General features: G+C 40.1%; 1 protein-coding gene across 1 annotated transcript; it reads right to left on the bottom strand.

Annotated features, from left to right (window-relative positions):
* Positions 1 to 791: 791 nt before the first annotated feature.
* On the bottom strand, positions 792 to 101,260 carry LOC126177120 (cytoplasmic dynein 2 light intermediate chain 1). Its single transcript, XM_049924390.1, has 9 exons — positions 101,139 to 101,260; positions 95,137 to 95,248; positions 89,421 to 89,522; positions 89,043 to 89,306; positions 74,945 to 75,013; positions 52,038 to 52,195; positions 17,835 to 17,991; positions 1,908 to 2,000; positions 792 to 1,816 (listed from the first exon to the last, which is right to left on the bottom strand). Exons 1-9 carry the CDS (start codon positions 101,147 to 101,149, stop codon positions 1,760 to 1,762), a joined length of 1,023 nt encoding a protein of 340 aa, XP_049780347.1. The 5' UTR covers positions 101,150 to 101,260; the 3' UTR covers positions 792 to 1,759.
* Positions 101,261 to 116,361: the final 15,101 nt, after the last annotated feature.

Raw genomic sequence — 116,361 nt, forward strand, 5'->3', positions numbered from 1 at the left:
ATAAAACATTTGATTAATGGGTGATGAACAAGTGTGATAGAGAAAAAAGAGAAAGTAAATGTAAATGTACACACACATAAGATACCTGGATGAATACATACAAAAAAAACCAACAATATAAATACATTAATGACCCTGGAAACTGCTGCAGTGGTACAGTTAACGTCAGAACAATTGCATGTCTTTTTGGTCACTGAGCATGGTAGGACAGTGCTAAGTGGGAAGGCTATCATTCATAAGTACAGCAGTTCAAAGTTCTAACCTGTTATCCACATTTATGTTGCCGTGATTTCCCTGTATAGCTTAGGATAAATTCCAGGATGGTTCCTTTGACGGGGCATGGCCAATTTACTTTCCTATCTTCCACAATCTGAGCTTGCACTCTAGCTTTAATGAACTTTTTATCAAAGGGACATATGATTAATCTTCTTTCTTTTTTTACCTTTGTGGTCTTCAAAAATTTACATTGTCACTTGTTTACAATGGTGTAAGCTTTACTTCAATAAATTTCTAACACACATAGTAAACATAACTTATTCATGTGAGAGTTTGTAATTTTAATAATAAAATGTTGTGAAATGGTAATTGTGTCACAGTTATTAAACACATCTATAAACAAATAGTTCAGGTATACAGCTCTTGTTACAAGTATAGAGGATACAAGGCAAGGTTTGGATATAAAAGCAGCAGAAAGCTTGATCACGTATTTTGACAAATCTGGGGCATGTCTATTTTCCCAATATGTCAATTATTGTCATCTTTCATGAAGAGAACACCACAGTTAATGTTTCTTGTCTTGTATCTATCAGACAACTTCTGGTGTCTTATTGTGAGTATATGCATTTTTACATTCACGTAATACTGGAAGGTTTAATATTTTTAGTTCTGGGTTATAATATACGAATGTTTCATATGTTTTTAACTGTGGTTTTATTTCATTTTGACTTTTGTGATACAGAATGATTTTTGATAAAAAAAGTTACATCTTTCTGCTGAAATTTAAGTAGAGCAGGAAGTGACATAAAACATTCATGCACTGCACTGATTAATGAATTACAAATCTCTATTTCATCTATGCGTGACAATTTTAACTTAATAAAAAGACGGATGGCCTCAACAGTAGTTATTTTCAAGAGGTACAACTCCTAACATACAACAAAACCACAAAAAAATGAATTGAAACGGTACTCTTAGTTCTGTATCATGAGTTCCTTCTTCAGTAGAGGAAAGAAGAACTCACTGGGAATGATTGGAAAGGGTGGGAGGGTGGCATGTCATTCAGAAAACAGGTTAAGACTCACAATGAGTACACTGTGAAGGTTGGAGAACTATTTTTACTTATTTTGTGCAGGTTATACTGAGATGCATCTGCTGAAAGTAAGTACTGGCCGCCCCACTGTGTCACTGTGAATTTATCTACCTTCAACTTTTCTTTTATACAATTAGTTTTAATTTTCAATATCAACTACAATTTTTCCTCTTTAATCTCTGTGGGCATATATTCATACACATTTTACCTGTACCTACTTTCCTCATGCTTTATAATCTTAGTAGTATGATGAACAGTGTTAATTTTTTGAACCAGCACACATCTTATTACTTTTTCCATGGGATCATACTGGATTGAAATCCAATAAAGCTTGAAAGAGCAATACTGATGCAGCTAAGAGAGCATATTATCTCATCTCAGAACCACCTGGAGCTACTTCACTCATGCACCCAGCCTGTAATTCTGTCTTCAACTGCACATGCTTTGTTATTAGTTTTGTTGGTGTTGTTGTCTTTTCTCAGCTTCCTGGCGGTATCGTTCAAGCTCCTAACAAGAAATAAAAATGTTTGTAACGGAGACATAACAGATGAAATGAGACATTAATAATAAGCCAAAATGTATTTGTCAAAAAACTTACTTCATCTTTCTGTGCCCTTAACGAATCTATCAATGGTTCACGAAAGTTGAGATCCTTGGCAGGATCATCTGGAATAGCATTAGTTTCTGCCTCCTGTAATAAGAATCAAAGAAGTAGATGAAAATCTTAAAGGACCATTGCTTTTCTCAGAAAATGGGACTAAAATGAAGTACAACAGAGATAATATAAAATTATGGGTCATAATTCATGAGCAGTACATAGCTGCAGGAGGCAAAAAAATTAATACTGCCACACAGAAGTAAATGGCACTGTGACGGCCTTTCGCCACATAGCTGTTTCGGCAGTTTTGTACGTCCCTAGCTCATAATGGCTATTGCTAAGGTAAAGAGTTTCTTCCTTCTTGTGTTACTTCCATCTCAAGCTCTCAATCCTGCCATGTGACCAGATACCAGCACACTATGGTCGCTGGCAACAAGTAGAAAACAATAGTTCAGTCAACATGAGACTTCCGCTGACCTAGCTTCGACCATTTTCTATCTTCTCTTCAGGGTGTCAATATTGCTTCCTGCTCCACGCTCACACTGTTAGGGACATGCCATGTGGCGACACGAACAGTGAAGCTTTCAGAGATACCCGTGTCATGCCATCTCTACCCCTGCTACGCAGCTGGGTCTGTATTGGTTTTTCATGCTGCGTTTTCTGCCAAAGACTGTTATTTATGCCTCATGTTGGATTATCATTGTGCTGGTGAAACTTGGGATGAGACTACCACCTTGCTTGGCATCCACATTTTCTACTGTGCTGCACCATTTTCCAGCACCAACCATGCTAGCAAGTGACTTTGTTCAGAACTTATGAATTGCAAGACTATTTTGTGTGATTTTCACTGTAGTTGCATAATCAGTAATTAGATGTGTTCCTCGAACAAGTGTGAGCACTGTTCTTGTGCTGAGTCTACCATGCTCTGCTCTACTATTTGGTAATCGAGTTATAAGTTAGATGAGGAAACATTCCATAACACTATCCCAGCATTTGGAACCGCAGGATAAGAGTATCGCATCTGTTGTGAGGATGAAGAGGAGACGAAGATCTCCATTACATACATGTGTTCCTCCCTTAGAATTCCTAGTCTCACAATATTGAAAAAAATAGTATTTGTTGTAGCCTTGGTAGCCTGTAGACAGACAGTTTTTTTTCCTATCCTTCCATATTATTCTTCCTGGAGGTGAATATTTGTGAGAAGAATTATAAGATGATAAAAACTAGAAAGTCCAAATACAAATCCAACAACAAGAAGCACACAGTGATTACATCAACCACTAAAGTGGTTTAGAGTTTGGTATTTTTTTTCTTTTGAAGAAACTCTAAAAGCTGGCAGCGTACAACAGATGGCAGCATAAAACAACGAGCAGGCAGACAGGAATTCACACAAACACAGTCTGGTTTCCAACTGATAACTGGGCCCCACATAAAGCAATACAGTGGCTTGGCTTACACTCATGCATAGTCTTCCAAGAGCATTGTCAAAACATGAGCTACATGTTTCTCTGATGCCTGTCGGGATTATCAACTGATGGGGTTTCACTAGGCATGGCCTACACCTAAACAGGGCTGGGAAGGGAAGATTGGTATAGCTGATTCATGAAAATGTAGGGGGTGGATCTCGGGCCACACATGGTCAAATACCTGTTGTCATAGGTAGGAAAAGTAGGCCTTTTTTAGGATAAATCCAGACAACAGTTTCCCCTGCCTAAAGAGTATCTCCAGCACTTTAAAAAATACTGAAACAATCACTCACAATACAGATTTTAACACTTCAAACATCACATATATCAGATGTAAGAAAGAAAAACAAACCATTGGAAAGAGTAACATGGGGCATTTCACAGACTTAACAATCCTCCATCAAAACATGCAATCAATAAAAAATAAAATACAACAATCCTCCATCAAAACATGCAATCAATAAAAAATAAAATACAACTATTAGAAGTTGAGCTGCAATCTTTGAACTGCACAGTAGTTTGTATTACTGAGCACTGGTGTAGAGACACAGAAATCCAACATGCAGTATTATCATTGTATGAAAAGGCAGACTCTTACTGCAGAACCACTTCAAGGGGTCTAGGATCATTCATTTATATCAGAAAAGGAACACAGTTCAAATCAAGACAAACACTTCAAAATATCAGCTATTGAATTAACAGGGCTTGATATTACCAAGAAATTAATCATTTTGTGTGTGTATAGATGGTAGTGTGGACACTTTTTTCAATAAGTTAACAGAAGTTCTAGATAAAGTCTCAAGTACAAAGGTCAACATAATTCTGTGTGGGGACATTAACATCAATGCTAACATCATAAATGAATCCAGCAGCACCTTCATAAATATAATTCAAAGTTTTGGCATGTCCCTATTGGTCAATAGTGCAACAAGGGTTACCACAATGACTTCATCAGTAATTGACCATGTGGTCACAAATATGGACGGGGAAAAATGTGATGTAGCTGTAAAATATCTCAGACTATCAGACCATCTCAACAGTAAAGTCAGGCATCGGATCATTCCCTAAACTACAAACCTACAAACGACATCTATCAGAAATCAAAATAAAAGATTTTTCAAAAGAACTAGAAAAACAAAGCTGGGATGTAGTGTATTAGGAAACCAATGTGAATATGAAATTCTCTAAATTCCCCACATTTTTTTAAACTTTGAAAAGGCATTTCCAAAAGTATGCTTGTCTGTATCACATCTCACAAAAACAGATGGATAACAGCAGGTATTAAGAAGTCCTCCGCAACACTGAAACACGTAAGTTCCATGAAAAAGATTTGCAATGATCCAGAATTCTTAAATTTCTATCATAGATACAAAAAGATCTACAGGAAGGTCCTGATTGCTGTTAAAAAGTTATTTAATAACAAAATAATATATAATGCTGAGAATAAAAGCAAAGCAGTATGGGATGTTATAAAAAACGAAATGGGGAGAGGTAAACAAACAAAGAATAACATACTTTTAACTGAGGGGGATAAAGTAAAAAATGATCCACAGCACTTTGCAAACTATGTAAACGAGCATTTTTCAAGTATTGCAGAGAAGTTACAGCAAAAATTCCCCCAAACAAATATAACACCTGTAAATAATGTTGCACTAAATACAATGTGTTACTTCCAACCACAGAGAATGAAGTCAATAAAACTGTTCAAAAACTAAAAAATAAAAAGTCAGTAGGCTTAGATTAAGTACCAATGTGTGTACTGAAACAATGCATAGGGATTATACAAGGCCCCTTAACAAATATAATAAATGAATCTTTCGCTTCAGGGATATTTCCAGAGCAGTTAAAACAGGCAAGTGTTGTATCGTTGCTTAAGAAAGGTAAAGCAGAACACATAGAAAATTAGCGCCCCACACATAGAAAATTACCAGCCCATTTCCCTGCTGCCACCATTCTCAAAAATAATAGAAGCAATTATGAAGGACAGATTAATGAATTACCTGAATAAATACAATCTTTTAAGCAAATCACAGTTTGGTTTCCAAAGTGGCAAAAATACAGAGTCAGCCATAGTAGAATTCACAAAAGTTGTACTTGATGCTCTTGATAAAGATGAGTGTGTCACAGGCATATTTTTGGATCTTTCTAAGGCATTTGATGGTGTCGACCACAACATTCTATGAAATAAATTAGAAGCATTAGGAATAACAGGGGTAGCTAATCACTGGTTTCGATCATACCTAACAGATAGGGTACAAAGAGTAGAGATAACACATACTTCAAATAGATCCAAACATTTAGTAAAACACGTATCAGAACCAAAATACATTAATATAGGGGTTCCGCAAGGTAACATATGAGGACCAATACTGTTCCTGATATATACCAATGACTTTCCCAGTTACTCATGGTGAAAAAATCCTCTTCGCTGATGACAGCAATATTATAGAAAACAAGAGAACTCCTTGCCGAGAAAACAAATGAAACTCTCAAGGAAGTTTATGATTGGTCAATAAATAATAAAGTGACGTTGAACATAAAGAAAATTAATGCCATGAATTTCAGTTTGAAGAGGGAAAATGACAATGTTAAATTAAATGTAGATGGCAGCTCTATACACTGTTTAACTAATGGAAAATTTCTAGGAAAGAATATTGATTCTCAGTTGAAGTGGTGTGAACACACAAAGGTACTTGCAAACAGAATGTCATCAGCATGTTATGCCCTTAGACTCCTATTATCAGTGTGTAACATCCAGTGTCTTTTAGTTACAAATTATTCATATGGACCCTCAATTCTTAGCTATGGCATTCTTTTTTGGGGAACAAATGCACAAAATATCAACACCATTTTCAAACTCCAGAAAAGAGCTATAAGAATAGTAAGCAAAAATACTAGTCGAGCTCATTGTAGAGTTCTCTTCAAAATGCTGGGGATTTTAACTGCTCCATGTGAATACATTTAACAGTCAGTTGTACACATCAAAAATAACATTGGTTATTACTGCACAAACAGCTCTGTCCATGACCATGCAACAAGAGATAGACTCAACTTATATTTACCAAGAAAAAATAAACATAAAACTCAAAACAGCGTTTTCTACCAAGGAATAAAACTGTACAATAAATTTCCAAAAGAGATTACAGAAATTGCAAAAATACTCTTATTTAAAATGGTAGCTACAAAGTACCTGTTATGCAATACATTTTATACATTGAAGGATTACTTAGCTAAAACAGAGTAGGGGTTTGATTAAAAAAATGTTATACAAATAAATAACAATAATAATGATAATAAAATATCCAACATTCCACATAACGCCTTCACTTTATGTTTTATTCCTTCTTTTTTTCTTTTCTAGAAATATTTACCCCCAAGCTATGTATGGCACAATACTAACACCTCTTCCTCTTTCTGAGCTCAACATCTCACTCATTATGGAGAGATACTGACTCAGTTTTTCAGTATAGCAAATGGGAAGTTGCGGTACAGAAAATGGCCAGAGATGTGTGTGTGTGTGTGTGTGTGTGTGTGTGTGTGTGTGTGTGTGTGTGTGATAAGTCATTTGTAAAAAAAAAAAAGTATTGTATACCAGGAGTAAATCTAATGATTGTCTCTAACTAGAAGTCTGTAAATATATGTGTATACAAATTAGCTTATTTTAAATTGATCTAAATTTGTAAGTATGTTGACATGTCCTATATCCTTGTAAAAAGAGATCTATGAATGAATAAAGCTGCTGCTACTACCACTACCACTACTACTATTACTACAATACAGTGGCTTGGCTTACACTCATGCATAGTCTTCCAAGAGCATTGTCAAAACCTAAGGTACATTTGTGGTTAGCCACTAAAGTGTTAAAAGGAACTAAAGTTTCTGGTTATAAAGGTTTAGTTAAGATATGATTAGTAAATGAAAGATATGATTAGTAAATTACCAGAAGCTTGATCTGATTAATGCAACTTTTAGGGTCTGTTAATGATGTCAGTTCTAGTTTCTGTAATTCTGGCTTTAGAAATAGTACAACATCTTATTAAATCTACATCTATACTCTGCAAGCCACTGTAAAGAGCTTGGCACAGAGTACTTCCCATGTAGAGCTTATTATGGATCTTCCCTTTCCACTTACATATGAAGAGTGGAGGAATAGCTGCTTCAGTTCTACTATGCATGCTGTAATTAGTTTGACCTTGCCCTCATGGTCCCTATAGAGTGACACATTGGAAGTTGTAGTACATTCCTAGACCTGTCACTTAACAGTTTTTGTAACTCTATAAGTAGGCTTAAAGGATAGTTGACAATTATGTTCAAATGTCTATCAGCTCAGGTTTTTCAGCATATCCATGATGCTCTCCCAAGGGTTAAACAAACATCTGACCATACATGCTGTCTTTCTTTGCATACATTCAATATCCCCTCAGACTCATATTTGGAATAGGTTCCACACACTTGAACAATATTCTATATTATATTTGTAAGTAATCTTCTTTGCAGACTGATTTCATTTTTCCAGTATCATCCAATGAACCAAAGTCTGGCACCTGCACTCCTGAGCCTATGTGATCATTCCATTTCATAACCATAAAAAATGTTACAACAAGATATTTGTATGAGTTGACTGATGTCAACTGTGTCTTGCTGATATTGTAGTCATAGGATATTACCCTCCCCCTATGAACCATGGACCTTACCGTTAGTGGGGAGGCTTGCGTGCCTCAACAATACAGATAGCCGTACCGTAGGTGCAACCACAACAGAGGGGTATCTGTTGAGAGGCCAGACAAATGTGTGGTTCCTGAAGAGGGGCAGCAGCCTTTTCAGTAGTTGCAGGGGCAACAGTATGGATGATTGACTGATCTGGCCTTGTAACACTAATCAAAATGGCCTTGCTGTTGTGGTACTGCGAACGGCTAAAAGCAAGGGGAAACTACAGCCATAATTTTTCCCGAGGGCATGCAGCTTTACTGTATGGTTAAATGATGATGGCGTCCTCTTGGGTAAAATATTCTGGAGGTAAAATAGTCCCCCATTCGGATCTCTGGGCGGGGACTACTCAGGAGGACATCGTTATCAGGAGAAAGTAAACTGGCATTCTATGGATCGAAGCATAGAATGTCAGATCCCTTAATCGGGCAGGTAGGTTAGAAAATTTAAAACGGGAAATGGATAGATTAAAGTTAGATATAGTGGGAATTAGCGAAGTTTGGTGGCAGGAGAGGCAAAACTTCTAGTCAGGTGAATACAGGGTTATAAATACAAAATCAAATAGGGGTAATGCAGGAGTAGGTTTAATAATGAATTAAAAAAATAGGAGTGCGAGTAAGTTACTACAAACAGCATAGTGAACGTATTATAGTAGCCAAGATAGACACAAAGCCCATGCCTACTACAGTAGTACAAGTTTATATGCCAACTAGCTCTGCAGGTGACGAAGAAATTGAAGAAATGTATGATGAGATAGAGGAAATTATTCAAGTAGTGAAGGGAGACAAAAATTTAATAGTCACGGGTGACTGGAATTTGACAGTAGGAAAAAGGAGAGAAGGAAACATAGTAGGTGAATATGGATTGAGGCTAAGAAATGAAAGAGGAAGCTGTCTGGTAGAATTTTGCACATAGCATAACTTAATCATAGCTAACACTTGGTTCAAGAATCATAAAAGAAGGTTGTATACATGGAAGAATCCTGGAGATACTAAAAGGTATCAGATAGATTATATAATGGTAAGACAGAGATTTAGGAACCAGGTTTTAAATTTTAGGACATTTCCTGGGGCAGATGTGGACTCTGACCACAATCTAATGGATATGAACTGAAGAAATTGCAAAAAGGTGGGAATTTAAGGAGATGGGACCTGGATAAACTGACTAAACCAGAGGTTGTACAGAGCTTCAGGGACAGCATAAGGGAACAATTGACAGGAATGTGGGAAAGAAGTAGAAGACGAATGGGTAGCTCTGAGGGATGAAGTAGTGAAGGCAGCAGAGGATCAAGTAGGTAAAAAGACGAGGGCTAGAAGAAATCCTTGGGTAACAGAAGAAATATTGAAGTTAATTGATGAAAGGAGAAAATATAAAAATGCAGTAAATGAAGCAGGCAAAAGGAATACAATGAGATCGACAGGAAGAGCAAAATGGCTAAGCAGGGATGGCTAGAGGACAAATGTAAGGATGTAGAGGCTTATCTTACTAGGAGTAAGATAGATACAGCCTACAGGAAAATTAAAGAGACCTTTGGAGAAAAAGAGAACCACTTGTATGAATATCAAGAGCTCAGATGGAAACCCAGTTCTAAGCAAAGAAGGGAAAGCAGAAAGGTGGAAGGAGTATCTAGAGGGTCTATACAAGGGCGATGTACTTGAGGACAATATTATGGAAATGGAAGAGGATGTAGATGAAGATGAAATGGGCGATACGATACTGTGTGAAGAGTTTGACAGAGCACTGAAAGACCTGAGTCAAAACAAGGCCCCGGGAGTAGACAACATTCCATTAGAACTACTGACGGCCTTGGGAGAGCCAGTCCTGACAAAACTCTACCATCTGGTGAGCAAGATGTATGAGACAGGCAAAATACCCTCAGACTTCAAGAAGAATATAATAATCCCAATTCCAAAGAAAGCAGGTGTTAACAGATGTGAAAATTACCGAACTATCAGTTTAATAAGACACAGCTGCAAAAACTAACGCAAATTATTTACAGACGAATGGAAAAGCTGGTAGAAACTGACCTCGGGGAAGATCAGTTTGGATTCCATAGAAATGTTGGAACACATGAGGCAATACTGACCTTACAACTTATCTTAGAAGAAAGATTAAGGAAAGGCAAACCTACATTTCTAGCATTTGTAGACTTAGAGAAAGCTTTTGACAATGTTGACTGGAATACTCTCTTTCAAATTCTAAAGGTGGCAGGGGTAAAATACAGGGAGCGAAAGGCTATTTACAATTTGTACAGAAACCAGATGGCAGTTATAAGAGTCGAGGGGCATGAAAGGGAAACAGTGGTTGGGAAGGGAGTGAGACAAGGTTGTAGCCTCTCCCCGATGTTATTCAATCTGTACATTGAGCAAGCAGTAAAGGAAACAAAAGAAAAATTCGGAGTAGGTATTAAAATCCAGGGAGTAGAAATAAAAACTCTGAGGTTCACCGATGACATTGTAATTCTGTCAGAGACAGCAAAGGACTTGGAAGAGCAGTTGAACGGAATGAACAGTGTCTTGATAGGAGGATATAAGATGAACATAAACAAAAGTAAAATGAGGATAATGGAATGTTGTTGAGTTAAGTCGGGTGATGCTGAGGGAATTAGATTAAGAAATGAGACACTTAAAGTAGTAAAGGAGTTTTGCAATTTGGGGAGCAAAATAACTGATGATGGTCAAAGTAGGGAGGATATAAAATGTAGACTGGCAATGGTAAGGAAAGCGTTTCTGAAGAAGAGAAATTTGTTAACATCGAGTATAGATTTAAGTGTCAGGAAGTCGTTTCTGAAAGTATTTGTATGGAGTGTAGCCATGTATGGAAGTGAAACATGGACAATAAATAGTTTGCACAAGAAGAGAATAGAAGCTTTCGAAATGTGGTACTACAGAAGAATGTTGAAGATTAGGTGGGTAGATCACATAACTACTGAGGAGGTATTGAATAGGATTGGGGAGAAGAGAAGTTTGTGGCACAACTTGACTAGAAGAAGGGATCGGTTGGTAGGGCATGTCCTGAGGCATCAAGGGATCACAAATTTAGCATTGGAGGGCAGCGTGGAGGGTAAAAATCGTAGAGGGAGACCAAGAGATGAATACACTAAGCAGATTCAGAAGGATGTAGGTTGCAGTAGGTACTGGGAGATGAAGGAGCTTGCACAAGATAGATTAGCATGGAGAGCTGCATCAAACCAGCCTCAGGACTGAAGACCACAACAACAACAGGATATTACCAGTGGCGTAGCGTGAGGGGAGACTTTGAGACTTAGTCTCCCCTGTATTGGTGCATAAAAAAGGTGCAATAGTAATTCATAACAAAAATATAAACAACTTTCTACTAAGAGCTATAAACATGCGAAGACATCAGTTTTGTAGCCCACGCCGCACCCTGAGTATTGGTGTATCTGCCTGCTTGAGACTCGCCTGCTCTCAGTCTCTGCCTCCCTTCCCTTACCTGGCTGTGTTAGAGGCACTTTCGGCTCCCCTCCACTTCCCCTTCCACGAAGGCCGGTGCGCTGCACTTGCTAGCAGGTATCTGACTAGTCTCTGCTGCCTCTATGCTGGCTTTTGACACGGAAATGAACAGTCATGTGATTTGTGTTCATAGTCATTCATGTGTGATTTTAGTGCATATTTTCGTTGTGTCACCAACATGAGTGAGCCAGCAACTGAACACCTTATAGAATTTTTACTAAAAATGTCTTTTTCTACATTAACATACGAAAAAAGTGTGAATTGAAGGACAAACAACCTACTCCTATACTCAGTGTAGTTTTAAGTGAAGCCAAACAAAAACGCACTTTTCAGACAGCCTGGTACGAAAAGTATGCTTGGCAGACTGCGAATGCAGTTAATAACAAATTATATTGTTATGTATGTCTTCTGTTTGGTGGTGAAAAGGAATGATGCAATGAGAGCATTTTTACAATAAAGAACTTTGATAGGAAAGCACAAAAGCATCAGATATCAAAACGTCACCTGCAGAACAAAGAATCATTTCAGTTATTTGGCAAAAGTAGAATGAGAACGCCCTTTCTGAAGCCACTCGTCTGATAGCAATAAAATACGACAAACAAGTTGCATCCAGCAGGAGAGTATTGGCTCATCTTATTCAGGCAATTGTATTACTTTGTAAACAAGAACTAGCCTTTTGCGGCCATCGAGAAGATGAATCCTCCAGCAACAAAGGTAACTAACTATCTGCAATTGTTGGATTTACTAGCCCAAGGAGAGCAGTTAATCCAAGAGCATCTGTCATCATCTTCAACCATTAAAGGAACTTCTCCAGATATACAGAATGATGTAATAGAAATCATAACTCTGACAGTTAATGAGAAAATAAAATCTGAAATTCAGAACTGCAGTTTCATTTCGATTCAGGCTGATGAAAAATTAGACGTGTCATGCAAGAGTCAAATCAGTATAATATTCAGGTACTGTATTGCAGACAAAATGGAGGAAAGATTCATTGGATTTTACGATGTTTCCGGAGATAAAACTGCTGAAGGTTTGTCAAGCATTATTCATGCAGTATTGAAAGAATGGAATGTGGAAGGAAAAGTGGTTATTCAAACATATGATGGCATTTCAGTAATGGCGGGCAGAGAAAGAGGACTACAACAATTGATGAAGCAGTTCTGTCCCTATGTGCTGTTTATTCATTGTTACGCACACCAACTGAATTTGGTACTGTTACATGCCTCCAAAATCATACGACAAGTATGCATGTTTGTAAGTGATCTTACTGTATTCCATTCGTTTTTCAGCAAATCATCAAAACGAACTGTATTGCTAACTGAGAAAGGATTTAAACTGCCACATGCAAGCAACACTCATTCCAGGGCAGTTTCAACAACATCTAGTAATTTCTCAGGGCTATATAGTGTTTTTAATTATATATTTGATGATACAGACTCTCAGTGGGACCCAGAATCTTTGAGTTGTGCTGTGGGATTCAAACGACAGATGGATGATCCTATGTTTGTCTACTTGCTGTGCTTCTACCGAGGGTGCTTTCTTCATGTTGATCATCTCTTTAATGTTCTTCAGTCAAAATCTCTCACTATAACATTCTGCCACGACGAAATAAGAACTGTTTTGAGAAACTTACGACAGTTAAGAACGGAAACATTCGTTGATGAATGCATTAAATGCAGCTTGTGTTTGAATGGCAACTTATCATTCTGTGACAGTCAAAAGACATATCTCAGGGCACTAACTTATGAGATATTGGATTTGCAAATTGTTCAGATGGAAAGAAGGCTTCAAGACTTTCCCCAGATTCAGTTTGTTGAACTTTTGAACGAAAAGTGTTTCCCGAACTATCAAAAACAATTCCCAAAGTTGAAACTGCTTCACTAATTAGAACAGTACCCTTTTTTCAAACAAGAACAATTTGAAAATGAGCTGTGTAACATACACGCTGATGAGAAAAAACACTTATCTCCAAGAATCCTCTTAAAGTACATTGTCAACAATGATTTAGACTCTGTTTATGAAGAAACAACTGGGTGTTTTTTACCCTACCCGCAACTATAGCAAGCAGTGAATGAAGCATGAGTACTCTTAAACGAGTGAAGAATTATTTAAGGAATTCAGTGTCCAAAATCCGACTGTCGTGTTTGAGCACATTAGCAATAGAAAAGACACTACTTGGAGAGCTATCCAGTGATCAGATCTTTATAGACCGAGTTAGAGACTTATTCGTGGAAAGAAATGACAGGCGAGTTGCACCTGTGTACAAGAAAATATAAGTGCTTCTTCTCTTGCTCCTGCAGTTCTATAAATTTGTCATCGTTTCTTGAAAAAGTTAATTATTATTATTATTATTATTATTAATGGCGGTGGTAGTGGTAGTAGTAGTAGTAGTAGTAGTAGTAGTAGTTGCGATGGATGGCGCTGCAAGCAACGCTGGATAAAGTGCACAAACAAAATCTATGGATATAGAGGTCACCACCTCGGTACGCGCTGTTTTCACCATGACATAATCCAGCCAATGAGAAGCCGTCCACTGCTAATAAAAGCGGAAGCCTCAATGGTCCGTGACAGTCAGTTTTACCCCTGACGAAGATGACGGAGGTAGTCATCGAAAGCTTGGGATGTTATCCAAATTTGACGCAGCAAGTAAACCGAGAACTTTTTATGCAAGGACTCCATCGCGAAAGACTTCGTAGTCACAGTAGTTGACGTTGTTGTTTCATTTGATGCATTTTGTTTCATTTGTTTAAATTTTTGTTTATTGTACCATTTTGTCTCCATATAATAACTGCAGAGTCTCCCCAACCTTTATAACCACGCTACGCCACTGGATATTACATTTTTATTTCCTTTTTGTGAACTTTACAATTTTGTATTTCTGAAGAATTAAAGTGAATTGTGTATCTTTGCACTACTTTGAAACCTTATCAATATCTCTCTAAATATATGTGTAGATTTTTTTCAGACAGTATCTCATAATATATGGCTTCATCATTTGAAAAAATTCTGAGGTTGCTATTAATACTGTCTGTCAGATCACTTACATAAAACAAACAGCAAGGGTCTCAATGCACTTCACTGTGGCATGCTTCAAGTTACTTCTACATCTGTCAATGATTCCCCATCCAAGAAAACATGCTGTGTCATGCTTGGGAGAAATCCTCAACTGAGCCAGAAATTTTGTTTGTGAGCTTCATGATCACTGGCAAAAATACATAGGACCAAGCAACTAATTTGTACTCCTTGTTCAATGTGTCCCAATGAGTTTATTTGAAATTCAATAAAGAAATATGCTGTTTTTTTCTAGCTGCAAGTGAATTATCTGTATCAGGTTTTCAGTGCTTCAGGGGCCCACCCCAATCTGCATCATGTAGAAGCCACATAAAACCTATCGGCCCCCAGAGATGCCAAACAACTCAAATTCATCTTAGGTCCACTGAACTATTACAGAAAATTCATTCCTCATATGTCAGCTACCATCAAACCACTACCTCAGCTCCTTTTCAAGAATGTTAAGGGGCAATGATCCTCTGCTTCCAATATGAATTTTTGAGACCTCAAACATGCCCTACTACATCTGACATGGCTCATGGGATATGACCATTGTAAGCAGCCAATGGTGGTGGCAGATGCACCTGACTACAGCTTGGGGGCTGCTCTTTCTCACAAAGACAGAGTTGAGTCACATGAAAACCAACTTTCCTTACATGTATGTGAATACCCCATTAGATTTCCAAGACGGCAAGGTCGGCCCTTCAAAATGAAATTCAGTTAGAAAAAGAAGCTACAGCTATCATTTTTGCAGTGAAGAAATTTCACAATTACGTGTAATGATGCCAATTTCTTCTCTTAACATATCGTGAGCCTCTGTTAGCACTGTTCAATGCTCATGCCCAATGCCTGCAGAAATGTGCACCATCCCTCTCAGGGAATCATTATGACACCTGGTATTGGTCCACAGCACAACAAGCCATCGTGGACACCCTATCACATCTCTCAATAGGTCAAGACACCGTGTTTGATGCCGCTCCTGAAGTCTACTTTCATACTGATGCAGAAGCCAAGGCAGCAGTTGCCAGCTTACCTCTTGGCACCGCAGTCACTGGAGGAACCAGTCCTTTGAGAAGTCACGCAGTTGGTGGAGAATGGTTGGCCGGGGGATCACAAGACTCCTGAACATCCTGATGTTGAGATTTATTGGTATCACCAATGTGAGGTGCTCATTCACAGTGGTGTTCTTTTGCTCCAAGGAGATAATGGCCACACCATAGTGGCCATTCCGCAAGTGCTCCAACAATCTTGACATTACTTCATGGTCTCTGTGGTACGATTCTCATCAAAATAGCAAAGATATAGAATACATGGTTGCAGCATGCAAAAAAGTCAAAGCAAGCAAGCAGCACTTTCTTTCTTGGCCTGACATGACATACCTGCAGTGTTTCATTCATCTAGATTTCTCAGGGCCCTTTTTGGACTACCCTTGCTTGATCATGACAGATGCCAGTAGCAATTTTCCACATGTTTCACAGATGCACTCAACGTCATCAATGCGCAGAAAACAGCACAACCTTGTACCACCTCATTTCCAACAGAGACATTTGTCCACACTTTTAAAACTCAACTGGTGAAGTTGAACTAACATCATGATCTCTAAAGAGGGCTCAATCATTTCTTTGTCTCCTACTGCTCCTCTCCACAGGATGGATCCAGCCCAGCTGAAAAACTTAGTGGTTGGTTGCATAAATCAAAACTGTCTATTATACTCCAACCACTCCCCTCCTCCCCCCCCCCCCCCCTCTTCTCCATCCAGAGTTTGTGTCAACACATTTATATGCTTCAGGATGCAGTCTGGGCACTAGTGTTTTGCAAGGGGTTGCAACAATGGGTACCTGTTCATGTCACATGCTTTTTGGGCATTGCAATGGCTGAAGTCCAAGTGTCTGATGGCTCCTGCTGCTGAAAGCATATCAATAAGCTATGTCCTTGCAGCTGCAAGTGGCAATGGGAAATAATTTACAGATCTTTTGTGGTTTCCCGTTAATGTTCATGATTTCAGAACTAACACATGATTTTTCTATTAAATCATGCCTTGTGGAACAGCCACAACAAAGAAGATAATTTGTGGCTTATTTTGAAGTTTATCTTTCAAACCCTCATTGTCCACTTACTTTCATTAGAGTAAATGTCATTTGCACCCGCTTTCACAATACACTTCCTTCCAGATTGTAAGTAGTTTTCACATTTTTTTTAGAATTTCAGATAAAGGCGAGCCTGATTTGACAGTTCCAGTTATGCCAAATCTTTGTTGAGCATTTCACAACATTTTGGTGATTCCCCTATCATGATTGTCTGTAAAAAAATGTATTTTCCATTTTGCTTTCAGTACATGGTTATATGTATGACTGACTTTTGCATCCACTCTTATTCAAGATTTCTCACTGTTCAAGAATATCAAATTTGTTTTCTGTTTGTAACACTAATTTCTCTGTTCTTCACCTAAATGAGCAGAGGTCTTAGGCTTAATATATCTCTCCTGTTGGTTTCTGTCCTGCACATATTCTTCAATGTTGAGTTGTGTTCATACTATTTAATATTCTGCAAATAATTTTCTTTTACTGAAACTTCTTTTCTGAGTATTTCTACCAATGATTCTTCCAAACCAGCATTAAGTTTCATGTTCACAATTTGTTGATGGTTACAGTCTGGTAAGCCACATTCACACAAGAGATTTATCATATTTAAATTCACCAAACATGACATATGAACCCACAAATGTACCACTGGGCACATTCAAACAACTTTTATCACTGTTTTTGCACACGCTATACAGTTTAAGTTAGTTAGATTTTGAAATTTATCAGAGCAATTTACTACTATGTCTACACGCGACACCCTCTTGAAATTTTTGTACAACCTTTGGACTGTCTGTCATGTGATAGTGTCATACCTACTTATTGTTTTGTATTATTGTGGAATTCATGATATAAGTATAAAAAATGAAACTGAGGTGCTCTATTACATTACTTCCCATAGAACTATGAGTATGAAAGTATATACAATTTTTTCTCTGTACATAACACAAGATAATTCGGTATCTATTATTTATATTTAACTCTTATTCAAGTAACAATAGCTAAATATGAGATGCATGCACATATATTCTCATCTATCACACTGTGCTCTCTCTCTCTCTCTCTCTCTCTCTCTCTCTCTCTCTCTCACACACACACACACACACACACACACACACACACACACACACACAATGTGATCTATACCTGTGGAAAGTGAGTTGTGAAGCTGTGTTTCCATCTCTCCAGAGCAGAACCAGCTCCTTTCTGAGGGAATGAGCCAAACCCTCTTCCTATTTGCTCCATTGAATCTGATCCAGCAGGTATCAATAATGGGTTATTATAATCTTGTGAAATGCCTTTTCTGTAAAATAATTACATACAAAGATAATACAATATTAACTTCAGGTTTATAATAGTTGCTACATGATTTTTATATCTGCGGATATATTATCAAATACAATGGACAAAAATGTAGATTAACTGTGTGTTTGTGACTAAAGCACATTTTCATAAATATCTGGAATAAAAGTATTGCAGTAAGAAGTGTTAAACCACAGATGGAAAAACCACTCATCAGACCTAAAGTTTTTGCAACTTATAAAGCATCAGGGGGAAAAGGGAACAGATAAAATCTAAAGAAAAGAAGAAAATCCTTGATTGAATGAAAGATCATGCCAGTGCTGTATTGGGAGAAACAAAAGCAAAATAATAATAAAAATAAAGAATAATGAATTCTAAAGGAGTGACTTAGATTAAATAGAACCACCAACAACCTGCGGGTAGTTGACTATTCATCACTGTAAAAAAAAAAGAACACAGAAGAAATCACAGGATTCAGGAGGAGATGACTCATTTATAATTTGGCTGTATTTAAGCAAAGACACTCTGGAATTTTAGATCTGAGCACATTTTCATCAATGGTCTTGTTAAACTCATAAATATCTGTGACTATGACAATCTTGTGTCTGCTACATCATATGTGATGCACTTGACTTGAATTTCACATTATTTAGATGTTTCTTGCATTTCTAGCATCTTAAGAAATAAATGAGCAAAAATGTATGCTCTAAATGCCATTACCAATTCAGACCCCTGTTTCATGCTTAAAAACTGATAGTACATTTACTTTTCTAGCAATCAGGCCAAATGAACAGATGACATCTAATTCTGTCAGCAGCAGGAAGAGCTTTTAATACCCTTCACTGATGCTGCAACTGTTAAGGAAGTAATTAATTTATCAGAGATGTGTATAAAATAATTTCACTATCTACAGAAGTATAAAAATAATGCCCCCATTACTGGCAAGAGGGTGGTTAAAATAAAATTCTGGGGTTATAAAATTGTACTGCACAAAATGATAAACAATCATCAACATATATTTTACTGTATCATTCAAAAACGTACAAAGTGTTCTATCTATTTTCATACATTTGATGTGAGCACCATTAATAGTTCCACAAAAGTCCAGAAAACATAGTTAGTGTTGAGTGAAGCAACTTTGGAAAATAGTATTTCAGTTGCAGGTACGATTTCATATTGTATGTAGTTAACATCAGTAATTTGTTCACTGTAAACATTATATTTGATATATTTCCTAGAAGTATAAGATTTATGCTTTGTAGAAGCCACAGGATTGCACCGCCTCATCCAATCCGTGAGCTAGAGAGCTTCACACTTGAGACACACACACACACACACACACACACACACACACACACACACACACACACACACTTAGAAAGAAATCCAGAGATGCTCCACCATGTATTAAAACAATTTTATTCCAAATCTTTAATTTATTGGAAAGTAAACTCAGATAAAGGTCTTCAGTTATGGTGCTTGTTGCTTAGAAGAGAAACTAAACAACAATAACATGAGGCAGGTCACAACAGACATTCACTTTTTGGGGAAAAATTAGTGTAATGATGGGGTTCTGTTGGTTAGTATGATTACTAAATGCGTCAATTAAGCAAGCTGATACAGAGATGTCAAATGCCAAATCATCTGTGAAAAGCATATGGTGCAATAAAGTTTCACCATCATCGGCAAGTTTTTCCAGTATAAAACTTACAAATTCAACTTGCTTACAGACACAAAACCAAAAAAATATCGTGAAAAAAATCTGAATGATACTTTTTGTAATAGATAATTACATATTCCAATAGGAAATTGACTCTATAACATAAGACTGCCATACACTATGTGATCAAAAGCATCCAGACATCTCACAAGTTCGCGGCGCCCTCCATTGGTAATGCTGGAATCCAATATGGTGTTGGCCCACCCTTAGCCTTGATGACAGCTTCCACTCTTGCAGACATACGTTCAAGCAGGTGCTGGAAGGTTTCTTGGGGAATGGCAGCCCATTCTTCATGGAGTTCTGCACTGAAGAGAGGTATCGATGTTGATCGGTGAGGTGTGGCACGAAGTTGGCATTCCAAAGCATTCCAAAGGTGTTCTATAGGATACAGGTCAGGACTCTGTGCAGCCTAGTCCATTACAGTGATGTTATTGTTGTGTAACCTCTCCACCACAGGCTATGCATTATGAACTGGTGCTCCATCATGTTGAAAGATGCAGTCACCATCCCCGAACTGCTCTTCAACAGTGGAAAGCAAGAAGGTGCTTAAAACATCAATGTAGGCCTGTGCTGTGATAGTGCAATGCAAGACAACAAGAGGTGCAAGCCCCCTCCATGAAAAGCATGACTACACCATAACACCACTGCCTCCGAATTTTACTGTTGGCACTACACATGCTGGCAAATGACGTTCACCAGGCATTTGCCATACCACACACTGCCATCGGATCACCACATTGTGTACTGTGATTTGTCACTCCACACAATGTTTTCCCACTGTTAAATCATCCAATGTTTACAGTCCTTACTTCAAGCGAGGCATCATTTGGCATTTACCAGTGTTATGTGTGGCTTATGAGCAGCTGCTCAACCATGAAATCCAAGTTCTCTCACCTCCCACCTACCTGTCATAGTACTTGCAGTGGATCCTGATGCAGTTTGGAATTCCTGTGGGATGGTCTGAATAGATGTCTGCCTATTACACATTACAACCCTCTTCAACTGTCGTCTGTCTCTGTCAGTCAAAAGATGAGGTCGGCCTGTACGCTTTTGCTGTACATGTCACTCCACGTTTCCCCTTCACTATCACATCAGAAAGAGTGGATCTAGAGATGTTAAGGAGTGTGGAAATCTTGCATACAGATGTATGACACAAGTGATACCCAATCACCAGACCACGTTCAAAGTCCGTGAGTTCTGCGGAGTGCCCCATTCTGCTCTCTCACTACGTCTAATGACTAGTGAGGTCGCCAATATGGAGTACCTGGCAGTAGGTGGCAGCACAATGCACCTAATATGAAAAACCTATGTTTTTGGTGGTGTCCAGATACTTTAGATCACATAGTGTATGTACCCGGCATTTTCATTAGAAGTGCTTGGATGTGATAGTGATGTTCCTTCTGTTATACATTCAGTTTCTTTGCACTGGTTTGCCAATCACTTTAATCCTTTATCATCTGAAACCTTTTCTCCTGGATGTACAGGATAGACGAGAAGCCCCCATACCTCTGTAATCCCTGTTTAGTTTGCTTCAGTTACCGTTGGTTGCAAAGTAAACACACACACTTTGTTTTTTAAAAAAATTGTCCGCCCCCGGTAGCTGAGTGGTCAGTGTGACAGACTGTCAATGCTAAGGGCCCGGGTTCAATTCCCGGCTGGGTCGGAGATTTTCTCCACTCAGGGACTGGGTGTTGTGTGGTCCTAATCATCATCATTTCATCCCCATCGACGTGCAAGTTGCCGAAGTGGCATCAAATGGAAAGACTTGCACCAGGCAAGCGGTCTACCCGATGGGAGGCCCTCGTCACACGACATTATTACTATTATTATTATAGTTAGAAGCTGGTGAGCCTCAAGCAGTTGCAGGTGTAGTGACAGGGCACAACAAACTTTCAGCAGCAAATTGAAAAGTAAGAATGTAGGAAAATCAGTAAGGAGAAAGAAAGTGTTGTTGTTAGGTAGTTCCCATGGAAGAGGTGTTGGCCAACTTTCACAGGATGAACTAAGATCAGAATACCAGGTTACCAATTTTTTAAAACCTAGTGCTGGTCTGGAGCAGGTGACAGAGGATTTAGGATCACTTTGCAAAGATTTCACCATGGTTATAGTGGGTGGGCCAGGTAATAGTACTGACAGAGATCCTGGGTACAGTATAGAGTGTGACCTGACAAAGATTGCATCAGCATCAAGGCATATTAGTGTTGAGTTTGTATCTGTTCTTGGGCGCCATGACCAACCTCGTTTGAACTCTTCTGTCAAGAGAGTTAATTTGGAGTTGGAACGGCTGCTTATGTCAGGTGCAGGGTCACACGTTGGTGTGGCTCCTGTTGATTCTCTCAATAGGTGGGATTATACTAGGCATGGCCTTCACCTTAACAGGAAAGAGAAGGGTAAACTGATTGGGAAAATAGCAGGAAAGTTAAAAGGGGGAGGCTCTGTCATGAGTGATAAAATACCAGTGGTTTTAGGGTTCATAAAAGACCGTTTTTGAGGGTAGGGAGGACAGGAAGAAACCAAACTTTAAGAGTGGTTAGGACTGAGACAAACCTTCAGTTTCAGAAAGAAATCGAAAACCATAATTCTAGCTTATTACATCAGTATAAACCACTATTGGTGGAGAATTTTCAACAATCAGCAGAAATTTCAACTCTACCCAATTTTAACTCAGTCAATGTGAAATGTCAGCTATCTTTATTGCATCAAAATATTTGAGAACTGAGAAATAAAATTAATTAATTAATTATCTGCATAGATGAATTAGAGTCCTCAAACCCAGCTGACATAATCTGCCTCTCTGAATATCATGTGACCACTGGTATAGAACTTTTTAAGTGTTACAGGATTTAGATTAGCATCTCACTTTTGTAAAGCAGAAATGGAGAAAGGAGGAGTTGCCACATTCATCAGGAATTGTCATAAATTTAAGAACATACACATTCATAAATTTTGCCTAGAACAGCATATGGAAGCATGTGCAACAGAAGTAGAATTTCACAAAAAATCCTTCATAATATTAAGTGTATATCGAGCACCCGCAGGTAACTTTAATCTGTTCGTAAACCACCTTGAAGCTGTACTGGCCCATTTAACAACCAAAAACAAAGAAATAGTGGTTGCTGGCAATTTCAATGTAGCTTTCCTTAAAGACTCTCCCAATAAGAACTTATTTGAGTTAGTAACACTATCATTCAACTTAATTCCCACTGTAAAGTTCCCCACTAGGGTAGCCAATTGCTCACAAACAGCCATTGATAATATCTTTATAGTAAAGGCCAATGAACAAAATTATATTACAAAACCAATATTCAATGGCCTCTCAGACCATGACATGCAGTTCCTTCTGTTAAATCTTAATACTGAACAGGATATATAATCTGTTAAATCTGAGCTCAAGAGGGTAGTCAATGAGCTAAGAATTTATTATTTTGGGACACTCCTCAGAGACATTCACTGGACTGATGTTTACAGTGCTCATGGCATGAAAGAAAAGTCATATTTTTCATATTTTTGCTAATAAAGTGCTTACCTTATTTGAACACTGTTTTCCACCAAAACTAACCAAGGTTACAGCAAAGTCTACAAAGAAGCCATGGATTGCTCTAGGAATAGAGGTATCTTGTACAACAAAAAGAAAACTGTATCTGTCAATCCGAAACAGTTCTGATGTTGATGCTCTAGCACATTACAAGAAATACTGCAAAATGTTAAAGACTGTAATACAGACATCAAAGCAGATATATTACAGGGAAAAGATAGTCATATCAGATAACAAAATAAAGACAACATGGGATATAGTGAAGGAGGAGACCAGTTGAACCAGACATGAAGAGGGGCTTATAGCATTAAGAGTAAATGATACATTGGTGACAGATGTGTATAGTGTCGCAGAACTTTTTAACAAACATTTTATAACTGTTACTGAAAATGTTGGGTTGTCAGGTTCTGTAGATGCTGCTATGGAATACCTCAGACCAGACATTTCAAGTAATTTCCAAAGTATGAATTTGAGCCTCACTACCCCAACAGAAGTAATGTCCACCATAAAAATCTTTAAAATCAAAAACATCTAGTAGGTATGATGAAATATTAACAATGTGATTCTGAGTTAAGTAACATATTAAGCTATCTGTGTAACCAGTCGTCTATCTGTGGAATACTTCCTGAATGGTTGAAATATGCTGAAGTTAAGCCACTGTTTCAGAAGGGAGATAAAGAAATAGCATCAAATTTCCAACCAATTTCACTTTTGCCTGCATTCTAAAAAAATTTAGAAAAGGTAACATACAATCAGCTTTATAACCACCTCATCACAAATAACATACAGTCAAAGTCACAGTTCGGATTTCTAAAGGGTTCTGATATTGAGAAGGCTATCTACACTTACAGTGAAAATGTACTTGATTCATTAGAAGAAGGCTTCCTCTAAGCGACCCATAAATAGGTTGGTGTACGAGGGGGCCATCCTGGTACCCATGACTGTTCCCTTTAATTGTTGGTTTTCTGGCCTTCAGAAGTGAAGAAGTTGTGGGTTAGGATGAAGCTGGCTAAGGTAATGAGGAAAGAAGGCTATCCGTGACCTGAAGGCTGACCAATCCATTGTGATTCTTCTACCGGCTGACAAGGGTTCCACGACTGTGGTACTTGATCATCGGGAGTATGTGGCTGAGGGACTGCATCAGCTTTCAGACAACACTACATACAAAGTTTGCCAAGGTAAACCCATTCCTGATGTCCAGGTGAAGCTTCAAGGAATCCTCAGAACCTTAGGCCCCATACAAGACCTTTCACCTGACTCCATCAACCTCCTGACCCCGCCGACACCCTGCACCCCTACCTTCTACCTACTTCCTACCTCTCCGGGGGACACAACCTTGACGAAGCCCTGTCCGTGCGGGTGGAGAGGCTTGCATATCCATGGTAAGCTGAGGGCTATGCCAAAGGTAGAGGACCTACTGCCAGAAAGGCCTCAGTCGATGGATCAGACTAAGAGTGTCCCACAACATCCCCTCATCCCTATCCACTCCTAGTCCTACCCTATTCCCTGACCCAACCCAAGGTGTGATGCGATCCATGCTGAGGGGTGCGTGGCACATGGGATGATGTGTCACAAATGGAGCCTCAGGGATACCGTGCAACCTCCCTGAGTAATTAGCCTTACACCACGCGGGGTATTCGTGGTGTGGACCTTCTAGATCCCCAAATCTCATGGGACCAACATGGACACGATTACAGAAAAAGAAAAAGAAACTGAGGGACAAACTGAGACCTCAGATACCGAAACATCGGGGACTGAACTGATGGAAGGCACTTCCACTACTGAATCAGGGTCTAGACCTGAGCCAGAAGTGGGAACTGTAACCGAGAAGCTAGACCAGATTAAGATCAAAGGCTTGTCTGGGGTCCAAAGGGGGAAGCTACTCAGGGAACAGAGGGAAAAGGAAGGAAAAGAATGGCTTCCTAAACACAAATGGAGGGAAGTAAAGGGACTAGAACCCAAGACCCCCAGGAAAAAACTGTCTCAAGTTGAAAGGGGCACTCAGACCCCCACATCAAAGACAGGTAGTAAGCGGATAAGGGAGGAATCAAAGACTCCCTCTTCCCTGGATAAGTGGGGCCAGAAAAACTGAGGCAAGAAAAAGGGAAACAGACCTATAGTACTGCAGTCTCAGTTTTTAGGATGGCGCTTATCCAGGAAGGTTATCCACTGGTGACCATTACCTTGCAGCAGGAGGAACTAGTACAGATGGCCCTCTTTGAAAAGATTGGGGGGGGGGGTCGCTGGCACAGGTCCCAACTTCAGGAGGGTCTATGTAGACCATGGTGCATTCATTTTTGTCTGTGAGGGAGTGCACACAGTAGAATGGCTCAAGGATGAGGTCCCCATGATATTCCCGTGGGAAGATGCGAAGCTGCTGGTCAAGACAACAGCGGAGCTTCTTAAGACCACTAAGATATCATTATGGGTAACCAAGATCCTTAAGGAAGTCTCTCCCAAGACTCTGTTCGGGAAAATACGGGGCCTAGAACTCAAAAGTCCCGTCAGAAGACTGGAGAGTGATTAACCAGAAGGTTGTGACGGAAGGACGAACCCTAGTGGTGGAGGTTGGTGAGAAGTCCCTGAAGGCGATGCGGGAGCAGGACCTGAAACTGTTTTTAGGGTTCTTGCAGGTCACAATCAGGGTTCTCAAAGACCTCAAAGATGGCAGTAAGACGGAGCCTGGAGGTGCTGCAGATTAATCTGCAGCACAGTAAAGGGGCCTCTGCTGCCCTGAGCCGCTGCCTGGGGTGACAGTAAGTGGACGTGGCCCTGATACAAGAACCCTATTTATACAAAGGGGGTGTATCAGGCCTCGAAGGCACTGGAGGTAAGCGGATCTATGCTAGAAATCTAAGAAACTCCAGAACATGCATCTATGTTAGAAACGGCATTTCTTTCATGCCAATGATGGATTTCTGCTCTAGGGACTTAGTGACCATCAAAATGCAGCAATGTGAGGAAGGTATCACGAGGGAAATTGTCTTGTCCTCAGCATACCTTCCTTATGAAGACAGTTCTCCCCCTCCCTTGGAGGTGAGGAGATTGGTAGAGACTTGCCATTGGCAAGGTGACCAACTGCTGGTGGGGTGCGACGCCAATGCCCACAACCTAGTGTGGGCCAGCAAGGACACCAACAGCAGAGGTGAGCACCTTCTTGAATTCCTCTTAGCTAACAACTTAGAGGTCCTGAATAGGGACAATGAACCTACATTCAGGTATAGCAGAAGGGAAGAAGTAACTGACATAACATTTGGTTCCACAACAATGGGTAGCTACGTCAAACAATGGCATGTGGTGTTGGAGCCATCCTCATCAGACCACATGTACATTAAATTCAAGGTTGAAATGGGAATCAGACAGACCATGACTTAAAGAAATCCCAGGAAAACAGACTGGGAGACATATAGGAGGGACCTTGACTTAGGCTTATCAGAAATTAAAACCACGATAAGGAAGCCAGTAGAATTTGAGGAAATAGCAGAGGCTGTTACCTCTGCCATAGTGACATCATATCAAGACAACTGCACAATCAGCAGGAAGTGCACAAATAGGAGTGTTCCTTGTTAGAATAACAAATTGGAAATGCAAAGAAAACAGGTACGGAGACTGTTTAATATTGTGAGACGTAAAGGACAATGGGTTAAATATCGGGAGGCCCTTGTCAGTTACAACCTTGCAATAAGACAATCAAAGGACGCATCCTGAAAGGCATTCTGTGAGGAAGTGGAAGGCATGGCTGCACAAGCCAGACTTCACAAGATTCTCACTAGAGTACCAACCAATCCAGGAGGTACGTTGAGGAAGGAGGATGGGGAATATACAAAGACAGCACATGAGACACTGGAATTGCTCCTCAAAACTCATTTTCCTCAATATGCTCTGCCGGATAACACAGACCAGTATGTGACCCTAGAGAGACAATGGTTCTCAGACACTCGAAGAGAGGACTGGGAATTGGCCATGGAGTGTGTGAACCTCAACAAAACCCAGTGGGCGGTGGGAACGTTCCAGCTGTTCAAGTCACCTGGCCCGGATGGAATTTTTCCAGCTCTCCTGCAACAGGCAGGAGGAAAGCTTATAAGAATTATAAGGCTATTTAGGGTTAGCTTAGCAGTAGGAATCATTCCCAAGTTTGGAGGGCAGTGAAGGTTGTCTTCATTCCAAAGCCAGAGAGAATTGATCATACCAAGGCCAAGGATATGAGACCAATCAGTCTGTCCTCCTTCATACTCAAAACACTGGAAAAACTGGTTAATGTATACGTTGGGATGATGAGGCTATGTAGGATCCCTCTACAACTGAACCAACACGCATACCAACCAGGTAAATCATGTAAAACAGTTCTCCACCAACTCATCGGGAAGGTGGAAAAAGCACTTCACTTCCAAGAAATAGCCCTCTGCATCTTCCTGGATATCGAGGGGCCTTTAGTAACACGACCTTCAATTCCATGGTAAGGGCAGCAGAGGTGCATGATCTGGGGACCACTATATGTAGGTGGACCAGAGCCATGCTTAGTGGAAGGAAGGTAGAGGCTACCATGATGAACGAAAAGATGGTAATTAAGACCACTAGAGGCTGCCCACAAGGAGGAGCTTTGTCTCCTCTATTGTGGAATCTAGTGGTGAACGAACTCATTGAGGAACTAAATTACAGACAATGCTTCTGCCAATGATACACGGATGACCTTGTCATAGTAATACTTGGCAAATTCACTGAAACAGTCAGGAATATGGCACAAGGAGGGTTGGACATTGTGCAAAAATGGTGCATTAAACAGGATCTGAGAGTTAATCCTAAGAAGACTGTTGTGGTGCCATTTACGAAGAGACATATTCAGCATGCAAGTTGGAATCTAAAGCTCTTCGATGAAACTCTACCTGTGAAGGAGACAGTGAAATATCTAGGGGTAAGCTTGGATGAGAAGCTAACTTGGACCCCTCATATTAAGAGTATCTGCTCCAAGGCCAAAAGCACTTTAGTGAGTACTAGGAGGGCTTGTGACAAAAACTGGGGCCTAAGCCCCAGGGGTATGCGCTGGATATACACCACAGTGGTTAGACCTAGGATTTCCTATGGGGCCGTAGTTTGGTGGAAGAAGGTAGAACAGCAGGTTGCTGCTAAAGAGCTTGCTAAGGTGTAGAGATTGGCCCGCTTAGCCATAACGGGCGGAATTATCAGCACACCAACTGCTGGAATGGAAGCCATGCTGGACATGCCTCCACTTCACCTTTGGGTTAAGATGGAGGCAGCAGCTGGGGCACACAGACTTAAAACTGGCCAAAACTGGGTCTCATTTGGATATCCAGAATCACACACTAACATAGTGAGTGAGGTAAATATAGGTATGGCTGGGGAAATGCCCACTTACTATATAATAACTCCTAACTGCTTCGAATTAGTCGAATTAAGTCGGGTGATGCTGAGGGAATTAGATTAGGAAATGAGACACTTAAAGTAGTAAAGGAGTTTTGCTATTTGGGGAGCAAAATAACTGATGATGGTCGAAGTAGAGAGGATATAAAATGTAGACTGGCAATGGCAAGGAAAGCCTTTCTGAAGAAGAGAAATTTGTTAACATCGAGTATAGATTTAAGTGTCAGGAAGTCATTTCTGAAAGTAATTGTATGGAGTGTAGCCATGTATGGAAGTGAAACATGGACGGTAAATAGTTTGGACAAGAAGAGAATAGAAGCTTTTGAAATGTGGTGCTACAGAAGAATGCTGAAGATTAGATGGGTAGCTCACATAACTAATGAGGAAGTATTGAATAGGATTGGGGAGAAGAGAATTTTGTGGCACAACTTGACCAGAAGAAGGGATCGGTTGGTAGGACATGTTCTGAGGCATCAAGGGATCACCAATTTAGTATTGGAGGGCAGAGTGGAGGGTAAAAATCGTAGGGGGAGACCAAGAGATGAATACACTAAGCAGATTCAGAAGGATGTAGGTTGCAGTAGGTACTGGGAGATGAAGAAGCTTGCACAGGATAGAGTAGCATGGAGAGCTGCATCAAACCAGTCTCAGGACTGAAGACCACAACAACAACAACAACTGCTTTGACAAGCCTTACAACATAATAATTGGAAGTAGGGAGCAGTGGGAGAAAACAGTTCGACACCATACGGGGGACATCGTTTGGTTCACCGATGGGTGGAAAACGGATCAAGGCGTTGGGGCAGGGTTGTATGGGGTTCAGCCAAGACTGGAGAGCAGCATCTCTCTAGGGAAACTGGCCTCTGTATTCCAAGCTGAAATTACTGCAATCAGGGCATGTGTGGAGGAGAATATGAGTAGGTGCTACAATGATCGTAGCATCTACATCTATTCAGACAGCCAGGCAGCCCTGAAATCATTGGCAGCTCCTGCAACAAGATCTAAGATTGTTGCAGATTGCCACAGAGCTCTGGTGGAGCTAGGGGGAAGCAATAGGGTGTACCTAGTGTGGGTCCCTGGCCACTCAGGGATTTGTGGCAATGAACAAGCCAATAGATTGGCTAGGATGGGGGCAACAACTCCATTTATTGGACCGGAACCTGTCTTGACAATCACCAAGGCTATGATCAAATTAGAACTACGGAACTGGCTTAGGAAACAGCACATAGGATATTGGACCAAGGTCCGTGGGCAAAAACATGGTAAGGTAATGATGCCCAAGCCATGTTTTAAAAGGGGCTCTGTAATCCTGAGATTGAACAGGAAAGAGATCAAACTCATGACTGGACTGGTGACTGGCCATGGGAACTTCAAAAATCACCTACACACAATGGGTATAATGGAAGAGGACCCTAAATGTAGGATCTGTTATGAGGGTGAAGAAACTGCTCACACCTAATCTTTGAATGCATGGCATTGAAGAGTAAAAAATACAGAATCTTCGGGACAACTAGACCTGAAGAAATTGTGTCTAACAAAAATCTGGTAGAGGGACTCCTTGCACTATTCAAGGGCACTGGTTGGCTTTACTAGGTATACAGGGAGCGATACCGCACGATAAACCTAGTTTCGGTGCGGGCAGTGGCGGGTTAGACCTAAGCTGTTTTAGCTCTCCTGTTAAAATCAAATCAAACCTACTTCCTAAAATTCACAAACCCAAACATCCCAGATGCCCCATTGTAGCTGGTTACCAAGCCCCCACAGAACATATCTCTGCCTACGTATATCAACACCTTCAACCCATTATATGCAGTCTCCCACCCTTCATCAAAGACACCAACCACTTTCTCGAATGCCTGCAATCCTTACCCAATCTGTTACCCCTGGAAACCATCCTTGCAACCATTGATGCCACTTCCGTATACACAAATATCCCGCACGTTCAGGGCCTTGCTGCGATGGAGCACTTCCTTTCATGCCAATCACCTGCTACCCTACCTAAAACCTCTTTCCTCATTACCTTACTAACCCACAACTTCTCCAATTTTGAAGGACAGAAAAACCAACAAGTAAAGGGAACAGTCATGGGTACCAGGATGACCCCCTCGTACACCAACCTATTTATGGGTCGCTTAGAGGAAGCCTTCTTGGTTACCCAAGCCTGCCAACCCAAAGTTTGGTACAGATTTATTGATGACATCTTCATGATCTGGACTCATAGTGAAGAAGAACTCCAGAATTTCCTCTCCAACCTCAACTCCTTTGGTTCCATCAGATTCACCTGGTCCTACTCCAAATCCCACGCCACTTTCCTTGACGTTCACCTCCATCTGTCCAATGGCCAACTTCACACATCCATCCACATCAAACTCACTAACAAGCAACAGTACCTCCATTATGACAGCTGCCACCCATTCCATATCAAACAGTCCCTTTCCTACAGCTTAGGTCTTCATGGCAAACGAATATGCTCCAGTCCTGAATCCCTGAACCATTACACCAATTACCTGAAAACAGCTTTCACATCGCGCAACTACCCTCCCAACCTAGCACAGAAGCAAATAGCTAGAGCCACTTCCTCATCCCCTCAAACCCAGAACCTCTCACAGAAGAACCCCAAAAGTGCCCCACTTGTGACAGGATACTTTCTGGGACTGGGTCAGACTCTGAATGTGGCTCTCCAGCAGGGATACGACTTCCTCAAATCCTGCCCTGAAATAAGATCCATCCTTCATTAAATCCTCCCTACTCCACCAAGAGTGTCTTTCTGCTGTCCACCTAACCTTCATAATCTCTTGGTTCATCCCTATGAAATCCCCAAACCACCTTCCCTACCCTCTGGCTCCTATCCTTGTAACCCTGTCCCATGTACCCTCCCACCACCACCTACTTCAGTCCTGTAACCTGGAAGGTGTACACAATCAAAGGCGAAGCCACATGTGAAAGCACCCTCATGATTTACCAACTGGCATGCCTACACTGTGAAGTCTTCTATGTGGGAATGACTAGCAACAAACTGTCCATTCACATGAACGGACACAGGCAGACAGTGTTTGTTGGTAATGAGGATCACCCTGTGGCTAAACATGCCTTGGTGCACAGCCAGCACATCTTGGCACAGTGTTACACCGTCAGGGTTATCTGGATACTTCCCACTGACACCAACCTATCAGAACTCCGGAGATGGGAACTTGCCCTTCAATATATTCTCTCTTCCTGTTACCCACCAGGCCTCAACCTCCTGTAATTTCAAGTTGCCGTCCCTCGTACCTCACCTGTCATTCAACAACATCTTTGCCTCTGTATTTCCATCTCGATTGACATCTCTGCCCAACCTCTTTGCATTTACATATGTCTGCATGTGTCTGTACGTGTGTGTGTGTGTGTGTGTGTGTGTGTGTGTGTGTGTGTGTGTGCGAGTGAATACCTGTCCTTTTTTCCCCCTAAGGTAAGTCTTTCCACTCCCGGGATTGGAATGACTTCTTACCCTCTACCTTAAAACCCACATCCTTTTGTCTTTCCCTCTCCTTCCCTCTTCCCTGATGAAGCAACCATGGGTTGCTAAAGCTTGAATATTTGTGTGTGTGTGTGTGTGTGTGTGTGTGTGTTTTATTTTATTGTGTCTATCAACATACCAGTGCTTTCTCATGTGGTATAAATTAAATGTGTGTGTGTGTGTGTGTGTGTGTGTGTGTGTTTGTGTGTAAGTACAATCTAACTTCTGCACCATATCTATGTCTAATAAACAGTTGTAATGGATCTGAGAGATGTTATTTTTTTAATGTATTTGTCGATACTGAATTGTAAATGTTTTCTTATATTTTTTGTCAGAATTTTTTTTATTGTAATTTGCCTTATTATATGTTAATTTACTTATGTTTTTGAGAGTGAAAGCATATTGATTACTATTAGTAAATGTATCGAAGAATAGCAAAGAGACTGATTACAAGTGGAAGCTTGTGTGTTGTGTAAAATATCTTTGACGCTGGAGTCGTCTTTGACTATAGTCAGTCGGCAGTTAACTCTTGGTGTGTGTTGACGGAAGAAGAATGTGCAGGTCGCCGTAATAAATAATTTTGAATTATGTTACTATTTTTTTAAATAAACTATAAGAAGAAACTACATTTGAAGAAATGGTATTTGAAACACCAAAAATGAGGCAAACACGTTGAACCAGGTCATTTCTGCAACCGATAAAGATGCATTGTGGAATCATACTTCATTAGACAACTGAAGCCAAGACTAATATCGCCTTGTAAACATCTAATGGAAAAGGTACTGTCACGAAATATGGCAAATTTAAGTAAATAAAAAATAGTGAGCATATTTCAACTTTGTGTCTCAGCCGGGATACCATATTTCACAGTACACAAGCATATGGAATAAATGACTGAATTTAAAGCTTCCTCTGAATAGACTAACTAAGTTCATCATTCTTAATGGAGAAGCATCTTCAAAAGCAAAGGGTGGTGCACCTCAAGGTAGTGCAACAGGACTACTGCTGTTCACGATATATATAAATTACCTGTTTGATAAAGTCTAAAGACCTATGATGCTGTTCACAAACAATGCAGCTGTGTAAGGAAAGTCACATTGTTACACAACCGCTACAAATGGCAGAGAGACTGGTGCAAAGATGACAGCTGACATCATATAAAAATATACAGACCATAATAGGAACATACAGACTAAGAGCAAATAAAAAAAATGAAAAGTATACCACCATTTATTCAGATATAAAAAAATACAGCCTAAAATTCTACGGGCATATTAAAAGAATGAAACCAATCAGATTAACAAGACATCTTATGAAATTCTAAAATGTCATAGTAAAGCTAAAATTGGATCAATAAAATAGTTCAGTGCAGTAAAACAAGGTTTGAAGAAAGCAGGAATAACACAACTTGATACATCAGACAGGAAAGTATTTAGGCAGCAAAATCACAGCTGCGTACATGGCCTGTTAGAAAACTTGAAGACGACTTGAACAACTTGGCCTGACAAATGAAAGTAATATGGTCAGAAGGAAAAGCTAAAATTAAAATCTTAAACTGCACTTTGTTTCAATTATGCTTTATCATATTGTTGCAGTAGAAGCTGAGTAGCACAGTCACCATGGTGTAGTGGTTAAGATACTAGACTGTTGGGTCGTGAGTTCAAAACTCACCTAAACTGTAAAATATTAATTACTATATTCGGTTCGAGTACATTCTAGAAGTATCCACAAATGTCAAGAATCATTGTACTGGAATGTTCTGTAACTGTATACATAATGTATGTGTTTTGGCCGGAAGCAGTTCGCTCCGCACTCTTGTATGTGCAAGTGCTGAATAAATCTTCATTAAGTGAAGTTAGTGTTCGTCATTCATTTAATGACACCTTCTTCTATGTGTCATTACTCTGGTGGAGGCACTGGGTATTGGAACTTGTGATAGGGCGCATTATTGATGACACAGTGACTCCCATCAAGCCACGACAGAGCTGCTGTTTATGTGGCAAGAAACCCGAGTTCGAGCCATATTCAACAGACAGCAATCTATCAGAGACAGAAGAAGAAGAGGACGTTACAAAGGCAGCAACTGTGTGCCACCACATGACACATTCTCCTGGGTTCTCCGGTGATGATGCGCAAGATCAAAGAAGTGGCTCAAGGTATAAGAGTGTATAGCCAAATTTAACAAATGGAATGACACTGTGTGTTTGGATACCATATTTTTCTACTTGGAAGGCATTGCCAAGCAATGGTAAGAGAACAACAAGGAGAAGTACACAAGCTGGGAAGTATTCCAAGTGGAACAGCGTGAGTATCTTGGCAACACATGACAACAGAAGCGCAAGGCTGAAAAATTAAGTGCAGGGCACAGCATCCAGGAGAAACTACAGCATCCTACATTCACGATGTCTTGGAGCTGTGCAAAATAGTGAATCCTAGAATGAAGGAGGAAGATAAGGTTGCACATCTCATGAAAGGTGTTGCTGAGGACATCTATCAAGCCCTACTCCTGAAGGAGGTTTCGACGGCAGACAACTTCATAAAATTGTGGCATTATATCAAGACAATGCATCAAAAAAGAATTAAATGTAAGAAGTTAGAATGGCTCTCAAACGTCATATTGATGTTTGTGATGGAGGAAGGAACTTACTTCACAAGTGATGTTCATCAGATAGTGGAGAGGAAGTTCAGAAGGCACTTGGATTGGACAGTGAGCAAAAAACCAAGATGCTTCAAGAGGTCATAAGGGAGGAAGTGGGACAGACATTGAACCCAATCTCTCATCCTTCATTTCCCTTTAAAACGGTGAAAAAGTCGAGACCCAGGCAAAGTTACGTTCCTACAATGCCGCACGAAGAACCTTCTTTGGGTACCAGGGAAGACTGACATTTGGAGGAACCAGAATAATCATCCAGTATGTTTCCACTGCGGACAACCGGGACATGTGGTGCACTATTGTCGAGAAAGGTGGTGGATATTTGATGATGCCAGTGCCAGAAGACAGTAGATCGATTTTAGCCAACGCCAACTCCAGAAGGACGAAGATCAACAAGATGTGGGTGCAGGACGATTTAGGTCACCATCGCTGCAAGCTAGCTGCTGGAGAGGACACTCCCCAACACGCCAATCGAGGTCTCCATCGCCTTTGTTTAGAAGCTCCAGCCACTCACCTAGCTGCCGCAACCTGGAAAACTAAAAGTGTGACCTTCCTTGAAGGTGAGGCCACTGGATAGAAAAATCCTCTGCCGTTCATCACTACAAAAATGATAGGAAACTACATCGATATCCTCAGGGATAGCTGATCAGCCCAAGCTCTTGTGGACTCTGGAGCATCATATTCAGTCATTTCGGAGAAGTACCATTGCCAGTTGCAGAAAACCACAATCATTGACAGCAAAACATCTCTGCTGAAGGTGGCTAATGGGAAATATGTAAAACCTACAGCAGGATGTACCATTCATGTGGGTATAAGTGGCCACACACAGCCCTTAGAATTCGTTGTCTTACAAGAGTGTGGTCATGCCGTCATTCTCGGATGGGACTTTTGAAAGCTTCTCAGGCAATTATAAATTGTGGTCGCTCACAGATTCTGCTAGACGAGATGAGATACTGTGGACAGGAAGATGTGCATCCCAGTGTGTGGAGACTATGTGTGCTGGATGAAGTGATCATTCCTGCAGTCAGTGATAGAAGGGTAACTGTCACATGTCATGCCATGCATCAACTCATGGATCTTGTAGTGGAATGTAAGGGGAAGCATACCTACCATTGTAGAATAACTTGGTCATCCCAGTCTCTGTCATCTTGTTTAAGAATGGATTTGGTGAATTGGGGATAGTTAATTGTCACCTAGAAACTGCAGATCCTTCCAAGACATATGAGCATAACAAATGCTGAGCCATTAATTGAAGAACAGCTGAGTGTCATAGAAACGTCCCATTCCAAGTCTGTGGGCAAAGTTAGTGCTACTACTGTGAGACAAGATCTTCTAGCTTGACTATCACCAGATCTCACTAAGGAACAACTGAAGAAGCTACTTGCCATTCTTCAAGAGTTCTCTGAATGCTTCAATCTACAGGTGAAGAGCAAAGTAGACAAATCGATGGTGAAGCACCGCATTAGCACTGGAGACCATCAACCAATAAGCCAGAGAGCATACCATGTGTCAGCAACAGAACATCAAACAATTCACAACAAGGTAGAGAAAATTACGAAGAATGATATCATTCAGCCTTCGCGGAGCCCATGGTCATCACCAGTGGTTCTCAGGATGGTAGTTGCTGCTTTTGGGTTGATTACAGGAAGCTTAATAAGATAACTAAACAGAATGTTTACCCCTTTCCACGAATTGACGATACACTAGATTGTATGAATTTGAACTACAGTAATGTGAGGAATCTCGGCATTGACAATAGTGTAGAAAGTGAATTGGAAAGTATTGTAGACGGTGTGTCAAACGTAACACACGAACAAAGACGAGGCCTGTATGAAGTGATAATGAGGAATAAGAGTGTGTTTTCAGACAAACCGAGACTAGTGGAAGAGATAATCAAATTCCCTCCACGGATTGACATTAGGATTGGTGTGAAAAAAGATCATTTGCGAGAAGTAATGAAGCTAAAAGCCAATGCTTGCATACGTCGTCATGACGCTAAAGCGCGTTTCGCTAACTTTGCAATCGGAGACTTAGTACTTGTAAAAGCTCATGAGAAATCGAGCGAGATAGACAATGAAATCTCTAAATTTAAGTTTGTTTATAATGGACCATATAAAGTCATTGGTATACCTCACACAAATGCTTATTGCACAGAGTATCCAAGCTCTGGAAAACTATTAGGTATACGGAATATTGTAGACTTGAAATTGTACCAACCTAGGATCGATTAATACCACACAATGGGTAATTTGTACAGTATGTAAATATAGAGTGTAAGATTTAAGGTTTGCTAGATTGCCATGCTTTTGCCTGACCAAGAGGACATTAAAGAAGTTGTAATTAATAAGTAATTAATTTTGACTAAATGATTTAAGAGGAATTATTTAATAATCAATTGAAAAATCCAAGCTGCTATTTTAAATTTTCAGCTGAGTCACAGTAGATTAAGGAATGTAAATATGATTTTGTAACTAGCTGTAAGATTTCATAAATATGTGATTTACTAGTCATTGTCGATGTACTTAGACGGTGTTTTAAGTTTCAGGCTAGTACATGCGTGTGATGATGGACAGTGTTGAGTTATCCACTGTGATAGTGTTAATGGACTCCTTGAGATTACTCGGGAGTGAGTTTTTCCGAAAGAATTCAGTGAAACGAACGTTCTGGAAATGCCGTTACAAGGGCGAGTGAGATCAAGCATGCCGCACAGGCGGGCGCAACAATACTGGCGAGGCGGAACCGCTGTCGGCTCTTGTGCCGCTGTTGGCTCTTGTGCCACTGTCGGCATTCTTTGTACTTGCGGGTACGGAAGGCGGAGTTGTTTTTCTTCCCGGACAGCCTAAGTGAAAGAATTCTGTTGTCAATATTTATGTTTTTTGACTATCTGCTGTATATTATTTTCTTGTTTAGCGTTAAGTGGACTCTCATGACGAGAATATTAATTATGAAAAGGTTATATAAAATGTGTATTCTACGTAATTAATTATTAATTTGCGTATTTTAATATACCTGTTTTTTATGACCATGTACTCTGGTTAATTCTGTAAATAGTATTCCATTGCTTGATACTGTTAGGAATTTTAATGATTTTGGAATAGCTAAACCATTTTCTATGTTTTCTACGAATTTTAATATATTGTCAACCTGTTTTCTTTTGTGTAAGATGACAGAGTGGAATAAGGTTAGGAGTGTCTCCACTCAATTATTATGGTCTAAAAATTGGTTTATGGTTAATTAGCCTAATGCTAAATTTTCTTGATGTTTACGTTACACGAACATCCTCAGACAATGTGGGGCACGTGTAATGCCGGAAATGCATATCCTCCTATTTCCATCTGCTGCACTGCAAATTTTTTTCCTTATTTTGTCACCTGAAGATATGACATTTCTGTCTCTTTATATATTGTAATTGTTTTACTATCTGTATATATATATATATATATATATATATATATATATATATATATATATATATGCATTTATGTTGGTTTGTTTTGTGAATATTATTTGTATTTACACGCTGGGTCTGGCCTAGGGAAAACTATGCTATCGAACGAATACATCGATAGGTTGTGTGGAGAACCAAAGTGTTTAGGATCTTTGGTAGTGTTAGCTCGGTCGTGTGGAGCGCGGGGAGGGGGAGAGTCTGGCTGGGGTGGTGCAGTGGAGCAGGTGTGTTGTGTGAAGCTCCCGCGAGTTGCCGCGCTTTCGGGGTTTGGCAGCATGTGATTGTGATGATAGTTTCTGACATGGTGTCGCGGACGGGAAGCATTATCTGGCGCACATCAAGAGCCCGTTTCGTCTGGTGACCGTGTCGAGAAGAAGGCGCGCCAACATCCAGCTTCTGCAACAGCGACGGCCAACAATGAGTGACTGTCGCCACCTCCTCGATCGATGGCTTCAAACCTTCAATCAACCAACAAGGAAGACTGGAAGCACGTAAAGTTTTAGAACTGTATGGCAGACCTCAGCTTTTCAAACTTTTAAAATTGTTGCATCGCAAAATTACAGCAACTTAGCATAAATCTTTGTTGCTCATTGTCCCAATTGCATTACCAAGCAGGGTCCCTTCCTTTTCCTGAATGAACCCGAGTCTCGTTGAAATTCAAACACCAGCATCATTCGATTTCACTGCTTTAATTTCAAAGTTCAGTTAAGGTATTCATAGCTGGCTACAATATTTAGATTACACAAGCACAAATTAAGAATGCAAGTTTTGTCACTGTATTTTAGCTTACCTGTGACTGCAGCTCAGCTTGGTACGTACTAAATTTTACTATTGTTAATTGTTCAGAATCATTTAATTCAAGTTCAAAGTTAAATCTCTTATTTCTAAATTGCGTAGATTCAAGTAGCTTTTGAAGTGATTGTTGAGGTAGCCCAAGAGTACCCGTATTTTACTGAATTTCGATGTGCTTCAGAAACAAAGCTCACTATTAATTTCAGTCACTAAATTAACTTTCAATTTTCCGGTTTCGTTAATTCTTTTGCTAAATTAAGTCAGAGTGTAGTGAAATTTATTACTTCTGACAAACTTTCAGTTTTCATACTACACGTGTCAACCTTCAGTTGCCACACTTCTAGTGCTATTTATATGTGTAATAACCTTTCTTTTTCAGTACTATAGTAATTGTCCTTAGGACTGGCGACCGTAATTTCCCCCAAATCTCAAATATCTAATTGCCGCTAGTTAATTGTTAACGTAACGGCCGCACATTTACTTTCTTTATTAACTTTACCCCTTTTCAAAATTAATTTCCACCAGTTTCATTGGCATTTTTCCTTTCATTTAGATGTAACCCTTTCCTCCCTCTTTACCGACAGATTAACTTCGGTGACGATTGCTTTTCCCAAATTTCCATTAGGTACACACGGTTTAATTTTTCACTGTCATTAAGGTCGATAAGTGAGGGGGAGGTTACAAAGTGTTCGACAGATGACCATCCACAACACTAATATTGTCCAGCTGGGGAAACTAGTTGGTGCAAGTGGCACATTGCAGAGGCTACCAGACATCTGTATGAACACCAACACAACCAACCACTCTCCAACGAAGTTCAAAAAGTGATCCATCCGATCTACGAGGCTCTTTCAGAGGACAAGTTATTGTACCAGTGCTTGGGAGGAAACACACAAAATTCAAATGAAAGTTTAAACGCGTGTGTTTGGAACTTAGCCCCACCCCGCATTTGCATTCTGGTGCGAAGACTGTGGAGATTGCGACTTTCCTGGCAGTGAGCAGCTTCAACGAAGGGTATTCAGCAAATCTGAAGATAATGACAACGATGGACGTCACCCTGGGACTATATTTGACACAGTTCGCCAAGCATTCGCTGCTTGTCATTGGCCGTACGAGCGGCTCTTGAGCAGTGCAGGATGGCCCAAAGCAAGCAGAACACCCTCTATGAGGAAGAGGAAGGGCTAGTTTATGGATCCGGAATAGCAAATTGAACGTCAGTTGCATAATATTGCATTTATATGTAGTCAAAACATCAAATGCGTTTTTCTCGAAATGACTTTTTTTTATCGCACGGTATGGTAACTTCAAATCTACTGAACTGATTGGCATGATTCTTTGTTTCTGATGAATCTAACTAAATTGTCTAGGACTTGTACCACTTTTATTCCGCTCCATCAACTACAAATATTTTTACTTGGCCAACAAAGTCGAAAAATCGATGAAAAAACCCTATTTTTTTTCAAATGGCTGCCATTTTGTTTCCTATGGTCCAAATAACTTAAGCGAGGTACAACTCCTAAAGAATCTTATATACTTTGCAAACGTCAACTCAATTTTGATTTCAGATGATCCAGATGACCTGTGACATACCGCACGTGGAGGTCTACATCGAAATTTTGTTGCGTTCTGAAGGCATTTCCGTCTTTGCCCTTCAACATTTCTGGTCAAACAAATTCCACTTTGTAGAGGAAATATCAATAAACATTTTGACCAAATTTGACATTGATATCTATAACACATCCCAAGAAAAAAATTCTCAAAGAACATGCTTTTTTTAGGCCAAAGACAGTAAACCTCCCCTTAAGGTAATGCCATTTGGTTTGTGTAATGCTCCAGCAACTTTTGAACAGACGATGGATAATCTTCTAAGTCACCTGAAGTGGACGATGTGTCTTTGTTATTTAGATGACATTATAGTGTTCTCAGAGACAGTTGATGAACACTTGTAAAGACTGAGGGCTATACTTAAGTGTGTCCAACAAGGCAGACTGAAGGCTTGTGGCCAGACCTAGAAAAGGTGAGATCTATAACGGAATTTCCTATCCCTAATAGCATTAGAGATGTGAGAAGCTTCATCAGATTATGTTATTATTACTGTCATTTTATCAAAGACTTTTGTATCAAAGCCAGGCCACTCAAAGAGTTGTTAAAAGCCGATGCTAAAATTATCTGGGGTGGCGCTCAACAAGAGTCTTTCGATGTGCTGTGAAAAGCTCTGATGACTGACCCTGTACTTGGTCTGTATGATGAGAGAGCACCTACAGAACTACACACAGATGCCAGTGGGTATGGGATCAGTGCTGTCCTGGTGAAAATTTTGGATGGAAAAGAGAACGTTATAGCCTATGCTACTAGGACACTTAAAAAATCTGAGAGAAACAACTCAACTACAGAAAGATAATGTGCAAATTTCAACAGTATCTCTATGGAAGGCCATTTGCAGTTGTTACAGACCATCATTCTCATTGTTGGTTGACAGGTCTTAAGGATCCAACAGGGCGACTTGACAGGTGGGCACAACTTCTTCAAGAGTATGATATTACCACAGTGTACAAAAGTGGAAGAAAACACCAAGATGCCCACTGTCTCTCAAGAAACTCTGTGCAAGACCATCAAGACTTTGATAAAGATAGTGACTGTCTCCCTGCACTCCAGGATCTCTCTGATGAGCAGAAGGAGGAGGCCAAGATATCTCAAATTATGCTTACCTTAAAATGGGCAGAGAAGGTGAAAGGACAATTTAGGGTAGTTAATGGATTACTTTGCAAGAAAAACTTTGATCCATTTGGAAAGAGGTGGCTACCAGTGATTCCTAAACACATGCACTTAGATGTTCTACAGAAATTCCATGACACACCTGAGACCAGACATTTAGGATTTATTAAGACATATGATAGAATCTTCAAGAGATTTTTCTGGCCAGGTTTATTTAGGAGTGTCCGTCACTACATTTCGCACTGTCGAGAGTGCCAGAGGAGAAAGGCAGTTCCTAGAAACTACCTGGCTGACTCATACCAATTCCGCCAGCCGAAACGCCCTTCCAGCATGATGGGATTGACCTCCTCGGATGATTTCCAATGTCTGCTAGTGGCAATAGATGGATCATTGTTTGCAGTGATTATCTGACACACTATACCATTACTAAAGCTGTGAAAACAGCTGAACCATTCGAGGTAGCCAAATTCATCAGGGAAGACATTTTATTAAAACAGGGTGCCCCAAGGTCGTTGATTACGGATTGAGGGAAAGTTTTTCAATTGAATCTTGTGACAGAGATAAACCGTCGGTGCAACATAACTCATCACATGACGATTGCCTACCATCCGCAAACTAGCGGGCTTACTGAATGCCTTAATAAGACCTTGGCCGACATGCTATCGATGTTCATCAGTGTTGAGCAGAGCAACTGGGATGAGGTGCTACCTTTCGTGACGTTTGCCTTCAACACCACCAAACAAGACACCACTGGATTTACGCCATTTTTCCTGGTGCATGGGTGTGAGGCAACTACGGCAATGTACACTGTGTTTCCGTTACATCCTGATGACACGGATGATGACTACATTGGCCAGGTGTTAACTGGAGCTAAGGAAGCTTAACAGTTAGCTTGACTGTGCACACTGCAGGCTCAAGAAAACGATTGACGAAGGTATGACGCGAGCCACTATCCTGTTGTCTACCAGCCTGGTGATCTTGTCTGGATCTTCACTCCTGTTCAGAAGGTTGGTCTCTGTGAGAAGCTCCTCAGGTGCTACTTTGGACCCTATAAGGTTGTAAAACAGTTGTTTGATGTTGCTTATGAAATTGAAGATTTCGACCCCGACACAAGACAATGAAAGATCAGAGATATGGTCCACATCCTTCGAATGAAGCCCTATAAGGAACCTGCAACCCAGGGTAAATTCGAAGCTCCAGCGACAGGCAAAAAGTGGAAAGGTGGCGAAGAGCATATCAGCAAAGGAAGTTCTAAGAAGATCACCGCCAGGGCGAACATCAGTCATCAGGAGTCGGAGTATGCAGAATAAATGACTCATTCGCGAACAAGGAGGACATAACACCAAGATGCTATTCTCTTAAGGAGGGAGCAATGTCACAGTAGAACCTGAGTAGCACAGTCACTGTGGTGCAGTGGTTATGATACTAGACTGTTGCATGGAGGGTTGTGAGTTCAAAACTCATCTGAACTGTAAAATTTTAATTTCTATATTCGGTTCAAGTACATTCTAGAAGTATCCACAAATGTCAAGAATCATTGACTGGAATGTTCTGTAACTGTACATATACCGTATGTGTTATGGCCGGAGGCAGTTCACTCTGCACTCCTGTATGTGCATGCGCTAAATAAACCTTCGTTAAGTGAAGTTAGTGTTCGTCATTCATTTAATTACACCTTCTTCTACTTGATAATATACACTCCTGGAAATTGAAATAAGAACACCGTGAATTCATTGTCCCAGGAAGGGGAAACTTTATTGACACATTCCTGGGGTCAGATACATCACATGATCACACTAACAGAACCACAGGCACATAGACACAGGCAACAGAGCATGCACAATGTCGGCACTAGTACAGTGTATATCCACCTTTCGCAGCAATGCAGGCTGCTATTCTCCCATGGAGACGATCGTAGAGATGCTGGATGTAGTCCTGTGGAACGGCTTGCCATGCCATTTCCACCTGGCGCCTCAGTTGGACCAGCGTTCGTGCTGGACGTGCAGACGGCGTGAGACGACGCTTCATCCAGTCCCAAACATGCTCAATGGGGGACAGATCCGGAGATCTTGCTGGCCAGGGTAGTTGACTTACACCTTCTAGAGCACGTTGGGTGGCACGGGATACATGCGGACGTGCATTGTCCTGTTGGCACAGCAAGTTCCCTTGCCGGTCTAGGAATGGTAGAACGATGGGTTCGATGATGGTTTGGATGTACCGTGCACTATTCAGTGTCCCCTCGACGATCACCAGTGGTGTACGGCCAGTGTAGGAGATCGCTCCCCACACCATGATGCCGGGTGTTGGCCCTGTGTGCCTCGGTCGTATGCAGTCCTGATTGTGGCGCTCACCTGCACGGCGCCAAACACGCATACGACCATCATTGGCACCAAGGCAGAAGCGACTCTCATCGCTGAAGACGACACGTCTCCATTCGTCCCTCCATTCACGCCTGTCGCGACACCACTGGAGGCGGGCTGCACGATGTTGGGGCGTGAGCGGAAGACGGCCTAACGGTGTGCGGGACCTTAGCCCAGCTTCATGGAGACGGTTGCGAATGGTCCTCGCCGATACCCCAGGAGCAACAGTGTCCCTAATTTGCTGGGAAGTGGCGGTGCGGTCCCCTACGGCACTGCGTAGGATCCTACGGTCTTGGCGTGCATCCGTGCGTCGCTGCGGTTCGGTCCCAGGTCGACGGGCACGTGCACCTTCCGACGACCACTGGTGACAACATCGATGTACTGTGGAGACCTCACGACCCACGTGTTGAGCAATTCGGCGGTACGTCCACCCGGCCTCCCGCATGCCCACTATACGCCCTCGCTCAAAGTCCGTCAACTGCACATATGGTTCACGTCCACGCTGTCGCGGCATGCTACCAGTGTTAAAGACTGCGATGGAGCTCCGTATGCCACGGCAAACTGGCTGACACTGACGGCGGCGGTGCACAAATGCTGCGCAGCTAGCGCCATTCGACGGCCAACACCGCGGTTCCTGGTGTGTCCGCTGTGCCGTGCATGTGATCATTGCTTGTACAGCCCTCTCGCAGTGTCCGGAGCAAGTATGGTTGGTCTCACACACCGGTGTCAATGTGTTCTTTTTTCAATTTCCAGGAGTGTAGATAAGAAAAATTCCATCTTTTGCACCAAACGCGTTCCACCTATTCATGTTAAGGCATCTCAGTGTTTATTACACACAGATAAATTCAGTTGCAAAAGACGGGTTCTTCCTTATTTATACAATAATGCATTATTGAAGTTAGAAACTGAGGAGAAATGACTGCAAATGTTAATAATGTTACTGGTCTTTTTTGTTCATAGTGTGGTCCAGTAGAGCCCAAATATTAATAATAATAATAATAATAATAATGCATGTAAACAGGCAAAATATCTTACATTATTTGACTATGCAATTAGTGACCAATCTTTGGAAACTGTCACAATATTCAAATATCTAGGTGTTAACACCCAGAAAGAATTAAAGTGGAATGACCACATGAATTTAACCATGGAGAAGGTAGATGCAACAACCAGATTTATTGGAATAATTCTAAGGAAATGTAATTCACAAACAAAAGATGTTGCTTACAAAATGCTTGTATGACCTGTTCTTGAGCATTGTTTCTTGGTCCGGGGCCTTTACCAAACTGATTAACAGAAGAGAAAGAAAAGATCCACAGAAAAGTTGCACGAATCATCATGATTTTTTCAATCTGTGTGTGTCACATAAGCATTCAATGAAGTGCAAGGGGAAACATTACATGAAAAATTCTGTGCATTTTGGAGAGTGCTAACAAAATTCGAACAGATCAGATTACAAAATGGGCTATGAAACATATTACTTTCTCCAACATATAACTTGCTTAATGGCCACAACACTGAAGTTGGAGAGATTTGGGTTCATGCTAAAGCCCATGGCACTCTTTTTACCATATACCACCTTTGTATGAATGGTAATACAGAGATGATATAATAGTACTGGTACACTATGCAACCTTTGCTATTACAGTGGCTTGCAGAGTACAGAAATGGATGTAAACGTTATGTTTCAGACCTATTAGAAGTTTAGTTTTCATAGCTCTACTTAATTTATCAAAGGTGGCCCAGGACTTTTTTTTCTTTTATTTCTTTCTCTTGCTGTCCATCCACCTGTTGCCATCAACTAACCTAAATACAAAAATCTTATCAGCTGGTTATATGACTTCAGCATTAATTAACACTGTACTCTTCTTTCTGTTTTAATTATACATTTTATGGTTCTTATTATAATGAGTTTGAGGACTACTTTCAAACTTGCTCTGTTATGGGGGTGGAAATTAATAGTGGCATCACTGTTGTGGCCTCACAGTTGTAGAGATGTAATGCAATAATATCACTTATACTGTACATTAGTTGCACAGCTCTACCTTACCCCAGCACAAATAGACCCACACTTTCCACATCATGCACATACGCATTTATGGGATCAAAGGAGCCTTGTGTAGCAAACAATCTAATACAATAGAGCTTCATAGAAACTGAATTGTCAGAAAATGTACTGCAAAGCAGTGTTAAAAAGTTCTTCAAAAAGCTTGCAGGAAATCTGCATTGCCTTACAGTATAGTGACAACAAACTGGGTATGAGTTTTCAATACTGGACACAAAAACTGTGGCAAACATTCACTGACCAGGTTGTCGCAGTGTCAGTGAAGAAGTGTCCGCTCTTACCAAGTTACTGAACAAATTGGATGACTGGGCTGGCCCAAGAGGAAGGATTAGTTCATACAACTGTGGTTTCATTAATTCATTCATTCATCCATTCATTCATCCATTCTGTTTTGTAGATCCCATCAGGTAGAAGAACCATCATGGATGTGTAATGAGTGAAAGTATACATTAACATCATTAAGACAGGACAAAGAGAGTATAGAAACATAGTCTGTATACTGTATTAATAATAAACTATCACTATGCTGTTTAATGATAATCACACTTATTCCAGCTGAATATAATTGAGTACACTGGTAAGAAAACTGCTACTCTGACAAAAAAAGTGCCTCCTCAATTTTACTATACAGCACCTGTTTATCTGCTATTAGTAGCTCAATGCAACTGCATTCTGAATCCTGAGCAAAGAGGCTAAGTGTATAAGAAAATTATTTTTGTGCTGTGAATATCACAGTTTAGTTGAAACTGACTTTTATTTTTAGAAACAAAAACCATGGCAGAGTAAACCTTCACATTCTGAAGGAATGCTTGGGCAAGAAACAAATTTAATCACAACTGGTTCAGCATGATTTGATGGAAATAAAGAAATGGCTGTGATACAATACTGCTTGTACCCATTTGGAATGCTATGAATGAGAAGGAGAGGCTTTCTTACACTGTATCATTATGTTGGATGAAACATGGGCCACATCTTATGAGCCATATCTGAAACACCAATCAGACAAATGGAATCATTACAAATAACCACAACAATTAAAAACTTGTCAAAATCCAAACAATGTGAAAGTTATGGTGATTCTTGTGCATGACTGTGATGTGTTATCATAATGCATACTGTTCCTCAATGGTAGATCATCAAGGTGCAGTTCATTTTTGGACCACGACCTGCAACAAACTTTGAATAAAAAGTGGCAACTCTTTCCACAGAACTCACCCATCATCTTGTAGGACAATGGTCACATGCATACAGTGCAAGAAGAGACTGATCTGTTAGTCATCAGGGCTGGGAAGTGCTGTATCATCCAATGTACCTGCTGGACTTAAGATGTGGTGACTTCAAACAGATTCGTAAGATGATGGAAGCACTTCATGGCATTCACTTCAGAACTGTTACACAAATTCCTCAGTTAACAGGCTGTGTCCATACAAACTATTAACACAAATGACACCACTAAAGCTGTCCTACAACTTCCATATGACTGGCAATAGGTTACACGCAATGCTACTGAATACTTAGAAGGACAGTAAAACTCTGAAATATGTATCTATTTTGTATCAGTTTTGAATAAATAGTTGTATCTATTAAAGGACCAACCCACAATCTAGCATATTTAGCCCTACATCTACATCTACATACACTCCTGGAAATGGAAAAAAGAACACACTGACACCGGTGTGTCAGACCCACCATACTTGCTCCGGACACTGTGAGAGGGCTGTACAAGCAATGATCACATGCACGGCACAGCGGACACACCAGGAACCGCGGTGTTAGCCGTCGAATGGCGCTAGCTGCACAGCATTTGTGCACCGCCGCCGTCAGTGTCAGCCAGTTTGCCGTGGCATACGGAGCTCCATCGCAGTCTTTAACACTGGTATCATGCCGCGACAGTGTGGATGTGAACCGTATGTGCAGTTGACGGACTTTGAGCGAGGGCGTATAGTGGGCATGCGGGAGGCCGGGTGGACGTACCGCCGAATTGCTCAACACGTGGGGCGTGAGGTCTCCACAGTACATCGATGTTGTCGCCAGTGGTCGGCGGAAGGTGCACGTGCCCGTCGACCTGGGACCGGACCGCAGCAACGCACGGATGCACGCCAAGACCGTAGGATCCTACGCAGTACCGTAGGGGACCGCACCGCCACTTCCCAGCAAATTAGGGACACTGTTGCTCCTGGGGTATCGGCGAGGACCATTCGCAACCGTCTCCATGAAGCTGGGCTAAGGTCCCGCACACCGTTAGGCCGTCTTCCGCTCACGCCCCAACATAGTGCAGCCCGCCTCCAGTGGTGGAGGGACGAATGGACACGTGTCGTCTTCAGCGATGAGAGTCGCTTCTGCCTTGGTGCCAATGATGGTCGTATGCGTGTTTGGCGCCGTGCAGGTGAGCGCCACAATCAGGACTGCATACGACCGAGGCACACAGGGCCAACACCCGGCATCACGGTGTGGGGAGTGATCTCCTACACTGGCCGTACACCACTGGTGATCGTCGAGGGGACACTGAATAGTGCACGGTACATCCAAACCGTCATCGAACCCATCGTTCTACCATTCCTAGACTGGCAAGGGAACTTGCTGTTCCAACAGGACAATGCACGTCCGCATGTATCCCATGCCACCCAACGTGCTCTAGAAGGTGTAAGTCAACTACCCTGGCCAGCAAGATCTCCGGATCTGTCCCCCATTGAGCATGTTTGGGACTGGATGAAGTGTCGTCTCACGCCGTCTGCACTTCCAGCACGAACGCTGGTCCAACTGAGGCGCCAGGTGGAAATGGCATGGCAAGCCGTTCCACAGGCCTACATCCAGCATCTCTACGATCGTCTACATGGGAGAATAGCAGCCTGCATTGCTGCGAAAGGTGGATGTACACTGTACTAGTGCTGACATTGTGCATGCTCTGTTGCCTGTGTCTGTGTGCCTGTGGTTCTGTCAGTGTGATCATCTGATGTATCTGACCCCAGGAATGTGTCAATAAAGTTTCCCCTTCCTGGGACAATGAATTCACGGTGTTCTTATTTCAATTTCCAGGAGTGTACATATTCCACAAGCCACTGTACAGTGCATGGCAGGAGGTACCCTGTGCCACTACTAGTCATTTCCTTTCCTCCTCCACTCTCAAATAGAGCAAGGGAAAATGGCTGTCTATATGCCTCCATAAGAGCCCTAATTTCTCGTATCTTACCTTCGTGGTCCTTACACAAACTGTACATTGGTGGCAGTGAATCATTCTACAGTCAGCTTCAAATGCCAGTTCTCTAAATTTTCTCAATAATGATCCCAAAAAGAACATTGCTTTCCCTTCATGGATTCCCATTTGTGTTCCTTATAGGTCTCCATAATACCTGCGTGTTGTTCACACCAAACAGAAACAAATCTAGCAGCTCACCTTGTAACTGTTTCCATGTCTTCCTGACTGAGTGAGGTGGCGCAGTGGTTAGACCATTGGACTCGCATTCGAGAGGATGATGGTTCAAACCCACGTCCGGCCATCCTGATTTAGGTTTCAATGATTTCCCTAAATCACTTCAGGCAAATGCTGGGATGGTTCCTTTGAAAGGGCATGGCTGACTTACTTCCTCATCCTTACCAAATCCGATCGGACTGATGACCTCACTGTTTTGTCCCCTCCCCCCAAATCAACCAACCAACCACGTCTTCCTTTAATCCAACCTGGTGCATTTCCCAAACACTCAATCAGACTCACGAAGAATGAATCATACTATGTCCTAGATGTGGTCTCCTTTACAGGTGAACCACACTTTCCTAAAATTCTCCTGATAAACCAAAGTCAACCATTCGGTTTCCCTACTACAATCCTTAAATACTCATTGCATTTCAAATTGCTTTGCAACATTATTCCTAGAAGTTTAATCAATGTGATTGTGTCAAGCAGGATCCTAGTAATGTTTCATTTGAATATTATGAGTTCTTTTTTTCCTGCTCATCTGCATTAACTTACATTTTTCTACATTTAGAGCTGGCTGCTACTCATCACATCAACCAGAAATTTTGTCTACGTCATCTAGTATCGTCCTACAGTCCCTCAACAATGACACCTTCCGATATACCATAGCATCGTCAGCAAACAGCCACAGACCAATGCTTACCCTGTCCACCAGATCATTTATGTATATGGAAAATAACAGCAGTCTCATCACACTTCCCTGGGGCACTCGTGACAATACCCTTGTCTTTGATGAACACTTGACATTGAGGACAACATACTGGGTTCTGTTACTTAAGAAGTCTTTGAGACACTCACATATCTAGCAATCTGTTCAGAATTCTTATACCTTCATTTACAGTCTGCAGTAAGGCACCACGTCAAATGAGTTTTGGAAATCTAGGAATAAGGACTCTGTCTGTTGCCCTTCATCCATTGTTCGCAGGATATCGTGTGAGAAAAGGACAAGCTAACTTTTGCATGGGTGATGTTTTCTAAAACTGTGCTAATTCATAGACAGAAGCTTTTTCATCTCAAGTATATTTATTGTATTGGAACTGAAAATATGTTCAAGAATTCTGCAGCAGACCAATGTTACTGATACTGGTCTATAATTTTGTGGGTGCGCTCTTTTACTCTTCTTATATACAAGGGCCATCTGTGGTTCTTTCCAGTCACATGGGACTTTGAACTGGTGAAAAATTCATGATAAATGCAAGCTAAAAATGGACTGATGCTGTACTCTTCGTAAAACTGAATTGAGATTCCATCTGGAGCTGGTGACTTATTTGTTTTTAATTCATTCCGTTATTTCTCTGTGCCAGGGGTGCCTATTACTATGTCCCCCATACAGGAGTCTGTGCAATTGTCAAAAAACAGTAAATTTCTATGATTCTCCTGTGTGAACGATAGCTTAAATGTGAAATTTAAAACTTCAGCTTTCCTTTTGCTGTCTTCTACTGCTACACCAGACTGGTCAATGAGTGACTGGATAGAAGCCTTAGACCCACTTAGCAATTTTATATATGACCAGAAGTTTCTTGGGTTCTAGGCAAGATCTTTTGCAAAGGTGTGATGGTGGTAATTGCTGCATGTTTCGTGCAACTGTCTTTTTATAGATACACGAATCTCTACTAATCTTTGCCTGTTGTCATTTGAGCTTTCACCTTTGAACTGAATGTGCAACAGCTGTTACTTCGTCAGCATTTTCCGAACTTCGTTGTTAAACCATGGTGGGTCTTTTCTGTCCTTAACCCACTTACTCAACACAAATGTCTCCAGAGCATGATTACAATCCACGTAAATTTTGCCCATAATTCCTCTACATTCATCATACTGGAACTAAATGATGTAAATTCACTAAGTAGGATGCTAATGTCTATTTATTTGCCGTTTCTAACAGAAATACTCTTCTAGCCTTCTTGATTGATTGATTTAGTAACTGTAGTCACTATGATCACTAATTCTTGTCCCTATAATGACACCAACGATAAGGTCATGTCTGTTTGCAGCTACAAGGTCTAAAATATTTTACTGTGTGTAAGCAGTTAAACTAGCTGCTCAAGACAGTATTTGGAAAACGTGTTCAAAGGTACTTTGCAAGACTGTCAGTCTGTACCCCTTGCAATGAATCTATAGACATTTCAGTCTATGATCAGTAGATTAAAATTGGCTCCAACTAATACTGCATGACCAGCATATTCCCACACTACTGACTGTAGACTTTCTTTGAATAACTCTAGAACTGTCGAGTGGAATTGGGTGGCATGAACAAACATCTGAAACTTAAATTGATTGCCCATTTGATTAACCTAAAAGCCCATCATGCAGACATTACTAGAAAATACCATAGTAACTGCTTTTGAATTTCTTTATAAGTTATAAAGAATTTCACAGGTTTGTAACACATAAACAACTGAGTAATCTACTTACACTGGCAGGGCACCGAATGCATGATGGTTCAGTACATCTTTTGCTTTCTTTACAAGGCCTGTATCACGATGACTGTAGAACAGCAATGTTGCTCCAAGAGTATGAGCCACATATCGAAGAGAACGACACACGATCTTCTTCTTTTCAGGATCAAACTCCTAGTGATGAAAACATATAGGAAATTATCTTCGTGGACATAAATATCCAGGAAACAGTATAAACAAACATGACTACAGGCAACCACTAAGTTGCAGCTGATTAATGAGTAATGCTCGGACCCGCATAACCGCAAAGAGATTATGTTATATTTTAAGCTACCACTCTTCTTATACTCAACAATGGAAAACCCAGGATGGGATGTAACAATATTCTGAAAAGGGTAGTTGCTACTCACCACATAGTGGAGATGCTGAGTTGCACGTAGGCACAACATGAAGACTGTCAGAAAATGAGCTTTTGTCCAATAACACTTTCATCAGAGAGAGAAGACAGGCAGACAGACAGATAGGCACACACACACACACACACACACACACACACACACACACACACAAGCCAGCACAACTCACACACAAATGACCGCAGTCTCTGGCTGCTGAGGCCATATTGTGAGCAGCTGTGTATGCTGGGAAACATAATTGGATGATAGGGGTAAGGAGGAGGCTAAGCCACACTGTGGCCTCAGCAGCCGGAGACTGTTGTCATTTCTGGGTGAGTTGGATTGGCGTGCGTGCGTGCGTGCATGTGTGTGTGTGTGTGTGTGTGTGTGTGTGATATCCTTTTCATAATATTGTTGCTCTTCTTACACTGGTATTTTAAATACACGATCTTTCGTCCAAGTACTTTAAATTCACATACACACTGCCACAAAGAAACTCATTTGTGTGAGTGTGTGTGTGTGTGTGTGTGTGTTTTATATTGGGAAAGAAACGCCCCACACTGGCCAGAGCATTAAAATACTAGTTAACTGCCAGAGCATTCACAGTAGAGTGCCAGAGTTTGTAGTGCTGTTTAGCTGCAGTGAAATTCATTTAACATTAAGCAATAGAAACCTGGTTAAAACCTGAAATTGACAATACTGAAAGTTCTGTGTAAAATTTAATTGGATATCAAAAGGATAAGCTAATAATAAATGGAAGTGGTGTATTTTCACTGTAGATAAGAAGCTCAAATCCACCACAATATAAATCGATGTTACACACGTGATTGATTGGTCAAGACTCAGCATCTGCGGTTGGCATATACTTATTATTGGATTCTTCCATCAGCCACCACACTCACTCAAAATCTCAACAAAAATCTCAGTGTGCTAGTACACAAGTTCTCCAGTTGTACAGTAATCATTGGAGGAGACTTTAATCATCCAACCATCAACTTGGGTAATTACAGTTTTGTTAATGGTGAATTTGATAAAGGCATCCATTGAAGCATTACTAAATGCCTTCTCTGAAAACTGCCTAGAACAGATAGCTCACAACCCCACTCATGATGGAAATATATTACATCTAGTAGCTACAGACAGGACTATTCTCTTTGGGGATGTCCCCACTGAAACCAGTATCAATGTCCACGAGGCACTTGTAATAACAATGACTAACAAAGTACAAAGGGCAATTAAAACAAGTAGAAAAGTAACATGTTGAGTAAACTAAATAAGGAGACAGTAGTGTCATGTTTCAATGAGGAATCAGAAACTTTTAGCTCAGGACTGAAACATGTAGAGGAACTATGGCTCAAGTTTAAAAGAATAGTTGACCATGCACCGGAGTACGTATCTAGTAGGACAGTTCATGATGGCAGTGGCCCTCAGTGGTATACAGTCACTGTAAAGAAACTTTAAAAGAAACAGAGACTATTGCATAACATGTAACAAAGCAAAGTGTTATAGAAAGAGAGATTCTGATTGAAACACATTTGGCTGTCAATAGGGCAATGCATGAAGCCTTCGGTGATTGCTGTGTGCCAGAATATTATCAAAAGATCTCTCACAAAGTCCAAAGAAATTCTCATTATATGTAAAGGCTGTTAGTGGTGCTGAAGTTAGCTCTGGACTGAAGCATGTAGAGGAACTATGGCTCAAGTTTAAAAGAATAGTTGACCATGCACCAGAGTATGTACCTAGTAGGACAGTTCACGATGGCAGTGACCCTCCGTGGTATAAAGTCACTGTAAAGAAACTTCAAAAGAAACAGAGACTACTGCATAGCATGTAACAAAGCAAAGTGCTATAGAAATAGAGATGCTGATTGAAACACATTCGGCTGTCAATAGGGCAATGCATGAAGCCTTCAGTATCTGCTGTGTGCCAGATTATTATCAAAAGATCTCTCACAAAGTCCAAAGAAATTGATGTTCACAAAGCAAAAGCAAAAGTGCTTGACTCTGTTTTCAAATATTTCTTTGCTAACCAAAACCCATGATTACTGTCCCAATTAATACTCATACCACTGTAAAGATGTGTGAAGATAAGTGTCAGCTGCAATGAGAAACAGCTGAAATGATCAAAACTGAACTTCTACACTGGGTTAGCCCCTCCTTTAACCATAATATACCAAGGACAGGTCAAACATAAAACTGTGCCCACTGAATGGAAGAAAGCATAGGTCATATCCGTCTGTAAGAAAGGAGCAGAAGTGATCCACAAAACTAACATCCAATACCCTTGGCATCTGTTTGTTGTAATATCTTAGAGATTATTATGAACTCAAAGGTAATGAGGTATCTCAAACACAATAACCTCATCCATGCCAAACACCAAGGATTCTGGAAACATAAATAATTTGAAACCAAACCCTTGCTTTTCTCACATGACATTCTGAAAGCCATGGATCACGGCAGTCAGGTAAACACAAAGATTCTTGTCGTCCAAAATTGTATTTGACACAGTAACACACTTACACCTATTATTGAAAGTATCATCGTATGGGGTGTCAAGTGAAATTTGTGACTGGATTGAGGATTTCTTAGTAGAGAGGACACAGTGTGGATGGAGAATCATCGACTGATATAGAAGTAACCTCAGATGTGGCACAGGGAAGTGTGCTGAGAGCCTTGCCATTCATATTCTATGCTGTTTTTAGTAAAAACAGGTTGACATGGGCTGGCATGTGGCTGCACTCGTTACTGGCAACAATGGTGCTCCTTTGGAACAGGAGAACCCTCCCTTACAACCAGGGAGGTAACAAATAATGGAAGAAGCAGCTGCAATCACAATACCCTCCAAGCACCTAAGGGACCGACAGGACATGCTTATGAACCAGGGAGCAATAGAGTGCATTGTGGAATGTGACAGACAAAAACTAAAACCATTATAATAGTAGTAGACATAAATTTGGATAGATCTGGCAATAAGCATCGTTTTATTTAATAGTAGAAATAATTATGATGGTAGCAGATAGTACTGTTCAGATAAAACTAAGTATTAGTGTATATCAAATAATTTGGATAAGAATCATTACCGCTTGAGTTTAAATTATAGATAACAGGATACAATGGAATAACATGAATAAGTTATTGGGCAAAAATGAGTTACCTGTTCATATTGTGTATTAATGACCTCCAAACAATACACGGTGTTTATAAATGAATATCAGGGTTTTAATGCTTTATAACATTTATTATTTTAAACTTATAGTTATAAATGATATGTCATACGAAATAGCAACTCAAACAATTTTACCAAGAACCTTATAAATGTTCAATGTGAGCACCATTTGTCACACGGCATACATCAAGTCTATAGCCGAGTTCTTCCCAAACATTGATAAGTGTGTCTTCAGTGATTGTAGCAACAGCTGCTTCAATCCGGTTTCTTAATTCAGGGAGATCTGCTGGTAGCAGAGGCACATACACACAATCCTTGATGAAGCCCCAAAGGAAAAAATCACATGGTGTTAGGTCGGTGAATGTGGAGGCCATGCAAAGCAAGCCCTGTCATTGGGCCCCATGCAGCCTGTCCAGCGCTCGGCTATAGACTTGATGTGTGCCGTGTGACAAATGGTGCTCACATTGAACATTTATAAGGTTCTTGGTAAAACTTTTTGAGTTGCTCTTTCATCTGACATATCATTTATAACTGTAAGTTTAATGTGATAAATATTATAAAGTGTTAAAACCCCGATATTCATTTATAAACACCCTGCATTACCGTAATAATGGTGTCAGACTATTTGCAGATGGTGTAGTTATCTATAATGAAGTAGTGTCTGACAAAAGCTGCACAAATATTTAGTCAGATCTTGATAGGATTTCAATGTGGTGCAAAGATGGGCAACTTGCTTGAAATGTTCAGAAATATAAAACCATTCACTTCACAAAATGAAAAAAATGTTGTCTTCTATGACTATAATACCAATGAGTCACATTTAGGGTCACCCAACTCATACAAATACTTGGGTGCAACAATTTGTAGGGACATTAAATGGAACATACACAGCCTCACTTGTAGGTAAAGCAAGTGGCAGGCTGCTGTTCATCAGCAGAATACAAGGGAAACACAGTCTGCAACAGAGATCCATCTTCATATATTGCTCACATGTATGGGACCCATAACAAATAGGATTATGATGGGATATTGAATTTATACAAAGGAGAGCAGTACGAATGCTCACAGGTTTCTCTGACCTGTGGGAGATGCTGAAAGAACTGAACTGGGAGAAGTGTGAAGTTAGACACAAACTATTCAGTGAAAGCTTATTTATAAAAGTTTCTAGAACCAACTTTTAAAAAATGAGGACTCTATGAAAATAGTACAATCCCCCACATCACTTCCACAGGGATCACAAAGATAAGGTTAGTTCAATTACAGGAATCACAGAGGTGACTAAGAAATCATTCTTCCTGCTCTCTATATGTGAATGGAATGATACAATGGGAAGTACCTTCTGCCACGCACTTTACAGTGGTTTGCAGAGTGTAGAAGTCTCTGCATCAATCAGACACAAGTGACTGACTTTAACCATGTTTGTTTGGTATAGAGACATTGTTGTAGCCATATTGTTTCTGTATTGACTTCAGCATACCAAGCTGTGATTCGTGCAGTGTTTTATATCTGTTACAAAAATTTGTCATAATCAGTCCATGGTCCTTCAAGCAGGATACCATCAACTCCTACCACTTCTGTTTGTGGAAGGAGATCAGCCTGGATTTGAGGTCAAACTTTTGATATGATACTCAGTGTCATAAAATACTGTGATATGGGAAAACAGCAGAATAAACTGCTCCACCATTTTCACAATCTTCGAAGAGAGACACTTTGTAACAGGGAAAAGACTGACCAGAGTAAAGAATAAAGTGAATTTGAAAGACATCGGATCTTTTGCTGCTGTACGTGGACCATACCTTTCTGTAGGAGCTGTTCTGAATTTCATTATTAATGAAGATGATACTTTTCTGCAGGGTAGCAGATAGCTGACTGTTGCTTTTGTTCGGTGTGGAAGTATTTCAGAAATTGGTGGAATTAAAAGTTTTAATGATTGTGAAGTAATTACTTATTGTGCTTTTGATGTTTTTGAAGTATTTAAATTTAGCAAAACACATTCCCATGATTTCCCACAACTGCTTGGAAGAAATAGTTAATTTATGGTAGTTTTTTATTCAACAGTCCTTCAATAAAATCACTTGTTTCATTGGAAATAATTTAGTATTTATATTTGAGTACGACGAGGGCTAGTAGAGGGCTAGTAGGGCTAGTAGAAACCCTTGGGTAACAGAAGAAATATTGAATTTAATTGATGAAAGGAGAAAATACAAAAATGCAGTAAATGAAGCAGGCAAAAAGGAATACAGACGTCTCAAAAATGATATCGACAGGAAGTGCAAAATGGCTAAGCAGGGGTGGCTAGAGGACAAATGTAAGGATGTAGAGGCTTGTCTCACTAGGGGTAAGATAGATACTGCCTACAGGAAAATTAAAGAGACCTTTGGAGAGAAGAGAACCACTTGTATGAATATCAAGAGCTCAGATGGCAACCCAGTTCTAAGCAAAGAAGGGAAGGCAGAAAGGTGGAAGGAGTATATAGAGGGTTTATACAAGGGTGATGTACTTGAGGACAATATTATGGAAATGGAAGAGGATGTAGATGAAGACGAAATGGGAGATAAGATACTGCGTGAAGAGTTTGACAGAGCACTGAAAGACCTGAGTCGAAACAAGGCCCCGGGAGTAGACAACATTCCATTTGAACTACTGATGGCCTCGGGAGAGCCAGTCATGACAAAACTCTACCATCTGGTGAGCACGATGTATGAGACAGGTGAAATACCCTCAGACTTCAAGAAGAATATAATAATTCCAATCCCAAAGAAAGCAGGTGTTGACAGATGTGAAAATTACCGAACTATCAGTTTAATAAGTCACAGCTGCAAAATACTAACGCGAATTCTTTACAGACGAATGGAAAAACTGGTAGAAGCCGACCTCGGGGAAGATCAGTTTGGATTCCGTAGAAATTTTGGAACACGTGAGGCAATACTGACCTTACGACTTATCTTAGAAGAAAGATTAAGAAAAGGCAAACCTACGTTTCTAGCATTTGTAGACTTAGAGAAAGCTTTTGACAATGTTAACTGGAATACTCTCTTTCAAATTCTGAAGGTGGCAGGGGTAAAATACAGGGAGCGAAAGGCTATTTACAGTTTGTACAGAAACCAGATGGCAGTTATAAGAGTCGAGGGGCATGAAAGGGAAGCAGTGGTTGGGAAAGGAGTAAGACAGGGTTGTAGCCTCTCCCCGATGTTATTCAATCTGTATATTGAGCAAGCAGTAAAGGAAACAAAAGAAAAATTCAGAGTAGGTATTAAAATTCATGGAGAAGAAGTAAAAACTTTGAGGTTCGCCGATGACATTGTAATTCTGTCAGAGACAGCAAAGGACTTGGAAGAGCAGTTGAACGGAATGGACAGTGTCTTGAAAGGAGGATATAAGATGAACATCAACAAAAGCAAAACGAGGATAATGGAATGTAGTCAAATTAAGTCGGGTGATGCTGAGGGAATTAGATTAGGAAATGAGACACTTAAAGTAGTAAAGGAATTTTACTATTTAGGGAGTAAAATAACCGATGATGGTCGAAGTAGAGAGGATATAAAATGTAGACTGGCAATGGCAAGGAAAGTGTTTCTCAAGAAGAGGAATTTGTTAACATCGAGTATAGATTTAAGTGTCAGGAAGTCGTTTCTGAAAGTATTTGTATGGAGTGTAGCCATGTATGGAAGTGAAACATGGACGATAACTAGTTTGGACAAGAAGAGAATAGAAGCTTTCGAAATGTGGTGCTACAGAAGAATGCTGAAGATAAGGTGGGTAGATCACGTAACTAATGAGGAGGTATTGAATAGGATTGGGGAGAAGAGAAGTTTGTGGCACAACCTGACTAGAAGAAGGGATCGGTTGGTAGGACATGTTTTGAGGCATCAAGGGATCACAAATTTAGCATTGGAGGGCAGTGTGGAGGGTAAAAATCGTAGAGGGAGACCAAGAGATGAATACACTAAGCAGATTCAGAAGGATGTAGGTTGCAGTAGATACTGGGAGATGAAGAAGCTTGCACAGGATAGAGTAGCATGGAGAGCTGCATCAAACCAGTCTCAGGACTGAAGACCACAACAACAACAACATTTGAGTACTGCTAAAGCACTTTGTACAGAATCACAGCTCCATATTGCATGGACAACAGTATATATTTGTAACTTATTTCTCATTAGTCATGCAGAATATGGTCAATATTCTAAGGGATCTATTTCTTCTCTTTCATTTCTTTCAGAAGGTTGGTACTTTCTAACAAGACAGAGGCACTTTCAACAAATGTGTAATATAGGATACAACACAAGACTTCTCTGTGGTACAAAAAGTTGACTAGTGTGAGGAAACTAGTGTCAGTTCTGCAGAGAAAGATGGGCTGGAGATGGAGCAGCATCTCTTTGAGGAACCTTTTGTAATCATTGCATTTAATTTTGAAGAATGATTCAAATAAGCAATCTGTGTTACTAGAATGTGGAGATATTAGGAACTGGTGTTTCCAATTCATTGTGAACAAGAAGCAAGCTGAATAAAATTTATCACAGCTACAAAGCTACATGGAAAAGCTATTTGGTTCTGGACAAAATCAGCTCATGACAGTTACAAAACCAGGTGAACTTGAAAGTCATCAAAAATACCCATTGTCATAATAGGTAGCTCAAGACCTCCACTCCCAGTCTTGCCCCCACTAAAATATGGCACAAAGTGACAATGACTGACTGGCTATGGAAGCTACGGCAACAAGAGCATGTGGCAGAAAACTGAATTTCTGTTGCAACAAGAGCATGTGGCAGAAAACTGAGTTTCTTTACTCAACTGAATAAATCAACTGAGAAATTCTCTCCTGTTGACGAAATGGCTATAGGCAAAAGCCATATAATAGTCAGCCTGCTGCTTGATCTTCTGTAGGCATTCCTCACACCACTTTTCTAGAGTCTGTCACATCTGCAGTTCCTCAAATTCTAAGATGATGTCCGTGAAGAGATTTCTTCATAACCTGAATAAGAGATAATCAGAGTGGTTCAGTCAGGAGAATACGGTATGTGTGGCAGTATCTGAACCCATTTTAGTGAAGGCAGCCATGGTTTTCTGACTCTTATGGGGACGAGTGTCACCATGCTGCAAGAGCATTTGTTGTGATGGTGTACACTCCCCACACACTGTCACCAATCACCTGTGAATATTTGCATTGTTTACATCCTCCTTCCACAGAAACCACATCCTCCAGCACTGTGCTTTATGATCACATTCTGTGTTGTTCGCTCAAGTAATGATAGCAGTTACGAAATTGAGTTGTATTGTGCAGGGATTGCACATCTAGTGTTTGTCCTGCCACTACATAATTGCAACAGTAATTATGAGTGAAATGGCATACCATGAATGGTAGGCAAAAATAAAGTGTAAATCAATATGGAATGCCACTCATAATTACTGTGTATTTTACCATTTTGTAATTCTTGTACTGTCGTTGTTGTGGGCTTCAGTTCAAAGACTGGTTTGATGCAGCTCTCCATGGTACTCTATCCTCTGCAAGCCTCTTTATCTCCAAATAACTACTGCAACCTGTATCCTTCTCAATCTGTTTACTGTAGTCATCTCCTGTTCTTCCTCTACAATTTCTATACCCTACAATTCCCTCCAGTACTCAACTGGTGACTCCTTGGTGTCTCAGAATGTGTCCTATTGACCAATACCTCCTTTTGGTCAAGTTGTGCACAAATTTCTTGGCTCATTACCTCCTCATCCTTGTACTATGTGTGTTGTTACACAGGCATCATGCACAAAGCCATAGTCAGTTGTGGTTAAGCAGTTAAGGTATACTGTTGCTACGTGTTACTAAGTGCCTGGTACTCAACACACAAACTTCTATATCAATTCCAAGTCAGTCGCTAGTGAACATTCAATCACTACAGTTACTACATTATTAGTCAATTTCGAGCAGCCATTTAGCACAACTATTATGTCATTCAGCTTGTTCATTAAGTGAAGTAGTTGCCACTTGATAATTATCACATAATGTTCTCTGTTAATCAGAGGTGGATGAACACTCAAAGGACAAAGTTACTATGTCAGTTATGTGTGTTGTCACTTGTTAAATAATGTGAGTAGTTGGCCTGTGTTATATTAACTGTCAAAATTACTAACTAAAAGCTGATCATCATATGTTTAAAGTAGTGAATGTAAAGAGCTAAACAGTAAATCTGACAATGTTGTAGTGAATCATTATTAACTACTTAACTTGCCCTACAACCATCCACAGGAGATTGGAGAAACAAATATGTATAAGACTTAAGAGGTATCAAAACAGGTAAGTAACACTAAAAGGTCAAAGATATTTACAGCTGAATACTGTGGTAATGCTTCTGTGTCATCATAACTTCTGGTGCCAGTAGCGGCTATCAGGCTGCCATGTGCTGCAGTTGCAGCTCCAGCATGGTGCCCATACACAAGGGTGTGCTGTCCTTGGGGCCTTATCAGAGGTCATCTCTGGCACTGCAACTGTTGCCATAGCAAGAAGAAGGCATAACAACGGCCGATATTTAAACCCATTGTCTAGCCATCATTTTCCGCTCAGATACTGCCTTTGTACTGTGCTTTGCGAACGTATGTTACCCTGCTGGTTGCTGCACTTTTCTCTGGCTTAGCTCTTTGGCCTTGCGAGTTGTGTGATTACTGTAATTACATATTCTGTGTCAATAAACAACTGTCTGTGGTGCATTATATTTCCTTGTATGAGATGCTATACAAGCAATGACGAGTGGGTCACACTCTATGTGTGGACTGTGTTTCGCTATGTTTGAACTGTGCTATGATAAATTTGAATTGTGCTACGATAAACTTGAACTTTGCTACAATGAATCCAGTGCTGTAAGAACTCCACAACCACAAGGAACAAAACAGGAACCACTAACAGAGAGCCATCCACCCTTTTCCAACCTTTTGATGAAGCAGTCTGTAATGATATAAGTATCTTTACAACTCTATATACCATCATACTTTAGTAATACAAATTTTTGTGCAATAGCTTCATTATAACAGTTGGCAACAAGTAAACATCTGTCTGGTAATAGAAGTGATAGAGGCAGCAGATAGCACCTTAAAGTAAGTATATGCCATTTAGTGGCAACAGTAAAAACCCAACATAGCATATGTAGCAACCAAGAGTGCTCCCACCAAGTGAGTAACTGTGCAGTGTAAACTGATATGCATATGTATGAATCCTACTGTTCGAACAATTGTTTGGGTATTGTTTTATATAATTCATTCGAGTGAAAATGTTATCTGAAGTATAAAAAAGGTATGTGAATATTAATACGCGTAGTAATGGCTTCAGTATTAAGTCAGAATCATTAGAAGCATCCCTACGTATCCATTTAGGTGGGAAAGTAACCACCATTTTTCGTGAAGAGGTTGTAGAAGTCTCTGTACTCAGTCTTGTGCATATTTTTGAATGAGGGACATGTATAACAGTGTGTGGTGGAATTCTGAACTTATTAGCAAGAATAGCCTCCAATGGATGAGCTATAAATGCTACTTGTATTTTCACAGAGTATTTAAGTAGTGATAATCCACAGAAGAAGAGGTGGCTACAATTAACTGCCAGTTTTAAGCTAGTGCATACCGGGTAACCGTAAGCACTATGCTATATCAAGATATGTTTAAGAAATACCACAGTATTAACAACATTACATCAAGCCACAACTGTAAATCACTAATTCTTCATCTTATGGCACTTCCGGCCAGAGGCTTTATGATAGTTTACCATCAGTACGAAAGACGAAGACGTGTTTTTTATTTGTGGAATCAGTGTGATGTGGACTTTGTAGCAGAAAGACATATTGTTCTGTAAAAGCCGTGGTCCAACTGCTGCATAAGAGTTAAGTAATAAATGAAAAGCACTAGTTTGCTTTTCTTCTACAGTATTACTTTTATTGTGTTAACAGGACAAAAGTTAAGTAATATATGTTTGGCTACTGTTTAAATCAAAAGTTTTCTTTCCAGTGCATTTATTTACGTACTTAGTAGGAGTGTCCTTTTTCCTGCCAAACATATATTACAAACCTCGCATTTTCAGTGATTAAAGCTGGTGTATTAGTTTGTAATATAAATCATTGCCAATTATGTATATCAAGACAACTTTGTACAACCGGTCATAAATATTTAACTGCTAAATTCTTTTTAAAAAGTAGTACAGACACCAGAACACAGTGACAAAATATATTGTGATATTATATTATTCTCAGTAGCAAATACTGTGGTGGATTTCAGTCTATACAATTTCTTGAGTTATAATTTATGTGACAAAACTAACTTTCTGTTTACTTAAAGTACAGGATGAAATGATATTTTAACTTGAGAGCATAATATTTAAAAAGGGGCATGTCATAGAGAAAATGCAACATCTGCTTTAATACTGAGAAGTGCTGTAAATACAACTAGTCTTTTGAATTTAATGTTTATAGATACACATTCAGAAAACATCCACCACAGTAGCTAACCATCCTCATGTTTAACAGGTTTAATTATTATAACATTTCACTACACATTTTTGTAGGTTACATTCCTGAAAGTGATATTTTGTGGAGGTATAACTGCTAATATTCCCAGTGGAAATCTCATGCCTATGTGTTACTCATCTTAGTCCATAAAGTTACGTAGCCGTCACCTCTGAGTGCCGACCATATACAGTGTTCTGCTATCCTCTGCATTTCCTTTATACAACTGTAATTATTTTATTTATTTAAAATTCCTTCCATGTGGTAGTGTGCATGCTCTATAAACTAGAGAGCGACTAGCAGCAGAGTTGCTGAGCACCTACTGCATGTGATTGTCCACCCAAATTAAATGAGTCCAATTGCCAATTTCAGTCAATTGCAGCAATTAGGTAGTCCTTATTCTATAGTTCCGGATGGGACATTGCAAGCTGAGGAATGGGAAACTTGTAAATCAAAGGTAGCACCAGCACTTCTCCACTTTTAAGGTAACTGACAAAGCAAGTATTAAAGGTCTGTTTCTTTCTTGGATTAAGCAACAGACTTACTGGTTGTTATGTAAACTGACACCTCTCACTGAATCTGCCAAACTGTCTTTTCCACAGATGCATGAATTGTTAACCAAACATTATCATCGGTGTGAGGGTAGAGTTTTACCATTGCCAGCAGCCTACTCAATTATACCACACATGGATAGCAGAACTGCAAGGGCTAAGTCACAAGTGTTGGTCTACATCAGTTTTGTATAAAGAATACTATGCCAGTTCCATAGTAAGAGTCACCATTTTATTCGGTCAGCCCATGGCAAAGACATACCTCAGCAAGCCCTCAATCTGGTGATTCTACTTTGGAGGAGGTCTTACAAACTGAGCATTCCTTTGAAATTTCCTGGCCAGTGGACCAACAACTAGACAGCTGGGCCAGCGTAGTGGCAGTACGAGCAGAGTTCGACAGTCAACAAACTTCGTCATTCACTGACACTCCGCCTAAAACCCAAGAAATAGCATTTATTCATAGCAAGCCATGGACTGTTTCCTCCAAACCTTGCTCACAGTGCAGGCCAGTACAAGATGACAGATGATGGCCACTTCCCCTTCACCCAGAGTGTTTTTCGCAGCATGCCAGGACAATCAGCACTCATATGTGAGCCTTCAAATAAATGTCAAAAAAAAGGGCCACATTGCAAAGTGTTCATTGTGCTAGCTCTCAACATGACAACTGGCAAAATGACTTAGCAATGGACATCAACTTCATCCAGACAGTTACTAATTCCAACTTAGCAGGGACAAATAAATTGTTTATTTAATGTTTCAAGTGGACATGGGGGCAGCTATCTCTCTGATCATGTACCAACTTAGCTACAATTAATTGGTCCAGCACTGACCCCCATGAAAATGTGGTTAGTTACAACAAACACAGCAACCCCATCAAAGATGAATTTACAGTAGAAGTCCCTTACAAAAATTTCAGTTGTAACATGACACTCCTGGTGATAAACAGCAATATCATTTCCCTTTTGACGCCTTCTGTTTCTTGGGCTTTGTCATTCAGTATGCAGTTAATCTCATTACAGAAGAAGTCCCTTTCCAAAAATTAGAACAGGTCTGTTGTGACTTCCTTGAAATATTTTCCTTCAGGCTTGGAAAAATGAATAATTTTGAAGCACATACTACCCTAAAGTCACTGGCCAGTCCTCATCTTTTCTGTGTTAGGCCCATAAACAAGGCTCCATGTGAGCAAGACAGGAACTGGACAGGCTCACAACTTTGGCAGTGATTGAACTGATCGCAAACAGTCAATGTGCATCACCTCTCATAATAACTATCCAATAAGTTGCACCTCTGTGTGGATTATGATACTGTTAATGCACAGACAATTATAGGTATGTACACTATTCTGCGGATGAATGAATTACTGGCAAAACTCGGGCGTGGCTGATACTTCTCTCTAAAATAGATCTGGCAGATGTGTACCTTCCAGCTTCTGATGGACGAACAGTCCCAACAAATCATTGTACTTGACACACCTTTTGGACTATTCAGATACAAGCACTTACCTCTTGGTGTAGCCAAAGTCCCTGCGATCTTTCAATGATTCTTGGAGTAACTAACAGAGCAGGTCCCTTCTTCCATAAACTACTTTGGCAACATCACTATCACAGGAACTATAAGGGAGAGACACACAATCTCTGGATTCTTTTTCAAGTCCTGCAAGATACTGGTCTCAAAAGTAACTTATAAAAGTCAACTTTTTTCAACCATCTATTGAATATCTTGGCCATGTAACACCAAAACACGGCGTTAAGTTGATTAGTCAATATGCTGCTGTTATCAAGAAACTTCTACGAACAGTCAGCATCAAATACTTACAGTCCATTATGGGAAAGATCAAGTACTACAGCAAATTTATTTCACAAGCATCTCAAATTTTGAATCCTTGAAACACACTATGTTGCAAAGGGGTTCCTTTCATTTAGTTAGATGAATGTGAAGAGGCATTTCGCATTCTTAGAAACAAATTTCAAGCTTAAGCTTGGCTATTTTCCAACCAGGTAAGCCATTGCTCCTGGCCACTGAAACCTCACAAAACAGTATCGGTGCAGTTTCATCACATTGTGATGCCAATGGTTCTGAGCAGCCAATAGATCTTGCACATAAAACACTGAATCCAGTCCAAATTAATTACTCACAGAATGAAAATGAAGCTCTAGCTATAATATATGCAGTTAAGAAACTCCATGTGTTCCATTTAGTAACAGACTAGTTTGGACCCTCTTTTCAGTTACCAGATAAGACATCTTCAATATTGGGCACTTTTTTTTTGAGTCAATGTAGCTATGAAATTCATTTTCACATTACAACACAACACACAAATGCTGATGCATATTCTCATCTACCTATGGGACAAAGCCCCGTCATTTCACAATACAGAATTGTCATCTTTCATTTGAATGAGGAAGATTACCTCACAATAGACACTTCCTCATCATCAATTCCTGCATTCCCAACGCCATTGACACTAATGCTGTTTTGCAGCATGTCCATCACCATGTCATGCACAGGTGGCCAGAATGTCCTTCAACAAAATCAGACTATTTTTCATTACATCATTACTTCATTTCGGCCAACAGCATTATTTTGCTCAGAATCGAATGCAATGCACCAAGGGTGGTTGTACTAGCATCATTCTGCCTGGAAGCCCCGAAGTTGCTTCATCAAGGTCACTGGGGGACATCACTTACTAAACTACTAGCCCACTGTCACGTCTATGGCATGAAGCGGCTAATGCTTTCCTGTGAGAAGTGCACCGAACAACAAGCTGCTCCACAAGAAGTATTTTCTTCCTGGTCTACAGTCACCCAACCATAGGAGTGGGTAGAGTCCCTGCAGAATACCATGGCAGGTAGATGTGCAGATGGCAGGAAACACAAGGGAAAAGCGGTAGTGGTGGAGGCTGCAGGCAGGCACTGTAGGGGATATGTCGAGTGCTGGAGGGGAAATGTTCTACACTAAAGCCTACTCTCACATTTTTTTTGTAAATATTAGGTGCGACCCCTCCACACCCACACTTGCATGGTGACCATTCAAAGATCTGTCACCTCCACTTTGGTAATATCCTAAAATAAGTCCAGCGAAAATGAAGTGATTTATTTTTGCATGGCTCGTTCACTGTCTGTAACTTTCAGAGAAGTATCATGAGTGATGAATTTTTAGTAAAACATACACATTTCTCTTATTGTCATGTTAAAATCTGCTTCATTTGCCAAAACACAGTGGAGTTTACACACTCTCACCTCAATAACATGTTGTGCAGATACAATTGGGAGAGAATTCTGAAACAGTAGTTTATTAAGTGAGGAACTGAGGAAAAATATAGTCAGTATCTGACGAAAAAGCATATCCTTAGTGCAAAATAAATGTGTAATATCTCCATTTATGCTGTTCTTTAGTATTTCTCATTTCACCAACTTTTGATGGCCCTTAAAAATTAGATTCTTTAAAAAAAAAAAAAAAGAAAAAAGAAAAAGGAATCTGTAGTTAGTGTAACAATACAGTAGATAATGTAGTTTTGCATGATAACCATGTTGCAACATACTCTCCTCTTTCCATGCTGTCATTTGCCAAAATCTCATTTCGATATCTCAAACCGCTTATGAGATATGATGAATGTTGTGGATATTTCACTCTGGTATTATTGGTGACACTATGTGATTGCAGATGAGTGTGCTATGTCAGATCAATTTAGTCAACATTGGTGACGAATAAAGATCTCCACCCAACTCTAAAGAAAACATCAAAATATTATGTAAAGTGCACCAAACGCAAAACCATAGTGACCCCTTTTCTGAATCTTGCGCAGTGTGTTACTTCCACACAAATATCGCAGTAGCTATAATCATTAATGAAATTATGTGCACATCATAATGGACCTGATATATAAAGTTATAAGGAAAGCAAAAAAAAATTTTTTTTCCGAATAGTTTCTGTAGTCTTTGAGAAAGACCGCAGAAGGGCATGCGCCTCAATTCCATCATCGCTGACCAGCCACAAGGTAGCAGAGACAGTCAGCCTCCTCTTCTGGATAAACAAATGAACTTGTCCAGTGCTTTGGATGAAAACTGGTCGCTGCTCATCAGCCACCTTATCTTGCACGGACTCTACATCTGGGTTTTGTCAGATGCTTTCTGAACGCTGTGGGGCTTATCATCATCAACCTACTCAAACTACCCATATATTGTGAAATTATACTCCACAACAGTTGATGTAATGGAGCATGCTCTCTCCACAACTTTCACCAATGAGCACTTTCCATGGACTATTATCACAGCTGATGCTCCCAGTTTGTGCCATACGCTTTTGAGATCTTTTGCAAACAAAACGGTACTCAGCTCCTCATGTTCCCCTCCTCCCAGTCCCAATCCAATGGAGAAGAGGAGCATCTGGTCCATACACTCAAGCAACAAATAAAGAAATACAAGTTCTGCTGAAAAATTATGGAACTTTGTCCACAAAATTTTTCTATACTTACCTTTTACTTATTTTCCATAGTCTCCTTCGACATACTCTCCTACACATTTAAACACTGCTCTCAATGCTGCTTCCACTTCCAGAAGAAGTCTTGGTATGTCTCTAGCTGGATTGTGTGAAGTGCCTGTTGCAACTTTTATTTTATCTCATCTATTTTTGCAAACCTTTGTCCCTTCAATATGGTTTACAACTCTGGAAATAAAAAAAAAAAAATCCGTAGGGGCCAGGCCTGGAAGTACAGAAGATGGTGCAGGTGCATTATTGTGATGGAAGAGCCATGATTTGTCTTGCCACATTTCATTTCAGGCTGTTTCTTTTCACTATTTTCTCACAGGCGTCACAACACATCCTGATAGCACTGTCAATTAACATCTGTCCCTGTGGCACGAATTCATGATGAACTAATCCTTCAAAGTCAAAGAAAACTATCACCATGGCTTTGACATATGACCTGACCTGACAAGCTCTTTTTGGTCTTGGAGAATCTTTCCTGACCGATAGTGAAGACCGAACTTTGGTCTCGACATCATAACCGCAGGCCCATGTCTCATCGCCAGTTATGATCCTATTAAGGAACATCTTGTTCTCATTTGCATGATCCAAAAGCTCTTCACAGACTGTGAGGCAAAGCTTCTTCTGGTCTTGACGCATGAGCCATTGGACAAACACTATGCATTCCAAAATGCCGTGTCAATATTTGCATTCCAAAATGCCGCGTCAGTATTTCAGGACATGATCCAATTGAAATGTTACATTATTCTGCAATCTCTCGGACAGTCAGTCTTCGACTGGCACACACAATTTCATTGATGTTCGACATGAATAATGGTGTTAGATGTCGAAGGGCATCCTGAATGAGGATCATCTTCAACTTCTGTCTGCCCATTTTTAGACCATGTCAACCACTCACAACATCAAGTATGACTTAAGTATTCATCACTGTGGGCTTCCTATATCATCTGGTGTGTCTCTGTAAAGGTTTTTCTGAATTTAACACAAAATTTAATGCAGAAATGTTGCTCCTCTTACTCGGCCATCTTGAAGTTAGCATACTGTGTGACACAACATTCTACTCAATACAGCACTGAACAATAACTAACAGACAAACAACAATGAGACTCCTGGAAGCTACACATTAAGCACAGACTTGTGCAGGGATCCCAACTGCATTTCGTTCCAATGCAACAGAGTATCAGCATGAAATTGCAAATATTCCGGAATTATTTGAACAGACCTTGCATGTAGTCAATACTCCAACAGAAGAGGCTCCTTCATCACTCTTAAGCTCTTATAGAATGCTGGGGAGACGAGTTCAGCAGCACTTTTTCATGGCCACCAGCACCACTCCCTGCTCCATCTGCTAATCCCATCTCCTCACCTGCTGAAAGTGCAACCATCATCAATATTCTAGAAGGGATCCTGAATTTGGTCCCAGGCCTGTGACCAGCAGATGGCTTGTCACCAGAACAAACTGCATCCTTGCTCGTATGAGCACCCACCAGCAGAGCTTCACCAGTGATAGCCAGTAAGCCCTACACCATCCCACCGGCAGCCTCCTTTTGTTGCCGAATCCTCCATCCTGCTGTCCGATGCCTACGCTATCCAGTTCCGAAATGACGCCTTTAGATCCAACATGTTTCAGGTTTCTTCCAGGCACCTCACAGCCAAAGCCACTGGTAGCATGTCTTGAGCAGCTGCACAGAGGAATGGGATATGGAAATGCAGCCCAAACCAGCAGTAGAGCACCCAGCAATTTCGACTGCCTTACCAGCACCACATCGACACAAGGGCAGCTCCTGATCAGGCTGTTACTGCCAGTACTCGGTTGTGCCAGCCAACAGGGATCTTTTTTTCACCCCTCCCACACCCAGTGGTCAAACCCATGGTTACATGTGAGGCTGCTGCCATGTGGCACTGGCAACACCACCAATACCAATGGACCTTTCGTGGCTCAAACCAATCTGTGAGGTCACCACCCTGCAGGGGGCATTTCCTTCTCTGTTTGCATGGCCAACTCAAGTGCATCAGCTGGCCATCACCTCTGGCATATGGGAAGGACAGTGGTAACATACCTGCATCACTCCAACTTCTGCATTATCCCAGGGTACTGGTAGCAGCTACTATGCCGCAGGGCACCAGAGTTGGTGCATCATCTGAAGGTGAGGCATCATCAGGGGCCACCACAGACACTACCACCAGTATCATAGTGAGCAGCTGACGTATCAACTGCAGGCATTTAAAACCGCTCTCCTCTTGTCTTGCCATAATTACTGTCTATGTACTACACTTTGCAAACATGTGTTATCCTGCTGGTTATTGGAGTTTTCTCTGGGTTAGTTCTTTGGATCTGAAAAGTTCAATTACTATTGCACCTACATCGTGCTGGTTGGACACACAATGATGGCGCTATGGATGAAGGGCAACAGGCAAATTCCATATTTCGAGATTTCTAGAAAGCATTTGACATGGTGCCCCATTCCAGGTTGTTAAAGAAGGTATGGGCATATGGAATAGGTTCACACATATGCTAGTGGCTGAAAGACACCTTAAGTTATAGAACTCAGAAAGTTGTCCTCAACAGCGAGTGTTCACCAAAGACAGGAGTGCCCCCAAATTGTGATGTTGTTGTTGTTGTTCTTGTTGTTGTAGTCTTCAGTCCAGAGACTGGTTTGATGCAGCTCTCCATGCTACCCTATCCTGTGAAAGCTTCTTCATCTCCAAGTACCTACTGCAACCTACATCCTTCTGAATCTGCTTAGCGTATTCATTACTTTTCTCCCACTACGAGTTTTGCCCTTCACGCTGCCCTCTAATACTAAATTGGTGATCTCTTGATGCCTCAGAACATGTCCAACCAACCGATCCCTTCTTCTAGTCAAGTTGTGCCACAAATTCGTCTTCTCCCCAATTTATTCAGTACCTCCTCATTAGTTATATGATCTACCCACCTCATCTTCAGCATTCCTCTGCAGTACCATATTTCAAAAGCTTCTATTCTCTCTTGTGTGGACTATTTATTATCCATGTTTCACTTCCATGCATGGCTACACTCCATACAAATACTCGCAGAAAAGACTTCCCGACACTTAAATCTATACTCGATGTTAACAAATTTCTCTTCTTCAGAAACACTTTTCTTTCTTGCCATCACCAGCCTCCATTTTATATCCTCTCTACTTCGACCATTATCAGTTATTTTGCTCCCAAAATAGCAAAACTCATCTACTATTTCAAGTGTCTCATTCCTAATCTAATTCCCTCAGCATCACCTGACTTAGTTCGACTACATTCCATTACCCTCATTTTGCTTTAGTTGATGTTTGTCTTATATCCTCCTTTCAAGACACTGTCCATTCCATTCAACTGCTCTTCCAGGTCCTTTGCTCTCTCTGACAGAATTACAATGTCATCAGCAAACTTCAAAGTTTTTATTTCTTCCGCATGGATTTTAATTTCTACTCCAAATTTTTCTTTTGTTTCCTTTTCTACTTGCTCAATATACAGACTGAATAGCATCAAAGATAGGCTACAACCCTGTCTTCCTCCCATTCCAACCACTGCTTCCCTTTCATGCACAAATTGTAAGTAGCCTTTCGCTTCCTGTATTTGACCCCTGCCACCTTCAGAATCTGAAAGAGAATATTTCCATCAACATTGTCAAAAGTTTTCTCTAAGTCTATAAATGCCAGAAATGTAGGCTTGTGTTTCCTTAATCTTCTAAGATAAGTCATAGGGTCACTATTGCCTCACGTGTTCCACCATTTCTACGGAATCCAAACTGATCTTCCCCAAGGTCGGCTTCTACCAGTTTTTCCATTCATCTATAAAGAGTTTGTGTTAGTATTTTGCAGCCATGACTTATTAAAGTGATACTTCGGTAATTTTCACACCTTTCAACACCTGCTTTCTTTGGGCTTAGAATTATTATATTCTTCTTGAAGTCTGAGGCTATTTCACCTGTATCATACATCTTGCTCACCAGATGGAAGAGTTTTGTCAGTGCAGGCTCTCCCAAGGCTGTCAGTAGTTCTAATGGATTGTTGTCTACTCCCAGGGTCTTGTTTCAACTCAGGTCTTTCAGTGCTCTGCCAAACTCGTCATGCAGTATCATATCTCCCGTTTCATCTTCATCTAAGTCCTCTTCCATTTCCGTAATATTACACTCCAGTACATCGCCCTTGTATAGACCCTCTACATACTCCTTCCACCTTTCTGCCTCCCCTTCTTTGCTTAGGACTGCTTTCCATCTCAGCTCTTGCTATTCATACAAGTGGTTCTCTTTTCTCCAAAGGTCTCTCTAATTGTGATAGGACCACTATTATCTCTGTATACATAAATGATTTGGCAGACAGGATGGGTGGCAATCTGCAGTTTTCTACTGATTATGCTATGGTGTACAGTAAGGTGTACTGTAAGTTTAGTGACTATAGGAGTATGCAAGATGACTTAGACAAAATTCGTAGTTGCTGTATTGAATGACAGCTGGTTGTAAATGTAGAAAAATGTAAGTTAATGCAGATGAGTAGAAAAACCAACTCTTAATGTTTGGTCACATCTTTAGTAGTGTCCTGCTTGAGACAGTCATGTTGTTTAAATATCTGAGCATAACATTGCAAGCGTTATGAGCATTTGAGGATTGTGGTAGGAAAGGTGAATGGTCAACTTCAGTTTATTATGAGAATTCTAGGAAAATGTGGTTCAAGTGTAAGGAGTCCGCTTACCAGGATGCTACTATTACCTATTCTTGAGTACCATTCGAGTGTATGGGATCCTTACCAGGTTGGATTAAAGGAAGACACTGAAGCAATTCAAAGGAGGCTGCCAGATCTGTTACTGGTAGTTTCGAAAAACAAGCAAGTGTTGTGGAGACGCTTTGGGAATTCAAATAGGAATCCCTGGAAGGAAGGCAAAGTTCTTTCCAAGGAACACTGTTGAGAAAATTTAGAAAAACAGCATTCAAACCTGACTGCAGAACAATTATGTTGCCTCCAACATACATTGTGTGTAAGGACCACGAAGATAAGATATGAGAAATTAGAGCTCATATGCAGGAATATAACAGTAATAGTTGCCTTGTTCTATTTTGTGAGTGGAACAAGAAAGGAAATGATTAACATTGGTGTAGGGTACCCTTCGCCACACGCTGTAAGGTGCACTGAGGAGTGTGGATGTAGATGTAGACTGTGTGTCCAGTGGGTACAATGGAGACGCACAGGTGTGTGTGTGTGTGTGTGTGTGTGTGTGTGTGTGTGTGTGTGTATGTGTGTGTGTGTTTTGTACTCTATCTTGTCAAAAGATTTATTCCAAAAGCTACCACATTTTCTTTCTCTCTCGCATGTGCCTGTCAATGACTCAATGCTTCTGCTATTCAGCCCACGGTTTCCTATACTCCTAGTATTATCAGTTAGGATTAAATTAGATTAATACATTTATTTCTTAATTTCTATAATTGTAGGAAAGAGTACCTTCATTAAAAATCTCAATAAATTAAGACAGTTTCAAACTCAGTAAGACATAAAATTCCAACAATATTTAGCTTCGCATCTAACTTCTCCCTCTATGTATATTGTTGCTGTTGTTGTGGTCTTCAGTCCTGAGAATGGTTTGATGTACATGACATTGAAAACAGCTGTCAATGCCAGTTGAGGATATTTAATCTCTTTCAGCACAGGTACTCACATCAGCTATCACACAAAGAATATTCTTAGAGTGAGTTTATAGTAGTGTGAATGTCATGAAGGCCCCTCATCCTAAGAACTGGACAAAACAACAATAAGACATCCATAAAGTAAATTTTGTTAGTAGAAAATGTTCAGTTTCCCTGAACTTAGTTAATTTCATACGGTTCTCTTTACAAGAGCAACATACCTGGAACAGGTCATATTTCCCACCAAGAATCACAAGCTGCACTGGAAATGGGTCAAGGTATTCTTTGTCCTGCAAATTTGAGCAAATATTAGTTACTTTTAGTAGTAATACAAAATACAAAATACTGGAAAAATTATTTTTATGTGGATTTATTTATAGAGTTTTAATCCTCTTTGTGTCTTCTGGATATTAAATGACATAATTTGATACATAAAATAATCCTGGTAGGAGATTAACAAAGAGTGTGTGTGGTTTCTGGAAAATCTGCAAGCAAATGTAGTAAAGATGATGGCAGGTATACACATAATCTCAAATCACTCTGTAATTTGTGATCATGTTGTCATGTAGATGAAGATGTAATTAGACAAATGACGTACATTAACTTCACTTAATGAAGGTTTAGTTAGCACTTGCACATACAAGAGCGCAGAGCGAACTGCCTCCGGCCAGAACACATACGGTATATATACAGTTACAGAACATTCCAGTAAAATTATACTTGACATTTGTGGATACTTCTAGAATGTACTCGAACCAAATATAGAAATTAAAATTTTACAGGTCGGGTGAGTTTTGAACTCACGACTCTCCATGCAACAGTTTAGTATCATAACCACTACACCACGGTGACTGTGCTACTCAGCTTCTACTGTGACATTGCTCCCTCCTTAAGATAACAGGATCTTGGTGTTATGTCCTCCTAGTCCGGGAATGAGTCATCGATTCTGCATACTCCGAATACCTATGTCTGATGTTTACCCTGGCGGTGATCTTATAAAAACTTCCTTTGCTGCTACGTTCTTTGCCACCTTTCCACTTTTTGACTGTTGCTGGAGCTTCGAAATTACCCTGGGCTTCAGGATTCTTATAGGACTTCATTCGAAGGACATGGGCCATATCTCTGATCTTTCATCATCTTGTGTCAGTGTCGAAATTTTCAACTTCATAAATAACATCAAACAACTGTTTTACAGCTTTGTAAGGTCCAAAGTAGCACCTGAGGAGCTTCTCACAAAGACCAACCTTCCGGACAAGAGTGAAGATCCAGACGAGGTCAACACGCTGGTACACAACAGGGCGGTGGCTCACCTCATACCTTCGGCGATCATTTTCTTGAGCCTGCAGTGTGCGGAGTCGAGCTAACTACTGAGCTCCCTTAGCATTGGTTAACACCTGGCCGATGTAGTCGTCATTCATGTCATCAGGATGGTAACAGAAACACAGTGTCCATTGCCGTAGTCGCCTCACACACATGCACCAGGTAAAATGGTGTAAATCCAGTGGTGTCTTGTTTGACGGTGTTGTAAGCAAATGTCATGAAAGGTAGCACCTCATCCCAGTTGCTCTGCTCAACATTGATAGCATGTTGGCCAAGGTCTTATTAAGGCGTTCAGTAAGCCCGTTAGTTTGCGGATGATAGGCAGTTGTCATGTGATGAGTAATGTTACAATGACAGTTTATCTGCCGGCCGCGGTTGTCTAGCGGTTCTAGGCACTCAGCCCAGAACCGCGCGACTGCTACGGTCGCAGGTTCAAATCCTGCCTCGGGCATGGATGCGTGTGATGTCTTAGGTTAGTTAGGTTTAAGTAGTTCTAAGTTCTATGGGACTGATGACCACAGATGTTAAGTCCCATAGTGCTCAGAGCCATTTGAACCATTTTTGAACAGTTTATCTCTATCACAAAATTCGATTGAAAAACTTTCCCTCAATCTGTAATTAACGGCCTGACAAATTTGGCTACCTTGAATGCTTCGGGTGTTTTCACGGCTTTAGTAATGGTATAGCGTGTCAGATAATCACTGCAAACAATAATCCATCTATTGCCACTAGCAGATGTTGGAAATCATCTGAGGACGTCAATCCCAACATGCTGGAAAGGCGTTTCAGCTGGTGGAATTGGTATGAGTTGGCCAGGTGGTTTCTGAGGAACTGCCTTTCTCCTCTGGCACTCTCGACAGTGCGAAATGTAGTGACGGACACTCCTAAATAAACCTGGCCAGAAAAATCTCTTGAAGATTCTATCATATGTCTTAATAAATCCTAAATGTCTGGTCTCAGGTGTGTCATGGAATTTCTGTAGAACATCTAAGTGCATGTGTTTAGGAATCACTGGTAGCCACCTCTTTCCAAACGGACAAAGTTTTTCTTGTGAAGTAATCCATTAACTACCTTAAATTGTCCTTTCACATCGTCTGACCAATTTAAAGCAAGCATAGTTTGAGATATCTTGGTGTCCTTCTTCTGCTCAGCAGAGATCCTGGAGTGCAGGGAGACAGTCACTATCTTGATCAAAGTCTTGATGGTATTGCACAAGGTTTCTTGGAAGTCAGTTGGCATCTTGGTGTTTTCTTCCACTTTTGTACACTATGATAATGTCATACTCTTGAAGACGTAGTGCCCACCTGGCGAGTTATCCTGTTGGATCCTTAAGACCTGTCAACCAACAAAGTGAATGATGGCCTGTAACAACTGCAAATGGCATTCCATTGAGATACTGTCAAAATTTGCACATGGCCCAGACCACAGCAAGACATTCTCTTTCTGCAGTTGAGTAGTTTCTCTCGGCTTTTGGGAGTGTCCTAGAAGCATAGGCTATAACCTTCTCTTTTCCATCCAAAATTTGCATCACAACAGCACCGATCCCATACCCACTGGCATCTGTGCGTAGTTCTGTAGGTGCTCTCTTATCATACAGACCAAGTACAGGGTCAGTCGTCAGAGCTTTTCGCAGCACATTGAAAGACTCTTGTTGAGCACCAACCCAGATAATTTTAGCATCAGCTTTTAACAACTCTTGTAGTGGCCTGGCTTTTATACAAAAGTCTTTGATAAAATGACGGTAATAAGAACATAATCCAAGGAGGCTTCTCACATATCTAATACTTTTAGGAATAGGAAATTCCGTTACAGATCTCACCTTTTCTGGGTCTGGCTGCACACCTTCGTTGTCACAAGGTGTCCAAGTATTTTGATTACTTTTGCTGCAAAGAGACACTTTCTTGAATTAAGTTTCAGCCCCCTTGTTGGACCCACTTAAGAACGGCCCTCAGTCTTTTTATATGTTCCTCAAATGTCTCTGAGAAAACTATGATATCTTCTAAATAACAAAGACACATCATCCACTTCAGGTGACGTAGAAGATTATCCATCATCTGTTCAAAAGTTGCTGGTGCATTACACAAACCAAACGGCATTACCTTAAACTTATACAGGCCCATAGGAGTGATGAATGCAGTTTTCTCATGACCAGCCTCATCTACTTCAATTTGCCAGTATCCTGAGTACATGTCCATGGTTGAGAAAAATTTATCCCCCTTGAGACAACCTGGTGTATCGTCAATTCGTGGAAGAGGATAAACGTCCCTTTTAGTTAGGTTATTAACATTCCTGTAATCAACTCAAAAGCGCCAGCTGCCATTCTTTTTCCCAACAAGGACCACTGGTGATGACCATGGGCTCTGCGAAAGCTGAATGATGTCATTCTTCATCATTTTCTCTATCTCATCATGAAGATAGTAAACCTCCCCTTAAACTCATACAGGCCCTCAGGAATGATAAATGCAGTTTTCTCATGATCAGCCTCATCTACTTCAATTTGCCAGTATCCCACGTACATGTCCATGGATGAGAAAAATTTAGCGCACTTCAGACAATCTAGTGTATCGTCAATTCATGGAATACGGTAAACATTCTTTTTAGTTATCTTATTAAGCTTCCTGTAATCAACCCAAAAGTGCCAACTACCATCCTGAGAACCACTGGTGATGACCATGGGCTCCGCGAAGGCTGAATGATATCATTCTTCATAATTTTCTCTACCTTGTCGTGAATTGTTCGACATTCTGTTGCTGACACATGGTATGCTCTCTGGCTTATTGGTTGATGGTCTCCAGTGCTAATGCGGTGCTTCACCATCGATTTGTCTACTTTGCTCTTCACCTGTAGATTGAAGCATTCAGAAAACTCTTGAAGAATGGCAAGTAGCTTCTTCAGTTGTTCCTTAGTGAGATCTGGTGATAGTCAAGCTAGAAGATCTTGTGTGAGCAGTGGTAGGTATGCTTCCCCTTACATTCCACTACAAGATCCATGGGTTGATGCATGGCATGACATGTGACAGTTACCCTTCTATCACTGACTGCAGGAATGATCACTTCATCCAGCACACATAGTCTCCACACACTGGGATGCACATCTTCCTGTCCACAGTATCTCATCTCGTCTAGCAGAATCTGTGAGCGACCGCAATCTGTCATTGCCTGAGAAGCTTTCAAAAGTCCCATCCGAGAATGACGGCATGACTACACTCTTGTAAGACAACGAATTCTAAGGGCTGTGTGTGGCCACTTATACCCACATGAATGGTACATCCTGCTGTAGGTTTTACATATTTCCCATTAGCCACCTTCAGCAGAGAGGTTTTGTTATCGACGAATACGGTTTTCTGCAACTGGCAATGGTACTTCTCTGAAATGATTGAATATGATGCTCCAGAGTCCACAAGAGCTTGGGCTGGTCGGCCATCCATAAGGACATAGACATATTTTCTTACCATTTTTGTAGTGGAGGTATTCTCACTTTGGCGGCCTCTCCTCCAAGGAAGGTCACTCTCTTTAGTTTTCCAGGTTGCTTCAGCTAGGTGATCGGCTCAAGCTTCTAAACGGCAATTGGCGTGTTGGGGAGTGCCCTCTCCAGCGGCTAGCTTGTGGTGATGGCGACCTCTGCTCCACCCTCAGTTTCTTATTCATTTTCGTCATTCCAGAGTTGGCGTCGGCTAAGATCGGTCTGCTGTCTTATGGCATGGGCATCATCAAATATCTCCCGCCTTTCTTGGCAATAGTGCACCACATGTCCTGGTCATACACAGTGGAAACATACTGGTTGGTTATCCTGGATCCTCTAGATGCCCAAATAGGTTCCTCATACGACATTTTAGGAATGTAACTCCACCTGGGTCTTGACTTTTTCACTGTTTTAAAGGGAAATGAAGGACAAGAGATTGGATTAAATGTCTGTTCTACTTCCTCCCTTATGAACTCATGAAGCATCTCGGTTTTTTGCTCACAGTGCAATCCAAGTGCCTTCTGAACTTCCTCTCTATCTGACGAAGAACACTTGTGAAATTAGTTGCTTCCTCCATCACAGACAGTGATACGACTTTTGGAAGCTGTTCTAACTTCTTGCATGTAATACTTTTTTGATGGATTGTCTCGATATACTGGCTCCATTTTATGAAGTCGTCTGCTGTCAAAACCTCCTTCAGGAGTAGGGCTTGATACATGTCCTCAGCAACAATCTTCATGAGATGTGCAACCTTATCTTGCTCCTTCATTCTAGGATCCACTATTTTACACAGCTCCAAGACATCTTAAATGTAGGATTCTGTAGTTTCTCCTGGACGCTGTGCGCTGCACTTTAATTTGTCTTCAGCCTTGCACATCTGTCGTTGTGTGTCACTGAAATACTTGCCTAGTTCCACCTGGAATACTTCCCAGCTTGTGAACTTCTCCTCATTGTTCTCATACCATTACTTGGCAGTGCCCTCCAAGTAGAAAAATACGTTAGCCAAACACATGGTGTCATCCCATTTGTTAAATTTGGCTGTAAGCTCATATACCTTCAGCCACTTGTTTGGAACTTGGCCATCATCACCACAGAACCCAGAAGGATGTCTCATGTGGTGGCACACAGTTGCTGTCATCATAATGTCCTCTTCTTCTTCTGTCTCCAATAGATTGCGATCTGCTGAATATGGCTTGAACTCTGGTTTCTCATCACGTAAACGGCGGGTCTGGCGTGGCCTGATGGGAGCCACTGTGTCGTTGATAATGTGTGCTATCACAAGTTCCAATACCCAGCGTCTCCACCAGAATAATGGCACGTAGAAGAAGGTGTAATTAGATGAATGACGAACATTAACTTCACTTAACGAATGTTTATTCAGCACTTGCACATACAAGAGCATGGAGCGAACTGCCTCTGGCCAGAACACATACAGTATATATACAGCTACAGAACATTCCAGTACAATTATTCTTGACATTTGCGGATACTTCTAGAATGTACTCAAACCAAATTTTGTACAGTCCAGGTGAGTTTTCAACTCGCAACCCTCCATGCAACAGTTTAGTATCATAACCACTACACCATGGTGCTACTCAGCTTCTTCTGTGACAATATTTCATCAGTGAAGTGTACCATATGCTATAAAATTGTATTAAATAGATTAAGAATTTGTGCGTTCAATCATAAGTGGTGTCACACACATTGTTTCTCATGATCGGAAGTTCTAAATAAGTGCGACTGTGGTATGGAATGCAGCGGGAAGGACAATGCTAGTGAAATACACAGTGCAGGTTTGCAAGTGAACGTAGAGAATGAACTCAGGAAAGAACTTGATTATATTATAAAATATGCTAAAACGCTTGAAACCTTGGTAAGAAGTGTGAGAAATTTCTCAAAATTTAGTCTTCAAGAGTTCTCAAATACCAGTCAACTAAGCAGCACACGACCAAAAACAAAAACAGCGGAACTTATTTTAAAACTAAGTAATAGGTTTAGTGTGGTTCAAAATAACATAGAGGAGAAATAACAATCGAATTGTACTATGATCCACATGAACAGTTCAATGATCAATGCTAAATTGTGCCTACAAACCAAAACAAAGAGCCCTACTATTTGTAAACAAAACAAAAACCAAATATTAGAAAATAGACACGAAATCCTTATTCTAGCAGACAGCCATGGAAGAAGTGTAGCCAAAATTATGAGTTTAACAAATCAGGGTTCAAGGTAAAAGGCATGATCAAAACAGAAGTGCCTCTATGTGAAGTTTTAAATAGCTGTAAGCAATCTATGATGAATGGCAGCACGTGTGTAATAATTGGAGGTGCCAACGATATACGAGGGTCAGTCAAAAAGTAATGCCTCCTATTTTTTTTTCTACGTTTAATTGTCAGGAAATTTAAATGCAATTACATAGGTTGAAAACCACAACATTGAGGATCATTTTGTCATTTTTCAATGTAATCTCCGCCCATCTCTACAGTTTTGGTCCATCTTTGAACAAGGGCATGTATCCCAGCACGGTAAAAATCACAGCTCTGCTTCCTAAGCCATTGACGCACGGATGTTTTGACGGCCTCTTCATCTTCAAAATGAATCCCACGATGAGCTTCTTTTAGTGGCCCGAACAGATGGAAGTCTGATGGTGCCAGGTCAGGGCTGTATGGGGGATGAGGCAAAACTTCCCATCCAATTTTGACAATCTCGTCAGAGGTGTGACGACTGGTGTGTGGTCTTGCATTGTCATGCAAAAGAAGAACATCTGCCATTGATTTTGTTGGGCGAACTCGCTGAAGACGTGCTTTAAGTTTGTTGAGGGTTGTGACGTATTGAACAGAATTTATTGTGCATCCCTGCTCCAAAAAATCAACCAGAATCACACCCTCTGTATCCCAGAAAACTGTTGCCATAACTTTCCCTGCCGATCGCACAGTTTTGAATTTTTTCTTCCTCGGCGAGCTTGTGTGACGCCACTCCATTGACTGCCTCTTTGATTCGGGTTCAAAAAAATGCACCCATGTTTCGTCCCCGGTCACAATTTTTTTCAGAAACTCATCTCCCTCCAAACGGAAGCGCTGCAAGTGTTGGGAGGCTATTGTTTTCCTTGCCTCTTTATTCTGATCGGTTAACATTCTTGGAACCCACCGTGCACAAACTTTTGAGTACCCCAATTGTTTAATAATCGTGATCACACTGCCTTTACTAAGAGAAATAATGCGACACACTTCATCTGCAGTCACCCGACGGTCACCACGAATGATGTCATCAACTTGCTGAATGTTGTGTGGAGTCACTGCACTCACCGGCCTGCCGCTCCGCTTTTTGTCAGTCAACGGTGTTTGCCCTTCAGCTTCCTTACAACGACGAACCCATCGTCTAACAGTGCTGACATCCACTGTCACAACACCATACACCTTCTTCAGTCTTTCATGAATGCGTATGGGCGTTTCACCTTCTGCATTCAAGAATTCAATCACACAACGCTGTCTCAAACGAACATCGATGTCGGCCATCTTACAAACTTCTGCTGTGCTGCCACCTGTTGACACAGAAAGTTACTACTGCAGTGGATTGCAGAAGAAGGTTTGAGGAATGGCGCCAAATTCAAATTTTTCACTTAACTTAATTTCTTTAAGTAGAAAAAAAATGGGAGGCATTACTTTTTGACCGACCCTCGTACATACATACCACAGTGAAACTAAATGTGCTACAACAGTTTTAAAGCAAGTAATTTGTAAAATGCCTGCAGTGGAATTTTTTGTTGTCAGTATCCCTCATAGGGGGAGACCAAGAGATGAATACACTAAGCAGATTCAGAAGGATGTAGGTTGCAGTAGGTACTGGGAGATGAAGAAGCTTGCACAGGATAGAGTAGCATGGAGAGCTGCATCAAACCAGTCTCAGGACTGAAGACCACAACAACAACAACAATCCCTCATAGGTATGATCTCATGGAAAACTCTTGCATGAATACTGAGATTATTACCGCCAACAGACTTTTCACCAAGATATGTCGAGGTTATCCTAATGCTACACATCTTAGGATAAATAGCAATTGCAGAGAGCATTTTACAGAGCATGGACTTCAGAGAAACACGAAAGGGAAAGAAGCCATGAGTGATGAAATATCGAATGTAATTAAAGAGTCAAAAGTAGAAGGAAACATTATATCACTGTCTGAAATCTACCTTATTACAGTATCAACATTAGTGGAAATAGGAAGAGCTAATGTCCACCAATCATTGGTAACAACAGAAGATTCTTTGACATTAGAAGAAGTAAAACAATCTGAAGTGTCATCCAGTACAGCAGCCAAATCAGCTAACTCATCAGTGGTGTCAAAATCACCAAAACCGGCTGAACCATTACCATCAGCAGTAGATGTACCACCTTCTCCAGCACATTCAAAAATAAGCACAGCACCTGTGACTAGTCCAGCAATCAGAAGAACAGAGGCAAGACCAGTGGTACAAAATGCTACTCAGACATCATTAACAGAAGAAAAATCAGTACCATCAAAGCATCATTTATCAGCTTCAAATACAGCTTCAACATCCACAGTAACATCAGTGCCAACCGTATTTCCAGTTTTAAATGAATCTTCAGTCTCAGCAAAAATTCCAGTATCAGTTGGAACATCAGTTACAAAAACAGATTCAACATCAAAATTGGCAGTATCTCCAACATCCACAGAAACATCAGTTTCAGAAACACCTCCAGCATCCACTGAAACAGTAGCTACAATGACAGATACAAGTATGGTGGCACCTCCTGGGGTAAGAAATACAAGGAGCAGGAAACGTATAATTCTTAATGATTTTTGGTACCCAGCCTCAACAAGGGACAGCCAGTAACTTTGTGAAGCATAAGTACGAACTCCTCTCACGCTAATTTTAATAATTTAAAAAAAATGAGCATTAATATATAATGCATTAAAAATAAAATATTAGAACTTGAGATTGCAGCCAGTGAAGCTGGTGTAGATTGTATTTGTATTCAAGAACATTGGTGCAAGAGTTATGAACTAGAAAATATTTGTGTTTTCCCATACAAATTAGTAAGTCATTATTGCAGGAAGGGCACAAGACATGGTGGTGTTTGCATTTATGTAAAACCTGGAGTAAAGGTTAAAAATATGACGGTAACTGAATTCCTGAGCGAAGAAAAACATTTTGAGGCTGCAGCAATACAATTGAATGTGCAAAAGAGTAAATTAATAATAATGTCAGTGTACAGATCACCATGTGGCGATCCTGAAATTTTTAGAAATAAGTTAGAAACATTGCTCAATATCTTACATGATAAAAATCAACAATAATTATAAGTGGAGATTTTAATGTCAACTTATTGACAAAAGTGCATCCAAAGATCAGTTCCTGAATGTTTTACAGAGCTTCAACTTACATCTGCATATAACTAACCCTACAACAGTAACAAACTCTTCGAAAAGTCACATAGATAAAATTTTCATAAATATAGATGCCATAGATACAGATGTAATAAATGTGGACCTAGGAATATCTGATCACAATGCACTCATTCTTAAATTTCCCATAGCCCCTGCGACCAAAAATAGTTCATATCAAATGTACAAAAGAAACTTCACCACAAATAGTTGCAGTCACTTCATAAATACATTGATTAACCTGTCATGGGCAGAAGTACTGTTACAAACTAGCAAAAAATGCTGTCTATAATGTTTTTTCTTCTCTGTTTATGTTGAATTTTGAAATGTGTTTCCCTAAAAAACTTGTCAAAACAAACTCATATGGGCATATACATGCTAACTCCTGGATCGCAACAGGTATTAGAAATTCCTCCAGGACCATGAAAATGCTTAACTATAAATTGAAAAGTTGTACTGGCCCCAGTTTAAAGAACATGTAACAAACTACAAAAAATATATAGAAAACTAATTACAAAACCAAAATTATTAAGTAATGATAAATTAATAAGAAAATTGGGTAATAAACCAAGAACTACATGTGAAATTGTGAAAAGGGAAATAGGTAAGAGCCCCAAGGATCAGGAAATAATACTCAAAAATAGTGAAAATATTGAATTAAAAGATGAAACTGGCAAATTACATAAATAATTACTTTTTAAGTGTACCTGTGTAAGACCTCTGTTTAAAAAAGGAGATCCTCACAAGGTAGAAAATTATAGACCAATATCCCTTCTCCAATAATTTTCCAAAATTCTAGAGAAATTCATGAAAACCAGACTCATAAATTACTTAGATGCTTACAAACTTCTGAACTGCAATCAACATGGCTTTCGCTCAGGCCACAGGACAGAATCAGCTATCCATGCATATACTGAAGAGATTGTCAGGAATCTCAACTCTAAAAAACATGTAATGGGAATTAACTTAGATCTATCTAAAGCTTTCGATACAGTAAATCACCAATTTCTGTTAAACAAGATGGAGACAACTGGTGTAAGGGGAGTTGTAAGGCAATGGTTTGCATCTTACCTCCAAGATAGAACTCAGGTGGTAGAAATCATCGCAGAACATAAGAATCAGAAAATCAAGTGGGTTTCAGATACAAATAAATTGGAAATAGGAGTCCCGCAGGGCAGTGTTCTTGGTCCCTTATTATTCTTGATTTATATGGAAATATTTCTACCAAAATAACGTTGTTCACAGATGACACAAGAATAATTATAAGTGATGATAAAAAATCAAAAAACACCACAACTGACATAGTCCTGAAATATATACAACAATGGTTTAATGCTAATGAGTTAACACTTAATCTAAGTAAAACAAATTATATACAGTATGGCAAAGCAACCCAAGATATGGACCTCCAGTTAAAACTAATTGATAAGAAGATAGAGAGTGTGCAATCCACAAAGTTTTTGGGCATGCACATAGATCAAAACTTAAGCTGGAAAGACCATCTCAAGTATTTATCCCACAGGTTCAATTTGGCATGTTTTGCATTGAGGATATTATCTGGAGTATGCAGCATAAACTGTACTACACTAGTGTATTTTGCTTACTTTCCATCCATCATGTCTTACGGCATAGTGTTCTGGAGTAAAACTATATCAAGCTTAATAGATATCTTCAAATTTCAGAAAAGAGCTATACAAATCATAACACATAATTCTCCAAGAACTCATTGTAGGCCCCTTTTCAAACAACTATAAATACTCACAATATGATCACTGTACAGATTTAAAAGCATTCTGTGTACAAGAACACAGATGAAAAATCTGCATACAAATGAGGACTGCCACAATTATAATACAAGAAGTTGTAAGAATTTGTATGTAGATAGGGTAAGGACAACAGAAACCCAAAAGCATGTAAGTTATTTTGGAACAAAACTTTACAATGCTCTTCCACTGTACATGAAAGAAAATTCAAGGCTGAGCTTAAAAATTACCTTTTAAGCAAAACTTTCTATGACATATGTCTAAATTTGCATTTTTAAAGATGCCTTGAAAGTGGTATTCTATTATTGTGTTTGTAGTACTTGTACTTGTATGATAACTTTGTTGTGACAATTCCTGCATCATGTAAATGATTTACGGGAAGATAATAAAATGAAATGAAAATGAAATAAAATATTTCAGTTGCTCAGACGTCCTATTATATATAACTCAGTGCTTATGAGGTCTAAAGAACAGTGTGTGAATAAGTGAATTGTGTTTAGTGATACTCCATTTTTGTCACTATGGTGTGTTTTGCAATTAGGTCTTTGTTCTTTATTTTCCTGTAATTTGGATTCCCACACTGATCAGCTTTTCTCACCACCTGGGAATTCTAGTGGCATTTCCAAAACTCACCCACGTAATACAGTGTGTTGTCTCTGTTCTAGAATTTCAATCACAAATCTCCACAGCAACTGCAGGACTCTTTGAATTCTGACAATGTACTTCTTTGTTACTTCACACATGTCAGTACTGTGATGGGACAGAATTTCTCATAACAAAGTTACAGTACAACTTCTGTGCATGTAAGTCATAGAGTATGTCAGAGTAGCTACAGTGCAAATGAGATTTAACTTCAGTTTCCATAATACAGGGTGTGAACAGAAAGTAATGCATCACGTAGTGATTGGACCAGTTGGGCAGGAGGAGTAAGGGGGCCACCCTTAGCTTTCCAGCACTAGGTCGCTCACTTATCTCTGTGTTCTTGGAAGGTTATGAAGGCTTCTTCCATGAAACTCTGTATAGTGGTTGTATTGCTGGAAAAAACTTAAGAGCAACAATGTGGGATAAAGTTTCACATGAAGCTCAACAAGATGCTGCTGGAAAGTTTCTGAATGCTTAAGGAAGCATTCAGGCATGATTGCCTTTCCAGACTGCCATCGAATGGGTGGCACAAGATGTTTTGAAGAGGTTGGGAGAATCCCATTCCATCAATACATTTTTTTTAACTGTGACACATTACTTTCCAGCTATTGGTTTGAACTTGATGAATTAACATCTGTCTCATTTATAATAAGTACATATGAAGCTTCTCTCTAAGCAAAACTATCCTACTTATCCGGTGGTCAAAAGAATTCACATATTAGAAAATCTGTACTAACCCAGTCTTATGATAATAAGAAACTTAAAGTGTATCCCTGTATTGTTCTTCAAGTGAAAAAGTTCACTCTTTTGGTACTGCAGTAAATAATAGTAGCCTGCAGTATAGGGGGCACTCAAATGAAAATGAGACAGATGCAAAAAAAGTAAGTAAACCGTTTACTATTTCAAAAGTAATCAGCATAACTGTTAATAAATTTATCATCACCATAAATGTTAATACTTTTATACCGCTGAGAGACAAGACAGTCAATGCCTTTATGGGAAAATGTTTGTGGCTGCCTACGGAACCATGAGTGTATCCAGGTGTGCACCTCTTCGTCTGAAGGAAATCATTGGCCACAAATATTTTCCCTTCAGCACTACATATGTTGCCAACATTGCTTCATCTATACTAGAAAGCCCTTACACATCCTCCACACAGTCCCATCCCTCCTCATGCAATTTCTAAATTTTTGGAGCTTTGAAGAAAGACACTCATGGCAATCAGGTTCCTTCGGATGAAAAGGTGCACACCTGGGTACAATCATCGTCCCATAGGCGACTGTAAACATTTTTCCATGAAGGCGTTGACCATCTCGTCACACAGTGAGATAAATGCACTAACAGTCATGATGATTACTTTTGAAATAATTAACAGTTTACTTACTTTTTTCCATCTGTCTCATTTTCATTTGACTGTCACTTACATAATCATGCTGAAAACTCAGTCTGCCTGCAGTGACACAACAGATATTTCATAAGTGTAGTATTTCCTCTAACTTCAATTATACATTTGGATTTCTTACCTGTATATTTCAATATGATAATTTACATCAGCTGGAACTGAATAAAGAGAGCATTTTGAACAAATTTCTAAATCTTCAATAGAAAATGACTGAAATAAGAAACTTCATGTTCTATTCTTGACATGATGTTATAATATTCTGCCGGAATTTATTTACTGATGTACATGAGTATGGGGACAACATTTCCTCCACAGCGACTAACCTGGTGGTCTTTCCCGACTCGAAGCCAAGCTTCTTCCTGGAGCTCCTGAAGGTGACTGCCTGTTTGTCTTCTTAAGGCAGACAACAGGCCTTGGATAAGTGTTTCAAGTGTCAGCCAAAGTTGTTTTGGTAATGACAAATCAAGCATGAGCACTACTGTCAAATTTTTTAAGCCATGAGATTGGCAAGATGCAAGAGGTGCCTGAAGAAGTCCTGAAAAAAGAGTTCCACCACCCAGTTCCCAGATGTGGCAGACATCCTTTACCTAGGAATGTAATTGTTTTAGAAACACACTGTCAATTTGTAAACATTTAGATATTACATTAAAGGCTTCTGAAATGTACAAATCTAAATGGAAACAAATACCAATTTTTCTTACCAAGCTTTTCCCCGATTTCCGCCCATAAGCATATTCAAGTGCCAATGTTGGTTTTGCAGTTTCATTTCTGTCAAGAAATCGGTATATTAATGATGTTTTTCCCTTTAAGAGAAAAAATAAATATTAATACGAAGATATACATTGATCTTTTTCATTTGGAACCAACATACCAAAAGTACTAGCACACCAGTAAGGTACACTATTGATAACATTGTATTATGATCTTTGCATGACAATATACAATTTTGAACAGAATATGTATAATGAAATTAATCACTGCAAACACTCATCTTACAGCAAAGACCTGGTACAGGGATGTAAGAACAGGTTAAACATTGAAACTCAGCTTTCAAAAGTGTGTTTTTCTCCAGAGCGTATACAACAGGCACACACATGTGCACTTGCTGACTGTATACCCCCCCCCCCCCCCTTGCCTTGACCTCTCCAAAACACACACACACACACACACACACACACCAGTTGCATTGTCCCGACACTATGACCTGGCAGGGGTAAATGATTATCTTGGACTGAGAGGGTGAGGTGAAAATATAAGTGATCGGCTGGAAGGCTAAGGTTAAGAGAGGTGTGAGGGGAACGGAGAGCAAAGAGAAAAAAGGAAAGGGACAAGAATAAAGTGACAGAGAAAGAAACCACTGAATACATTAATCTGGATGGTCAGATGGAGATCTGTGGTGCACTCCTCCAGAACCACACTTCAGTGCCTCAACCACTGCACTATCTCATACCTCACTTGGCTGTTGAGGCAAGAAGTTAATTACCAAAAGTAGAGACAAGTTAGTTGGACATGTAGTAAGGAATGGTGCTGGAAGGGGTCTTGTAATGGTAAACAAATTGTAAATGTAAACCAAGAGTAGAATGAAATATGTTTGGTGTAGATAGCTATAGATTATCACAAGCTCACAAGATAGAAAGTGATGGAAATTTTCAACAAATTTGTTACAAGACTGATAACTGAAAGGAGGGAGGAGGGAGTATTGGGATGGGCCAGACTAGGTCACAAGGTTGCTGACTTCGAAATGTAAGACTAGAAGAGGACTAAGCAAGAGTATTTTTTATGTGGTGCTTCAAATAATTAATTAAAGCACTTTGTTACAAAGTATTTGTGATCCATTACGAATCCTCAAAAGCAAAGGGGACAGTAATATTCAGAAGTAAGAAAATCTTATATCAGGTTATTTTACAAAAAGAACATGAATTCCTGCTATCAGCCACTTGGTATACAAACCCTTTTCTGTGTGAGGAATAAACATACGAGGGCTGGAACTTAAATAGTGGCAACTATTTATTCACAACTATAGAAAAGAGATACATGTTTGCACCTGTTACTGTCCTTCAAAGTAGTCACCGCAATTGTGTAGAACCCACTGACAGCAAGGTGGAAGGCATAGTATACTGTTAGCAGAGCTTGTTCTGTTGATGGTGCGAATGGTGTGGTCTAAAGTTATGGTGATTCTCGTCTACGACTGTGATGGTGTTATCCTAATGCATTATGTTCCTACATGGTAGACCATCAATGCACAGTATTACTGTTTGTTTTTGGAGCATCACCTATGACCAGCTTCGCAAAAGAAGTGGCGACACTTTATGCGCAACCCACCCATCATTTTGCACAACAATGCGTGGGCGCATACAGCGCAAGCTGTGGCTGCTTTGTTCAGTCGATGGGACTGGGAAGTACTGTTCCATCCACCATACTCCCCAGACTTAAGTCCTTGTGACTTTGATTTGATTCCGAAGATGAAGGAACCCCTTCATGTCATTCGCTTCAGAACTATTCCTGAGATTCAACAGGCAGTAGACAGCTCCATTTGCACCATCAACAGAACAGGCTCTGCTAATGGTATACTATGCCTTCCACATCGCTGGCAATGGGTTCTACACAACGCTAGTGACTACTTTGAAGGACAGGAACAGGTGCAAACATGTAACTCTTTTGTATCAGTTGTGAATAAATAGTTGCCACTATTTAAGTTCCAACCCTTGTATTTATATAGCCACACACGTCCTCAAAACCAGTGGTGTAGCGTGGTTGTAAAGATTGGGGAGACTCTACATTTATTATAGGGAGACAAAATAGTACAATAAACAATAATTTAAAGAAATGAAACAAAATGAATCAAATAAAACAACAACAACTACTACTACTACTACCACCACTATCGCCACCACTAGTAATAATAATAATAATAACTAACTTGTTCAAGAAACGATGACAAATTTGTAGAACTCCAGCAGCAAGAGAAGAAGCACTTATAATTTCTGGTACACAAGTGCAATGCACCTGTCTTTTCTTTCTACGAATGAGTCTATAACTCAGTCTACAAAGATCTGATCACTGGATAGCTCTCCAAGTAGTGTCTTTTCTATTGCTAAAGTGTTCAAACACGACAGCTGGGTGTCGTGTTTGCTATATAGCTCTGAGAAATTACTGGATATTGTTGAAACTGCCCTGGAATGAAAGTTCCAGCGAGTGTTGCTTGCATGTGGCAGATTAAATCCTTTCTCAGTTAGCAATACAGTTCGTTTTGATGATTTGCTGAAAAACGAATGGAATGCAGTAAAATCACTTAAAACAAGTGTACTTGTATGATTTTGGAGGCATGTAACAGTACCAAATCCAGTTGGTGTGCGTAACAGTGAATAAACAGCGCATAGGGACAGAACTGCTTCATCAATTGTTCTTGTCCTCTTTCTCTGCCCACCATTACTGAAGCGCACATCATATATTTGACTAACCACTTTTCTTTCCACATTCCATTCTTTCAATACTGCATGAATAATGTTTGACAAACCTTCAGCAGTTATATCTCCAGAAACATCGTAAAATCCAACAAATCTTTCCTCAATTTTGCCTGAATACAGTATCTGAATATTATACTCATTTGACTCTTGCATGACACGTCTAATACTTCATCAGCTTGAATCGAAATGAAATTGCAGTTCTGAATTGCAGATCTTATTTTCTCATTACCTGCCAGAGTTATCATTTCTATTACATCATTCTATATATCTGGAGAAGTTCCTTTAAAGGTTGAAGATGTTGACAGATAGTCTCGGATTAACTGCTCTCCTTGAGTTAGTAAATCCAACAATGCCAGATAGTTACCTTTGTAGCTGGAGGATTCGTCTTCTCGATGACTGTGAAAGTTCTTCTTTACAAAGAAATACAACTGCCTGAATAACACAAGCCAATACTCTCCTATTGGATGCGACTTGTTTGTTGTATTTTATTGTTGTCAGACGAGCGGCTTCAGAAAAGGCGTGCTCAATTCTACTTTTGCCCAATAACTGAAATGATTCTTTGTTCTGAAGGTGACGTTTTGATATCTGATGCTTTGGTGCTTTCCGGTCAAAGTTCTTTATTCTACAAATGCCCTCATTGCACCATTCCTTTTCACCACTAAACAGAAGACATATATAACAATATAATCTGTTATTAACTGCATTTGCAGTCAGCCAAGTATACTTTTCGTACCAGGCTGTCTGAAAAGTGAGTTTTTGTTTGGCTTCACTTAAAACTACACTGAGTATAGGAGTAGGTCATTTGTCCTTCAATTCGCACTTTTTTCTTACAGTACATTAACGTAGAAAAAGGCGTTTTTAATAAAAATTATATAAGGTATTCAGTTGCTGGCTCACTCATGTTGGCGACACAACGAAAATATGCACTAAAATAACACAAGAATGAACACAAACCGCGTGACTGTTCACTTCCGTGATAAAAGCCAGCATAGAAGTGGCAGAGATTAGTCTCGATACCTGCTAGCAAGTGCAGCGCACCGGCCTTCGTGGGAGAGGGGCAGTGGAGGGGGCGCAGGTGCACCCAGCCGGCTAAGGGAAGGGAGGCAGAGACTGAGAGCAGTAGAGTCTCAAGCAGGCAGATACACCAATACTCAGGGTGTCGTGCGGGCTACAAGACTGATGTCTTCGCACATTTAGAGCTCTTAGCAGAAAGTTATTTATATTTTTGTCATGAATTACTATTGTATCTTTTTTAAGCACAAATACAGGGGAGACTAAGTCTCAAAGTCTCCCCTCATGCTACGCCACTGCTCATAACCAATTAATATTGGATAAAGTGTACATAATATTAGATGCAGTACATAATTAAATTTGCAGTGTTTCATGTTTTCTCATAAAGAAATGAGAGGGAAAAAACTGAGAGAACAGTAAGAAACTTTTGAGCAGTTATGGCATCTGGCAAAACACTATTATGTACTCTGTGAATTGAATCTCTGTTGACAGATAACTGTTACTTCTGATATCTTGATGACTCCTTGTGTCTTATCAAGATATTTTTCTTTCACTCTACCTCCTGGAGGTCTCACTTTTTGCCCCATTTTCCTCTTTCTCCCCCATTTTCCTCTTTCTCCTGATGGAGGAACTAAAAAGAAAAAGCTGCCCCCAAGCAGATGGTTGGTTGGAACACTGCACTAGTCATAGTCCTATAGGAGGTGGTACACTTTTGCTTCCTTTGATCTTAGAACTGACTTACCCAGCCAGTTACAGGAATATCTACAGTTTCATGTAAACTCCAAATTGCAGTACAACTTCTCATTTTTAAAACTGGAAAATCTTTTCCCACGATGAAAGAAGCAATAAATGACAGGAAAAAAGGCCTAGGACTCACTGAGAATGGAACCCTGGACATTTAAATTTGTAGTCTGCTTTTTTTCCCACCATTCAAGCAAGACCAACTTTGATTAGCATTTTATAAAATAAAAAAATATCATCTAATATTTCAAAATCCCATGAAAAATGCTTTTTCAATAAAAAGAGAAGCATTTCTTACTCACAGACATAAGCATTTAAAGGAAAGTTTCATTTATTATAAATAAAATACAAAATTGAACACCAGTAAGGACACTGAAAGAGAGACACAGTAAGAATCACAGTTAGAATTCTAGGTTTTGAACATGTAGGTCTTTCATAGTGTGGTTTGTTCACTCACTGGATCCCCCTATAACTGACTACATGTGTCAGTTCAGAGGTATCACGAAAGTAAAGGCACAACTTCTCCAATGAAACTATGAGCAAGTAATGTGAGGTTCAAGACAACCTTCATGTTGAGGATACCTTTACTTTACTTTAAGACTTAAAACCACTCCGTTCTTGATTTTCACATAAAATTAAATAGTACTTACATCTAATTTCTGTGATATGTAAAGAGAAAATTAACCATAATTATCATTTTGTTTCGTGTAAAACACTAGATGTGAATTGTTTTAACTCTACAACTAAACTAAAGCTCATGTACTATATTAGAATGCTCACTACATATACATTTTAAATAAAAGCCAAAACATCTTTCAGCTTTCTTTCAAAGTTGAAAAAACATGCAAATTCACACAACTCAAACACATTTCACCACAGTCTCTGGCCACTGGTAGGTTGACCAGAGCAGCCAGAAACAGTGGTCATATGTGCATGAGTTGTGTGAATGTGTGTGCGTTTTCTACATCGAAAGAAAGCCTTTTGGTCAAAGGCTTAAATGTGTAGCTATCTCTTAGTTGTGCCTGTCTGTAACTCAACATCTCCTCTATATGGTGAGTAGCAATAGCCATCTATGCTTTTCATGATATTGTTGTTGCCAGAGTGTCTTATTTGTGTAGTTTATCTCTTATGTGGAGGGTTGAATTCACAATTCACTACAAAGAAATTTAATTGGAAGTAAAAAAAATGGGATACTTGCCACTCCTTTATTTCCCATGAACAAAAGGGAGGATTCTTTTGATTCAGTTGCAGCTGGTAACTGCTTTTTCTCTTTGCAGAGTCGTTGTGCTATTTCAAGCAGGCTTTCACTGCTGAAAAACCATGACACAGAATAAATCAAATTAATTAATAACAAATAATGCAAATACTTGTGTCAAAATCCACACCCTGGATGTTGCAGTAAGTTGAAAGTGGCTGATACTCTTCCTGTCACATTTAGAAGTAGATAAAACATTTAATTCATTATGTTCTTCCTACAGTAATTGTGGCAATGATATGGTGCATGTCCCAGAATTATAAAAGAATATTTTTTATTCACTCACTGTGTTCTCTACATCCTTATTGGAGGGAAAGGCTCCAGAGATGTTTAATTACTTGTACATCAAAAGGCAGAAGCAGTTACTACAGGTAACTTCTCTAAACTAAAAACAAGTTATAAGTTGTGCTAATCTGCTCACACTAACAATTATAGTAATTGCTTCTGGGTATTTCTCTCTCTCTCTCTCTCTCTCTCTCTCTCTCTCACTCTCTCTCTCTGTCTTCCAATGCAGCATTTAAAACTTTATGTCCAAACATATATGGGGTAAAACATTTACGATAACATAAAAGGCAGTAATATACTTAAGATGGAGCTTGGTTCATTGAAAAGATTGCTCTTTACTTTTCTGGTGGAATGTGGAATAGTGTTATTATCCTACTGAAGAATTTCTTGGGGGCAGTTTTACTATTAGAACAAATGAATCAACTTTTGTATTTCTCTTAAAAATGTTTCTTATTGTAAAACTTGGCATCTCCAATACATCAAATCAAATAATATGAAAATTGTATGTACCAAGATGAATAAATCGCATTTCACATCATTCAGTTTTGTGACCAATCATTTGAATGTATCAACATTTGTCCAGAGCCATTTTCTCTAAGTTCGATTTCATTTTGACCACTATTTCTGTTTGTTTTTTATTTAATAATATTCCAAATTGTTTCTCTTTATTCTCAGAAACTGTTTCACTATTTTGAATGATATAATGGAGAATTTTACAATACTGGTGGTATCGATAATGGAGTTCCAGCTCTTGACAACAACTAATCCTCTGAATTATGTACAGCTCTCTGTTCCTTACACAAGATACACAAGGTAATCATCCCTTACTCTTGTGTCTGTTCAGTTTTACAATTGCTAGCTATAGGTGTAAACAGACTGAATATGTTCAAGAAAGAGTTAAAATAAATGTCTACACTGATGTCTTTATAAATTTAACCCAATATTCTTCCTGCAATCTTACTACAAAAACTGTGATCATGTCACTGTTTATGATTATGGAATACTATAATTTTCTTCTATCATCTGTAACTACAGTTGGAGTCACGAACAATGGCAGTCAAGTTTAGGCTCATTCTACACATCTAGTCAAAACATTATGACCACTGCCCACTGCGATGTTGGATGCCACCTTGTGGCGTTGTGAACACAAGACATGGTAACGAAATTATACAAGCAGAGCAGACATGGATGGGGGATCACCCAAGCAAAGATATGGGCTCAGATAAGTGACTTTGACAAAGGGCAGATTATTATTTCGCAGAGCTTGTGAATGAGTATCTTGAAAATGGTGAAGCTGGTTGAATGTTCCCGTGCTACTGTTGTGAGCATTTATGGAAAGAGATAGAAGGACTGTGAAGCTACCAATAGGTTCTAGATGGTTGGATGTCAACAACTTTTCACAAAACATAGGGTTCGGAGGATTGTCTTCTCTGTAAAATAGGATAGATGGTGATTTGTGGCATCTCTGCCAAAAGAGCACAATACTGGGTGCATGGACAAATGTTTCAGAGCACAAATTCATCATACATTGTTGAACATGGAGCTCTGCAGCAGACCACCCCTACATGTTCATATACTGACCCAATGACAACACCAATTTCGATTGCAGTGGGCATGAGACCTTTGGGATTCGACCATCGATCTATGGAAACGTGTCAGCTCTTTGGATGAATCTCATTTTTGCTACACTAGGTTGCTGGTCGTTTCCATACACTTAGTTATCAAGATGAACAGCAGCCTGAAACGTGCGGCATGCCACAGACCCAGTCTGGTGGAAGCATTGTTGTGCTATGGGGGACATTCTCCTGCGTCTGCATGAGATCTGAAGTAGTAATCAAAGACATGCTGACAGCTACGAACCACCTGCATCCTTTTATGCTTGATGTCTTCCCCAACAATGTCATCTTTCAATAGTATAGCTGTCCGTGTCTCAGAGCCAGCACCATGCTACAGTGGTTTGAGGAGCTTTATAGCAAATTTGTGTTGGTGTCTCAGTGATCAAATTCACCTGATGTAAATCCTATGGAACCCAACTGGGGTCGCTATTGGGCACCATCATGGCATACAAAAAAATTTGTGGACCATTATTTACGCAAATTACACGACCTGTGTGTCAATATCTAATACCACATACCTCTACAAACATACCAACAAACTGTCAGCTCCCTGATATGCAGAATCAGTGATGTATTTCATTCCAAAGATGGACAAACAAGCAATTAAGCAGGTGGTCATAATGTTTTGGCTCATCTGTGTATGTCACGCATTCTCCGACAACCAATGAATGTCCAGTAATATTCCAAGTGCTCTACTATGTATTTCATAGCCAATGTGAGCATTAAATATGATTGTAGCCAGTTATTTAGTGAATTTTACTTCCGTATGTTCCCAGTTCTTACATTTCATAGTGGTCGTAAGCGACAAATTCTGCACAGATAGAGACATAATTTATGGTATACACATTTTGTTCAGCACAGAGCATGTTCATGCACTTACCACAACCATTGCTTGGAACTGGCAACAATGCAATCCCCGTCTGTGTCTCGAGCTGCATGAACCACCATCATTCATTGATTAGACTACAGCTAGTCTGATTCCTTTTTTATTGTTAACATTTGATCATCATGGTAAGACTGATCACTTACTATTGGTTTTATGGCTAAATCACTGCAGGTTGTTGGGTCTAAGAACAAACTATCAATGGCTATTGCATTATGCCTTTCAATCCTTGTAGAGAATTTTAATATGGCAAATACTCCAAAGCTTGGCATTATCACTTCTTTGTGGTATCAATCAGTATTACCTGGCAGTAAATCAGCTATGAGTCTCCTAAAACAATGACTCTCCAATTAAGTCTTCATAACTGGATTAAAATGTCCCCAGCTGTTGCACTGAGCATAAGGTACTGCCTGCTGGTGGCTTATTATCTGTCAGTATTACAAACATGTTTGTTTCCTGATAGACATAAGTAAATGATACTGGCCTTTTATACACATGACGTTCATTTTATCAGATTAATATGAACTTCTCTTTAGATTTTAATCATTTTTTTATAGCTCATTGTGGGATAATGACAATGAAACTTTTCTACGGACAACATCAACACCGCCTCACACTAACTAATATAATAATTGTTCGACAAGCCATTTTGACAAGTTATCTGAGCTGTTTTGTATTGCTAGAAGCAGAACTGAATGCTGGTACTGTTCTGTGATATAGGAATTCCTGGCAAGTGATATTTTACAACTTGCTGCTAAAAATGATAAATACAGTCCTTGTTTGTACCATATTTTAATATTAACACGAATGAATGATGTACGGCATACAGTACAGTGAGCATATCACTCTTTTATATTTACAGTGCTGTGATGCAGGGCACATATGCAAATGAATATTTTCACATCCGTGGTAGAATGAGTTAGGCTAGACAAATTGTTCAAAATCACACGACAAACTTTTAACCACATATGGTATTCAAATGACACACAGAGCTCTCATCTGAGATTAAGCCAAAGTCACTGGCATATTTAAACTATATGATGCCATCAACAGAAAAATTACAATTACTATTTGCAGAGTCTGTAACAGAAAAAAGCACACGCACTATCAAATTTTTGTATTTTAGAATCAATTAGAAATGCTGTCATATCCCAGCCACAAATCTATTGGTATGATTTTAAAGACTTTTATCCAAAAATACACAGTTCTACTATCGACTCCAAAGAAGAAAGCAAAATTCAATGGGGAAAATAAAGCAGACATCATCATATCATATATTTCATGGTAAGTGGCTTGAAGGTTCTTTTGTCAAACTTTTTATATTACACACAAAGCTTCTGTGTATCACGATGTTTATTAGTAATAATTAATAAACAGTCAGTGTAATTGGATGAGCAAAATGTTATGATCCTTGAAATGGCTTCAGCAAATGACAATTCTTACAACTTGCTTTTCTGCATACAATGCATGTGTCCTAGACATTTCCTACAAAGCAACTGACACAAAGTATTCAAACTGTGCTATAATTTCCCTCTTTGACTCCATACATAGATAAATATCTCTAGGTACAAAACAATTAAAATGGTTTTTGAAGATCATATTAATTTGTTGATGCTTCAGTTTTCAGTGCCTAGATGAGTTTAATACTAACCGAATTTTCTGTCGGTGATTGGAAGAACATTAAAACTACTTCCATGAATTTATGCGGCAATCATCAAGGAAACACCAACATTCTTTTAAGGGAAAAGAAGTTCTAGGTAACAATAATAATTTTATTGTCTTTAAGCCATTACAGCAATAGACAAAGTCATACACATAATACGATACAGTACATGCTACAAAAGAACAGAATTGTTATTAACGTTACAGTTTAATATCACAGGTCATGAAATCCTTTATATTGTAGAGTGGGTTTACAACTAACCAGTCATAAAGTGTTTGTTTGTATTGTTGCTCTGGTAAATTTTGTATAGCTTGAGGAAGTTTGTTAAATAATTTGTGGCCCATAAGTTTATAACTGTTAACTGATTTTGACATGTGGTACTGTCAATGGAACAACTAGAATGCGTTACTTAATTACGTTGCACATTAGTGTGATGATGAGGGCAACTACTGTGTGTTCTGTCCGAAGGCAGATCTTCCCTTGCTCTCCACATACGTTTTGTGTCTAGCGAAAAATGCCGTACACTGTTCAGTTTTCTTCGTCTGTTTCCCACTACTTCGGGATGGCTTATTCAAATGCCATTCTGCCGCTTTACCATTTTTCTTGGTCATTTTGCATTTGCTCAAACACGAGATCTTTCACGATGTACGCAACTAAAAGTATTAGACTACTTTTTTCTGTCAGTTTTCATTGGACAATGAATTTATGTGTTATTTATTCAGTTCACTTTCATATTTGAAGATGTACGCCTGCAAACTAAACAGTACTTTACATTACATCTAACATAAAAGTTCACGTTTTGTGTAATATGTTTTTTTAATAGATAGGCCACGCCCTACAACCTTATCTTATTGCTATCCAGTCGTATTAATGCTGCCAACTGCCTTAATAAACGAAGAAAAACATGTTGTGTAATTGGATTTACAAATTGTAAAAGTTTGAAATCCTAGTTTTATTCTTATAGCCTCCCCATACTTGCTACATTTTATCACGCAGGGTACAATCCGAATCTCCACTGATAAGTACAATAAAAAATTTTCAACAATCAGTAGGTTACAGTTGCAAAGGGTGTCGAACATTTGCTCTCAACTGAACATGAATCAATGATTTTTATTATTTTTTTTTTTAATATCGTGTATACACTAGAAGTCACCTAAGACATTACAAACGTGAATTACAATGTAGGTACAGACACTGACACAACACATTTGCAATATTCCGATTTATATCAATTTTCATAATTATATAACGCCCACGTAACGTTAATTTCCAACAGACGAAATTAATCTCGTCCAACCAATAGCTATTAGTATTCAGTTTGTATTTTTTGCGTTTTTTTGACCAAACACTTTTATGTTCATTTCAATGGTAAAAATTTTTGACACCTGCTTCACCTACTATTGGCAATCTGGGATTGTACTTCTCTGGTTAATTGTAATTTTTCACGCTAATTGTCAAATGAAACTGACAGCAGTAAATATTAATGTAGTGTCAGTACCTTTTCTTCATCGTTGAACATTTTAACAGCAGCGTTAACGACCAGAAACAAACCGCTTCGTTGCTGTGTAGCACGTATAATATTGCTCGTTGCTTAGCAACAAGCAACGCAACTGACCACTGTGTCGACGGAAATTCTTGTGACGTCTGTAACAGCAGACTTTTATTTCAATTGAAAAGCAGCTATAAATGAAAGGAAGCTCAAAACTGTATTTCTACAGGAGAGGAAAATTATTGCCGTAATCGTTTGCAAATTCAGCAGTCTGCATAAAATATACCGAAAAGATTTTAACACAAACAATTATTAACATGAATATTAAGCTAAACGCATGTTCATATAGTAATTACGATTGCATTGCTTTTACAATTTACTCACTGGTGAACCACTTTTGTAATTTCAGAATTATCTATTGCGTTATATATGATTTGCTACATGTCAATGTAATTCCAGAAACATTGAATGTGTCACTGATTTAGGACTCACAGAGCGGTGCAAATGAATTATTTACTTATGTTGTAATTCCTCAGGTTTTATCGGAGCGATTGATTGGTGATTGCGTGCTTCCGGGTGTTCTGCCGAGTTGTTTCCATTTGACGCACCTAACCAGCCGTCTTCTTCTAGAGTACACGTAACACCAAAATTCGCAGAACTTGAAGAAGATGGTTGAGTCGATTTTCGAAATATTGGGCATAAAATGGAAGCAAGTCTGCAAAACACCAGGGAGTAAGTTATTTATCTGGGTATATATTTTTTTTCGTAGCTCTAAATTACTGTCAATTGTTTATTTGTGTGATGATCATGGACGTCATTCTGCGGCACGGTTGAATGCCGGGGTGTTAATAGCAACACAAGAAATTCTCACAATTTTTCACCTTTAACGTTTGCCTTCCTTCAGGCGCGTAGCCTCGTACGCGCAGGACCAATGAAGGCCAACAAACGATGGGCAATGGATTGTGCCGAACTTTGGCCGCCAACGCATTGGCGTTCGGCCTCTCATCCTCACCAAACAAAGGCGCAGGGGCCAAGGGATTCGGTCATGTCGAATCGCAGTTGGCTCTGATAATTTGTCGAGATTACTCCCATTTCGTTATTCTCATAAAGTAATGTTTTAATTAAATTTTCAGTGGTAGATATTATAAGGGAAAAAGAGACTTTTAGCAGCCGTTGCACGTGAAGCATTTATTTTACTGCAAGAAGATAACCACTAGAATAACGAGAAGAAACAACGCTGGTAGACGATCTCTCTTTGAAAATGAAGGGAGCAGTGTGGTGGGACAAAATTAATGTCACCTTAAAGCGGGAGTCCGATATGGGCTATTCCATAGTCTTAAGCAATAAACGCTACAAATTTCGAGTTATTATGGAATTGTGGAGGTCTTAAATTATCAAAGATGACATTTGTTTTAAGAGAGTTGTACCTGCAGCAAAAAGATGTCAATAAAGACTCGATTTGCTTTTTTACATCATGCACATCATTTTCTGACAGTTGACATATTTTCCTCCAGGCGCATAAGCTTCTGAATTTGCTTTTGCAGTTGCAGTACATAGGGTTCCATAAACATTTTAACATTCCCACTGATGACAGAACTCTATCAGTGTTAATGTCTTCTCCATATTCCACTCAATACTCCAACAGTTTTAATCACAATAAATACACACCCACTCAGCCGACACTGCAAATTGCTTCTGAGCCAATGAACACTCGACCCAGTGTACACACTAGGAGAGGAGCCCCAAGCTCTTTGATGTTACTGCTGGCAGTCAGAACTGCAGCCTAGGCTAGTCACTTTGTTGGATCTGATTTGCCACTCATACATACTAAGCAAGTCTCGTCCAACAAAGTGGATGGTTATGTGTACGTGTCTTTTCACAAGAGCTCTGTGTCCACCCATCACAACCTGTCACATTCACGCCAAATAACGGAACAGTTTCGTCATTTCACAACAAATGACTCTGCACACTTGCTACTAATCATTATCTACTTTGTACTGTGACTGTCTCAAACTGAACTGATACATCTGTCTGTCTTGGATGAGGGTTTGGTTTGGGAAGACTTTATTTAAAACGGGGTTGGTGGGGGGGGGGGGGGGGGGCAGGAAGCTACCCTCCTATGCCCCTTGCTGGGGAAGAAGGCAGTATACCAACTACGCTCCCTGAACTGTCATTATTATTGTGGTGTCACCGCCAGACACCACACTTGCTAGGTGGTAGCCTTTAAATCGGCCGCGGTCCGCTAGTATACGTCGGACCCGCGTGTCACCACTGTCAGTGATTGCAGACCGAGCGCCGCCACACGGCAGGTCTAGAGAGACTTCCTAGCACTCGCCCCAGTTGTACAGCCGACTTTGCTAGCGAAGCTACACTGACAAATACGCTCTCTTTTGCCGAGACGATAGTTAGCATAGCCTTCAGCTACATCATTTGCTACGACCTAGCAAGGCGCCATGACCAGTTTATATTGAGATTATATAATGTATCAACAAGAGCGATGTTCTCCAATTATGGATTAAAGTTAAGTATTCTACCAGTTACTCTTGTTTGGCTAGTCTTATTTCTCTGACCTGTTCCAGACCTCACGCCAGCCTGCGTGAGCTTAAAAGCGTACATTTCGGCCTCCTCTAGCAACACGGTGTTGGCTCTTCTGCCAACACAATAATTATAGCAGTGAGATTTAACAGATGTCGAAGATGAATGATACACAATCTTTTAACACTAGTCACCCTAAACTACCTCTAGATATTTGGTGTGATAACCTGCTGCATGGAATGTTGTTAGATAATATGAATGATCTGTGCTACCAGTAAATATTCAGAAATCTCAGCTCGTACAGACAAGGACATATCATTAATACAGTGTAATAAATTAATAGAAGGAGGAAGGAATAAAAAAGACCAATGTTGAAGAAATGGCACAGATTGGCTGTTCAAATTCACTTTGATGAATAGGGCAAACAGGAAATGCCACTGATGAAGTGATACTGCCAACTTTGACATTAGTAATGCGAGAGGGTTAAAGTCAGATGCAGCCTACATAATGGGGTACTACGTGACGACTGGTATAAGTGGTCTCATTCCCTCCAAATAAAAAGCTGATGGATTGATGGATTCACAGTGGTGTTTCTTCTAGGAACAGTAGAAGGACCTGTTGAAGGAATGTTATTTATTCATCCAGTTTATTGGGAGGTATTTATGATCCAATCACATAAACATTACAACAATGATTCATACACTCAGTGAATTTGTGTTGATGGGATCAACACACAAACACATGTGGGTTTCGGTTATACATAGTTATTACTACTATTGACCATGCTCTCTTGTATACATTACCTTGTCTATAAACAACACAAAAGCAGGAAAATATTGATTTTCTGCTCATTGCTGTAAGAACCAATATGCAAACTCTATGTGACGTGAAGTCCACTGGCTACAATGAATGCACCTTCTACGGATGATAAGGGTGCAATTGATGTTCATTTAAGATTTCCAAAGCAGTTTGTTTGCTTATATTTTGAACTTCTGCAATGTCCAGACTGCTGATGGCACAATTGTGACCAATAGTGTGTAAGACTATCTTCCAGATTGGGTGTTCTGGCATGTTGTGCACAGCCAGTCTCTTTCATTTTAACATGAAAGGATCCGGTTCTCATAGGAACCTGTGTACAGATGCAACAGTTCTAAGATGTGGTTGCTATTGCTGCGGGAACAGCTCAGTGTAACACTGTTCACTGCTTCTCCATTGCATTCAATGAACCCATACATGAGTGCATATCAGCCAACCATTCTTCATGAAACCTATCCATACTGCTGTGCATCATTGTCAACATACTATTAAGATGAGTAGTAAAATGAGCATTACTGTTGTCAACAGCAAATACAGTGACTGAATGGAACACATTTGTTTTCAAACAAGACACAGAGTTCATACTTGTTGAAATTTGCACTGTTGTGCAGATATTTTCAATGGAATAGAGATACAAAGGCAAATGGGGCTAATATATGAAGCCAAATGCAGTTACTCTTTTAAAAAGCCACTTGAAACCACAGACCCCTTATACCAAAGTACTCAGATAATACCCCTGAACAATGTGTGAATTTTTTCAGTAGGGTTCAGACTCACCCTACATTCATGGTAACTGTTTCACTTTTTGCTATTCCACTGTATTCTACTGTAAAAAATTCTCTATGTATATTATTACCAAACAACATTTAGTTGCTTCTAAAGTAGGTCGTGAGCCAGTACATCGGTAAGTTTCAGCATTAAGAATGAATGCAGAAGCTCCAGTATCTGATTGATAAGATTGTTGTTGATGATCAGTGAGCTCATCAACATGTTTGTTGATAGCAAAGCACATAGCATTGCAGTTTGTACACTTGTGCCAGCTGTGATTGCAGGAACACTTGATGCAGGATATGCTTGTTTTCATTATATTTTGTGGTATATCATTATGATAATTACCATTACTACTATAACTAAAAATTTGTTCTATGTAACAGCATATTTTTGCGTGAGGAAAGGTTGAGGGGAATTACCATCTATGTTCTATATCAGTTTATTTGCACCTCTGTGAGCCATCGAATGTACAGAAGATGACGTTGTTTAGGAAATGTCGTTGCCTATGATCCAATTTTGCTAAGCTTGAGTCAATGTCGGATGCATATTATGCAGCTGGTCATTCTAGATCTAATGTTCAGCTGATGCATGATTAACCTTGCTTAAATTACAATCAAACTGCCTAATGCAAGACTACTAGCTCGAATTTCTTGGTTGAGGGCTAAATACGCAACCATATCTAAAATTAAAGATCCAGCATAAGATGTACACTCCTGGAAATTGAAATAAGAACACCGTGAATTCATTGTCCCAGGAAGGGGAAACTTTATTGACACATTCCTGGGGTCAGATACATCACATGATCACACTGACAGAACCACAGGCACATAGACACAGGCAGCAGAGCATGCACAATGTCGGCATTAGTACAGTGTATATCCACCTTTCGCAGCAATGCAGGCTGCTATTCTCCCATGGAGACGATCGTAGAGATGCTGGATGTAGTCCTGTGGAACGGCTTGCCATGCCATTTCCACCTGGCGCCTCAGTTGGACCAGCGTTCGTGCTGGACGTGCAGACCGCGTGAGACGACGCTTCATCCAGTCCCAAACATGCTCAATGGGGGACAGATCCGGAGATCTTGCTGGCCAGGGTAGTTGACTTACACCTTCTAGAGCACGTTGGGTGGCACGGGATACATGCGGACGTGCATTGTCCTGTTGGAACAGCAAGTTCCCTTGCCGGTCTAGGAATGGTAGAACGATGGGTTCGATGACGGTTTGGATGTACCATGCACTATTCAGTGTCCCCTCGACGATCACCAGTGGTGTACGGCCAGTGTAGGAGATCGCTCCCCACACCATGATGCCCGGTGTTGGCCCTGTGTGCCTCGGTCGTATGCAGTCCTGATTGTGGTGCTCACCTGCACGGCGCCAAACACGCATACGACCATCATTGGCACCAAGGCAGAAGCGACTCTCATTGCTGAAGACGACACGTCTCCATTCGTCCCTCCATTCACGCCTGTCGCGACACCACTGGAGGCGGGCTGCACGATGTTGGGGCGTGAGCGGAAGACGGCCTAATGGTGTGCGGGACCGTAGCCCAGCTTCATGGAGACGGTTGCGAATGGTCCTTGCCGATACCCCAGGAGCAACAGTGTCCCTAATTTGCTGGGAAGTGGCGGTGCGGTCCCCTACGGCACTGCGTAGGATCCTACGGTCTTGGCGTGCATCTGTGTGTCGCTGCGGTCCGGTCCCAGGTCGACGGGCACGTGCACCTTCCGCCGACCACTGGCGACAACATCGATGTACTGTGGAGACCTCACGCCCCACGTGTTGAGCAATTCGGCGGTACGTCCACCCGGCCTCCCGCATGCCCACTATACGCCCTCGCTCAAAGTCCGTCAACTGCACATACGGTTCACGTCCACGCTGTCGCGGCATGCTACCAGTGTTAAAGACTGCGATGGAGCTCCGTATGCCATGGCAAACTGGCTGACACTGACGGCGGCGGTGCACAAATGCTGCGCAGCTAGCGCCATTCGACGGCCAACACCGCGGTTCCTGGTGAGTCCGCTGTGCCGTGCGTGTGATCATTGCTTGTACAGCCCTCTCGCAGTGTCCGGAGCAAGTATGGTGGGTCTGACACACCGGTGTCAATGTGCTCTTTTTTCCATTTCCAGGAGTGTATTACACTGTGAGTACAGAAAATTACAACCATATAGGTCTGCCAACCAAGATTTATGTGACAAATTCACTTTATTCTGACACTGCTTGAATTCTAATCTAGCAGCCACTACCTGCATTTATGGTAAAAAATACTGGACAACAAACTACACAATAGTCCAAAAATGAGGTTCAACGAGTAGTCATAATTGTGAAGCATCCTGTAAATATAATGACAAAGCAAACTAAACACAACTATCACAAATGTTACTAACCCTACAAAATGGCAGAACCCATTGGAGATATGTACTGCAAGTGCCCTTTGAATCCTCAAACACGGAAACATAGGTGCTTACAACACTGAGCTCAAATCAGTACCAAATAACACAGCCCGAGTGTTTAAATGGCACCACACAATCATACAAAGATTCAAGTCAAAATCCTAGTCTAGAAAGCAAGGTAACAGTTGTGTTCAACAATTAGTGCATGAAATGTTCAGTATTGATATCTGAAATGCCACACCAATTGCCTGGAGAAGTGCTTATTTCCTGAACAGAACCAACAGCCACCCTCGTGTGATGTGTTCCATTCAACCCAAAGAATTATAAAAGCAACACAAGTAATACTGCTGACACTCTCTGACTCAGTGTGGAGTGATGGTTTATTAGATACACAGCCAAAATTTTGTATGCAACTAAACTGTTAAAAATCTGATTTCAGAAAAGATCAATAAAGTATAAAAAAATGAAAAAGTGCAGAAAGTAATTCAAAAAATGGCTTAACTAAAGATGCAAATTATATGAGGGCTGTTCAGAAAGTACCCAACTTATATTTTTAAAATCAATCTTTATTCAGATACAATTGTTTGACATTAGTCGTCTTCAGCTTTTACACACCTCTTCCAACATCACTGGAAAGCCTCTTTCGTTATAGTTCGCAGCTGCTCCATTGAATGATGCATAATGTCTTCCTTGCTCTGAAATGTGGTCCATTTCAGAGTCCTTTTCAATTTAGGGAAAAGCCAGAAGTCACTCAGAGCTAAGTAACAGGGAGGCTGACAAACCACATCTGTGTTTTGTTTGGTAAAAAAAAAAACTCTGAATTGAGAACGATGAGCGAGTGTGTTACCGTGGTGAACATGTCAACCTTTGGGAAATAGGTCTGATGGACCGTACCACTGAACGCAAAAAAGACGGCCATAATGACTTTCAAATTCCTGCAGACCTGCCTCACTTTTTTGGGTCTTAGGGATGGCGGATGCTTCCATTGCAGTGTCTACAACTTTTTTTCTGGGCCATATCCATGAACTTAGGACTCATAGCCAGTAATTACTCTGTTAAGAAAGGTGAGTTTACTGGTCACAGTATTTAGCATGTCCTGTGCAATCTCCAAACACAGTTGCTTCTGCGCTATTGTTAGCAACTTCGGCACAAAATTTGCTGAGAGATCCTCCTGAGGTCCAAATGACCTATTAAACTGGAATGATTGGACCCAATACTAATTTTAACCTGTCTGTGAGTTTTATGATTTCATTCATCTATCCTGCATCAACAGGATCCTTACATGGTCAATAACAACCTCATTTGAGGATGTTGAGGACTTACATCAACATGCTTCACTATTCACTGATGAGCAGCCATCTTTGAAATGTTTGTACATCTCCTTTATCTGTGTGGTACCCATTGATACATTCCTGAAACACTTGTTGAATATTACAGATTGTTTCAACTTGAGAATTACCAAGCTTAAAACAAAATCTGATGCACTAACATTGTTCCACTTTCTCTGTCATTTTGCACACAACACGAAACCTGAAGACTAACAATTACACATGTTCAATTGTCAATGGCTAGCCAGCAACTGATTGTTCCCACAGTAGCAGAAAACATCAGGCATACGCACCACATATGCCTATAAACATAAAGAGTGTGCCTGCCCCAATCATTGGATTCAATAATAAAAAGTAAGGTTCTATACTTTTTGAGTAGCCCTCATACAAGGAAGAGCATGCTGTGATGACTATTTCTCATTGAAAGTACTAACAGAAAAGCATACAGAATTTTGTCTAGAAATACATATTGCCTTCAACAACATCAAGAGAGCTTTTGACAAAGTCAACAGAAAGGAATTATTACAGATTCTAGCAGATGATCATGTTCCCCGGCAACTTATCAATAATATATACAAAATTTACAAAACAAACTTAATTGTGGCAAGAAAGAGTACAGATTGTCAGAGTGGGGCATGAATAAAATCATTCAAGAGGGGAGACAATTGCCACAAAGCTTCATTGAAATCAACAGAAACACAAACACAGATGATTTACTTTTTGCAGATGATTTAACTCTTGCAGCATCATTAGAGGATGACTCGAATCATTCTAAATGCAGTTTCTAGATTGTATACGAGACATGCAGCAAGGAAAACAACAAAAAAATTAAAAAATTAAAAGTAAATAAAATTTTAAAAAATCTACAGCCTTCTCTGGAAAATACTCAGTATAACATAAAAATCTTTCGAAAAATATAATTCTAGAAGCAATGAATGCATTCACATAATTAGACTATAAACTATTCTCTTTGGAAGAAACAGACCTAGTTGAAATAGCCAGCAGGTATATAAACCAATGGGAGTCATTAATAATGTAATGAAGCCTTCCATAGTCCAGAAACACACCAGCATATGCCTTAATGAGACCTTAGCATGACCTGTGCTGTGCCACGACTGTGAAGGCTGGACAAAGGCAAAAGATGCATAATGACTATCAGCTTGTGGAATGGAACTCTTTAAAATGAACACCTGATCTACAACAAATGGGACCACAAAAGGAATGAAGATGTGTTGAAGGAACTTAAATGGAATTCATCTTCAGAGAAAGATCAGAACAGGAAGGGAACACATTCTGCTTTTTCAAGAAAAGGTAGGGAAAGCAAAACTACATTGTCACACCAACAGTGTAAGATCACTTGGTCATCCAATGGAAAGATGGCACGAGAACTTCTCCACAAGATAATAACAGGTCAAGGGACCTCACACTTGGAAGGAAGATAATTTTTACTCCCCCTTGAGTAAAAAAATGCATTTTTTGTTCTGATTCAGAAAACAAATGGCAAAACGACCAAGCAAAGCAGGTCTAGCATCAGACACACTATGTCGTCTAATGCTTTTCAACAGCCAATGTAGGAAAAAAGGAATAAAAGAGAAAAAATTTATTACTGACCCCCAAAAAGACTTTGATGAGATGAGTATGTCACATGAAGGGATTCAGAACAGAGGAAGATCAGAACAGGAAGGGAACACATTCTGCTTTTTCAAGAAAAGGTAGGGAAATCAAATAAAGAAGAATCTTCATTGAGAAACAGCACAGACAACAGAGCAAAATAATGACCAGATACTGGGATGAAAACGACAAAATGTCAACAGAATGAATAAATTATGAAAGACTGTTTTAAATCATCCAGAATGGGCTAGATTTGAATAAATAATACTTAGATGTAAATATATTGGAAATGAGACTATAAGAGTTCAAGATCTTTGGAGAGAGGCCTGCAAGATATGCATTTAACATTATTTTACTAATTTTCATAGACTAAATGCCATATTTACTTTAGCCACATTACCAAAACAACAACAAAAAAACCATAGGATGGGAAATGAAAGGGCATTAAATAACACATACTTCTAAATGCAAAACAAGCCTTACTGAATTTTTGTCCCTACCATTTCATTTGGCATCATTATCCCAAGGATAAAGAGCTCACTGGAAATGAAGCACAAGCTGGGATGAAAGTTGGAAGGAAAGTGGATGTGTTCTTTCCAAAAGCATCAACCTGGCTCTCACCTTTTAAGTTGATGAAAACCATGGAAAACCTAAATCTGGATGGCTGTATGAGTATGTGAAGACTGAAATAATACAAAGATACCTGCACAAGAAGTGACACTAAATAAACTGTGAAACACATTGATACAAAGAAATAAGTAACTCAGTGTTACTCAAAAAACTGGAATTAATTTTCAGCAACAATAATGATGACCTTATCAGTTCATCAGACTTGTTCAATTTTTCTCTATGCAGACCTAATCCTGATTGTGGGCACAAGCTCTCTTAACAAGAATACAAAACCAAATTCTGCTGATTTGCTGTGCTTACTTCGTAGTAACTGCACCTGTGGTAACACACCAATGTTACCACTCTTCACTGGCAGGCACCTCCATCACTGCCATTACATGAGGCAGTTTTCCTCCAGAACAGAATAGGAAGCAATAAAGAAATTATTGCTTGTCTGAGAGTTGCCAGACCAGCCGTGGACACCACCTCTGCTTCTGCGGGGCACTCATGCAAGCCACCTCTGCTGGTTTGCCCACACCTTCACTAGGATCAGCACAGGCCAGTCACCAGCCAGCACCACTGCTGACCTAGGGGTGGGGCCTCACCGAAACCTCTGCACACCAGTGCCTACCACCTCTGCTAAGGCTCACTGACAAACCAACCAGCAGCATTTAATCTAGGATAGAGACTGCTTAATTCACTCTTCCTTGCCCTGTTAATAGTACTCTGCCCTTGCAGTTGAGCTTTGCTTTAATCTTGAACTCTGTTCTTGGCTGTGCTATTTCGGACTTATATTTGTAAATGTCAGTGCTGCATCATGGAGTTTTTGTTGTCATTAAACTGTTTAACTGTTGGGCATACTTTTCTTGTGCACTTGCTTACTACACAACTGGCAATCAGGACATTCAGAATTTCACGTGTATCTATGACATGTGATATGATGGTGATAAGTGCTTAATATTTCAAAAGCTACTACAACAGCAACTGGAAAGCCAGCAACATCTGGAAAAACAGCAACAAGAAAACATGGCAATGTTGGAAAAGGCACTGACAGGACAATGAAAAGAGGTTATGGCAATGCTTTGCAGCATTCAAGGTAAGAATCAATGAAAACATTAAAGCTCTATGAAACTTCCTGGCAGATTAAAACTGTGTGCCAGACCGAGACTCAAACTCGGGACCTTTGCCTTTCGCGGGCAAGTGCTCTGCCAACTGAGCTACCCAAGCACGACTCACGCCCCGCCCTCACAGCTTTACTTCCGCCAGTACCTCGTCTCCTACCTTCCAAACTTTACAGAAGCTCTCCTGCAGATACCATGATCAGGGATGCAGTAATTTGTTCAGTACCACACAATGAGGCTTACCGACAGGGATTACAATTTGATAGTCCCATTTTAGAAGAGGTTCTAATACATGCTCAGTCATTTGGAGTTTTGCAAGTTGATAACTGCCAGTTAAGAGTCCAAGGTGGAAATAGCCGCACTAAACTTTGACGAAAGCAAGCACTCTAGCTCTGTCACATCAGTCAAGGCAGAAATAGCAGCAGTAAAGCATAAACATAAACATAGCTCAGCTTAACCACATCAGCAGTTAACTCAAGTGAAGTCTGCCTTCTGATGATCTCTTCTGTGTTGCCCACCATGTTTCTTAAAATATAACGACACTGACTGAATCATTGGTCTTACTGCAATACACTTAAAGACCAAAGACACATTGTGGCAGTATGTATCTCTATGCCCGTTCATGCCACAACACAATGTGAACAAACACTGGACATAAATGTTATTGTCCCAGTGTGCAGAACCCAAGTAACATTGCCAAACTAACTGTTTCTAGCAGTGAACATTCATAGAAACCACATAAAAATGCAAACTGACACTAGAGCAGTGCATCTCTCATTAAACACCCACATGTACCTACACCTTGGTGTCCCAACACTGATGGCAATTACACGTAGACCTGCCAGCTAAAATAAGCAGCAGATCCCCATACTAGGACAATTTACAGTGGAAACTGATTGGAACAAATGCATTCTCAGTTTTTGGATTTACAATTTCAGACTCAGTAAACCTGGTACCAGAATAAGTGTCATCCCAGGAACAAGAAGAATGAACAAAGCATTTCCTGACTTGTTTTCACCTGGTCTAGGCAAAGCCATAAATTTCACTGCTCGAATCACCCTAAAACTGACAGCGCAGCCAAGTTTGTTTCAGGTAGGACCTGTGCCATTAGCACTACCTGAACAAATCAAGCAGCAACTTGACAGATTAACAAAGCTGGGAGCAATAGAACCAATTACGTCCAAACAATGAGCATCGCCACTACTGGTAACAAAAAAAACATCTGGTAAACTACATGTCTCCAGCAATTTCAATGTGGCAGTAAATGCTGGAGAACTAGTAGCAAAACTGGCAGGGGAGGGGGGGGGGGGGGGGGGGGTCAGTATTTTTCTAAAGTAGACCTTTCATACATACATCTGCAACTTCCACTCAATGAAGCATCTCAACAGCTGCAAAGGCTGCTAGTGTCAAAATTGCTTTGAGACTAAAATAAAAATTATTAATTTTGAGTGTAGCACATGTCCTTGAACCTTTCCAGTGTTTTCTCAGAGCAGCTCGTGTAAAATCTTCTGTGTTTCACTGACTATGTGGATGAAAAAGAGGCTCTACCCATAATACATGCAATAAAAAGATCTAATTTTTTTCTTGAAATTTTACCTCATCACTGACCACAAATGGCTAATCTCCTTATTTAGCCCTCCTGTGTGGTTCCCATATAGAACTGCCCACAAATTACAATGTTAGGCCCCATTTCTAAGCTTCTACAATTACAAAATTCACTTTCGCACAACAGTACAGCATTTCAACACAGACACCCTTGTCTTGCTTTCTAATGGATTCACATCTGAATTTTGACAAAGAAGAAATTCTCTATTTTTATCTAGATGGTGATGCTCAACAAGCAATAGATACCTTCCCCATTCCAAGTTTTCCCATTGGCAATGCCATTGATCAGACACTATTTTACAACAGGTGTAGCATCATATCCTGTGGGGGGTGGCCCAAACTATCACTAAGACAGAAGTAAAAGCCTGTTCATCACTACTTTATGCTGCAACACAGATTAATTCTGGCAGATGGTTGGTACTGTTAACAACAGAACATAACTTCCCCACAAGTGTTAATCCTAGCATCTCTATGAAACGGCATACTTTGGCTACTGCATCACAGACACTGAGAGACATAAAGAACCAAAATGCTCACCTGTCGCTATGTGTGCTGGCCAGGCATGTACAGGTAAATCAAACAATTAATTTATGCATGTAACTAGAGTGTGGGACAAGAAGCCACACTGCAGCAACATTTTTCACCATGGGACACCCATGCAGCCACGGGAACACACCAACATGGATTTTGCAGGCCCCTTTCTCAACACAAATTGGTTGATTGTTATTGATGCATATTCATACCACAATGGCAGAGAACACTGTATGAACACTCTTGTAAATCTTTTCGATCGGACTGCCCTGCACTCTAGTGATAAATAAATGGCTGGAGTTCATTTATCTGACTTTTAAAAACTGTTGTGCCAAGAATTAAGTCTACCACATAAGAGCACCATCATTCCACCCTCAATCAAATGGAGATGAAAAATGCCTAAGACAAGCATTCAAAACACAAATGTAAACACTCATAGTGGACACTCCAGCAGAAGATGCACTAATGCTTTTTTTAGCTCTTACAGAGCCACATCAACTATAGAAAAGAGCCCTGGAGAGAGACATCTGCTGCATGCCCTACTGCACCTACTGATGACAGTCCACAGCCATCTAAAGAACCATATCAGCACCAAAACACATGAAGGGAGCTCCATTACCAGGGAATTGCAGGGCAAGGAGGAATTCCAAAACCACCCACCACTGATGCATATGCCCATAACAGGAAAATGTAGTGCCAAAACCATACAACCTGGACTGTGGAGTAATGGAATAATTTTAGTGGGTTGGATGAGTCTTGTTCAACACTGTATCCAGCCTCTGGCTCAGTTTACATCCTGAGTGAAATGCGACAGAAGTTTGGTGATGAGTTGGGTAGTAGCCATACCATGGGTCCCATGGTTACTCTGCAAGATCGCACTACTGCCAAGTATTGTGTGACTATTTGGCTGATCACTTCCATCCCACAGTACAGTGTTTGTTCACCAATGGCGATGCCGTGTTCCAAGATGAGGGAAACCCTGTTCACACAGCTCGCATCATCCAGGACTAGTTTTGCGAGCATGAGGATGAATTCTTTCATCTCACCTGGCCATCAATGCCACCCAGATCTAAATACAGGGTTTTATAACTTAGTTACACAAAAGTAACCTGTAATTGTGGAAAAGGTAAATAACTTACAGAAATGTTTGATACAGCACCGAATGCAGTGTATCTTCCAAGTTTTATTCCCACGTAACACTGTTAGTTCGTAATGTTCCCACTAGGTGGCATGTGTGAATGTGTTATTCTAATAGTCGTCATATAGTCATATAACAGTGCAGTGTGTGCACATGGCTTCATGAATCTAAACCTGCTAGACAGTTCAGGGACAATTCAGGACTAAATGCCACATGCCACCATCTTAAAGACAAACTGTTATTAGCTGGTACAATAGTTTCACCAAAACTGGCTGTGTATCACATAGGACACCAGTTAGGGTTGACCAGCAGTACCTTTTTTTTGCAAGTCAACTGTTACTGGCCTATCATACCTGGAAGTGCTTGAACATTGTCAATGCCTCAATTACAACAGGATAAGGAAACAGAATTTGTTTTCCAGCAAATTGCAGCACTCCCACATTATCATTGTGAAGTTGCTACCTCCATAGGAATGTGCCGACTTGGACTGGACATGGTGGAACAATACCCTGGCCACCACAGTCACCTGATGTAATCCCAATGGACTTCTGTGTATGGGGTTACATTAAAGGCAGAGTCTTTATTCCTCCACTTCTGGGAAATGTCGACAAGTTGCCACAATGGGTAACACAAGACTTACTTCAGAGGATTTGGCAGGAAATTAATTACAGATGTGACATTTGTTGTATTACAAAAGATAGCCACATTGAACATTTGTAAATAAAACTTGAATATATACTGCATTCAGCTTCGTATCAAACATTTCTATAAATTATTT

This window comes from Schistocerca cancellata, chromosome 3 (assembly GCF_023864275.1).
Source record: "Schistocerca cancellata isolate TAMUIC-IGC-003103 chromosome 3, iqSchCanc2.1, whole genome shotgun sequence".
Taxonomy (NCBI): Eukaryota; Metazoa; Arthropoda; class Insecta; order Orthoptera; family Acrididae; genus Schistocerca; species Schistocerca cancellata.

Bases quoted from the DNA above. Each gene is read 5' to 3' on its own strand.
- LOC126177120 (XM_049924390.1), bottom strand. The intron at 89,523-95,136 runs GCAAGTATCCCA...TTTCTCTTAAAG, and splicing joins TCATGGGAAATAAAGGAGTG to GGAAAAACATCATTAATATA. The intron at 1,817-1,907 runs GTAAGTTTTTTG...ATTTCTTGTTAG, and splicing joins TAAGGGCACAGAAAGATGAA to GAGCTTGAACGATACCGCCA.